Source organism: Pteronotus mesoamericanus, unplaced genomic scaffold, assembly GCF_021234165.1.
Source record: "Pteronotus mesoamericanus isolate MK-2021 breed Mesoamerican mustached bat unplaced genomic scaffold, CSHL_Meso_final contig_1018, whole genome shotgun sequence".
In the NCBI taxonomy this organism is placed as follows: domain Eukaryota; kingdom Metazoa; phylum Chordata; class Mammalia; order Chiroptera; family Mormoopidae; genus Pteronotus; species Pteronotus mesoamericanus.
This window is the reverse complement of record NW_026555002.1, coordinates 656317-774970: the sequence shown is the minus strand read 5'-3', so window position 1 is coordinate 774970 and position 118654 is coordinate 656317. Positions and strand designations below refer to the sequence as shown.

The 118654-nt window shown below is 63.6% G+C and overlaps 4 protein-coding genes and 1 pseudogene across 8 annotated transcripts; all 5 read left to right on the top strand.

The window, feature by feature from the left end:
- The first annotated feature begins 14342 nt into the window (after positions 1 to 14342).
- UBE2F (ubiquitin conjugating enzyme E2 F (putative)) lies at positions 14343 to 48328 on the top strand. Of its 3 annotated transcripts, none has more exons than XM_054571173.1 (11): positions 14343 to 14454; positions 18390 to 18523; positions 22121 to 22240; positions 24323 to 24352; positions 26544 to 26609; positions 39184 to 39251; positions 41563 to 41633; positions 42309 to 42366; positions 43825 to 43857; positions 45074 to 45136; positions 47458 to 48328. In XM_054571173.1, the coding sequence occupies exons 2-11, from the start codon at positions 18406 to 18408 to the stop codon at positions 47506 to 47508; spliced, it is 678 nt and encodes a 225-aa protein (XP_054427148.1). In that variant the 5' UTR covers positions 14343 to 14454; positions 18390 to 18405; the 3' UTR covers positions 47509 to 48328. The 3 variants fall into 3 exon arrangements, with proteins under 3 accessions (XP_054427148.1, XP_054427170.1, XP_054427159.1); XM_054571184.1 differs by lacking the exon at positions 14343 to 14454 and adding an exon at positions 16243 to 16379; XM_054571195.1 differs by lacking the exon at positions 22121 to 22240 and having other exon boundaries at positions 47458 to 48325.
- Positions 48329 to 53628: 5300 nt separating this feature from the next.
- Positions 53629 to 78366, top strand: SCLY (selenocysteine lyase). Its single transcript, XM_054571219.1, has 12 exons — positions 53629 to 53785; positions 58932 to 59044; positions 61200 to 61300; positions 65447 to 65627; positions 68651 to 68778; positions 68929 to 69093; positions 69916 to 70022; positions 74280 to 74316; positions 75291 to 75374; positions 75759 to 75861; positions 76778 to 76853; positions 78174 to 78366. The coding sequence occupies exons 1-12, from the start codon at positions 53697 to 53699 to the stop codon at positions 78343 to 78345; spliced, it is 1356 nt and encodes a 451-aa protein (XP_054427194.1). The 5' UTR covers positions 53629 to 53696; the 3' UTR covers positions 78346 to 78366.
- Positions 54337 to 55921, top strand: LOC129068217 (cysteine and histidine-rich domain-containing protein 1-like; annotated as a pseudogene).
- Positions 78367 to 79941: 1575 nt separating the features above from the next.
- ESPNL (espin like) lies at positions 79942 to 98229 on the top strand. Its single transcript, XM_054571100.1, has 9 exons — positions 79942 to 80235; positions 81249 to 81439; positions 82629 to 82815; positions 83588 to 83770; positions 87351 to 87482; positions 93299 to 93410; positions 94296 to 94393; positions 94868 to 95062; positions 96622 to 98229. Exons 1-9 carry the CDS (start codon positions 79942 to 79944, stop codon positions 98227 to 98229), a joined length of 3000 nt encoding a protein of 999 aa, XP_054427075.1.
- Positions 98230 to 103533: 5304 nt separating this feature from the next.
- Positions 103534 to 113427, top strand: KLHL30 (kelch like family member 30). 3 transcript variants are annotated; one of them, XM_054571116.1, is made up of 8 exons: positions 103534 to 103582; positions 105095 to 105905; positions 107230 to 107362; positions 108898 to 108984; positions 109452 to 109607; positions 110965 to 111153; positions 111571 to 111713; positions 113138 to 113427. In XM_054571116.1, the coding sequence occupies exons 2-8, from the start codon at positions 105132 to 105134 to the stop codon at positions 113387 to 113389; spliced, it is 1734 nt and encodes a 577-aa protein (XP_054427091.1). In that variant the 5' UTR covers positions 103534 to 103582; positions 105095 to 105131; the 3' UTR covers positions 113390 to 113427. The 3 variants fall into 3 exon arrangements, with proteins under 3 accessions (XP_054427091.1, XP_054427082.1, XP_054427096.1); XM_054571107.1 differs by having other exon boundaries at positions 111568 to 111713; XM_054571121.1 differs by having other exon boundaries at positions 111606 to 111713; positions 113138 to 113239.
- The last annotated feature ends 5227 nt before the right edge of the window (positions 113428 to 118654 follow it).

Sequence of the window (118654 nt, the reverse complement as noted above, 5' to 3'; positions counted from 1 at the left end):
GGCCTCCCGGAGCCAAGCAGCAGCCCTGAGCGGAGCTCGTCTTCACAGAGAGGGCGCGGCCCCCGCGGGACGCGGCGGGGGAGGTGGCACCTGGGGCTGAGGGCCCGGACGCCAGCCGGGTGCAGCATGGGCTGCGGCCGGGCCGGGTCGTTCCTCCCTGGGAAGAGCCCAAGACAAAGCCCTGGAGAGGCAGCTTCCTCCCCATCGTCAGGGACACCGCTGACCTCACAGAGGACAAGCTAGGAATGGGCCCCCAAAGTCCACGTGGCTCGCTCTCCGTAATGTCCCTCCTAGGAATTCGCCCCAAGGACATAACTGGAGGCGACCAGATGGCCTGGTGTGCAGGGTGCCACCGAGGTCTGTTCCCGGGGCCAGCGATGGAAGCAGTCCCGCCCCCACACAGGACACCGTCCGGCTTGATTAAACCCAGATGGCAGAACCCAGTTTCCTAAACGGAAGTGCGTGGGAATCTTCTCTCTAGAGAGTTCACTAGAAAAGGCAGAGCACAAAATTGGGAAGCAAGGAGACCTCAGTCTGGAGGGCGTGTGCACGCGTGTGCCTGTGGGCGTGGGCGTGTGCGAGTGTGAACTCGCGCCCCAGGCCCCAGCACACGGGGGAAGGGCGCACGACGTGACCCAGCGAAGCGACAATGGCTCACTGCAGTTTGGGTCTTGCTGCCGTGTCACAGCTGCGGGGCGTCGCCTCCCAGTCACGAAGGCCGCGGGACAGCGCGGTCATCTACAAGTCCCAGTGCCAGGCTCAACCCCTTTCCAGCTGTGTGACCGGAAGCGCCTTGCTCATCCCTGACCATTCGCGTGCTCGGGGGCCTCACGCCAGCCATCTGCTCGGTCCCCGGCACGGCGCGCGGTGCAGGCTGCAGCGAGAGGCTCCTCGCCCGGGGACTGCGTGTTTGCGGGGTAGGCACGGAGGTGGGGTGCGTGGGGACCGTGCGGGGGTGGCAGCTCTGAGACAGTGAGAGAGAAGTGCCTGAAGACACCCCTTCTATGAGCAGAACCGCCCTCTGTCTGGTGAAGAGCAAACCGAGGACCTGCAGTCCGCGTCAAGGCTGTTTGAAAGCTGAACCTGGGTCTCGCTTTGGTTCCTTCTTCATGGGACCGTGCTCGGGGGGCCGTGAGGTCTCCCCTCTTTACCCGGGTTCCGTACATGTGCTGTGGGGACAAAGGGCACCAGGTTGAGGGCAGCTTGGAAACCAGCCTCCTCTGCGCCCCTGGAGACCTCCCTCCTCGCTAACCCCGCCACTGCCACAATTCTGGGGCGGGGGCGGGGGCCGGCCATCCTGGGCTCACTCCCTCAGCCGCGCCCCTTTCCCCGCAGACACAGGACACACAGGAGCCAGGCCGTTGGCTCCCTGAGCTTCTAGGGTGGGAGGCAGGCAGGGCGCCTGCGGGCCGGTGGCCTCAGCAGGCCACACGGCTTTTTATCCGCAGTCCCGGCGGCGGCAGCATCCCAGTGCCTGCCCAGGGGGCCCAAGGAAACACAAGGCCACTCAGGTCCACCCTGGCGCCCTCTCCTCCCCTCTCCACGTTAAAGGGGCCTCAGGCTGCTGCACAGAGGCTCTGGCACCAAGCTGCCCGGCTCGAGTCCCGCCGCAGCCCTCCGCCCAGCAGAAGCGGCGAGGCAGGTCACGCAGCGCCCCCGGGCCTCTGGCTCCTCACCTGAGCAGAGGTGACCGCGGGGACTTCAGGGAGTCGTGGTGGGCACGATGGCGGCTTTCTACATCGGGGCCGGGGCCCTGGTGGCAGGGGCCTGCGAGGACGCGTGAGCCTGCGGTCTGTCTCTGCCAGGCAGCGTGGCCCCCGGCACAAGGACAGCAGGCGAGGCGAGGAGTCAGGGTGCCGGTAAGGGCAGCACGCCTTCCAGGGGCGGCAGGGGATGCCCTGCGGCGCCCCGGCCCCTCTCCTCCCGCGCGGGCAGAGCCGTCTCCGCTCTGACCGCCAACACAAACACCACAGGCTGGGCCTGAAGCGACGGAAAGGGACTTTCTCGCAGCTCCGGTGGCTGGCGATGCAAGAGCAGGGCATCGTTCGGAGGCCTCTCCTCCTGGCATGGACTCAGCTGTCTTCACTGCCTGTCCTCACGTGGCCATCGCCCTGTGCGAGCCTGTGTCCCGATGGCGTCCTATGAAGACACCAGTCCTCTGGGAAGAGGGCCCCCCCCCCCCATAACCTGGATGGCCTCTCTGAAGGCCTATCTCTAAGGGCAGCCACGCTCTGAGGAACGGGGGGGGGGGGGGGGCTGGGACGTCAGCATGTGAATGAAGGGAGGGGGTGGACGCAGCTCAGCTACCCCGAGCCCACCTCCCGGGGCATTGAACTCGGCCCGCAGCAGTGGGCTCTGCCAGCAGCCACGCTAAGCTGCGCTGGAGCCGAAGGGCTCCGCGCACCATGAAAGCTAGTGGGGACAGCCTCGCAGCCAGGCAAATGCCCCAAGACGCCACGAACGGAAGAAAACCTGCTTGGAGACGCACTGCACATTCCGCGGGGGAGCGAGCCCGCAGGAGCCGGGAGGCTGCGGTGCCGGTTCTGCGCGGCCGCCGCGCGGGGGCGCCAGGGCGCGGCCCTGCGCGCTGGCCTTCTCCTCTGGTCCCGCGTTTTGAAAAGTGGGCGGTTCTCTTCTCCCCCTGGTGACAGTGTTCCTCTCATGCTGATCTTTCTTTTTGCTTTTCTTCCTCTTTTGGCCCAGAAAGGGAACAAAGAAGCCAAGAGCTAAGGAAAGAGGAAGAGAAACTTTTCTCTTGAGTTAACAGGGTCAGCCATCCCAGGAGCAGGGAAAGAGGGGGAAGGTCAGCGAGGGCGGGAGAGAGGCCATGCCCAGCGGGAAGGAGGTGGGGGCGGCTGGCCTGGGCCTGTGGCCTCAGCCTTCCATGCGCCAGGCCCCCGCAGGGCGCCAGGCCAGGGAGCAGACCAGGAAGAAGTGAAGTGCGTGGCGCCGCCACCAGGGGGCACTCGCTTGCCTCGCCCCTGCTCCCCCAGCCTCCATCAGCCCAGAGGGTATGTCCCTTTTGCAGATAAGGAGACTGAGGCTCAGAGAGGCGACATCACATGCCCAGGCGTCCTCAAGGTGGGTGCTGGCATCAGGGTGTGAGGCCAGGGCCCTCCTACCCCCAGACCCCAGGTCCGTTGCTCACCTGTGCCGCCTCCCTGGGGCCCAGGAGAGTGGAGAACAGTTGGGAACTGGGGTTCGAGGAGGGAGCTGTGGTCGCCCGCTGCGGTGCCAGCAGGTCCAGGCGGGCTTCCCTCTGCCGGGCTCCTGCCCCTTCCTGCCCACGCGCTCCCCCCACCACACGGTGCCCCCACGGCAGCCTCACGATGGGTCCCTCTGGGAAGCCAGGAGAGGCAGCCCAGCTCGGGAAGCCCCGTCCCGGCCGCCACAGCCCCGCCAGGCGCCCTGGTCCTCCCGGGCCGAGCCAGTTCAAGGGCAGCCCTGGTCGGGCTCTTGGTTCTTCTGCCCCTCCTCTCCCTGGAGCCGTAAAAGGCGAGCGTTCTCGAGGCTCATCCTGTCCTGGGGAGCCTCACTCCAGTCCCCCAGCCGCCTGTGCCCACAGGGAGGCCAAGAGCGGGCCCCCAACCCGCACAAGCTGTGCTTAAACATTGGGGACACGGGTGACATGCCCAAAGGAGGAATTCGCGTGTATCCCAAGGGTGAGGCCACAGACCCACGCCCCGCCCCCTCGGTTCCCACCTGCCGTGGCAGCAACCCCGGCCGCACCCCAAGGCTGCCTAGGGGGGTGGGGGCCATCCAGGCCCTACTTTCTCCCCAACCCCCCAACCAGCAATTTTTAAAAATGATTTCCCAAACTGGTATCCATAGAGCCGTGACTTCCTGTTGGTGGCTTTAGAAGGGGGACCTGCTCCGTTCCTTCCTCACGATTTTTAAAAGGTAAGGGCTTTCTAGTTTCCAGGGCCTGGCGGGCAGGCCACACGCAGCTGGAGATGGTCTTGCCGACCAGGAAGCGGGCTGGACAGGCGCCCACCCAGGTTGGCCCGCGCCTGGCGAGCCTTTCCTGCCCCTCATCGGCCTGGAGGACACCCGGTCGCCACCGGCGAGGTCCCAACTTGGCTCGCTGGCGGGCAAGGGGGTCTAGAGAGAGACCGGGTGCGGCTCGGTCAGCGCCCCGCCGGCCTGCGGGCCTGACCGATGGGGGAGGAAACCGGGCGCCGCCGGGCGCGCGGCTGCCCGCTGGGGGCGCAGGGGAGTCGAGGCCCGGGAGGGACCGCGGCGGGAGGCGGCGCGGTCGCTGCTTTCAGAGCCTGCCATCTGCCCGCCCTCCCTCACTTCTCTCTCACCAACTCAAACCCCTCTTGCCACTGCAGGCACACTCGCGGGCCCCTGCCGGAAGGCCAGAGGAATCCCCAGCGCTGAAAGCAGTGCCGACACACGCGCGTCCTCAAAAGCGTTCACGGCGCTCGCTCCCTGCGACTGGCAGCCGGCGCTGCAGCGCGCTCAGCCGGTCGGCGGCGGCTGGCGGGGGACCGGTTCGCGGTCTCCCTGCGCTTCTTGTCGTCATGCCCAACGCATTTTACAGTGACCTCTTTTCGTGTAGAAGTAACTGTAGAAAATGTAGGTACACAAAGCAAAATAAATGAAAACCTCCGTTCTCAGCCTTTTAACGCACATTTTGGCACATAGTCTCCAACCGGGCGGAAGGGGGCCGGGGAGCAGCTGCGGACAGGTACGAGGTTCTTTCTGGTTAATAATGAAAACGTTCTTGAATCAGACAGTGGTGAGGACGGCACAACATCCGGAATAGGCTAAAAACAACTGAATCGGGTACTTTAAAGTGGAGAATTTTATTTTAAATGAATATGTCCATTTAAAAAATACAATTTATCCTCACCCAAGGACATTTTTGCATTGCTTTGTAGAGGGAGAGGAAGGGAGAGAAACATTGATGCAAGAGAGGCCTCGGTTGGTTGCCTCCCACCTAGGGTTGTGTGCGCCCAGAGGGGGCTCAAACCCGCAACCCAGGCATGTGCCCTGACCAGGGACTGAACCCGCAACCCAGGCATGTGCCCTGACCAGGGACTGAACCCGCAACCCAGGCATGTTCCCTGACCAGGGACTGAACCCACAACATTTCCATTATGGAACGACACTCCAACCAACTAAGCCACACTGGCTAGGGCTATAGGTCAATTAAAAAAAAAAAAGATTAATTATAAAATAAAAGCATCTCTACAGTAGAGAAACCTGGCAGGCCCCAGCCCAGCCACGTGATCAAAGTTAACATCATTGGTGGTGAATCATGATGATAATATGTATTCTTTCTTTTAAATCCTCACCCAAGGATATATTTATTGACTTTAGAAAAGGAGAGAAACATCGATCAGTTGCCTCCCATACGAGCCCCAGCTGAAGGTCGAACCTCAACCAAGGTACGTGCCCTGACCAGGGATTGAACCTGCAACCTTATGATCCATGGGACAACAGTGGACCAACTGAGCCACCCGGCCAGGCCAATATGGTTGTTTTATTTTTTTCAAAAAAGATTGTATTTATTTATTTATTTTTAGACAGAGGGGAAGGGAAGGAGAAAGGGGGAGAGAAACATCAATGTGTGGCTACCTCTCACATGTCCCCCACCAGGGACCTGGCCTGCAACCCAGACATGTGCCCCAACTGGGGATCGAACCAGTGACCCCAGGTCTGCAGGCTGGTGCTCAAACCACTGAGCCACCCACCCAGGCCAATGTGTATTCTTAATATGATGTGTTGAGAAGGGCATTTCCCTTCTGTGGGCTTCCTTCCCAAAAACTACAGCCTCTATCTAAGCATGATAGAAACATTAAATTCAACCTGAGGAATGTTCTATGAAATACACGACCAGTCGTCAAAACTGTCTAGGTCACGAAGAACAATGAGTCTGAAAAACTGTCCCAGCCAAGAAGGCGTAACAACTCAATGTCACATACTCTCCCGGATGGCATCTGGGGTATTAGAAGGACATGAGGAGAAACCAGGGGCTGTCCGAATAAAGTGCAAAGTGGGCTGGTAACAATGTGTATCCATATGGCTCCTTGATGGTAACAAAGGTATGGAACATTACAATGTAACACATTAGTAATAGAGCCAAGGGAGGGGTAGGGCTGTGCGGGAATGTCCGCCCTCTCCTTCCAGCTCTCTTTAAATCTGAAACTGTTCCAAAATTTAAAACTTGTATTTAAAAAAAGATAAAAGCAGTGGCTGCCCTCTCCGACCTGCCTTTGTGAGCCTGTCTGGGTAGAGTGTCAAAGGAAAACAATGCTCCCCGCCCCCCCCCCCGGCCCCCCGCAAGTCAAATATGGAGGCGGTCCCAGGATGTGGGCTAAACATCAAAGGCTTTGCAGAGACGCTGTGGAAAACTGACCAGGTAGGTTTGCAAAGCCAGTCCTCTTTCCTGGGGAAGTTTGGGCAGATGCCACAGCGAGCCGCCTGTCTTCCTGGCTGTTGAGCCCCCAGTCAGCACGGGGGGCGGCTCAGCCCCAGGAACGTGGTAGGCCCTGGTCCCCAGCACAACGCTGAGGGGTCAGCCCGTGACAGCCTGGCAGCCTGGATCCCTGGCAGCCAGCCCGCGGTCTCTGTAGCGGAGATGAAAGGGGACGCCAGGGACACAAAGCCCCAAAGCTAAAGGAAGGCTCCAGGCTCTAGGATACACCTAAGGCTTGGAGAACAGAGGCATCACAGTGGACTCTGGAAAGCCCCGTAAAGGCCCGCTCTGGTGCCCCCCGGGGGCGGGGGCTCCGTGGTTACAGGTGCACCTGTGCCTGGGGCGAGGGGGCGGGCGGTGCTGGGCCCGTGTGTGTGTGGGGGGGCGCTTGCGGAGACAGGCAGGTGGTGACGGGGGGGGGGGGGGGCGCGTGGAGCAGCACATTGTTTGCAGGCGGCAAGCAGACCTTTCTCTGCCTGGGAGAGAATTTGCTCCGAAGCAGCCCGTTGCTGAGGTTTGGGGAATCCACACACACTGGCCTTTGGTTACACACCATCGAAGCCGCGCGTGCTATTCTCCGTGGGCAAAGTGACGCTTTAGCCCGGCCGCCAGGACCCTGGGTGGGCTTGGGTTTGGCCAAGCGGGGGCCATGTCTGAGGTCGCTCGCTCCCCCTCCTCGGGCGAGGGCCCCTGGATTTGGACCGAGACGATCTCGACGTCGAGCAGCGTCTCCTCCCAGAGGACCGTTTGTGTGTCCTGTGGGCAGGCAGGGCGGGGCCCCACACTGCCCTCACCGCGGACAGCCAGGTTGCCCCCCGAAAGGACGGGGAAGACGTGTGAACACGGATGTGAGTGACCCTCACAGGGTCCCGTTACGAGGAAAGCACTTAGCAAGGTGATCCCGCTTGTCTGCTGAGAATTCCTAGAGGGGCAAACTGGAGACCTGACAGGGAGGCCTGGGGGAGCCAGGGGCCGGGTCGGGAGGAGACGCTGCGCCCTGCCCACTGCCTGAGCCTGAGCCGCGCTGCTGGGCTAGTGTTTGCGCACTGTGGAGCGCTTCGCATGCTCCACCGCAACCCGGATGTCTCACCCAACCGGGCTCGCCTGCGTGTCTTCTGGGGAGAAGCATCTTTTCAGGTCCTCTGCCCATTTTCTCATGGCATTGTTTGTTTTTTGTTGTTGGGTTGTATGAGTTCCTTGTGTATTTTGAAAATGGGCCCCTTACTGATTTTGTGTGAGTCTTTCCTGTTTTTCCTTAGTGAGCCTGGCCAGAGGTTTGCCAATTTTATTAACCTTTTCAAAGAACAGCTTTCTGTAGCATTTTTTGGTATTAGCTTTTTGTTCTCTATTTAATTCAGTTCTGCTCTAATTTTTATCATTTACATCCTTCTGCTGACTTTGGGCTGTGTTTGTTTTTCTTTCTCTAGTTCTTGAGAATAGATCCGCAAGATCTAGTATAAAACGATGAGAACAGGGTGGTTTGGGCAGAAGGCAAGATGAGCAGCTCAGCAGGACAGAGGGTGCCCAGAAACAGGCCCAAACTCAGGTGGGAGCAGGGCAGGTGGTTGGCAGGACATCGTGCCCCGGGGGAGGGGAGCCCTGGCAGCCCCCTCGGAGGCCACTGGAACAGCTGGTTTTCCGCATGACGAGCAATGCGCCTGGGTTCCTACCTACCGACAAACCCAAAGGAAAGGAAGTGGAGTTAAAGGATGAAACGCTCACCTATTAAGAATGGTAAAACTATTGAAAAAAAAATAGGGGGATTTCTTTTACAATCTCAGAGGCATTCTTGGTGAAAAGACCCAGCTCACAGAAGAAGACACCAATGGATGAGGCGGCATCGACATGTAAAGCTTCAGCATGGCAGAAGAAGCCGCGAAGCGGTCACCAAGACCTCCCGGCCGTGAGAAGATTGCGCACCGTGCGAAATATACCGTGTGTATCAGGTCCGGGATTTGCTCCAGAATGTATACATACCTTCTGCAAGTCAGTAAGATGACAGAGCTCAATAGAAAAGGGGACCGAGGCTATGAGGGGCCCTTCCCCGAAGGAAAAGTCTGAGGGCCCAGTAGGCATGTGAAGGGGACACACAACTTCAGGGAAATGCTAGTTAGAACCACCGTGAGAAGCCACTTAACACCCAATGCTGGAGGTGACACACATTCAGACCGGCCCTACTGCTCATGGGCATCGGCAGTGTGACCGCCTGGAGGACCAGAGCCCCGTGCCCTCCGCCCCCGGACCCCCCCCCCCAGGGGCCGCCCCGAGGCCGGCGTTCGCCGCAGCGCCCGGTGCCGCCGCCGGAGACCCTCGCAAGCGACAGCAAGCCGTTCCAGCAGCAGGGAACTGGACAGTCCACTGTGAAATATCCCAAAGGAGTGACATGTGCCCCTGTGAGAATCGATGCCATGGGTCTCTATGAAATCTCTATGCATAGATTTCAGAACCATGGTATGAAGTTAAAAAACAAACAAGGCCTGGAACGGTAAGCGCCTTCGGTGCGTGTGACTGTGTGCGCGCGCATCATACACCAGGAGCGGAGATACTTGTTTGTTCTGAGGGCTCGTATAGTTGGCAGGATGCAGGTGGAAAGTTCCGTGTTGACTAACCGGGTAAAGGTGGCACCAGCTTGGGGGGGGCACCCAAAGGTGTTTATGGGCGTCTTCCTTTGCTTGTCGCCTCCTGGATTAGGTTCTTTGTTCGAATGCAACGGTGGGGGCCCTGCCTCCATTTCCCCTCTGGCCGCTCACTCCACGGCCTTCTGCCCCTGACGGTAGTGCTTAGGCGCCTGCTGAAGGAATGCCTGCCCCTCCTCCCGGGAGGCGCTCTGCGTTCTCCCACAAGGCAGTGCGCCGGCCCGCACGACCGGGCGGCCCCACGGAGCCGGCTCTGCCCGCCCCTTGACCTGGGGTCCCGGCCTCCGGGGCTCAGAGAAAAAGCATGTCCCCTGTTTAAGCCACTCCGACGACTGCGCTGTGTCCGTCAGCGCTGGCCGACTGATAGGATGTGCTGCGCCTGTCTTCTGATAGCTTGGAAACTTATCTCTACCTGGACAGGCTGCATCCCGCGAATGCCACGGTGCTAGTCTCGCCGCCTGGCCGCTCCTTTCTCCACGTTCCGGTGTGTGATGGGCGCTGTGAACCTTAATGAAGGGAAACTGAACTGAAATGGAGCCGGGAGGCCAGAAGGGGGCGCTCCCATGTCAGTTACGGGAAGAATTGTCGGCAGAGACCCCGACAGAACCGTCAACAGGAAATAATCACCCACTGCAGGCACGGAACAGACACATGTCGCGTCTCCTGCAAGGGGCCCGCTGCCCTGGCAACTCAGCCAATGAAACACTGTCTCCTCCCTGAACTATCGATGTGCTCCGATGGACTTTTGTTCAAAACCACCTCTGCCAAGCTCCTCCTTTTTCTCCATAAAATAACGTCCCTCTCTTTTGTTTATTGGACTTGCTTATAGCTTTTGCTCTAGCTTGTCCTGAATTCCAATTCTCTGCTGTTCCTGAAAAAAATCCATTAGGTTGGTAAAATAACTGACTTTTTTTTTAAATTATTTATTTTAGAGAGAGAGGAAGGGAGATAGAGAGAGAAACAACCATGCGTGATTGCCTCTTGCTTGCCCCCTACTGGAGACCTGGCCTGCAACCCAGGCCTGTGTCCTGACTGGGAATTGAACCAGTGACCCTTCAGTTTGCAGGCCGGGCACCCAGTCCACTGAGCCACACCAGCCAGGGCTGACTGGCTTTTGTTTTTAAGGTCAACAGCACTTTTTCACACCGGGAAGGGCGACAACACTCCCTGAGCCCTGTCCTCCCTCTCTTCCCCTGGGCCCTGCAGGGAAGATTGAAGGGGCTCCTGGTTGTTGCTGCTGAAGACAGCACAGCAGTGACGAGGTGACATTCTCACCTGTTCCGCTCCTGCCATCCCCTGCAGCCTCCGGGCCGTCCCCAAGGTCAGCCGGGGCCTCCCTGGGCTCAAGCACCGCTCTCCCCTGCTAGCTGGTTTTTGGCTCTTCCTTCACATGACATGAGCTACATTTTTTTTTTTCATTTTCACATGACACGTACATTTTTTTTTTCAGTCCTCACACAAGGATACGTTTATTGATTTTAGAGAGAGAGGGAGAGGGAGAAAGAGAGAAACATTGATTGGTTGCCTCCCATAAAGGTCTCAGCTGGGGACTGAACCGGCAACCTAGGCATACGCCCTGACCAGGGATTGAACCAGGCGCACAGGACGATGCTCCAACCAACAGAGTCACCCAGCCAGGGCTGCCATGTACGTTTTGAGAGACGTAAAGTCTGTTATTTCTTTTATCTTGTTAAAAAAAAATTCGACCAAGAAAATTGGAAGATTTAATTGGCTTTATTAAGTGATTCATAAATCAGGCAGCATCTCCTCTAGCAAGCAGAGAGACACTCTGCGGAGTCATACGAAAGGGAAGGCTTTTATAGAAGAAAGTGCGGGCCAAGAGAGTCATTCGCAAAAGAAGGTTCGTGGGAGGAAGGAGTTCCGGGTGCGGGTGGTTTCTCTGTGCGCTGCGGCACTTTCCATTGGCCGGGCTTGTTGTTGGGCGGGAAGACACTCTTCCTTCCTCCCGCTAGGACGGTAGGTAGCACCCGTTCCTGTGGGAGCCGCAAGGCCCTGTCTTTCCGTGTTCGGGGTGATCGATAAGCGTGGGTGGGGTGACGGCGCTCTCGGCGGGCCCCCCATAGTCCGATCCCAGCTGCGGCTTCCTTCATTGATTTTCACAATCCAAATCATGCCAGTTTGCCATCGAGTTTAGGTATTGTAGTTGTCTTTCCTTCCCCCACTGTGAAATGGGTTTTCAGATAACTTCTAATCCGTTGTTGTTGGTATGAAAAATAAAGCTTTTGTTTCCCCCCCTAGGCGAGCTACTTGGTTCATCTCTTACGCCCTTTCACATTTTTCAGTTGCCTCTTGGATATTCTAGGGAGCGATCACATGGTCTCATGATGTGATGGTCACGTTGCCTCCTCCTTTCTAATAACCATCTTCCACTTCTGGTGGGCGCCTCACGAAGTTAGCTGGAACACCCGGGACAGTGCTGACGGGTCGCCGGCTCTCTTCGGACCTGCCCTCAGCCAGCTGCAGGCGGCCTCTCCGCCCTCGCCCGCATGGCGACCCGCCTCCACGCCCCGACAGGCTCCTCCCGCCTCTCAGCGTGGGCGACCTCTGCTGCCCCCTGCCGTGTGCGTGGGGCGGGGGGTGCTGCCACGAGACAGGCTGTGTTTTCCCGTAGAAAATGTACGTTCAGAATGTCTTTGAATGGACCTCAATGTGCTGTACGTTTAGCACACGGAGGGGCAGCTCTATTGCTATGTGGATGTGACCTAAAACTAACATATTATCTCTGAGAGTCACCATTTATTTCAAAACAATTTTGTCTGTCATCTTGGACTTAAAGCATGGGTTGGACGGCCTGTTTCTTAAATGTCTGTCCAGGGAGCCTTAAGCTTCTCCATGCTTATTTCTCTAGCAAGCAGAAGCATTAAAATCACTTATTTTGCACAAGAGCTGTGTCCCAAGTTAGGGCTCAATTGTATTTAAAAGAGGCCTTTGTATTGTATTGCTGTGAAGACAATATATAAGCAAAATAAATGAAAGGTTAAAAAAAAGAGGAAAATTTACTCCTAATTTTATAACCAGGACACAAAAATTATCCATTTTTGTTCATTTACTTCTAGTCTCTGCCCACATATTTATCTTTTTCAGATCTGCAGCCATTGCATTTGTGCAACGTGAATGTTACTTGTTTCACTTAACAAGCGTGCTTGTGGCTTTACATAATCTGCATAGTGGATCAAGCTTCATGGCTGGGTAATGTCCCTGTAACTAAATGACTGTAAGTAAATGAGCAGTAATTTCGTTAACCGTCCCCCCTAACACCAAACAGGGGGCTGCTTCCAAGCTCCACAGCACAGCGGGGGTGTCCGCACCAGGGCTGTCTCTGATCTTGGCTTAATTCCTCCGGCCGCTCCCTGGGGGGAAATCAATGGCTCAAAAGATTTGAAGGCTTTTAGGGCTTTTACTACCCTCCTGAGGGATTGTGCCAAGTCACCTGATGCAGCAGAGCAACTCGTGGTCCAGGTCCACTCCAAACGGTGGCTCATCTTCACAAACCGGTGTCACAGTATAGCTGTCCCTGGGGGCCTGGCATGGGAGTTTAGTCATGAGGGTTTGGAAAGGCATCGCCAGCACCTGGGTTCTTTACCCCAGTGTCCAGGGAGAGCGAGCTGTGGCTGCCAGGGGAGGGGCTCCGCCCCGAGGCAGCCCGGCCTCGGGCCCCCACCTGCCAGGTGACTGCTGAGGCTTGCTCCGGTGTGGTCCCAGGGGTTGGCACCCAGGATACAGACCACAGACACTGTCCTGGCTGTCAGACCATGGGGTGGTTGCCCCTGATGGCCCCTGCCTTGTTCACTCCCATGTTTACGTAACTCTAACAGATCCATTTTCAACCATGGGTTGTTGGGTTTTTTTTAAGGGAAACAGCATTTTTGTAGCATTTTGCCCACAGCACTCACTGAAGTAGACATCAGACACCTAGAGTAACAAAAAGCATAGGTATTACACGGAACAGGGGACACAGGCAGCAGGGCACCGCAGCCATGGGGAGGCCTGGGCTGAAGGTCCCCTGAAAGCCCAGACCCCAGGCTGCCCCAGGGCCACCAGTAACCGTGAGGGGAATGCTTCCTGGAGGCCACAGGTGCATTAGCTTGCTGTGGCTGCTCTGTCCCAGGCCATGTTTGCCCAGGGCTTGCAGGCTCTGGGGCCTGATCTAATGGGCAGCCTGGGAGGGAGGGGCTTACTGACAGGCAGCTGCAGGGAAAGGCAGTGGGGCGGGGGCGGGTGGGGGCAGCGGAGGGGCACTGACGGTACACCCTCTCCAGGCTCAGGAAGGCTCGGAGCCAGCTGGGTGCAAGAGGAAACTGTTCCCACGCAGAAGAAACACCGTGAGCTGTGCTCTTCACTGGTCTTCTGGGCTCGGGTGTTCTCTCTGTCTGGCCCTCCCTCCCACCAGCTCGCTCGGGGCTAGAAGCCTTTTTTTTTATACAGAAAACCATATTGTCACTTCACTGTGGGCTTCTGGAAATAAAATTCCAGCTGCTTGGCTCTTTCCCCGGTCCATCTTTCACACGGCCCACTCCCCCAGGGACCTCGTCTGATCCACACCCCACGCCCCACCCCCGACACCCGGCCCGCTGGGGCGCTTATCACCAACCACACAGGGACGCCGATAAACGGGAGGAGAATTTGCACAATTTGAAAGAGTCTTAAAGTATTTTACAAAAGTGTGGGAGGTAAAAGAAAGAATAAAAACCACGAAGACAAGATCAGAAAAGGGCTCTCCCACTCCCCTGCAGCCTCAGCCAAGGCACCCCGAGGGCTGGTGGCTGTTTGCACGGCTGACCGCCCCGCTTCCTCCTCCCCTCCCCTGCAGGCTCTGGGGTCGCCCCGGTCCTCCGCATCCTGGGCACCGCGCCGGGCACACAGCGGGGACGCACGCCGAGGCGGTCGGTTCCGGTACCGTGGGAGTCAGGCCAAGGAGCTGCCCCACGCTCTCGGGGCCCAGGCCGAGCACAGGGCGAAATGAATGGACGCAGTAACGCTGATCGGAGCCGGGCGCTGGGACGCGCAGGCTCCGGAACTGACGGGAGACCCCGCCCCCACTTCCACTGGCCAATCATCGGGGGCCGCAAGAGGCGACCCCGCCCCCGGCCTCGCCCTCTGCCAATGAGCGAAGCCCAGCCCCGTCGGCGCCCGCCGTTGTTCGCGCACCAAGCACCAAATAAAGTTCTTCAGGGCTTTGAATTTTTTTTTTAAAGCGCCCGCTGCGGTCGCAGCAGCCGCAGGCTAGAGAGTGGCCGAGTCTCCGCCCCGCCACTTCCGGTCCCGCCGCCCGGAGCCGGTGCGGCTGTGAGGGGCCGCGTCTCGCCGTCGCCGGCCGGCGGGGCACGGTGTTGGGCGCCGGGCCCGCCTCGCCTGTCTCGGGGTGCCCAGGTGAGGAGCGCGCGGCCCCGCAGCGGGCGAGGGGCGGCCGCGGGCCTCCGGGCGGCTCGGCTCCCGCGGCGCCGGTGCACCGGGCGGGCCGGAGGGCGGGCGGCGCCGGGGCCGCCTCAGGCCGCGCGGCTGCTCCCGGCCGGCCGGGCAGGGCGGCGTGAATGGAGGGCCGGGCCGGGGCGCTGGCCGGGCTGGAGGGGCCGCCGCAGGAGCCCCGGCCGTGCCGGGCACCTACACGGCCTCGCTGGCCCGCGCCCGCCGTCGCGGGGGTGCTGCTGGCCTCATCGTCCAGGGGGACCGCAGCGCCGAGCGCCGGGCCAAGGTCACCAGCCCGACGTGGCGGAGGGAGTGGGACTGGGACGCAGGCAGTCCGCCGGCGACCGCCGTGGCAGTCAGTTCGGGGAGCTGCCCCGCGCTCCGGGCGGCCGCGGCGCTGGGAAGCTGTTCCCGGGGGCGGAGGGGAGGACGTGGAGGACATCTTGGAACGATCGGTCCAGCCGGTCCCGATTCCAGACCCGGTTCGGCCGGTGTGTAGCCTTGGGCGTGGCCCTGCCCTCCGCGGGGCTCGGTTTCCTCATCGGACACTGAGGGGCCGGGCCCGCCCCGTCCGCATTCCTCCCGCGCCGGCGTGGGGCTGGGTGCGCTGCAGCGGCCGGGGAGGCTTCTCGGAGGAGGTGGGACCTGCATAGGAGTGTGTGCTTCCTGGGCTAGGAGGGGGATGCGGTGGTGGACGGGAGGAGGACCTGCCAGGCCTGAGTATCCCATCGGCCAGAAGCTTCCAGAAATGAGCTGGGTGTTGTTGCGGGACAGGGAAGAGGCCGGCCGCCCAGTGCGGAGGATTTTTGGCCGGGGGACGGGGGCGGCGGCGGAGAGTGCGGGCGGGAGAAGTGTTGAGAGACGGCCGCCACCGTCTCTCTGTGTGGCTGGGGACCTCCACCGAGACACACCTGCCATTCAGGTAGCGGGCTCTGCCGGAAGGGGCGGGTCTAGTGCTGGCGCTGAGAGGGTCGGGCTCCACAGGTGCGTCAGCCAACCAGCAGGACCCCCGGGCCAGGTGGGAGGTTCCCGGGCCTGGCTCTGCAGGAGGCGCCTGGGTGTGGGCTTTCTGGTGTCCAAACCTGGGCCTCGTTGGCTGGAGAAGCTGGCCATCCCCTCGTGACCTGCACGCAGTTCCACCCTCACACTTAGGTCGGGATTGTTCAGGCAGGAGGAAGTGTGAAGCTGGAGCTCCCGATCGCGAGCCGGCGGTCCCTGGGGCGCGGCGCGCGAGTGGGGCCTGATTCTGCCCCCTCGGGCCGGCGTGCGGTAAACCTTCCTCAAGGATGAAACTGGTGAAGTGCCCGGCAGGTTCCGCTCTGAACGGTCGGAAAGGCCGTCCCGCCCCAGGAGGAACTTAAGCGCCCTGCGCCTTGCGGGGTCAGGAGCCTGAGCCAGCTCAGCGCTGGTCGGTTTCCGCAGACGCTCCCTAGGTCGGAATGTGATGTTCAGTGAAGGAGGAAAAGAGACCTCTGAGTCAGCTGGGGCTGCGCAACAAACCTCTTGGCAGTTTGAATAATTATTTGTCTTAAAATCTCTTTGTTTAGAGTTAATTTAGCATCTGTGGCCACATTCCCAAATCAGGCCTTTGATCCCTAAAGTGGCATGTGGTCACAGGGTGACACAGGCGGTGGGGAAACGGGCAGCACTGTGCCCTTTGTTTCTCAGACGGCCAGGGAAGCGGGTCTGCACTGTGCTCCGTGTCACTTGCTCGGACACCTTGCATGCCCAGTGCCCTTGTGTTCCGTCCAGGGCCACGGACCTGAAGACCGCGCACCAGGCATCTGGGGGAGTTGATCGGGGAGCAGCAGGGTCACAAAGGAGCTAAGCGGAGTCCCCGGGGGCAGTGACACAGGAGAGTGTCGGGGTACAAGCCCTTCTGTGTGCAGGTGAGCCTCTCTGGGACCCTCGGAGGGGACTCCATCCCTGTGGGGCCTCGGGGAGCTGGGTGTGGCCCAGCCAGTGCGTCTCTGTGGGGCTCTTTGGTGTGACTTCCCTAGGGTGCTGCCTGCTGAACTCTGCACACTCTGTACTTTTATTTTTTTGTCATATTTCATTGCCAAGGTCAGCTAGAGGACAAAACCCAAGAGCTTCCAGCCAGCCCTCGGTGGGACTGGGTGCTCATCCTGGGTGCGCGGCCGTGGACTTGGCCGGGTGGTGGGCGCTGCTTTGTGATCCAGATCTGCCTATGGGCTTCGACAGGGTCTTTCGGGGGTGGGGGGGGCGGCATCCCCCACAGGTGTTCCTCATTCTGTTCCCACGCCCAGTGCCCGCCCTTGGGAGGTTACTTCGTAAATGGAACCGAGAGCCCCTCCCCCGGGCAAACCCTATAGGAGGCATGCTCGCTGGTGTGGTCCGTGCCTCCATGCGGACCCAGATGAGACAGCGTGGCAGGTGGGAAGGAGGAACTGGTGTTGGCATGTCTCGCAGCCTGTCAGCCTGGCCGAGACGGGACTGAAGTGCACCGGCCCGCACAGGTGTGGCACCCCGAACATCGCCTCTCAAGGCACGCACCCTCCCGTCATCTCCAGCAGGGAAACTCCGCTCTGTGGCGGCTGCTTCTATAGTCGCGTGTGCCCAGGCAAGCCAGCCCTGGGCCCGAGGGTCCCGGGCCCACCGCGGTGAGAAGGGTTGGAAGTCCTTCCCAGAGCTGAATGCACGGAGCTCGCGAGCCCTACTGTGCGGCGGAACTGCCCACGGAAGCGCTGAGACCGGGGATTCTCTGAGGGGCTGAGGGTGTGCGCGTGAGCCAGACGGTGCGTGTGCGCTGAGGTCCCGTGCGGGTCAGGAGATGCTTGCTGTGTTGTTTCCACAGTGCAGGGAGCGGCGATAAAACCTTGTAGTTGGGGCGTGTAGAAGACGGTGTGAGGAGTGCAAGGCACCTCGGAGGAGGGGTCCCCTGTGTATGCTTTGGCTTTCGAGATCTTGGCCTCACACTAAAAGCTCTGTGCTTAGGTCAAGTCTTCCTCTGGAAATTCTGGGTCATTTTATTTTCAAAAGGTTCAGCGGTGTTGAAAAGAACCAGTATTACAGCAACAAAAGAAATTATGGAAATACTGGGCTGGTGACCAATTTTTGTCCTCAGTCAATGGTAGCTCGAGAGTCCCTCTCCAACGGCAACAAAGCCAGCAAGGGCGGGGGCGTGTCAGGCGAGCAGCCTCTCGTGTCAGAGGCAGTGCGGGCTCTGGAGGACAGTCACAGCCAAGCAGCGGGGCAGCGATTCTGGGGCCCTTCCTCCCATGCAGACGGGGCGTTCCCTGCGCTGGCCCTTAGCGTCCTTCCTCGTGACTTCTCCGTGGGGACCTGGAACACAGACAGGTTGGAAGCAGCCAGCGAAGAGACTCTAATTTAGGGCACTAGTTAATAGTTAATCTTGACGTTGATATTGCCTAAAAATGTAAATAAACAACGTAAATAAGCGCGAAGATGCTTATTAAGGTTCTAGTCACGCCTTCTTAAAGGAAGCAGAAAGCAAAGCATTGCGGTGCCCACCCACTGGAGGCTGACACCCCCCCTTAGTTTGCGTGCAGTGGACCAGGCACATGGGCCGCACACAGGTGCGTGGTCCCCGCAGCAGAGGAGGGCAGGACATACTGGCCCCAGACAGTGGCGAGCCCACGTGGAACCTGTCATCGGTTCCCCTGGACCACGCGCTCCGCAGGAGAGCTCTGTCCCTGCTGCACCCAGGGCCCGGCGTCCACTGAGGGTTAAATCCTTGTGGGACTTCCGCTGCGCCTTTTTCAAGTTCTAACTCACACTGGGCCTCCAGAGGGTGGCGTAGAGGTGGCCCCAGTTCGCCATGGAGGAGCCCGGGCCCTGCGCGCCCAGCGCGCGGGGCTGCACCTCGTGCCGTTGGCCCCGCGGGGCCGCCCGTCACGGTGCCCTCGTCTGTCTTCCAGGGTGAAGGTGGCCGGAATGCTGACGCTGGCGAGCAAACTCAAGCGGGATGACGGTCTCAAAGGGTCCCGGACGTCGGCCGCAGCCTCCGACTCCACAAGGAGGGTGTCTGTGAGAGACCGGCTGCTCGTCAAAGGTGAGGCCTCCCACCCGGCGGGGCACAAAGCAGCCCGTTGCTGAGCACGGACGCCTGCTGCGAAGCGTGTTAGAGGGTAGCCGCTGATCACATGCAGCGGAAGGGCTGGGCCGCGCTGCCGGCGAGGAGAGGGCGTCGGGGACGGCGTCTCAAGGACTGTGGGGCTGCCGGGGCGCTGGTGGGGGACCGCCTGTGGCTCTGGTCTCAGTGCCGTCATCTTCTGGCCGGTGGCGGAGGGGGTCTGGTTCCCTCGGGGTTGCTCAGCACCACGGGCGGGGTGGGACCCGGCCAGCCTGGGGACTCCTCGGCCTGTGGCGGTCAGACCCCGAGCGGGCCGTGTGCGAACGAGCTTGCCCGCGAGCGCAGCAGACGGCTGCTCCTGCGTGGGGGGCCCCTGGGTGTGCGTGTCGGGGAGCATGTGGGGGGCGCACGTGGAGCTGTGGCTTCACTCCCTGGACAGACCTCCGCTCTCGGGAGCGAAGGCGGCTTTGGCAGGGTTGTGAGGGCTGCGGAGGGGAGGGAGGAGCCCCCCTGCCATGAGGGGGCTGGGACGTGGTTCCTCTCTGACGCATAAGGAGTTGGGCCGCGCAGAGGGGCCGAGTGGCGTGTCAGGACGACCCGTCCGTGTTCTCCGAGGCCGAGCCCTGGGTCACCGGCACACGACGTCGGGACACTGGGGGATGGCGTCCGGGAGCCTGCACTCTGCGGGGCCCCTCAGGAGCCGCAGCGCGGGGCCCGGTGAGGCCTCCGTCAGGGGCGCGGGGGCATTGGCTTCTGTGGCGCGTGCGATGGCGGCCGCACCTCCCTCGGGTCCGCCCGTTAGGGCCTGCGTCTCTTTGCCGGGTGCGGGTGCTGGCTCAGGGTTCCACCTGCAGAGGAAGCGGGGAGCCAGGCAAGGCCTGGAGAAGAGCGTGATGAGTGGCCCAAGGAGCAGCAGGCGTTTGGGGCCTGGGGCGCTAGGGTGCGGGAGGCCCCGCGCTTCAGCAGGGGGTGGGGACGGTGGGAAGCTGGCAGCTCCCGGGTCGCCTTCTCAACCGCATCCCCGTCACGGCTACGCAGCCTCTGTGCCCTGAGCACTCCGGGCCAGGCTCCCTGTCCTGTGTGACTTGTGCTGAGCCATGCGGGTGGGTGGCTCACTTGTAGCTGGGCGCACTCAGAGGGTGGGAGACTGGCCAGGTGGCAGTGTGCGCGGCAGGACGGCCAGGCCCGGCACTGGGGCGGGGCGGGGGGGGGTTGCCGCCAGCAGAGGCGAAGGGACAGAACCGAAATGCAGGCGGCGGGGCTCGGCACGGCCCGGGAGCCCAGGGGGGCCAGCGCAGCTGGACTCCGGCCGGCTCCGGGGCAGGGGGTGTCCGGGGAGCTCTGACCTTGGGAGACCCCTCAGGGAGGGGTTCAGGACACCCTGTGAGGCCACCTGTGCCCGTCCTCCCGGGCACTGGTGGGCGTCTGGAGCCTGGTTGTGGGCAGCGGGGCTCAGGGTACCATCCCGCGGGCCTGCTTGCTCCACCTGCCTCGGAGCAGCCAGCGGTTTGTTCAGTCCTGTGGGGAGGGAAAGCGAGGGGCGCGGCCTGGGGGAGGCGGCGGTGAACGAGAGGCGCTCTGTTGGCCGATGCTCGCCAGCCCGGTCCGCTCCGAGGGCCCCTCTCTGCCGGCCGCATGCTGATGCGGTGCGGTGGGGCATGAGAGGGGTGATGGTGGTAGAAGCCCCTTCCAGGTGAAGCCCCCCTTGGGGACCCTGAGGAAAGCAGGGTGTCTGAGTTTAGCACGGAAGCTCCAGTCAGGACGGTGGCGCTGGCCGACGCCGGCTCACCTGCGAGCGTTCCTCGGAGGGGCTGCAGGCTGCAGGGGTGGGCTCCGGTGTCCCTGGACTCAGTGCCGTGGGCTGGAGTTTGTGGCCAGGCCCGGGTCATCCGCCGCGGCCCCAGCGCGCTCCTCTTCGGCGGCGGGCCCCGGGGCCGGCTCTCCCTGCTCCCAGCTTGCTCTGCACAGCAGGGGGCCCGGCCTGGCCACCCACCTGCCACCCGTGCTGCCCAGCGCCTGCGTGCAGGTGCCGCGCGGGGCCTCCCTCGGGCGAGCGCTCCAGTTGTGGGGCAGTTCAGGGCGCCCTTCCAGGGCAGTTCCTGGGCGTGGGGCAGAAGAACCAGCCTCGTTCTCTAGAGTGGCGCCCTCCACGCGGGCCCTGCCCAGGGCTCTGGGGGCTTGGCATGCCACTTCGGCAGCATGTCCCCCAGCGCCCCAGCTCCTGTCGCGCCGCGGAGGTGGGGGTCGGGCTCCCGCGCGAGCGTTGAGGGGCGCGGCTGAGTCCACAGCCCCTCAGTGTGTTTCCCCACGGGCGCAGCTGGGGTTGCGCGCTACAGAGCGTCCTTGAAAAGCTGGAGCCGCGGCCGGGGGAGGGCGAGGACAGCGCTGACAGGGAGCTGAGGCCGCTGGCTCCCCGGCCAGCCTTTGCCTGCAGGAGGGTTAGGTGGCAGTGACGTCGCCCAGGCAACCGGTGGCCGCCCCTCAGGTGCACTGCCGGCCTGGCGGGGCAGGGCAGTCTGCGAAAGGTGGGGGGGAAGGGCCAGTGTGAGGCCAGGGGCTCCACGCCCACGGGGACCAGGCTCCGCTGCAGGGGCAGCGCCGGCGTTCAGGGCTGCAGCCTTGGCCAGGGGAAGGGCTGAGCGGGACTCGGTGGGGTGGGGACTGGGGCGGGCTCTCTCTGTGGCCGGCCAGTGTGTCCAGGAGGAGTGCAGGAGAGGCGCTCCGAGCACAGACAGGCGGCTGAGAGGAAGTCGGAGGGCGGGGGTTGGGACCGAAGGAGGTGATTGCTCTCCTGGGAAGTCGCTACTGTCTACCTAGGTCCCAGGGTGCTGCCGCCCTCCCTGGTGCAGCCTGATGGGGTGGGAGGGGCCTCTTGCTAAAGCCACCCGCATCTGTGAGTGGCCTTTGGTCTCAGCCAGCTCAAGCCACCATACCCAATGGCACGCGCTGGGCGGCGTGAGCAGCAGCCGTTTCTCATGGTTCTGGAGGCTGGGAGTGCGAGACCCAGGCAGCAGCAAATTTGTTTCCTGGCGAGGGCCCTCTCCCTGGCTCGCAGGCACCTCTTCTCTTGGGGCACTAATCCCAGCGTGAGGCCCCCCCCCCCCCCGGCCCCGCAGGACCTCAGTCAGCCCTGGTTGCCTCCTCAGCGGCCTCCTCCGAGCACCGTCACTTTAGCCCTGGGGCTTCAACACAGGGGCTTTGCGGGGGACACACCTTTGTCCACAGTGCCTTCGGAGGCCTTGGCCCCAGCTGTGCGAGGAGCAAGGCCGCTCCCACCTCCGGACGCTGGCACCAGGAGCGCGGCCACCTTGCCAGCCGGTGTGCCCCTTGGGTCGGCCCTTCCTGAGCGCCCTGCGTGTGCCCGGCCGAGGCCCGCACCGCCCCGTGGCTGGGCGGGTCTGCGCAGCCGCCGCCGAGGCTGGTGTGTGGGTTGGAGCGGCGGGCGCGGCGCAGCCAGGGCGCAGTGTGGGGCCGCCCGGGGTGGAGGCGGGGCTGCGTGGCGCTTGGCAGACGCGTGACATGACCTGCTGGTGCAGGCGTGCTTCAAGTGGGCTCTGTGGTTTGCTCTCTCGTTAGAAAGGAGAAGAGCCTCGTTTCCCAGAAGGAAGTCACGTGACCGTGGAATTGTGCAAGGTGCCATGTGCCGCCCAGAAAGCCTGGCCAGTGTGCGGCAGAGGTGTTTGCATCTCCCAACAGGTGACACCTTAGCAGCGCAGAAACACCTGAATTTCTTGTTTCCTTGTAGTGGGGGTCACGTCCTTTGGGCACGAAGGTTACGCAGGGAAGGGCGGCTGCTTGGCCAGGAGGCCTCGAGCATGGAAGGCATCCACTGGCTTCCTCGGTCACAGCTGCCCTGTGCGTTGATGACAGTGGCAGCTGTTGAGGTTAAGACCCTCGTAGCGGCCACCCTTTCAGGGGCAGAGAAACTGTCATTCGTGACTGCTCCCTGAGAGCGACACTGTGTGAGCCTCGGTGGCTTTTTCTGTCTTCTCCGCGGGGCTGAGCGCAAGTACGTAGCATCTTTATCGAAGTCCTCGTGCCCTGGGGAGGTGTGCCCGGCCTGGGGCGGCCAGCGCCGGCCTGGGCTCGGGGCCCTCCCGGCCCTCGTCCGCCTCCCGTGAGCGCGCTCCCCTGAGCGTGGACATGCGAGCGCAGCGCTCGCCTTCGGAGCTGACCTCTCGATGGCAGCGTGAGGTGGTTGGACCCCTCCGTGCAGTGGCCGTGTGTAGCTGTTTGGGCTGGGCCGCGGAGCCCACGGCTGTCTCCTGTGCCTGCGGAGAGGGACAGCCCAGGGGCCTGTCCCGCCTAGGCCTGGGGTGCTTGGGCCTGGAGGGTGCGGCGGAGAAGGCGGGGTTTGCTCTGCAGTTTCTAGATTGTGGCAGTGGATGTACACCTCCGGGTTTTACTAAAGTCATTGAGTTATACACTCCGTGGGTCTATCTTTAATATGTAAATTGTACTCACAAAAGCTGTTGAAAAAAACCAGGAAAAGCCTCCCCAGTGGGTGGGCATGAGCCAGGGTGGAGCGTCCCTCCCTGTTCTGGAGTCCTCCGGCCTGGCGGCCTGGCGTCCTTCCTGCTGTGGCGCCGGCCATTCTGTGGCTCTGTCACCGCAGGGCCCTGGGCGGCCTCCCTGCGCCTGGGTGGGGACCTCGCCTCTTCCCTTGGCGCTGGGCTGCCTTCTCAGACCTTCTAGTTCTGCGCTGTGTGTCCTCCCTGCCTTACCGCCCCCCAGCCCTTCGGGTGCGTTTTTATTTCGCAGGGCCTTTGTGCAGCTGGGCGGGCAGAGGTCTGGGGACAGCAGGCAGCACGCCCGCCCGAGGACGACACCTTCCCCGGGCCAGCATCACACTCTCAAGGACAGCCTCTGAGGACCCTTTCTTGCAAATTCTACCAACAGAAAGTTAAATAATAGTATAATAAAATATGTAAATAGTCTGCGCCTTAAAAATGTCCTTTGATCGTGCAGATAACATTAGTTCTGAAGTGCTTAGCACGAGTGACTCCGCGGATGGAGCGCACGCCTGTGCCCTGCGCGAGCCGCTGGAGCGGAGCAGCCGTCGTCCGCAGAGGGCCTGCCGTGGGCCCTGGGGCGGCGTTTTCCTCGGTGAGCACCTGGCTCCGGGGCAGGACGAGAGCGGCGTCGGGAGGCCGAGCCTCAAGGCTGCTGTGCTGCTCAGGACACGGACACTGAGCTCCTCACGGGCTCCAAGGCTTTGTTAGGCGGACTGCCTGGGTGTTCCCCACGAGGCTGCCAAGAGGGGAACTCCAGGCTCGCCTGTCATCACAGAACCCGGTCCCTTTCCCAGCACAGCTAGGGCACGACCGGCCGTTACTGCGCTCCCCACGCCCAGCTCGACACAGGGGCTTGGGCCGGGGCTGGGCTGACGGCTGGGCGACCGTCCGAGAGGAGAGGCCCCGGGAGGGCGGGCCGGGGTCAGGGCGGGGGCGGGGCGTCCTGCTTGGGGGAACACGCCTTGAGAGGACAGCCTGGGACTGTTCGTCCAGGGGTGAGGTCTGGGGGATGGTATGACTTTCAGGCAGACTGAAGTAAACGTCCAGGGGCCCGCGACTGCCCCTGGCGGCGTCCTGACCGTCACTTCGTACGTCGCAGAGCCGCTTTGTGCCTTGAGGTCTAAGTTTTAGACCAAGCGTAGGTTTCAGTTTGTTCGGTTTACTTCTTTTCCCCTCAGTGTTCTGGACGAAGCTGCGAGTTCTGAGCTGGTGCTTTTGTGAGGAACGAGTGCCGGCACTGACACGAGTCTCTTTGTTTCCACAGAGGTGGCGGAACTTGAAGCGAACCTGCCGTGTAAGTACAGCGTCCCCCGTCCGGTGGCAGCTGCACGGCGAGCCTGTGGGTTCTAGTAGCCTTGCCCGGCAAAACGCCTCTGTTTCATGTGTGTTTGCAGTATGCTTTTTTTAAAAAAAAGATTTTATTTATTTATTTTTAGACAGAGAGGAAGGGAGAGAGAAACATCAATTGGTTGCCTCTCGTACGTGCCCCAAATGGGGACCGACCCTGCAATCCAGGCCTGCGCCCCGACCTGGAGTTGAACCTGCGCCCTTTCACTTTGCTGGGCGCTGCTCAGCCCACTGAGCCGCACCGGCCCGGGCAGAACGCGCTTTGGTTTTGGCAGATGGGGCAGGCGGTCTCCGAGGCCCCGTCGGCGTCGGCGTCGGCGCGAGGCGAGCTTGTCTGCCACAGGCGCCCTGGTCCCCGCCTCGCTGCCCCGGGGCTGCGCCCGGCGGGGCTCCCTCTGGCCCCGCCCCCTCTTTGCATGCAAGGCCTATGGACTCCGATGACAGTCCTAGTTTTGCTCGTGGCAACAGACCTTTTTGGTCCAGAAAGCGCTTATTTGCCATTGATCCTTGTGCCTGAGGTGGGGCGGCTGTGCTGCCAGAATTCACCAGGCCCCCGTGCTCGGCCCCCGCGCAGACGCAGACCCCGTGGGCAGCCTCGCTCGCTCGCAGGCCACTCTCCAGGCCGTGGGCTCGGCCTGGGGCCCGGCTCCTTTGTTTAAGACCTTATAGCTGGAAGGCTTCGGCCATCTTCATGGTTTTTTTGAATTATTACTTTTTCTCATCATACTCGGTAAGAAAGTTTCTCTGAGGCTGAGGGTGTTTGTGCTGTGGGTGAAATACTTTAAGTGCGGTCTCCTGGCCTGGGCGGAGGCCGCAGAGAGAGCCTCTGGTGAGGGCCGGTCTGACGGGGCGGGCGGCCGTGTCCCCCTCCGTTTTACTAAAAAGACGGCCTTTCTCTTTTCAGTTGAGGACCAGGGAAAATGAAGCCCGTTTAAATTGCTCCACGTACAGTTCAGCTGTGTGATTTGGGTGGAACTTGAACCCTTCAGTCCCTGTTATCTTTATTTCTAAAACAATGTGATCCCTAAGACCCCTTCTCGCTCCTCTGGACTGAGTTAGCTTTTGTTCTGCAGTGATTTTCTGAAGGACTGATTTAAAAAACGCTGCAGCGCGGCCGCGAGCCAATGGGACGAGGAGGCGTGGTTTGAGCTGGGGTTCCACTTGGGAACCAGACTCCCTTCTCTTGAAACCTGTGCTCCTTGGGCTGCCCCGAGCCTCCGGACCTTGGTGTCCCGTCTGATGATTGAGGACTTTGGACCAGCTGGTCACTAAGGCCATCTCCAGGTCTACATCCGAATCACCCTGATTCTGATGAAAACGCGCACCGTTGTCAAACCTGTCAAACACTTCCAGTGGGGCTTGTGAGATACGGGAGGTGCCCCAAGGGATTTCGCGTCCCATGCTCCATGCTTACGAAGTTCAGACAATGTCTCTGTGTTCTTCCCACATTCCGTGGGTACTGACCATTCTCTGTGTCATTTGGGTGAAGGAGGCAGGCGCAGGACGCAGTCCCACTTGCTCACCTGTGTCACCGGCCAGGGGGGTCTTCTCCTGGGGGACCTTGTGCGCACGTGCCCAGGCCTCTGCCAGGCAGTGCGGTGGGCACGGCCGGGGCCACTGGGGTCACCCACGGAGCGAGTGGAGCTGCCCGCTGGATTGCGAGGATGTGTTTCTTAAATGCCATGGAAAGCGCTGGGTGCGAGCTGGCTCGGCTGACTTCGCTTTCCCTTTACCTGGCGCTTGCCGCGGCCGCTGCGAGTCCCGGCGGGTGAGGCGAGCAGACCAGGGGTTTGGCCTGGGCCCTCTCCCTGGCTGCTCCCTGGGTGGCTGGCCTTCGCCCGTGAGTTTTAACCTCCCAGGGGTATGGCGTCTCTCTTTCAAAGTGAAGTAGGATAGTTCTTGGAGTTAAATGGAAAGACCGCTATTATTAGTGACCCTTTTAGGAAAGAGAGCATCTCAACCTGGAATTAAGTGGTAAAAGACTATCACAGGAAGTCACTGGTTTGCCTTTTTAGCTCGGGGCACGGCTGCTATCAGATGGGGGGACCCTACACCGTGCAGCCAGGCGTGCGATGCGGCGGCGGCGGCGGGGCGGTTGCCCGCTCTCCCACCTCCCTGACCTGCTGTTTCTTTTGCAGGTACGTGTAAAGTGCATTTTCCTGATCCAAACAAGCTCCATTGCTTTCAGCTAACAGTGACCCCAGGTAACATTCTTACATGCTTAAGTGTTAAAGGGATTTTTAAACAGCACATTTTAAAGGCTGCCCCAACCTACGACCTCCAACTTTCTGAAGGTTACGACAGCGACGACCTTTCTGTCTGAAGACAAGGCGCGTGCTTTGCGGTCCGGTGCGGTCTAGTGACAGTGATGGGGACCGTCCTCGTTCACTCCGTGACGAGGGACAGACCGGGGGCTGCCTCGCGACCCCGGGAGCCCGACCAGCGGTGGGCGCGCGCTGCGGAGCGTGCCTGGGGGCCGCCCTGGGCCCGCGGGGGCAGCTGCGTGGCTGGGTTGAGCCAGCTGCACAGCGGGGGTGGCACGGGACCTGTCTCCTGGGACAGCGGTGTGGGTGACGGAGACCGCGGGAGTGGGCAGGCGGACGCCCGCGGCTTGCCAGCTGTGCTTGTGAGGGCTGACAGGCGTCTCAGCGCCACGTGCCCCAGCAGGATAACACGCTCGTCCCCGGCAGCGGGAGGGGGGCTCCTGTTCCCCTCGCCACAGGGCCGCTCCAGGGGCTGCAGGCCCAGCACGCACGCGCGCCCCCCGGGGCAGCGCGGGGGCCGCTGCCGCCAGCAGCCCGTGGCTCGGAGGGGGGCGGGGAGGAGGGAGGCCAGGGGGAGCCCGCCAGAGGGAAGGGGGTGTGGCGGAGGGACCGAGGCCGTCGCTTTCCCCGGGGACGGGGAGGGGATGAGACGCGGACTCCGGAGTCCCCGGCTGATTAACGGTGGAAGAGCGCCGCCTCCCAGCCAGCGCTCCGCAGCCGCGGGTCGGCCCTGGCTGGGTCGCCCTGCAGGCAGAGAGGTGTCTTTCCCCCGTGGAAGATGTTTTATATAAACAGGAAAAATCCCATTTTCAAAATGTGCTCAAAAAGTTTTAAAACTTTATTTGATCCATGTGGTGGCTCTGCAAACAGCTCTGGGACATGAGCGAAAATTCAGTCTGGTCCCGCTCCTGTTCAGACACGCGTGCCAAGACAGAGGGGGACCCGCCCACCTCGCGCCCGGGAATAACCAGGCTCGGGACCACCATCCGAAGCCGCAACGTGGTGGCCATGTTTGGCCGCCTTCCTAAAACCCATTGCCCGTGCCGCTGGCTTTACCGAGGGGCGCTGGGCACACTCACTGCTGCCTGGCGACTCTCGGGCACCGCGGCAGGGCGTTTCAGAAGTCGCTGTGGCAGTGCGGCCGGCTCCCTGCTGGTGGAGCGGTCCTGAGGCGTGCGTGTGGTTGGAGCAGGGCCGCCCGCTGCCCATCTGGTGTTCCCAGTGGCCGCCAGGCATGCTGTGCGGTGCCTCTGCCCGGGCGCGTGTGGTGGCCCTTCTCAGCTGCTTGCGTCATTGTGCCAGGCTCGTCACTGTCTTACTAGTGTGGACCTCTGCCTGAGTGTTTCTTTTTCTAGGTCCATTTTTTCCCAAATTGCATGGACGCTGGGGTTTTGTACATGACACTCTCACAGTCTTGAAAGCGGAGCACAAGCGGCTGTGACGGCCTGGGTGTCCTCTGTCGGGTCAGATAAAAAAGGGCTCATGTGTTGGCGCCCGGCCCTAGAAGTGTTCAGTGTTTGTATTTGTGACACGTGCATTTGGGGACACGGTGGCCACATGGCGCTGCGTACCAAGCCTCACAGAGCAGCGGCGGCTGTTCCGGGGGCCAGGGAGGCAGGCGGTGCCTGCCCGCCCTCCACACCGGCCTGATGGGGCTTTTCCAAGCTTTTCTGGGCCCTGGCCCCGTAGCGTAGTTGGTGCCAGAACGCAGAGCGTCGTCCCGTGGCACCAAAGTTACGTGTTCAGTCCTCGATCCGAGCACGAACAGGAATCAAGCAGTGTTTCTGTCCTCCCCTGCCACCAACCCTCCCTCAAAGAAATTCAAAAGCATGCTTTCTGGAGCCCCACCCCTTCTAGTATTGAAGAACATCGCGGACACGGGCCCCGGCAGCGTGTCCACGGCGAGAGAAACAGGTGGCGCTGCCGCTGGCTGGGTTGCAGCCGCAGCCCTGGGGCCGGGCGTGCAAGGTCAGGCCCTGGGCTGTGGGGGTGGGGCCCCTCCGTGCCTGACACTCGCAGCTTGTCACCTGGCTCCTGCGTGGTGACGTTTTCAGTCTTGTGGCGTTTGGGATGTCCTTCATCCTTGGGATTGTGCTCTTCAGAGAAAAGGTGGAACTGAAATTTGGTGACAGAAGAAAAGAAATTAACTTAGGGGGGGGAAAAAAAGCCTTCACATCAACTCACAAAACAAGAAAAACTACTAGCAAGTGAAACGAAACCAAACAAAGCGAAACCCCAGGCGCTGAGTCAGATCCCCCTGGAGGGCAGCCTGGGGGGCGCGGGGGGGTGCTGGCCCTTGGCCAGGTTACCCAGCTGGCTCGGGGGTGTTCCGCAGCCGGCCCCACTGCCGGCAGCCGGGCAGAGTGGGCTGTGGGTGCAAATGACAATTACTAAATAACCATTATTACTTTAATTTTAGTTTTTACTTTGTAAGTAAATTTATTGAGGTATAGAATTGCAAACAATAAAATGTCCTGATTTAAACTGTACAGCTTAATGAGCTTTGAAAACTGTGCGCCCCAGGGCGGCCCGCACAGCGCGGCCAGCCGCGAGCTTTCCACCTGCCAGAGCTCCCCTCCGCTTCTTGGCCGCCACTCCCGCGGTCCCGGCTGCCCACCCAAAATCCCTTTCTGACCACGAGGACCATGAACCGGGTTTGCCAGTTCTTGAATTTCATATCAGTGGAATCTCATATACTCTTGTCACGTAAGAGATTCACATGTATCTCGCATACTTATGTAGTCCGTTTCTTCTTGTGCGTAATGTGTGTTCAAACTCATATGCGATGTGTGTGGGTCAGCAGTTTGCTCCTCTTGGTTCGCTGTGTGAATGTGCCGGAATTGTTCATTTCCCTGTCGGTGGGCCTGGGAGGCCTCTGCAGCTTCGGCGTCCGTGAGTCCGCCCGCTGTCCGCGCTCCCACCGCCCTGCACCCTGAGTGCGTTCCTGTTTTTCCTTTCTCTTCAGCTCCACTAATTGTGACGTCTCGGAGTCATAGGAAAGGTCCATGTTTAGCTTTTTAAGAAGCTTTCCAAAGCGGTTGTACGTTGTACCATATAGCAACGCGTCACCAATTCCATTTGTTCGATGTGCTCACGAGTGTTGGGGTGTGACATGGCATCTCACCGTGGTTTGGGCTTGCATGTCCTGGGTGCCGGGGTCTTGACGGAGGCTGACCCCACGACAGCGAGGCCTCCGGTCCCCACGCGCAGGGCAGGCCTCCGCTCCCTCAGGTCCTTAACGCGCCCCACGGGGTCTCAGAGTTTCGGTGTGCGGACATGTGGGTCACTGAGTGTTTCATGTTTTATGAAGCTGTTGTAAATGGAATTTTTAAAATTTCCATCTTGTTACTCGTACATAAAAATACAACTGATTTTTAAAAATATATTGGTCATGTGTCTTGTTACTTTGCTGAATTCATTTGTTAAACTCTAGTAGCTCTTAGAAAGGATTCTCAGGATTCCTGTGTTGAGGGCGCCTGTAAGTAGACAGTGGGGCTCCGTTCTCACCGGCGCACTTGCCTGCGGCTTCTTTGTCTTGCACGTCAGCTGCGGTCGCCAGCGCGCGGGGAGTAGAAACTGGGAGACCTCGCCTTTGCCGGGGTCCTGACCTTGGGGGGCCGCGCTCGTTGTTCATTGAATACTATGTCAGCTGTAGGTTGGTTGGCATTTTTTTGTTTGTTTTTGTTTTCTTATAGCATGATTTCCATCAGATTGAAAAGTTTATTTTCCTTGCTTAGAGTTTTTATCTTGAATCTGTGCTGAATTTTTTTTCAAATGCTTTCTCTGCATTGGTTGAGGTGATCACATGATGGTTTTTCTCAATTATGTGGTAAACATGGTAAATGACACATTGATTTTTTTTTAATGGTAAACCAGCCTCCTATTTCTGCAGTAAACCCCACTTGGTCATGATGAGTTATCCATTTTTATGTTGCTTGATTCACTTGGCTAATATTGCTGCAGAATTTTGTTCGTATTCATGAAGAACATTGGTTAAGTGTTCCCTTCTGTTTTCCGAAAGAGTGGGTATAGGGTGGTATTATTTTTTCCTTAAACATTTGTTAGAATTCACCAATTAAGCAATCCGGACCTGGAGTTTCCTTTTGGGGAAAGTTTTTATTTATGAATTCAATTTATTTAATAAATACAGGGTTATTCATCTGTTATGTTTCAGTCAGTTCTATTTTTTTTTCCCAAGGAATTTGTAGAATTTATTTCTATAAAAGTTGTTCAGAATATTCTTATGTCTGTAGGGTATGCACCAATGTCTCCTTTGCATTCCTGATATTGGTAATTGGTCTTCTCTTTTTTTTTTTTCTTGATCATTTTAGCTTGAGATTTATCCAGTTGATCTTTACAAAGATCAGTTTGTTTGCCCATTTCATTGATTTCTGTTCTTTATTATTTTCTCCTATATACCTTTGGTTGAATTTGCTTTTCCTTCCTTCTTAAGGTAGAAATTTAGATCATTAAAATCCTTCTTAAAACCCAATCTTGATTGAGGTGTAAGTTACTTTTTTAAATTTAGCATAATGCTTTTGAGCTTCGCCCCTGCTGTTGCGTTAAACAACACGTCTCTTTGCGGGTGAGCTGTCTTCTGTCTGTGTGCCAGCCTGTGTACCCGCCCACCAGCGGACGGACCTTTGTGCTGTTCCCACTTTGGGGCCCTCGTGAGTGAAGCCCCTGTGAGCCTCGGAGGACAGGCCTGTGTGTGCACGTGAGCTTTAACTTCTCCCGGCCCTGGAGTCACCGGGTCCTGCGGAGAGAGAGCTTGGCCGCACGAGGAGCCGGCGGCTCGCGTTCTTGCGCGCGGCGCAGCAGCCCCTCCTCCCACGACCTGCCGACAGCCGCTCTCGGCGGCCTTTTCTCTTTCGGCCACCCCGGCGGCCCCTGTCGCACTGTGGCTTTAACTGGCGCGCCCTCGGGCCTGTGGCGCCGCGCGGCTTTCCCAGCGCGGGCTGCTGCCTGGGTGCCTTCTGTGGGGAGGGTCCGCGCAGATGCGTGCTGCTTGTCCTGTTGTTACTTAGTCGTAAAGTTACGTACCTGGACGCAAGTCCTTTATTAGATATGCAGGGTTTTATGCTTAATAACATTCTGTTTATTAATTTTACATGCATAAAGAGATTTTGATCAGGGAATTCTATAGCTACATTGTAATTCTTGTACATTATGCGTGTATTCAGCTAAATGTGTTTTTAAATTTATTGATTATTATTGTTCTTTTAATTTTTACATTTTTTTAAAAAGATTTTATTTATCCATTTTTTAGAGAGAGGGGAAAGGAGGGAGAAAGAGAGGGAGAGAAACCTCTTGTGCTCCCCCTGCCAGGGACCTGGCCCGCACCCCAGGCCTGTGCCCTGACTGGGAATCGAACCAGGGACCCTTTAGTTCATAGGCCAGCACTCAATCCACTGAGCCACACCAGCCAGGACTTAATTTTTACACTTAATTTGTTCTAAAAACTCCTTAGTGATGAATGGTAATAAAAGTGCAGCTTATAGTGAGTCACAAAACTTTAATAAATTTACCTTTTATCCTCATGATGTGGTTAGTGGTCATTCTCAGCTTTGTTTCAGAGCTTTGGAGTTAAGGAAGAGTTTCTAAATGTCAAGTCAAGTCAGATCCCAATGTCTGAGTAAAGAAACCTGGTCGGTAAGCCTGAAGCACAGCTTTGTCCCACACGCGCGCGCTCTGAAACACCTCAGCGGCAGCAGAGGTTTTAGAAGCTGAGGAGGGGAGCAGAGCCCCGGCGCGGGCCGGTCAGCCCCACGCACACCGGGCTGCAGGGTCCCCGCTTCGTCCTCTGCTGGCCTGGAACATGAGCGCAGCGCTCGCCACAGTGAGGGGACGCGTGGAGAGGAAGGGCCTTTCCCAGGCGGGGCCTTCTCTTCCCAGAAGCCCTGGCGGTGGGGACAGCGCCCCTCTCCTCTCGGGTGCCGCGGGAATGTCACGTGAGCGCGTGGCCAGTCGGCCATCTGTCGGCGCCATCAGCTCCCTTCTGTTAGGGAGGCGCCCGCCGCGCGCCCCGCTCCTGCCCAGAGCTCTGTCGATGGCGTGCTCCTCGGCTCACCGTCCCGCCAAGCCGGCGACATGCCGTCGCGCACTGTTCTTGCCCGGGTTCCTGCCCTCCGCGCGCGTGCGGCTCCATGGCATATTGTCTCGTGCGCTCAGCTCAGGCCTCCTGGAGTGAGCATGAGATTCACTGTCCAGCAGAAAAATTCTCATAGTCAGCTGTATTCGCGTATATAATGTGTACCACCTACCCAAAAATGGCGTGCTCTTTGGCTTTGTCAAAATCCAAGCACTCTCCCTGGCTGGTGTGGCTCAGTGACTGAGTGCGGGCCTGCAAACCCAGAGGTCGCTAGTTAGAGTCCTAGTCCGGGCACAGGCCTGGGGTGTGGGCCAGGGCCCCATCTGAGGGAGTGAGAGAGGCAACCGATTGACGTATCTCTTGCACATCGATGTTTTTCTCCCTCTCTTTCTCCCTCCTTTCCCTTCTCTCTAAAAATAAATAAAACCTTAAAAAAAAAAAAAAATACAACCTAGCGCTCTTAGCTTCCTGTACCTCCTGACAGTGCCTTTTATGTGGTAGAGGCTCCTTTTTATCTTTTCTAAAAATCATGTTTCGGGAGGTGTCACCTACAGACAGTGAGTGACGGCTGGTCCAGGTGAGCGGTCCTCGGCACGGCGACACGGTTGTGTAACCACGAGCATCGGTCTGCTCTCTGTCCTGCTATTGCCTTTTCCCGGAAGCCCCGCGAGTGGGACCAGACAGTGCGCCACCCTTCGTCACTGGCTTCTGCCGCTCGGCTCAGCGCTTTCGAGCCCCATCCCGCTGTCGCGTGTGTCACTGTTGGCACCGGCGGCGCCGACTTCGAAGGTGGAGGAGAGGCCCTGAGCTCAGGGACAGAGGCTGCTTGGAGCTGGAAAAGGAAGGAAGTGCATTTGCCCCAGGGCGCCGGGGAGGAGTGCAGCCCTGCCAGCACTTGGTTGCCGCCCGGGGTGACCCGTTTTGGACTTCCGGCTACCGGAGATAGTACGTTTGCATTGTGTAAGCCACTGAGTTGTGGTGAGACATCGCGACAGAACAAAGCTATTACTGATAGCTGTGTTTTTTATTTCCTAAGGAACCTTTGCCTAAGAAAGACAAATATATTCTTTTATTTTTTTAAATGATCTTATAGCTTTAGGTGTTACGATTAGGGTTGCGATTCATTTTGAGTTACTTTCTGCATATGGTGCGGAATTAGGGTCTGGTTCCTCCCCGCCCCTCCCTTGCCTCCCGGAAGAAATGGGGAAATGGTGTTCCCTTCTGTTCCCTGGGAGCGTTGGCGTAGACTTCCTTTTTTTTTTTAAGATTTTATTTTTTAAAATATTTCATTTATTTATTTTTAGAGAGGGGAGGGGAGGGAGAAAGGGAGAGAAACACCGACGTGTGACAATAGGTTGCCTGTCCCGCGCCTCCCACCAGGGACCTGACCCGCAGCCCAGGCCTGTGCCCTGACTGGGACTGGAGCCGGCGCCTCTGCGGTTCACAGGCCGGGTCCGCCACTGAGCCGCGGCGGCCGGGGCGAGGCCGAGACTCGGTCGTCTTCATTCATGGTAGAGGTCACTGGTGCCGTAGCCTAGGTCTGGAATCTTACTGTTGTTGTGGTGAGATTTATAAGCGCAAATCCAGCTTCTCTCAATTGATAAAAGGGCTGTTTAGGTTAGTTATTCTTGAGTGAGATTCGGTCCTTTGTGTCTTTCAAGGAATTTGTTCACGTCACCCACGTGTGCAGGTGGGCTGGCGAAAGGCCGCACTTCCTGCCTTACCTTCTAAGTTCCGTAGAGCGTGTGTTCGCATCCACTCTGTAATTCCTGGTATTGAAGTTTTGTGTTTTCTTTTCCTCTTCATCAGGTTAGCTTCAGGAGTATCCCTTTTATTGATCTATGTGAAGAACCAATGTGGGTTTCATTGATTTTCCTCTAATATTTTCTGTTTCCTGTTCGTGCCTTTGCTGTTCGCTTCTGCTGCCTGTGTTCAGTTTAATTTGCCCTTTCACGGGTGTTCCGGTGGAGGCTTAGACGGCAGTGTGTCCCCCCTCCCTCCCCTGGCCCCTCACGGGGTGGCTGTCCCTTGCTTCACCTGCGTCATGGCCCAGAATGGTCTCTTTGCCGCACACGGTCTGTGTTCCTTCTGTTCATCGGCCTGCTTTCCACGTATGGCCTTTGCTCCTTTCTGTCCACCCTCCTGCTCCTGCGGAGAAGGTCCTTGGGCGCGGGGGCGGGCCCCCGCGGAGGGGGGCTCTGGCAGCTGTGCTGGGCGGGCGCTCCTAAGGGGGCGGCGTCAGCATGTTGGGGGTGTCTCGCTCCCGCCGCCCAACTTGTAGTTTTTTCTCATAAGCAGCAGCGATGACTCCCTCAGCTCTGTGCCGGGTGCGTGCCATTCTTGGGCTGCTTTTCCGACGGTCTCTGTCACCGTTTCCAGCAGTTTGACTGTGACGTCCTTTGATGTGGTTTTCTTTCTGGTTATCTCACCTGGCATTTCTGGAGCTTTCTGGATCTGTGAGTTTGAGCTCTTCTCAAATTTAGAAGTAATTCAGTCAGCATTTCTTCGGAACATTTTCTTCTGACCCCGCTCCCTGGGACCCCAGTCGCACACACCCTGTCTCTCACCTTCGTGCACATTACCCTGTGTCCGCGTGGCAGCAGTCGCCCCGGCGACCCCCTTGCTGCCCGGGCTCAGGAGCCGGCCCTGCCTCCGCTCAGGTTTGCGGTGAGTCTCGTCCAGGGAAGCCTTCAGTTTACGTACTAGGTTTCTTAGCTGTTGCGGTCTCCTGCTTCTTCACACCTTCCGTTTCCTTCCTCACTGTGTCCATGGTTTCCTCTAAACGTTGGCCCGAGGCGTTTGCTGGCACCTCCACAGCGGCTTCCTGACCCCATCACAGCCGAGCCCCCTCGTCTGCCCGCAGGCTCCCCCCACCCCGCCCGCCGCCCGGGCAGGACAAGGGCGCACCCCGTGCTGTCCGCCCCCCACCCTGCGCCCTTTCCCAGCCCCCCCCCACCCCCTTTAGAAGGGCAGCCCCTGCCACCTCCCACTCTCTTGGCTCTTGTCGCCTCCTGGTGACGTGACTTGCGTGCTCATTTTGTGCCCTTGCACTAGAGCGGCGGCCTCACAGGGGTAGGGGGGCCTCGCTGCTGTGCCTGCCACGCCCAGGGCAGTGCCAGGCACGTGCTGGCGCTTGTCACGTACCTGCAGCGGGGGGCGTGGTGACATGGGACAGACCACGGCGCGTCCGAACTGTTAGCATTTGTCTCGGGTGCTGTTGTGAGTGAAGCAGGGGTCCGGCCCCCCCCCCCGGCCTCCCCTTTCTCCGCTGACGGGGCGGCCAGCGGACGGCACGGACGGTGTTGTCTCACAGCCTGCCGGTCTGTCCTCGGGCTTCCGAGTTAGAGGCCGCATGTCACACAGGCTGTTCCCGTCAGCCGACCGGGAGGGCAGGGCCCGTCTCCCATTTGGTCGAAAGCGGAGACCGGAAAGCAGCTGACACGGCAGAAACCTTGTCACCAGGCATCAGGGGCCCATGGCGTTACAGCGTCTGAGGCGGGCGCAGAACACCTCTCCACGGTGCCCGCTCCGCGACTGTCCCATCAGCAGCCAGTTGCTCCCTTGGCCATGCCGCCCCCTTCGCTTCGGAGAAGATGCCCCCCACGGCCGGCTCGCAGCCACGTTTAATTCCTAGTGGACGAGCAGCGTGGAGCCAGCCGGCCACCTGCGTGGGAACAGCCGTCGTGCCTGTTGCTGGCTGCGTCTCCCGGGGTGACGATTCCTCCGCAGTCGTCTCGGGTGGAAGTTACGGCGACTCGTCCCTGCCTTCAGACTCCGCCCGCCTGAGTTCAGGGCAGCCCGGCGTGGGCCGGACACCGACCCATAACGCCGCGCTCGGCCCTCGCAGAAAGGGACATGATTCGGGAGAAGCACGGCCTACCCTGGCGACCAGCGCGTCCCTTGGTCCTCTGGCCTCACAGTGAGAGGACACTGAGAAGTAGGCCTTTTGGACAAGCCAGACGAAGGCTGGGAAAGGACCACGGCCGTCCCTGGTGGGCACGGCACCCGGCTGGCACGTCCACCCTGAGTGCCGTTGGCGGATGTGGTTCAGAGCGAGTGCACACGGACGCGAGCCCCTGGAAGTGGTCTCTCTGAAAGCTCCTTGGACAGCCGGCCCTCCCAGGGGCCCCTGTCACCAGCACACATGGGCACACGGACCCTGGGAGGCAGGGGTTGGGGGTGGGCAGGCTCCGGGGCGCAGGAGGGGGGAAAGGCGTGTCCTCTGGTCGTCACCCTGGCTTCATCCTTGTCCCTGCACACCGGTACCCAAGACGCAGGAGGTTTTCGGTCACCGCAGCCAGAGACGGTGGCGTGGTTGGCCGGCCCCACCCGGGGACGTGGGCCCCGGGCTGAGGTGCGCGCTGGGTCTCCACGCTCCGGCCGAGTCCTCTGCCTGCTGGCCCCTGGGGGCGTGGGCCTTTCTCCACGTCTTCCTGCCTCGTGTGTGCGCGAGAGCCAGGCCCAGGAGGTGGGTCCTCGTGGAGGAAGCCAGTGACACGCACTGTCTGTCCCACCCCAGCCTGCTGCACCACCCCCCCGGCAGCTTTTACAGTCAGACTGGCGTTCCTGGGCAGATTTAGCAATAAGTAAGCAGGCTGGCCCAGGTCCAGAGCTGTGTAGCTTCGAAGAAGGAGGAAGTTCTGGCTCAGAAGCAAATCATGTTCCTGAAAGAGACTTGTTCCATGAAATAGAAAAGTCAGAACAGCCTGCCCTATTTTCAGTGAGTTCAGAGATGACACAATTCCAATAATTGCTCACTGAGAACTTGACCAGCCGGAGGGATACGTGGACTCAAACCACGTTAGACCAAAGCTTTAAAACGGGTGGGCAGTGGAGCCCAGGCTGGAACCAGCGACATGGGAGGCCACCAGAGGGAAGCTGCCGTGTGCAGGGCGGAGAGGCTGTGCGTGGCCTGGGGTCAGGGAGAGGACGGAGCGGGCGCCACGTGGTGTCAGGAGCCCGCGTCACGTTGCTGTGCGTGGTGCCCAGCATCAGCTACGAGACTGAGGGCCGCCGAGCCTCTGGGGAACGCCGTGTACTCGGAGGATTTCATGCCTAAGGTGCCACTTACCCGGAAAGCTCTCATATCTGGAGTTACACTTCCCCAGAATATCCTTCCCAAAGACGGCACGCTGTTGCTCCTAAGCACTAGAAGTAGACACAGCGAAGAACCAGGGGAGGGCGCCGCGGTGGCTGCCGTGGGGTGGCCGGCAGGCGGCGAGGAGACGCACCGGCTGCCTGTGCGCTGGCTTCGAGGTGAACGCGTGAGGTGAGGAGGCCTGCGACACCGCAGGTTCGCTAGGAGGAAGGACAACTAAGAGCCTTCTATCATCCTGCCTGGGAAAGACCTTTTCAAGGGTAATACCAGAGACAGAAACGACAGAGGCTGCCTTCTGGAAGGTGAACGCAGTTGCCCAACAAAATCCAAAGGCACACAGTCCCTGACAATGCGCGTCTCCCGTCGGCAGCGGAGGGCATGGTGAGATGCAGTATCGCTGGTTTGTTCATAGTCAGAGATGTTTTAGGGAAAGTTGAACCTTCCTTTTTTTTTTTTTAAGATTTTATTTATTCTTCGAGAGAGGGAAAGGGAGGGAGACAGAGAGGGAGAGAAACATTGGTGTCAAAGAAGCATCATCGATAAGTTGCCTCTTGCACGCAGGCCCATCACCCACACATGACTGACCGGGTCTCAAACCTGCGACCATTTGTTTGTAGGACGACACCCAACCCACTGAGCCACACCAGTCAGGGCTGAGCCTTCATTTTACAGACATGTTAATTTTGTGACCTGCAGAGTTTAATTCCTGGAGGACGTTTCTGAGCTCATGCTGCGGCAGGTGCTCTGGGAACATGCCCTGGGAACCTGGCTCCACACCAGCAGACCCCCAGGAGGCCGAGGTGGTGGCCCAACCCAGGGCGTGGGACCCAGGGCGTGGGCGCAGCGCTCTGGGCCTGGGGACGGGGGGAGGTGCGGGCGGCTGCTCCACCCCCGACCATCTGTGAGCCACCGCCCCAAGCTGTTGGCCGGGTGTCCCTCCCAGGCTGGCGGCAGCTCCCCCGGGGACACGGCTGGGGGCCCAGCGGTCACCGCTGGGTCCCCGGACTGTGCGACTGCTGCGCTTGTGCGGAGGCCAAGAGGCCAGTCGCAAACGGGCGGCCGCACGACTCAAATGATGGGTTGCCTTTTGTGAGGTGTGGGGAGGGGCGCGCTGGCTGCGCCCTGCGGGGTCGGTGGGGCTGGCGAGGGCCGGCTGCCGAGGCCGCGGCCCGGGGAGGGGGGCAGGATGGCCTGGCGGAGGCGCCCGCCGGCCCCTTGTGGACTCGGTTCTCTGTCCTGGCCGCGTCCTAACGCAGTGTTTGCTTTTGTTTCCTTTTTTTTTTTTAATTTAAAGGATTTTTTTGTTTTGTTATGTTTTTTGATAGATGAGGGTTACTACCAAGGTGGAAAGTTCCAGTTTGAGACGGAAGTCCCCGACGCGTACAACATGGTGGTGAGTAGCCTGCGCCGGGCCCTCCCCCTCTACGCGCTGCCCGGCTCCCCTGCGGGCTGGTGGCGCCGGCGCCAGTGTGGCCGGTGGTGGCGCCTGGTGGAGGGAGGGTCAGCTCCTGAGCTTGCACTGGGGACCCCAGCCTGCCCAGTCCGCGTGGCCCGGGCGGGGCCTTGTGTGGGAGCTGCCTGCCGGTTCCCCGTCGGTCTCAGTAAACTCTGGCCTGGAAGGAATCGGGACTTTAAGCCGTCGCTTCTTTATGCTGTAAAACCAGAACCCCAGAGGTACACAAAATGTGGACTTCAGAAGTTTAGGGAAAAATAGGAACTTGTAGTTTTCAACCGCACGTAATTTAAAGTCATAGCTATGTGGAGATCCCCCCCGAGACCCTCCTAGATACTAATTATATTGAGTGCTGCCACATCCAGGTTTTGCTTTTAAGGAACTTGCTGACCAATTAGGAAAGTGAGAGAAAGTGTAGAAATTTATCATAACACATTGGAAATGCTGACTAGCAGACAACAGTGACCCATCCGCGACAGGGAACTCATGCACAGGAACTCTGAGCGGAGAGAGAGAGAGCCGCTCTGGGGGGCGGTCGGACCAGGTCAGCTGTTAGTGGGAAGCAGAGTCGGAGTCGCCCTGGGGTGCGTCGGCCCCGGCCTCCGGGTCTGCGTGCGCGGGCGGGCGCCGTGGCGGGGAGCCGTCCCTTCTTCAGGAGCAGAGCCGGTGCTTCAGTGGGCCTGCCCCCGCCATGCTCGCTCTAGTCAGTTACCCCCTGGTTAACTGTATCTGTCACCCACTAGGTAACTGTACCCACGAGAGCGAGTTACGCAGCCTGACCTCCCGCTTCAGCCTGAAGGCCTTGCAGGCTGCACTGGCTTTCTCTCTGCCAAATGCATTCCCATTTATTTACCAAAAAGCAAATTAGCCCAAATTAAATCGATTGAAACTCACTCTGGACCTAAGCCTGTAATCCCTGGACACCCACATTTGCTCGTTGGGTGAACCCCTTCCGGCCTCGTGGTGTCCGGGTGTTCTGAAACCAGGAAGGGGACGGGCAGCGGTGCTGAGAGTGTGTGTGTGTGTCTCGTGCGAGGGAAAGACGGACGGTCGGGCCGAGGGAGAGTGCGGGAGAGTGGGTGGGCGGTGAAATGCCTTCAGGTTGGCCGCAGACAGAAGCCTGGTTAGGGGGGTTTTATAAAAGCCGTCTGCACCTGAGACTCACATCATACATGCACGTGAAGGCCGGGAGACCGACTGGGAAGATGCCGCCCCGCTGCGGCAGGGGCTGACACTGAGCGTCTGTGCGGCGATGTGTCTGGTGGGTGAGCCAAGGGGGCCTGCCCCGGGTCTAGGCCTAGGGGGTCCTTCCCTCGCTGTGGGGGTGGGGAGGCCCTTGGCGCTATGTCCGCCGCCGAGGCTCTGGCCAGCGACTCCGCCTTCTGGCCTCATCCCGGAAATGCACCCTCAAGTGTGAGTGGAGACAGGCGTTGATCCCGCGCGGTCTGCAGTGGACACGGGACGCGCACTAGTGCCCAGAAATAGGGAGCTGGCCTGTTAAACCCTGCTGCTGGTACCAGGAAATGCAGGAAAGCCCAGAGCCGTCTGAAATGTTGACAAAAACAAGTGTGGAAAAAATGTGTGTTCCCACTTCCGTAAAGCACACACGCACATCTGTGTGTGGCTAAAGGAGGCGCAACAGAGCGCACTGGGGCAACAGAGACCGCTTCTGGGCGGAGTTATTTTCTATATGTAAATACATCTTTCTTTTTGTTGACTTTTTCTTAAATGAGTGCGATTGCTTCCATAATAACCCTAAACAGCGTTACCCAAGCGGCGCCACCGCGCCCCCTCCCCAGCTCTCCGGCCAACCTCCCCGCCCCCCCCCCGGTGTGGGTGGGCCCGGGCTTGCATCTGGGAGGGCGGCACACGGAGCGAGCTGTCCCCAGCGCGGGGAGTGTTTTCCAGCCGGGCCGGCGGCCCAGCGCAGGGGAGGCTGTGGCCTCCTGGCTGGCGTGGGCGGTGGGGTGCAGAACACTCCCCTGGGCAGGCGCGTGCGGCCCCTCCCCGCAGCCAGCACCAGCCTCTAGGCCCGGGGCTTGTCCAGGGCTCTGTAAGCAGGGCTGCGGGCTTTACCAGTGAGACTCGTACCTGTGGGTGCAGGGTGACAACCCGATCCCTCCCAGGGTGCATGCGTGACATGGGCCAGGGTCCGAGGCCGAAGGCCGGGCAAGCAGGATAACGGGAGACAGGGTGGGGCCCATGAGGAGGCTGGAGGCTGCCGATGGACCCCTCTCCCTCTGCCTTGCAGCCTCCCAAAGTGAAATGCTTGACCAGGATCTGGCACCCCAACATCACAGAGACGGGAGAGATCTGTCTGAGGTGAGCGCCGCCTCCTCCCCGCTCTCCGCAGGTGTGAGTGCTGTGCATGAGTCCTGGCCCGGCGGGGAGGGGTGGGAGCCCACCTGCGGCTCTGGGCTGCGCCCGGGGCCTGGCCGCGGCCGTGCAGGGTCCGTGCAGCTGCCACCTGCCCCGGCTGCTCGCGCTCGGGGCCCTCGCCCTTTCCCTGGCCTGTTTCAATGGAGCCGCGTTCCCTCCCTGTGGCTGATCGCAGCTAAGAGGGGAAATGTCACTCGTGGAATCCGGGAAGTTCCTTTCAGTTCTGCTCTAGCAACGCCAGTCCCCCTCCCGGGGCTGTGTGGGGCCTGTCACTGCCGCTAGGGTGGCGTGGCCCCCTTTCCTTTCGGGCGGGTGCAGCGAGGCGCCCTGTGAGTTTAGAGTGGGGGGACACAGAGCACGAAGCTCCGAGTGACCTTCGTTCCCGTTGCCGTGGTCGCTGCCGCTGCCTGCGCGTCAGGTGGACTCTTGTTCTGCGTTTCCAGCTGCTGTGGCCTGCCCAGAGCCGCCCTGTCCTGGGGGGTCAGGCGTAGGCACAGCTGGACCTCGGAGGGTGAGAAGGCCTCCCACGCAGGACAGGGGGCCACGAGGCCACAGGGCCTCCCGGACATGACGCCCCTGCGGCTCCCTGCTGACCTCTCTGCTTTCTGTCTGTCCCAGTTTACTGCGAGAACATTCGATCGACGGCACTGGCTGGGCTCCCACGAGGACGTTAAAGGTAGGGTGCGTGTCTGTGACCACAGCGCTGCCCCGGAGCCCCCTCGCTCAGGAACCAACCACCTGGGAGAGCGGCGGTGTCCTCGGTCCTGCACACACAGGTGGCCAGGCGTACCCTGCCCCTCCCCACCCCACTGCCCACCTGGGGCTGCTCGGCCCAGCGCCTCCGGTGGGGGGCGAGTCGGGTCCCGTCCCCACTCTGTCTCTGTCCTGTCCCGCCTGGTTGTGTGTGATTGGCCGTTTCTGTTCTTCCTGGACCCCACCCCGGTCTCTCATAGCTGTCTCACCCTCGGAGGCGAGGAGACTCCGGGAGTCGGGGGAAGGGCGGGAGAGGAGGCCAGGTGTGCCTTCCAAGGTGTGTCCCTCCTGAGGTGGGCTGCACGCAGCCAGCCATGCCTTGTTGGCGGGGGGCCCTCTCCCAGGAGAGGGGAGTTTGGGGGAGCCGCGGGCACTGAACGTCGGCCGCTCCGGCTTCCGCAGCGGGGCTGGAGCTGCTTTCAGGGCCGCGCATCGCGGCGCCCCCAGGAGCCGCCCGTGGGGCTTCTCTGTGCGGCCTGGTCACTGTGAGAAGCAGGCGCTCTTTTGGCCGGTGCGCGCCTGGCAGTGAGCCGCCACCCGACCGTGGCCGTCGTTTCCGCCAGGAACCTCCGGAGCCGGTTCCGGATGGCTACCGGCGGCACCTTCCTCGTGTTAGGCTGGTGCTGCCCAGCAGAGCGTGTGCCCTGGTGGGACTTGGGGCTCGGGCAGCGGCGCTCCCAGCCTGCACCTCCTTGGCCCCGCTCAGCACGGGGGCCTGGCTCCTCTGGCGGCTGCCCTCCTCTTCTGAGGCCGTCCATCCTGGCCGGTCCCCGGAAAGGGGTGCGGGGGTCCAGCCAGCGTGTGGGGGAGGCTCTGAGGACCGGCTGACCCAGCGCGCAGGCTGGCTTCCCCGCAGCCTGACCACACCCGTCCCCCGCACTCAGCGGGGCTCGTCTCTCAGACTCTCTTCACTCCACTTCCTCCGCTCTCAAGAGAGGACAGGAGGCACGTCACAGTGTCGCCGAGGCCCATAGACATGTGCGTGGCTGAGGGAGGCCCCACAGGCGCTGGGCCCAGGGCAACTGCACACTGCGGTGGGGACCCGTCCTGCGGCCGGGAGGCCCTGCCAGGTGCTGGGTGTCACTGAGTAGGTGCTTGGGGAAGAACGCAGGAAGGAGCTGGGGCCCAGTGCCAGCGTCGGGGCGCTGGGAACTTTGTGCCGTCGTGACCGTGGCTCCTCGTGAGCCGTGGTCTCTGCTGCCATGGGTAGCCTGGCTTGTCCTTGTGTCACCATGTCCTGGGCGTGCCCCGCCCTCTGGAGACAGCTTCGGTCCAGGCTGCTGACACTGAATTTCAAGGGGGCCCGGCACACGCTTCTTGCGGAGGGTGTGAGACTGAGTGCGCAGGCGCCTGCCACTTGTTTTCTTTCTTCTCATTCCAGGATGTTGTGTGGGGGCTGAACTCGCTGTTTACTGTAAGTATTTTGACCAAAATTCCAAGACCCCCCCCCACCCCGCGCCGCCCCATCCGGGTAACTGACACGCGGTTAAAGGCAGCGCCCCCTCTGCGCTGGGCCCCTCTCCTCCGCGCGGTCCCAGGCGGAGGACAGGGGAATGGGGCGCTGGGGCTTTGCGGCCACGTGGGGAAGTCACGGGGGCAGCAGCCTGCACGCGGTGGCGGTGGCTCCTCTGGCCCCCCCCACCCGGTGTCCTGCCAGTGCTCACAGGCGCCCAGCACACAGGACAGCTCGCGGGCCCGCAGCCCTCGGGCAGGGCGGGGCGGCTGTACTCGGAGGCCCCAGGCTTCTTGTCCTTGTCCACAAAGTAAAAAGCAGCAGAGCCTGAAAAGTAGACTCGGAGTCCCCGCCTCCCTTCGCATTGTGACCCGCTGTCCACAGGCCACGCCCGGAGCCCAAGCAGCGGTGCAGCTCGTGGGTTCCAGGCCCCGCCCGCCCCGGGGAGGTCCTGCCGAGGGTGCCGGGCCCCCTGGGCGATGGCCTAGGGGTCTTGGTCGTTTCGTTGTGACTCTGTTTTTGGCTTTGCCATTGAAGTGGAGGAGGTGTCCCTTTGGCAGGGCCTGCGCCTGACCCAGGCTGCCCGGCCATCAGGCATCTCTGTAACAGGCTGGAGCGTGTTACACTGCCATCCACTGCCACCGCAGAGCCTGCTCGAAGCCCCTCCCGCCTCACCCGCACCCCCACCCCCCGCAGTCAGTGGGGCCCCGGTGCCCTCCCGCCTGTGTGCATGGCACGAGCACAAGCTAAAGACGGGGCCCAAAGAGAAGCCGCCGCTTACAGAGGCAGAGCCATTAATCAGAAAGTGAAGGGGGGAGGTTACTTTCCAAGAAGAAAAGAGAGCAATGGGGCTTGAATCTGGAGAGTTCGCCATGAGCGGTTCCTCACTCTCCAGTCACTGGGGGCGTTAGAAATGGATGTGGTTGCGGGCCCTCCATTTTCACCAAACCGTAGACAGTCCCACGTGGGCGTGACCCCCGCTTCTTCTGGCGACTGTTGGTCCCCATTCCGGAAGGGTCCAGGCGCAGTGCCCGCCATCAGAAGAGTCTCCCTTCACCGTGGGGCTTCGCTCAGCATTTGCTATTTGGGTTTCGGTTGCCTGCTTCATAAAATGAAGACTTATCACAGCAGAAAAACAGATTCTTTCCCTTATTTACGTTGAGTTTCTCTTTTTAAGGATCTTCTGAATTTTGACGACCCGCTGAACATCGAGGCCGCAGAACATCACTTGAGGGACAAGGTAAGCCCGTCACATGAGGCCCCTCAGCTGGTGCCTTTGGTAGAGAGACAACTCCCGTGTCTGGGTTAGATGCGCACGAACTCAAGAACGGCAGCGCCAGGGCTGGCGCTGAAAGCAGCGTCTGACTGGGGCGTCCTGGTGGATGGGCGTGGTCTCAGTGAAGTGGGGCTCCTGGTGGCACTGAGGGCGTGGCTCCTTTACCGAATTGACAGCATCAGCATCGGCGTGCAGAGGGGCGCGGGCGGGGCTGGGGAAGGGTGTGGCGCGCTCCGGCCCTCGGCCCCCAGCCCCCAGCCCCTCCGAGGGCGCCATCGGCAGGATCAGACCGGCAGTGCTTGCTGCGCCCAGGCGCCGCTTCCTTTTCTCTGCCTGGCCCCACCCGGCGTGTGGCGCGGCGCCCGCCTGCCCACAGCTCTGCGCGCCTGCTTGGCCGGCCTCCTGCCTGTGGGCTCTCGCGTTTCGCAGCTGCAGACGGCGGTGCCGTCCATGTCCCAGCCCACGTCCTCGCCCAGTGCGCAGGCACGGCCGGGCTCTGGCAGCCCGCCTGGTGACACCAGGGCCACGCTGCCCGCTCGGAACACCCTGGCCTCTGTCCGACACAGCTCACGAGACCCTGCGGCAGGCGCAGTGGGGAGGCGGGGCTGTGCAGCGGGTCGGGAGGGCCCTCTGGTCGGGCGGAGGGAGCGGGGGCAGCAGTCTCCGGGCCGGTCTCGCGGTGCGGCACAGCTCTCGCCCCGCAGCGCCCTCCGCCCCTGCCCTGCCCCTGGCCACCCTGGCTGGGGGGTCGCCTGGCACAGCCTCGGTTCGCCCGCTGCTGACAAGCCCTTGCAGGCCGCTCCCGGGGCCCAGGCCTCTGCAGGGGGTTCCGTTCACGTTGTAGCTCCACTTGTCCTTGCCACTGACAAGGACCCCACTCAGCGTGTGATGGTTCCGGCCCCTGTGGCCCACACCATGTCAGCGAAGGGGTGGCAGCACTGGGGTGCCCCCTATGGAGCCGCAGGAGAGCTCAGGGGGACCCCCCCCCACTGTGCTTTGCTTTTGTTGGAAAGTTGCTTCCTATTCTCTGTAATGAGGGGCAGACTTGCAATTAATGAACTTTTGTCCCCAGTAAGGCGGTCCTAACGTCAGCCAAACAGGGATGCCTCCACGCAAATTCTTAGGTGTGCCCACACCCTCACGCCAAGCCGTGACCGCAGTCACGAACTCGCTGCTCACTGGGTCCTGCCGCCGCTGTTTCTCCTGGTTTGACTGGCGGCTCCTACATGCCAGGGAAGATGCTCGGGCACAGGACAGTCGGTGGACAGGCAGCCGCTGTCCCCGGGAGCGAACGTCCTGGCAGGAGGAGGAGAGCCCTTTCCCATGGGGCACTTGGAGCTGTGACTGGAGACCCGACATGAACCGGACAGAGGGCAGCCAGCGCCGCAGCCCGGGGGCGGGGGCGGGGTGGTGCTTGGGGAGGAGCACAGAGGCCACGTGTTCCTCACCGGGGACTGTGGCAGCGAGCCTGCGTGGCCTTCCCCAGAGTGTGTTTGTCCTCCTGCTGACCCCAGGGTGCGGGTCTCTGGTTAGCCCTGATTTGCTGCCAAGAGTCGTGCCAGGAGGGGCAGAGCCCAGGGTTGGAGCGAGGCGGCCTGGCTGCGGGTCCCCTTCTTCCCGCGGGGCAGAGGCGGTGCTGGGAGTGTGCGGGGCCTGTGCGCAGGGCCTTCGGAGGCCTGCACGCGGGCTCTGTGCTGGGTGAGTGGGCGGGAGAAAAGGGGAGAAGACCAAGCAGAGGTGCTGCTAGTCCTGGGGCGGGATGGGGTGCGGGAGTGCAAGGGTGCCTAGGGGCCCCGGCTTTGCACCCAGCGAGCTTCAGCTGCGCCTCCTGGGGAGCCGGCCCTATCGCTGCTCCCGAGCGCTGTGCAGGTGACCGTGTGGGAGCTTCTGGGGGTCGGGGGAGGCTGGTCCGGGCTTCTGCACAGCCCAGCCCTGCCGGGGGCCGGGGCGTCCCTGAGCGCAGCCCTGTCCGCAAGTGCGGGCATCCTGACCGTGACCCCATCTGTGGGCCGCACGCACCCATCTGCAAAAGGGTCTTGGGGTGCCTTCTGCTCTGAGCTGCTGTTCAGAACGCCCTCTTCAAGCTCCCCCGTCCCGGTGTCGCGTGCACACTGGGCGCCCAGAGGGGCCCCCGCTCCATGGGTCTCTCGTTGTTCTGCCACCTCTGCTGCAGGAGGCTGGTGGCGAACTCTCAGTGGGTCCTTGGCTCGGGTGGCTCAGACTTGTCCCTGAAGTGTCACTCGCCCTCACTCGCTCCTCTTCTCCCCCGTCCCTGCCCGCCACAGGAGGACTTCCGGAGTAAAGTGGAGGACTACATCAAGCGGTACGCCAGATGATAGGAGGGGGACTGCGGGCCGGGCGCGAGGGTCACCCCAGCTCCCGGGGGCCCCCAGCGCGCCCTCTGCCCCGCCTGCTCTGCGGGTCCTGCGCCGCATCCTGCCTCCGGAGGAGCCTCTTCGCGCCGCCTAGCCCCGGTAGGCGGAGAGCACCACCAAATACAGCGAGGGGCGTGTCTGGGCTCAGGGCCGTCTGCTTCCCTTCGCCTGTTTACTCTCGTGAACCTGCGCTGTGCGGGGCCGGGGCGGGGCTCGGGGCGCGACAGTGAGCTGGGAACCGAGGAGGGCTTGATCCTGCCCTGTCCCCACACCGCCTGCCCCTCACCCTGACCGGGGGCTGGCAGGTGGGCGGTCAGCCTGTGCCGGCTGTGATTGGTCGCGCAGCCCCAGGCCCCGCCCACCGGCTCCCCAGAGTGCAGTCGTTCACTGTAGATCTCACTGAAAGGCGCGCTTTATTTAATGTGAGTATATTTTGAAACAGATTTGTAATTTGTACAATTTAATGCTTTAATTATTTTTTTCTATTCTCCTTTAGTTCGTATTTTCATTGTGTAAAGCAGACAGATGTTGGGTCAAGCAACTATTGGAGAAAAATACAAAGAAAATGAAAGACACATTATGCATTCTGTCCAAATGCAGCAAGAATTTGGCCTTTAAACACCAGCTCTTGCTCTCAGGCCTAGGTGGGGCACAGGGTTGGAGACTGGAAGCTGGGCCTGGGTGGTGTGGAAATGAGAGGCAGGGAGCCAGCCCTCTGTCACATGGGGCTCAGAGGGGCCGTGCGGGGCCGGCTGGCCGGGGGCCAGGTGCAGCCGCTTGCCCGAGACCCAGGCCCGCGGCCCCGCGGGACAGGGTGCACCTTGGAAGCAGCCGGGCGGTGCCTGACGCCATGGGGACGGGCCTGTGGCCTCCTGCGTCTGCCGCGGGTCCAGCCTGTGGGCCGGCCGCCTGGGGCAGAGGGCAGGGTCAGAGCAGCGGTCGGAGGGCCCACGCAGAGGGGACCCCGGAGCCGAGGAGCAAATAAACGTCCCTGTGGTTTCACCTGCTGCCTGCCTGACACTCTCGACCGACCGACCTCCCAGCCCGGGCCCCATCTGCCCGGCCGGTGTGCGCTTCCTAGTTGTGCTACAGCCTGACTGTGACCTCGTTGTCCTGGAGGTCAGCGGGGGATGGAGGCCGCGCTTCCTGTTGGTGACCAGCTGCGCCGTCACGCGTGGGGGCGGCCCCGGCTCATGGGCTGCCCCTGGTGCCCAGGCCAGGGAGGGTGGGGCTGGGTAAAGGGCACGGTGACCTCTGAGCAGCGCAGGCCCCGGCCCCCAGGCCAGGCAGAGGCGGCGGGGCTTCCTCTGCTGTCCCTGGACCTCCCAGCCAGGCGCTTGCCCAGCAGCGGCACCGCCCACACGCCCAACCTCTGCCCCCTGGCCTGGGGCCCGCCTCCGGGGGGGTGCCGGCCCAGGACAGCTCTGACATTAGCTGGGGCCCCACGACTGGTCCTTAGCTGCGTGTCTCAGGCACCCCGAGAAGGCGCGTCCTGGGGCGGCCTCCCTGAGCCGTGCTGACGGCCCGGGCGGGCGGTGCTTTGCCGAGCGCCGGCCTCCAGGCCGCGGCCCTTCTCCCCGCGGCCCTGCTCCTCGGTCCTCCGCCGTTTCCCTCCCCCCAGGCCGGGGCAGCCTGCACCGCAGGGGGCCTGCGCCCCCACCCTCGCCCTGTGTGGGGCGATGGCAGTGAGGGCTGCGTGCGTGCACGGGCCTCACAGGCACCGGCCGAGCCAGCTGGCGCGCCTGCTCGGCGAGTCCCTGCGGCCCCGAAGTTCACGTGGCAACAGGGGAGAGCTGGTCCCGGCTGAAGCCGGTGCACAGCCTGACAGGACGCGAGCCTTCAAGTCATCAGTGTCAACGTGTGTGTTCCCCTCCGCCCCTTGTTACGCCTGGTCCTCCCCGGCAACCCGGCTGCCTGCGGCACACCCACCGCAGAGCTGGTGGGACAGCCCTCCTGCTGGGCCCTGGAGCTCAGCAAAACAATCCCCGGGGGCAGAGGGCAAACGCCCGGCAGTGCTGGTGGCCGAGGTGCGGTGCCGGTCTCAAGGGGCAGCACCCGACCCCCAGGGGGGGTCCATTCAGGGCTGCTTTCTCCCTCGTCCCCGTAAACATGTTTCACCTTGGAAAGCCGGGTTTGCTCCAAGTTCCTTACTCATAAAATAGTGTGTCTGGTAGAACGCTGATATGTACTCATAGCAATGTTTTACTTGTCCTTTGCCACAGCTTGGAGACCAAGGAAGCCCGTCAGGCCTTTCTCCCTCCGGAGCCCAGCCTCGCACTCAGCGGCTCGGAGGGGCCGATGCTGAGGGTCCGTGCCGCCCCCGGCGTTGCCACTCTTGCTTGGGCTTCCGTGGGTTGTCAAAATTGACTTACTCGTTTGCAAAAAGTTCTCCGAGAAGCCTAGCGATGGAAGCATTTGGGGGACTTTGCATGTTAGGAGTGTCTACTCACGTTGAGCTGTAGAAAGAACTGAATTATAACCTTTCTTCAAAAATCCAGCTTAGGGCTCTTTCACTTCCATTGCCAAGTTCACTGGGGGTTTTTCTTAAGCTGATGTCAGGGCGGTTGGGAGAGAACAAAGCCTGGCCCTGGAGCTCCCAGTGCAGCAGGAGGGGACCAGACAGGCCCAGGCTCGACCGCGCAAGACCTCGTCGGGGGCCCTGGAACCAGGAGGGCCGGCCACCAAGTGAGGCTGAGCCTCTGCCCACCGGTCACAGCAGGCGTGTTCCCTGCTGTGGGGGACCCCTGTCTGGCTCGGCAGGACCCCCGGCCCCAGGGTGGTATCCGAACCACCTGACCTCAGGTCAGATCTCACTGACCTTCCTCACAACTGCAGTGCGCCCCGAGCACTGATGGGGCTCAAGGCCGAAGAGTATTTTGTCTCTTAAGCCAGTCATTGATCTTATGAAACCTGCCTCTCCGAAAATTGACGCCTGCCTCCACAGGCCTGTGTACCTGTCCCCCACCCCGCCCCCCGCCCCGCCCAGGATGAGGCGCGGGCCTGAGCCGGCAGCAGTGCCAGCTCGGAGAGCCTTGCCACTGTCCGCAAGAGGTTTCGGCCTCAGGTCAGAGTCTGAGATGAGAAACCAGTTCCTCTGGGGAACCTGATGGAGCAGGAGACAGGTAGGGCCCAGCGACATGGGCCCCGCAGCTGTCACCGTGTGCCTCGCCAGCCCAGTAACAGTGGTGGGGACAGAGACCAGTGGCTGCAGGAAGAGCACCGGCAGAGGAGGACCTGGCCTCGCGTGGCTGCCTCGGTCCCCCCCGTCCTGGCCGCCAGGGGTTTCCAAGGCAGCCCTCCCTGCCCCCAGAATAGGCAGCACCGTGCCAGCAGGCCGGACTGCGGCCGGGCCGGACTGCCCTGCCGGCCCCCGCCCCGAGGCCCCGGCCTCCAAGCAGCACTTTCAAGCCGCGTGCGGCAGGGTCCACACTCCACAGGCGCCCCACTTCCCTCCTGATGCTCCTTTCAGGATTCGGATCCCATGGAGCGGCCGCTCTCACAGGTAGACGGGCACCTCGAAGGCACCCCCACCTCTCCCAGGAGCCAGGGGCGCCGAGCGCTGTCCCCGCCTCCCTGCAGTAACCGGCCTGGTGGTCACTGCAGGGCCACCGAACGCAGAGCAGCACCGCGAGAGCACCGCGCGGCAGGCGCACGTGCGCTGGGACCGCACCCTCCCAGAGGCCGGCCAACAGACGCTGAATCCAGAGTTTGCTTTGTCTGAGTAAATCTCAGTGGAAAAAACGTTGCAGGAAAGGGAGAAACAGCAGCTGACTTTCAGGATGGACACGCTTAAATGAAGTGGCCACAGGGCAGAATGGTGACCGTGACGGATCCACAGCAGGGGTCCCACATCCAGTCAAAGGGGAGGGCAGAATGAAGGCCTTTCTCGCCCCCACGAGAGCTGACAGGCCCACCAGCAGACGGGCACTAAAATACGTTTTGAACAAATGGGAATGCGGGGCCACGCCACCACTACAGACTTTAGCCAAAGAATTCGTTGTGGGAGGCTGTCCTGTGCACCGTTGGGCACTGAGCACACTCACAGCCTCCACTCAGCAGACTCCAGAGGCACCTCCCACCCCCCACCCCCGGACGACAACCAGAACTGTCCCCTACATGGCCAGGTGTCTCCTGGAGGGGAAGCCACTCCCAGTGAGAATCGCTGTGTGCGTTGGATGTCTTCTTCTGCATTTCCATCCCTGTATTTTTGAGCTCTGAGAATTCCCGCGCTCCAGCGTTCAGCTATTTCATTCTCCGGCCATGCCTGTTCTATTCAGACCACCTGCCGAATTTTTAAATAGACTTTTTAAGAGTGGTTTTAGGCTCATAGCAAAACAGCAGAAAGCACGCCCTGTCCCTCACAGGTACACTCTCCTCCACTATCGACGTCCCGCGAACGCAGCATTGGTTGCAACTGATGAACCTCCACGGACACGTCGTTATCACCCGAAGTCCACAGTTTACCCTGGGGTCTCTCTGGGGCCACACTGGTGTCCACCACTGTGGCATCCCACCGAGCAGCTTCCCTGCCCTGAGCACCCTCTGCTCCCCGGTTCAGCCCTCCTTCCTCTCAGCCCTCGGAAGAGGTGACCGCGTCCCCCACGCCTTCACACCCCAGACCTTCTGCAACTTGCACCCCCCCGCCCCCCCCCGCCCCCGCTCTCCGGAAACTTCTTGTTAATCTCATCAGTGCCTCCTGCCTTTTCTGTTGCATTTTACACTGTGCTCCATACTTTGACATTAATTCCTTCCCTTCTCTTCCGACTGTCCCTGGGCTCCTGTGCATCCACTCCCTTAAATGTTGGCATGTTCCTCACGATTGGATGCATTTGGCAAGAAATGAGCTCAGTGTGCACACAAGCATGAAAGGGAATCGAGAATCTAGACGTACGGAGGCTTGCGAGGCTGGAAAAGACAACTTCTGGGCCCCAGCAGAGAGTAGGCTGGGCAAGTCCCTGAAAAGCCAGTTAAAGTGCAACTTCTTGACAAAGCAGTCCCAAATTCAGACTCGGGCCCCATCACCGCCCACGTGCACTTGGGCAAGTTGCTTTTCTGTAACTCCATTTCCTCACATAGAAAATGGGGAAAACAGCGCCTCCTTGGTCCGCGCGTCATCGGGACTAGTCCCAACCCATGAAAAGTGCTCAGGACAGCGCCTGCCACGAGCTGGGGGCTCAGTTAGACTTAGAGGCAGTTACGCCCGCGGCGGCCGGTCCGTGGCCTCAGCAGCGCGCAGGAGCCTGGGCTTTGGCCCTCTCTCGCCGCCTTCCCGGCTTTCGCCGAGGTTGGCCGGGTCCACGAAAGTTGGGCACGTCCCGCTGACTGTCTCACCCACAACGCATCCAAAACGCAGCCCGCGCCTGCCCGCTGCCCCGGGCTGCCTCCCGCCCAGGTGAGGGCGCCGCGTCCCGCACGCCGTCGCCCTGACGCCCTCACTCTTCCTTCCGCGCCACACGCGCTCGCCCCGTGACCTCGTTAACTCCCGAACCTCCTGAATCCGCACTTTCTGCGGCCCACGCCCGCCGTGCAGGGCCCCTCCCCTCTCGCCTCGACCAGACCCCTCGGGTGCGGCTGCAGAGAATGCGTCCTAATCCCGCTCGAGTCACCCGTGCGGAGGGCCCTCCAGCCGGGGCCGCGGGGGCGGGTTTCATGAGACCCGGACACTAGGACGCAGGAGCGTGGCCCACCGGCCTCCGCCCGCGGTCCTGCTCCGGGCACCCGGTCCAGCGAAGCCGACGCAGGCGAACCCCGCGTGCCGCGTCCGCCCCCATCCCGTCAACATCGCCCCCGGCCCGGCTGCCGCCTCCTCGCTGACGCCGGCGGACCCGCGCAGGGCGCTGGAGAGTGAAGAGCGGGACAGACTGCGCCACACTGGGTTCCCGCCAGCTCTACGCGACGGGGACCACGCCCCGCCCCGTCCCCCAATCGTCACCTGACCTAGCACAGCCAATCAACACTCCACCCTGTCACAGCCCGGGAGGCTGGCCCGCTGAAGCTCGGGGACTGGCCCGGAGTGCTCAACTCAGCCAATCCGAACGCGCCCCGGGACTCGTGGCCCCCCCCCTCCCACTCAGCGAGGGCGTAGCGGGCAGGACCGGTGTGACAGCGCCTGAGGCCGGAGAGTGGAGCCCGGCCGCGGCGCGACCGAGATGGAGGCCACCGCGGCACCGAGCAGGCACGCCCAGGGATGCGCGGCGAGCCCGCCCAGCGGCCAGGAAGAGAAGAGTCCGCCAGAGAGGTGCGCACTGGGAGGGGAAGGCGAGGGAAGCCGCCGGCCCCCTCCTCCGGGAAGCCCTCCGGGCGCCGCGGCGTCGGGGACACAGCGAAACCATTGGGTCTATTTATAATGATCAAGGCGGGCGGAGCGGCGGCGGGAGCAGCGAACGCACGGAGGCAGAACCCGAAGGCCTCGCCGAGCCCGGGTGCTGGGAAAGCGGGGTCAGGAAGGATGTCTCCGGGCCACGGGCCCGAGCCACTGGGACGGCAGGACGCCGCCTGGGCGGCACTTCCGGTCCCCGCCGCTGCCCCGGCGGGGGCGGGGGCGGGCCAGGGGCGTGGGTACTTGTTTGTGAGTCTTCCCCCCGCCTCCCCCGCCCCTCTTCAGGAAGGTGTTCAAGACTTCTTTTTCCCCTGCAGTCCTCTGCGCCTGAACAGGAGGACGTCGTGTGGGCCTGCAAAACCTGGGTCCAGGGTCGAGCAGCCCCTGCACGAGCCACTCCACCTGGCTGGGACAGAGCCCAGGGCGCTGGGGGGATGTCCCCAGGGAGGCCGAGTGGAGGGGGGTGCAGGATGCCTTTTTGTCTTTTGCTCCTGAAACTAGTAGCGTTTAGCTCGTCCGTCCACTACCGACAGCGCTGTAAGGAAGGGGCAGGTAGTGGAGCAGAGCGGCCTACCAAGCTTTTCCCTGAGAGCTGAGCCGGAAGTGAGGGAGCTGAGCAGCAGGCTGAGAAGCGGCAGTCACTCAGCTGCCACCAGGAGCTTGAGGACCTTTGGGACGTGTACTCACAGGACATGGGAGCAGAGTCAGGACGGGGAGAGTCCTGATGTCAGAGTGGCCCTGGCTGGCCACACTGCCCCAAGCCCCCAAGCCCTGCCCCTCCCAGGTGACTGGGGACAGCTCATAGACAGCACACTGCCTTGAAACATCTGCGGTTTGGCCGTCAGACCGGTGGCTGCGAGGGGGAGCTGTGAACGCACCGACTTGGCGATCCTGTGTTTGGGCCTCACTTGTATCAGTGGGAAGAGAAAGGGCTCCACTGAGCTGCAACCGCGGCCGCAGCCGGCGTTTCCATCCTGGAACCAGACCGGCTCCGTGGACGCTTGCACACCCGCCAGGGGTTCCAGCCTCCCGTAGTGCAGGAAAGGGTCAGTCTTGCTATAGAAGTGATCTTTCTGATTTTTAAGCACCGTAGGCTGTGCGAATGGTAGACATGCTCGTGAAAAGCCACCTGAGCCTGTCAAGCCTGAAGCCAAGACTACTGAGAAGAAAGAACTCTGACTCAAAACCCAAATTTCAGGAGCGCAGTCTTCAAGCCCCGAAACCAGTAGAAGCAAGAAAGAGACCAAGCCCAGGTGAACCACTGACAAATTGGAATTCAAAATACCTGCGTCCCTAAAACAACCACCTCATAAATTTGAACTGTCATCGGGGAATGAAAAAATAAAATAAGAAAGAAGGATGCAGCGATGAAAGTAAGACCTGATGTTAAAGCGGAAGCTGTTTGAAGACGAGTCGGGGTCTGCAGAGTTCAGAAGTCGCACCTCCCTCTGGAGCGCCAGTCACCCACGGAGCGATCAAATCCTGGAGCCGTTGCGGAGGAAAAACCCCTGACTGCAAGGCACGCGGCGCCCAGCGGCCAGGAAGAGCCGAGGGCTGTGCAAGGGGAAGCACGCGGGCTGCAAGGGATGCTGGGAAGAGAGGTGTTCCCTGCGGACAGGGCTGGCGTCGGGCTGGAGGGGAAGTCACCGTTTCAGCATGAGCTAAAAATTCACGTCCAGAACTTCGTCAAGTAGTAGCAAATAGTACGTTGTTAAACACTGTGTTTGAAGGAGAGGAGGCATTTCATCACAATGTGAAATTATGAGGGGTGACTGGTGTAAAGCCAAGTCACGTAACTGCGGCCGCCGCAGAGGCTGGGGTCGCCCTGCACGAAGCCGGACCTGTGTCTGGGCGAGCGTCGAACTGCCCGCAGCCGCCGGGGACGGGGCGGGGGGCAGCCACGGAGAGGAGGGCACACAGACGGCGCTGAGAGGAAATACAGTCCCCCCTATTTCAGAGTTCTCACTGCGGGGTGACGTGGCCGCTCGCTGCTGTGATCTTGTCTTTTGCTGTTATTCCAAATCTGGCATTTCAGGGTCGACAGCAGGTTCTTAAAGGCCAAAGTCAGTTTCTCTTTTTGTGCCTCCATTTTTCTTTTGAGCGGCCTAAGACTGATTATTCATTTCGTCTCACTGATAGAACTGTAGTGTGTCCCATGCTAGAAGAGGCTAGAAAATAGCTCATAGTTACAGTAGCTCGTAGTATATTATGTTAAGCAGAGAAATATCATAATTAGTAAAACAAGGTGGAATGGCAAGTGTTCAGGTTTTTCATGAGTTTGTGTTCCTATAATACTTGAAAATCTTTAGGGAAAGACAAAGTTCTGCAATGTTTTTTTTCACTCTGGACTGTTATTTTCCGTGGGAGGATTAATGCAGGTAGTGTTGGAAGTATTGGTGGGACAAATATTTTTTTTCCCCGTACGATGGCTCTAGTAAGTGCTTAGTTGTCTTTAACTTCCCTCAAAACGACTTTGTTAGATTGTGTTGTGACAGCCGTCATATGTAAAAAAACATTAACATTGGTGAATTTTTGTGTAGCCAGTTTAATACTGAAGGTGAAAGAAAATATGCAACAGTTTCAACAATGTATACTTTATTATTTCAAGAAAGGTAAAAATGCAATGGAAACACACAGAAAAAGATTTGTGCTCTGTAGGGAGAAGGTGCGGGGACTCATCAAACGTGACAAAAGCTTCTTGCTAGAGATTTATGGCTGGACGATGCTCATGGTTGGGTAGACAACTTGAAGTTGATAGCAATCAAATTGGAAAATTAATTGAGAACAATCCACATTATACAACGCAGGAAATAGCCGACCTACTCACAACATCCAAGTCAAGTGTTGAAAATCATTTGCACCAGTTTGGTTATGTTAATCATTTTGATGTTTGGGTTCCACATAAGTTAAGGGGGGAAAACCTTCTTGACCATATTTCTGCTTGCAATTCTCTACTTAAACTTAATGAAAATGTTCTGTTTTTAAAACAAGTTGTGATGGGCGATGACAAGTAGATACTTTACAATAACGTGGAATGGACGAGACCGTGGGGCAAGTGAAGTGAACCGCCACCAACCACGCCAAAGGCTGGTCTTCATCCAAAGAAGGTCATGTGGGATTGGGAGGGGTCCTCTATGATGAGCTCCTTCCAGAAAACCGAACGATTCCAGAAGCACTGCTCCAAGTAGTCCAACTGAAAGCAGCACTCGACGAGAAGCACCCGGAATTCACCAACAGAAACGCAGAATCTTCCCTCAGGATAAGGCCAGACCGCGCATTTCTTTGGTGACCAGGCAAAAACTGTCCCCGCCAGGCTGGGACGTCCCGACTCGCCCGCCGCAGTCACCAGGGGTTGCGCCCTCGGGTTTCCATTTATTTCAGTCTTTACAAAATTCTGTTAATGGGAAAAACTTCCATTTCCTGGAAGACTTCAGCAGGCACCTGGAACAGTTCTTTGCTCAAAAAGATAAGAAGTTTTGGGAGGATGGCGAAGGTGCCTGGAAGATGGCGGAAGGTGCTGGAACAAACGGTGACTCCTCGTTCAATAGAGTGTATTGGTGAAAATGAAAAATGTGTCTTTTATTTTGTTACTCAAAAACACAAACTTTTTGGCCAAGTCACAGTTGGAGAGGAACACATGCATTGAGTAACAAGTTAGAATTCATTTGCAACTAATTGAAATAAAAAATTGTATCAGAATCTATATTACTTGCCCAGCAGTATCATTTAAGAGAATAGGAAAGATTATAAATAAGAACATCAATTTGGTTAAAATTCACCATTTTATAAGACTAAGCAATAATGTTAAATATCTCTTTCCTGATCATTTATAAGGTCTTGGTATAGGGCTTTGACTAAATTGTATCTGAATTATAGCCTACACCCTCTTAAAAGTTTTAATTACATATAAAGAGAAACTAAATGTATATCTGGCTTCTGTAGTGGTAAAGTATGTCTATAAAATTGTAGATCAAAAGGCTGTGGAAACAGAGCTTTGCTTTATCACAGCTATTACACGTTAAATAAAATAGCTTAATTGTTTTATAGGTTCTTCTCAGGCTTTCATGAGCAGCTTGGCAATTCTAGGTAATATAATGTTGGTTATATATTGCACTTTATTAACTAGTATCACAGAGTTAAACTGTTGGTGCTACTTGAACCTGTTGAAGGATGGGTTACTTTTTGAAGTGGTGCGGAGCTCACGGAGAAAGTGAAAAACACTGTGAAGGCCAAGACTCTAGCCGAATTCAATAAGTTTTGGCATGAATTACGATTACATAGATCAAAATGATTATCTCCTAAAAAAACAACAATACACAGCTATGTTTTCAGAACCACGGTGTAATTGTGTTTGAATTTCCGTGTGGACAGGTTTAAACACTGTTGTTGGTTTAGAAGTCGGGTGGGATAATTTACGTCACAGGCAGGATCGCCTCCCACGTGCAGCTGCGAAAGTTCCAAGGGGTTTGATATGGGCCAAAGGGGCACAGGAAAGGTCGCCCACGGGGTCGTGCACAGGAGGGGCATTTTCTGGGACATTAACTTTGTCGTCTCATAAACCAAGCCCTGCTGCGCGCGGCTCCGTGCTGGCGACGGGGCAGCGACGGGAGGGGACCGGAGAGCCCTTGGGGCCAGCGCTTGTCGCCTGCGGTGGATGCAGACCGTCACCGAGGGGCAGGCCCGGGTCGCTGGTGTGGGGGGCGGGGGAGGACGGGGTGGGTGGCTGCGCGGACCCTCGCCGGAAGGCCGAGGTAGAGCACAGGCCAAATAAAAATAAAATAAAGAGGGGGGCGTGGTCACCCTCGGCGAGGAATCCCAGAAGTTCCCAAGGGCAGGAGCGGCAGGCCTGGCCCGGGAGCGCAGAGGCTGGGAGCGCGGAGGAGCGGGGGCCGGGCCCCCGCCGCCCCGCCGCCTGCGCAGGGCACCGGCGAGGCCACCGGGCGAACCGGGAGGCAGAGCCCGCGGCAGGCGCTCCCTGGGCGGCGGGCCGGGCCGTGGCGACGGGTCCGCGGAGCGGCGCGCCTGGCGCGCAGCGTCCTCACCCCTCTGCTTCTCGGCCCCTCAGGAGCGTCTACATGGACTACAACGCCACCACGCCGCTGGAGCCCGCGGTGGTGCAGGCCGTGACCGAGGCCATGCGGGAAGCCTGGGGGAACCCCAGCAGCCCCCACCCGGCAGGTAAGTGCAGGGGGCGGCGGGCGGGGGCGCGGGGAAGAGGGCACCGCGGGGCGCTGGGCGGTGGGGGGCGGTGCTTGGGTCTGGATGGCCTGTGTGAACGGCGAGGCTTTCGCTCTCCTTCGTGGCAGCTGTTTTCCGGGAAGCCCAGCTTGGTATGGGGAGCCTTGTTGATACCACAACCTAATCTTTAACATGCGCTCCTGTCTCCCTCCCTCAGGCGAATAAGAGGTCTTATAGGAGTTATTTGTAATAACTGCACCCATTAAAACGCTTTCGCATAGCTGTCTCAGTTGATCCTTACAAAATTTGCAAACTAGATCTTTTACATCATTGGGATAAAAAAGAATCCTAGTCTTTTTTTAAAACAAAATTACTTCCAAATTCTTTAATTAGAAACACTCGTATTTCTCATGCATTCTTGTTTTATGCAGAGCAGCGATTCCGCGCCTTTCTCCTCTCTGGGCACGCCGTCTGATTACTGCGATTCTGCGGCGCACCACAAAGAATGTATTACAGCTTTTGCCGATCTGAGAAAAATTATAGGTTTAATTTTGATTGATTTACTGGAAACATTATAATAATAGTAATTACCCTTTTTGTCATAAAGTGACCTAAAAAAATCAGGTGCCTATGCTTGTATATGAGGATTTTTTTGGACCAAGAATTAACCAATCAGACGCAATCTTATTATGCAACGTGACCAATAAGATCGCGCATGCGATTAATTAATTGCAATAAAAAGCAATTAATATGAAGAAGTTTACAAATAACCCTCAGGGAGAAATAATATTTTTGTACCTTGCGAGGTCTTGTTTCCACAAACGAAGAGCCATTACTAACAAATGCATTGCAGCTCACTTTTTGTTGATACTCAGAAAATCAAAAAGCGGGGGGGCTAGAACGTCACCTTTATGAGAGAATGATTCAACTACTTTCACTTTCATTGTTATGACTTAATCACAATTCCTCTGGGGACAGGTATGGAAGGACCGCGGTCAGGACGTGGTCCAGCTCGCTCCCCCTCAGCGCTGCTCCCCCACCGGACTGGCGCCTTCCGCCCCGGCTCCGGGCTGTTCCCTGCATCGCCCCCGCCCCGCCCCGCCCGCTCCGGAGCCGGCCGTGCGTCTCCCCGCCTGGGCGCCCACGCGCCCCCGGACCCAGGCCCGCTCGGCGACACAGCGCCCGCTCTCCGCGAGCACCTGTGAGCACCTGCGCGGCTGTGCACGGGGCCCCCCGCGGGCGAGCCCGGCCCCGCCCCCTGCGCCCCGGCCTGAGCCGTCGGGCCTCCCACCGAGGAGACGGGGCTCCCGCCGGGGAGACGGGGCTCCCGCAGGCCGCAGGCGGCTGTCGGGTGTGCGAGCCGCTCCGCGCCTTCCTGTTACCACGCCGACGTCTTACGTGTGTTTTATTCCACACACAATTATAACGATACATATCATATATAACGGCAGCTGCTCACGTTGTTGGGGTTTTGGGTTTTGTTTTTTGCAAAAACAAGACAGACTAGTTGAAAAAGCCGGCACCGCAGGCGCCGACTGGGACTGCAGGCCGAGAGCGGTCACGGTCACCGGCGCTATCCGAGCGCCCGTCCGGCCGTCTGGGCGCCCCCCTCCCCAGCCCCAGACTGGGCGGCCGCCTGGCCGCAGGCCCCTCCTGGGGAGCGGCGGTGCCCCTGAGGCGGCGACCCCGCGGCGACCCGGGGCCGGCAGCGTGAGGCAAGGCGCCGGGCCCTGCGTGGAGGACGCACCGAGAGCCCCGGCTTTGCTTCTGTTGTTCTGCGGTGTGACCGCACGCCCGTCGCCCCGCCCTTCCGTCCCGCACCGCGCCACCCCCCCCCCCACCCCGGCCCCGCCTGGGCCCCGCGCCCCGCGCCCGTCGTGCTGAGCGGGAGGCCGCAGCCTCCGCCCCCGCCTGCTCGGCCGGGTCTCTAGGGCTCCCGGGCACCCGCGGACCTGTGCCCGCCTCAGGGGCCGCCCCCGAGGAGCTAAGGCCCCCTCCACCGCCCCCGCTGCCCTGCGCCGGGCCAGCCCCGAGTGGTAGCGCGTTACCATGTCCACGCACGCGGGTCGCTCGCCCCTGCGTCCTGGTCATTCCTCAAACGCGTCGATTCACTGGGTGCAGCATCGTTAACGAACCTCCATTCTGGTCCCTCAAGGCAGGAAGGCCAAGGACGTCATCAACGCAGCCCGGGAGAGCGTCGCCAAGATGATCGGCGCGAGCGTGCAGGACATCGTCTTCACCTCCGGCGGCACCGAGGTACGGTCTCCCCGCCTCGCCAGCTCCGAGCTGCGGGCGTTAGTGCAAAGAGAAGGCGGCTCCTTGTTGGCGGTTTCGTTTTTGTGTTTTAAGAGAGAGTAACCTTGGATGTTGCTGTTTTATCAATCAGCTTGATATGATTAGCAGTATTCATCCTGCTGGTGAACTCCAGGCGCCTGACGGCATTAGTAATGCACCGTGCAAATGAACTCCAGTAAAGGGTGATCCCCCGACTCTGCCCGCGAATCAGTCCCCGGGAGCCCTGCTAAGTCGCTGGCTGTCCTCCCGGGGGTTGACGCACTGCACCTCTTTGCGCAGGTAGCAGAGGTGCCCAGACAGTGCCAGGGCCTCTGCCCGCAGCTCCGGGAGGGAGACGGCAGCCACCGGGCTCTGGGAAGGGAGCCGAGGCCCGGCCGCCCCTCGCGTCGGTCCCCCCAAATATCCGGACAGATCCACAGCTTCGTTACTTCGGTTCATAGGAGAATTTAACAAAGTTATGACACAGAAAAATCCATTGTATTTTCATATACCAGCAGCACCATGGGTGTTTACCAGCACACAAATAATGTCAAATATTTAGGAAGTAAATCTAGTGAGAAAGGACCTGGAAGACCCTCCCCCACCAGGAAAGTAACAGAATATTACTGAGAGCCTTCAGACAAGGTCTAAATAAAGGGGGCAAAATACCATGTCCACAGATTGAAAGGCTCAGTGGCATAAATACATCAGTTCCTTCCAAGTTGCTCTGTGGATTCAATGCAGCCTCCATTAAAATGAAAATTCTGACGCTTTTTTCGGTAGAATCTCAACCTAAGTCATATGGAAACACAAAAGCCAAGGCTGTCAGGCCTTCCTGAAGGCAAAGGACATGGGGAAGTGGCTCGCTCTGCCCACCAGCGCGCCGTTAGGCAAGCTGCCACCGGGGAGGACCCGACACAGCCAAGCACGGGCGCGGGCTCCTCCTGCGACCGTGGCGGCCACGCACGCCGGCGCGCTCGCTCGGGACAGTCCTGGATAGGCCCGTCGTGCTGGCCTGGCTGTGCCCCCACACTTTCCTGGCTCAGATGGCAGGGCGCGTGATCACCGGGGGTGACCGAGGTGGCAGCGGGAAGGAAGAGCGGCCTTGAGCGAGTGCGGCTGGGGGCTGCGCGTTCACAGAGAACAAGAAATTGCATTTCTGCGTCACAACATGCCAAGCTCCCCGCTCTCAGAAAAGCTCCAGTGTAACAAAGACCTAATCATGAGAAGTAAAATTTATCAAGCTTTTAGGTAATAAGTAAAAATGTTTTTAATTTTTAATTTATTGATTTATTTGAGAGAGACATGGAGTTGTTGTTCCACTCATTCATGCATTCATGGAGTGCTTCTTACAGCCTTGGAGTATCGGGATCTTGAGAGTCATGGGTTTCTTAACTATAAGAAACATTAACTGCCCTGGCTGGTGCGGCTCTGTGGATTGAGTGCTGGCCTGCGAACCAAAGGGTTGCTGGTTCGATTCCCAGTCAGGACACACGCCCGGGTTTTAGGCCTGGTCCCCAGTAGGGGGCATGCGAGAGGCAACCACACATTGATGTTTCTCTCCCTCTCTTTCTCCCTCCCTTCCCTTCTGTAAAAATAAAATAAATAAAATCTTTAAAAAAAAGAAAAAGAAAGAAAAAGAAAAACAAGAAAAAGCATTAACCATAAGGAAAAGATGAATACATTCTACCACCGGCACAACAACGAAGTAAATTTTAGGTCATCAAAGAACATGGTGACGAGAATAACAAGACAAGCTGGACGCGGGAGGCGGCATTCGCAGCACACGCGTGACGGGACAGCGCTCGGAATCTGCAGGCGACAACCCAGCAGAGATGTGGACGCGGCGCCTGAAAGCGTGTCGCACAGAGAAGCCCCGGTGGCTTCTACAGCGTGAGGTCTCAGCCTCCGAAGGGACCGAGTCCGGGAGTGAACACCACCGAAGCGCACAGCGCGCCCGCCAAGGGCAGCGCCCCCGCGCGGGGAGCAGGGGCAGGGCGGGAGGCCCAGGACACCCGGCCTGGCCTGGTAGGAGGGAGCTGGGAAGGCGCCGTGGACGACGCTGACCCTCTCAGCCAGCAGCCCCACTCGGGGTGCATGTCCCAGACACACGAAACGCGTGGGCACCAGGGACGGCTGAGGACTGTTCGCAGCAGCATTGTTCAGGGCAGCCAGAGCCCGGGACAAGCAGACATCCCTCAAGGTTGACCTCCTGGCACAGGCCTGCAGCGACACCCGCAGCCTTCTGCCACCAGGGGGTGGGGCTCACGGTGCCGAGGGCGAGGGGTCCCTGGAAGGGGAAGGTGGCCCGGCTGAGTAGTGAGAGTGGGGCGCCGCCACCAGGTCCCCAGGCGCTGGGACCGTCACCACAGGACCAGCAGCCCGGTGGCTGTTCTGGTCCCTCCCAGAGCGCCGTACCCTGGGAGCACAGGGTGCACGCAGGGTCCAGGACCTGGCTTGGACAGAGCCCTCAGTCCCCGGCCGCCGGGAGTGCGGCCATGGCAAGGTTTCTCAGGACAGCGGTGAGTGCGAGGCCCTGTGGCGCTGCCGCCGGCTGCCTGCTGCGGAAGTGGCCAGGGGCGGGGCCGGGGCGCCTTCGTCCGGGCACGGTCCCTGGGGTCGCCTCGTACACGGGCATCCCCGGTGACCCACGGGGTGCAGGCCCGGCCCCTGAAGCGGGGTGGCTGGCCCCTCCGGCCACGGAGCTCAGAATCGCCAGGTGGGCCGCTACGTTTTCTGGGGGCCGCGACCTGGGACTGGTAAGGAAGCGTCACCTTTTGGAGAAGCACTTCTGAGTCCTCACCGTTGCCTAACCTGATGCGTCTCAGAGCAGCGGAACCTGTGCGGGCGGCCTCTTCCTTCGCCAGGTGCCCGCTGTTCCCACGTGCTTCTGCTGTGGGCAGGGCCCGCGAGACCCACCGCCTTCCCACGCGCGGACGCCTGGGGCCGCCTCTCCACAGGAAAAGTCTGGTTCGGTTCAGTTCAGCCGCGAAGGCTGGGAAGCGGCGGCCGGGGGCGCGCACCGAGGGGCAGGCGTGGTGAGGCCAGGACGCAGGGTGCAGAGCCGGTGCGGAGCTCGCCCTGGCCACGGAGCTCGGGGCCAGCCACGCCGCCGTCTTGACGGGGACAGTCACTCAGGTGCCACTGTTGTCCTCCTTTGTTAAAATCATGTTAGTATTTCTTGTCCTTTAAGAGAAAAGGTTACTTTTGTTTTAAATAGAAAGGCCCCTCCCGCCCCGCCTCCCTGCATGGTCGTGGCTGCCCCCCTCTCCAGGGGACCAACACCCCGTTAGCCCTGCGCCCTCCACAGGTGGTCTGCGCGGGACATGCAAGCGAGCACGCAGATTCGCGTCGTCTTTCCCTTCCCTTGTACCTTTCCAGGGACTTCTTTGTGTACATAAGCAGACATGCACGGCTGTGCCCTCTTTATACAGCCTGTGGGATGCTGCCCACGACCTTTGCCGCCTTTTCCGCTTGGCCAGCGTGCGGAGCTTTTGCACCGGCCACAGGGCGCCGCTCGGGGTCTCCACGTCTGCGCGCCTTCCGCTGAACTGCATCACATCGCTCGTCTAAGTCCCGTTACTGGCGCCCGGGAAGGGCTTCCCGAGGCACCGCCACTGCAGACGGCACCGCCACCAACCGCCCTCACGGCCACCGCACTGCTTCCCGCCACCAACCGCCCTCACGGCCACCGCACTGCTTCCGTGCGCACTGCCGTGGGGTGCGTCCAAGGCACAGGCTCACCGGGCTCGCGCCGGGGACACCCCAGGGCCTGGACGGCGGTGCCAGGCGACGCCCCCCAGCTGTGGAGCTGGGCAAGGCCAGCTTTTCTGGCAGATTTATAAAGTGTAAACCGGCGTAAGTGGCGTATGCACGCATAATTACGCAAAGCAGGCGTAATTGACCAGAAATGGGTTCTGTCGCTTTTGCAAGTCCAGAAACCCCCAGTCTTGGCAGCGAGGCCTTTGTAGTCAGCCTGGGAAGCTGGCCCTTTTCTCTCTTTTCAGTGTTAGGCTCTGACTGTCCTGGGGGTGGCGGTGGGGTGGGGGTGGGGGTGGGGGTGGGGGGCTGCTCCCACCCCGCTCCCAGGACAGCCTTTGTGCATGGTGTTTTGCTGTATCTCTGCAGTCCAATAACTGGGTGCTCCATTCCGTGGTGACGCATTTCCACAAAACCCATGCCTCCGAGGGGGACGTGGCCAAGCGTCCCGGCCCAGCGGAGGGGGCCATGCCCCACATCGTCACCTGCACTGTGGAACACGACTCCATCCGTCTGCCCCTGGAGCGCATGGTGGAGAGAGGAGAGGCTGGTGAGTGACCCGCCGGGCTGGGCCCCAGCGGGGGCAGCTCCAACAGGCTGGCCTGACTGGCTCGGGGCGGGGGCGGCCCCGGGGGCGCGGGAGGTCATTGCCCTCCTGCGCATGGGCTCCCTGGCTGTTCTCGGGTTCAGGGCACGCAGCTGCCCTCCAGGCTGCCCCAGGGGTGGCAGCAGGGAACGTGGTGAACAGGCCCCGGCTGGTGGGGCTCAGTGGACTGAGCGCCGGCCTGCAAACCAAAGGGTCGCCGGTTCGATTCCCAGTCAGGGCCCAGGCCTGGGGTGTGGGCCGGGTCCCCAGCGGGGGGCATGCAGAGGCAACAGGTCACTGTATCTCTCACACATTGATGCTTCTCTCCCTCTCTTTATCCCTCCCTTCCCATCTCTAAAAATAAAAAAATAAAACTTTTAAAAAAGAAAAGTGACGAGCAGGTGCAGGGCGGTCGTTGGTGTCCCCAAGCGATACTCCAGGTGCTGCGCCCAGTGCGTATTTAAACAGCATGTCTATAAACACTAAATGGCGCTTTGCATTGTTTGATTTTGATCACTCGATCTTGGCTCCCATTTCCTCTCTGAAGAAAACAGACCAAACAGTCGCCGAGTTCAGGTGGCGGGAGCCAGAGGCCCGCAGTGAGGCTGGGGGAGGGTGGCCGGGGCCTTCCCGAGAGGGAAATGGCCAGCAGGGACGGAGGGCCTGCTGCTGTCACGCGGAAGGAGCTGTCCCGCTTTCACTTCTCCTGTGATATGAGGCCTCAGGACGCAGGTGAAGACCACTGACTTTTGAAAACGTAAGAGCCGCCCTGGTTGCGGCTCAGCGGGATGGGCGTCGCCCTGCGAAGCGAGCAACGGTCGCTGGTTCGGTTCCCGGTCAGGGCACGCGCCTGGGTTGTGGTTCCGGCCCGGTCTGGACGCATATGGGATGCAACCGGCCGGTGTTTCGCTCCCACATCAGTGTTCCTCTCCCTCTCCTTCTCCCTCCTTCCCCCTCTCTCTAAAACAAAATAAATAAAATCATTTTTAAAAAAGAATGGAGTGTTGTAAAAAATAAAAGTATGAAAGGAAAGAAAACCTAAGTGCCTTTTCCCCCCAAAGACAGCCAGGCTAACCCTCTCCTGTACATAGGGGGGTAGCCCCCGCATCCCCCGCTTCCCTGCCGAGCCGCCTGCCCGCCCGCCGGCGCCTGGACGCCCTCTGTGCGACGCCAGAAAGGCCTTCCTCCTTCTGGTCTTACCCAAACGCACCAGTTTAATTTTAAGTTCTTTTTTTTTTTTAAAGTCAAGTCTAACCTCTTTATTAAGTTGTTCCTTTTATCCCTGAGACCTTTTACTCACCTTACTTTTGCAGGGAAGGGCAATTAGTATACATTGTTCTTAGCTACTGTTGCCTTTAACCTCCTTTACAATTTTACAAATCTTTACAAAGTATAAAAATGCACATGATGGAAACAATTGTAACATTATAGAAAAGTGTCAAGTACAAAGTGGCCCCCAGTCCCTCCTGCTCAAGACAGCTTGGAGGGGTTTTTTGTTTGTTTTTGTAGAAAGAGAGGGGAAAGGAGGGGGAGAGAGGGAGAGAAACACCAATTGGTTGCCTCTCGTACACCCCCAACTGAGGACCTGGCCTGCACCCCAGGCCTGTGCCCTGACTGGGAACCGAACCAACAACGCTTTGGTTTTCAGGCCAGGGCGCAATCCAGAGCCACATCAGCCAGGGCGCGCGCGTGCGTGTGTGTGTGTGTGTGTGTGTGTGTGTGTGTGTGTAACATTTCACTTTCATTCCAACCTAACACTCAATGCCAGACAAGCATCTTTATTTCAGCGCCGGCATCTGTTTGCTACCTCACGCGCCCCCCGCCCCCCCAAGTGCTTTCGTTAGTGTCACACAGCCGTAGGGTTCAGACTGTCACCCCGTGCGGTTCCGCAGTGTGTGGCACAGCCACCAGCGCGTTCGGTCACAGGACACCTCCTCACCCCAAAAGGAGCCTCGTGCCTTTGAACGATTCCACATTTCCCTCAGCCCTGGGCACCCGCGAATCCGCGCTCTGTCTCCAGAGTCTTCCCCATCCGGGCTTTTTCACGCTAACGGAACCATGTCACGCGTGGCCTTGGGCGATGGGCCTCTCAGCCTGATGCCCTCCGGGTGCGCCCGCGTGGCGGCGGGTGCGGCGCTCGGCTCACTCTGTGGAGGGGCAGCTTCATTCTCTGTGAGTCAGAGTCCCGCTGTCCTCACCCGCTCGCCAGCGGATGGCGCGCGGCGCTCGGAGGCCCCGGCCCCTGGCGTGCGCGCGGGACTGGCCGAGCTGGGTCCGGCCCCGGCTGCGTGGAGCCGTGGCCTCTGTTCCGAAGCCGCTGCGCCCCCACTGGCTCCCACGGGGGCTCCAGCTTCCCCACATCCTCGCCGGTGTCTGCGCCTGCGCCTGCCTGCGCTGCCGCCGCCGGGCGGGTGGGAGGCGGCCGCCCCTTGGCACGGCCTGGCTCCGGCTTTGTCCCGCCGGTTCCTGTTCACCCACTGCCGCGCTCCTTCCGTCCTCTCTCGGGGACTCTGCAGTGTCCCTTGTCCGCGGGTGATTCTCCTTCTTCAGAAATATATCCGTTCTCTCATTTCCGAGGGGCCTTGAGGGGATAGAGGGCGAGTTTGTCTGTTGAACAAAACCCCTCTGTTTAGCCACCTCCACGGCCTTCCTGTGGTTATTAATAGGATCGTGTGTGGAGTGAGTGCGTGCTCAGCGCTGCGTGAGTGCAGGCCAAGGTCAGGGGTCCCTGAGGTCCAGTTCATAGGTCCCCGGGAGGCAGAAAGCAGCGTGAGCCCAGCCCCTGAAGCTTCACTGAGAAAGCGACCAGGGCGGCTGTTCCTGGGAAGGGCGACAACGGGGGTTCAGGGTCCTTCTCGGGGTTTTCTGAACTTTCACAATAAACTGCTTCTCAGTTGCATAAGAAGCTTTGTGAGGCTGCATGTAAGTGAACTGTCGGGAGAGGGCCCTTTGTAGGGCTGACGTGGCGCTTGCGTCTCACGCCTCAGAGGTCACCTTCGTGCCGGTGTCCCCGGCGAGCGGGCGAGTGGAGGCGGACGACGTCCTGGCGGCTGTCCGCCCAGCCACCTGCCTCGTGACCATCATGCTGGCCAACAACGAGACGGGCGTCGTCATGGTGAGTCGCTCGCCCCTCCCCCTCGGCCCGGCCGCCCCGTTACTCAGCTCCGCGACCCCGCGGCCTGGCCTCGGAGGGCCCCCCGAGTTCCTCATTCCGTTCTCACCCGATCCAAGCAGCAGGCTCAACCCTCTCTTGTTCCCGCCTCAGCCCGTCCCCGAAATCAGCCGGCGAGTGAGAGCCCTGAACCGGGCGCGGGCGGCCTGCGGGCGGCCTGCTGCCCTGCTGCACTCGGACGCCGCGCAGGCCCTGGGCAAGAGGCGCGTGGACGTGCAGGACCTGGACGTGGACTTGCTGACCATCGTGGGGCACAAGGTGTGTGCGCCCTGGGGGCCCGCCACACCCTCACTGCTCACCTGTCCCCTCAAGTGCCACCTGAGAGCCGCCCCGGACGCAGCGACGAGCCCTCGCTGCCCCCGGGCTCACAGGAGGGGGGCCAGCGGTCGCGGGGACGCCTGTCACCTGACAGGCGCCCAGCCCACCCAGCGCAGGAGGGGCGCGGCCGGCGGGGCTGTGGCGGCGCAGGGTGGCTGGTGCTGGGTGGGGGGAGGGGAAAGGCACGCGGGCCCTTCGTGGGCCCCCTGTCCCCCCAAGGACGGGGACACTTCCAGGAAGTGTCACTTCCTGCACCTCGGGGCACCGGTGGAGGTGTGGTTGCAGCGACATGTCTAAGGTGGGGGTGGGGAATGGCTTCTCCTGAGCACCCTGCCGAGGCGGCCGCGCAGCCTCCCAGCGGTGACCGCAGCCCATGTGTCTCCGCGCTCCGTGGCTCAGCGTGGGCTCGGCCTGCTCCGGGCGGGGGCGCTACAGGCCCCGCACTGGGGCACTCAGAGCATGTGGTTAACTTCGATGTGAAAACCTGGGCTCACACGAGAAAAGCCCTCGGAGATCTCTAGTTCCAAGTCTGCCCTTTCACAAGTCCGCCCGTGTGATGCACGGGGGCTCTGCTGCCACACAGCCGGGACACGGGCCCACCTGCCGCCTCCCAAAGGCCTGTGACGCCGCGTGTCCCGAGCGGTGCAGCGCACAGCTGTGGGGCCCACCCACTGGGGGAGGGTCTCTGGGTGCCCCTCGCGCTCAGCGCACGCCTGTCCTGGGAAGGCCCAGGCTGAGTAAATGGCTGGCTTGTCCTTTTAGTTCTACGGTCCCAGGATCGGCGCACTTTACGTCCGAGGACTCGGGGAGCGCACCCCACTGTACCCCGTGCTGTTTGGAGGCGGACAGGAGCGGAGTTTCAGGCCGGGGTAAGGCGGGGGTGGCAGGGTGTCTGACCAACTGCCATGCTGCGCATCGAAGGCGGTGGCTTCACTCTGTCCCTCAGAAGCACGGTGTCGCACAGCCTCCCTCGCCGCAGGGTCCACACGGCGGTCACAGAGGGCAGGCCATCTGGAGACGCAGGAACTCTCAGCTTCTTTAAACTGCTGCAAAGCATCGGTCCCCTGTCACTGTGCTCGGCCACCTCCGAGGTGCCGAGGGGTCCCCCTGGCTGGGACGTGCTGCTGTGACCAGGGGGACGAGCGGGGCCACGCACAGACATCGGGCCCCTTCGGGAGGCGTCATCCAGGGCACGAGGGGGCAGCCAGGAACTTGAACAAAGACAACGGTAGACGCCAACGCGGAGCTGACGGGGTTGGAGCTGCCAGCGAAGGCTCTGAGGCAGACGCGGTGGAAGCGGTTCAGTGGGCACCCCAGAAACGGGGGGCAGGGTGTCAGCGGCGACAGGGGGCGGGGGCTCAGAGGGAACTTCAGGCTAAAAGCCACGGTAACCAAGATAAGATCCAGTGGGTGGGCCAAGGGCAGAAGAGGGGTCAGAGGAAGGATCCGTGCACTGAAAGATAGAAGAACACATGGAATTACCCAGCCCAAGCAACAGAACAGAAATAGAGCAGAAAAAACCGAGCGGAGCCCCGGGGCCCCGCGTGCGGGTGGTGGGAGAGGCAGGCGCCGCGCGGAGGGGCCCCGGAAGGAGAGGAGCCGGGGCGGGCGGGCGGGCACTTGAAATAATGGCTGAAAACGTCCCACATTCTCGGGTTTCAGAAGCTGGGCAAACCCCAAACAGGGTGAAGTGCAAGAAATCCATGTCACGACGTAATTAAACACCTGAAAATGAAAGGCAAAGGAAACACCTCGAAATCAGCCAGAGCAAAAATGACAGCTCACCCAGAGGGGGAACTAACGCCAACGACGGGTTTCTCGGCGGAAACCGGAGGGACGGGGCGGTCAGGCCGCCCGCCCCGCGGGCCCAGCCTTCAGGGAGGGCGGGCGTCGGGGCGTCGGGGCGCCGGTGCAGGGGGGCCGGGGCTGCGAAGGACTAAGGGGGAGCCCGTCAACAGGGGGGAGCTGGCGAGAGAGGTGCCTTGGGATCCCGGAAGGAAGGGCGCAGGGAGCGAGCGAAATCGGGGGTGAGGGAGACCGGCGCCCCGCCGCCTCCGGGGCTGACGGAGCGACGCTTGGCCGCTGAGGCAAACACAGCAGCAGGGTCGGGCGTCTGTGGAAGAAACACTTAAGGTCATTGTCAATGGAGGAGGGTAAGGGGGTGTAAAAGGAAGTAAGGGATCCCTTACTTGAACCTCTGAAAAATGTTCAAGTAACCCACGGAAAGAAAGAGAAAACAGCACTGAAGACCGGGGGAAGAGAAAATGGCAGGCTTAGGTTCGCACGTGAGAAAGCGCGTTGAATGTAAGTGGGCTGAACCCAGCCCCTGAAGGGGCGATGGGCAGGCCCCGTGCCCTCTGTGGGGGACTGGCTTCCGGCGGAGAGGCGGGGAGGTGAAGAATTAAGAAACACGCGGCGTTCGGAGACCGGGCCGAGGAACGCAGCAACGGCCGTATCCTGGTAGATAAAGGGGCCTCCAGAGCAACGACGGTCCCCTGGGGAGGGGGGCACGTTGCCTAACGATGAAGGGCCCACCCGCAAGGAGACGCAGCGTTCCTCGGTGTGGGCGCACCCATCCGCCGAGCGGCAGGGGACGAGACAAAACCTGCAGGACCGGCGGGGAAACAGACGGCTCCACGACTCTGCGGGGGCCAGAGCAGCCAGGCCAAAAACAGCAAGAGCGGGGAAGACCTCGGTGACCCCCTCCAACCAACAGGATCCAGTCACGTGTGTAGCGCCCTGCACCCAGCCCTGAAAACACACGTGCCATTGCGCCCCAGCAGCGCTGAGCTGGGCCACGCCCGCGCTGGGGCCCGTCTCGGGGCCTGGACAGGGCTGAGATGAGACGTCCCTACAGATGCCACACGCATCGAAAGGGCCGTGAGGCAACAAGACCCACAGCCCACTGTCGTCCCTCTTCCGCCTGCTATGAAACTAGCCTTTTAATAGTGCGGTAATGGTTAGGAAATTGGTTTCATGATTTTAAAACCCCCAGAAAAGGACTCTTCGGGTCCGGATGGGTCCGCAGTGACGTCTACGAACTATTTAAAGAAGAACTGACGTCATGCCTAAGCGGTCTGTTCTAGAAAACGGCAGGGGGGATGCTCCCCAGTTGGCCTCGCGATGCCGGCGGCGCCGGACACCGGCCCAGACAAAGGCAGCGATAAACCAACAGTCGGGGAGGGAAATCCGCCGCCAACATCCCTCGCGAGTGCGGGTGTGAAAATCTTCAACAAACTACTAGCAAATACTGCTCAGCACGATATGAAGGTAATTTATATGCCATGAGAAGGTAGGGTTTGTTCCAGGGATTGATTCAAAAATCAGCCAATGGAATCCAGCATATCAAAGAAGGAAAATAACGTGATCATATCATTTGACACAGAAAAAGCATTTAACAAAATTCAGCACCTGTTCGTTAAAAACTCTCACCACAATGTGCCTGGGGGGGACTTCAGCTGGAGCAGAGCACCAAGCCCTGCAGCCTCGGTCACGCCCCACGGAGGCCTGGACGCGTGGCCCCGCGGCCAGCAGCGGGCAGGGACGTCCCCTCTCGCCCGGCGCCCAGCGGTCAGTCCCTAAGGCAGCGAGAGGCAGCGCTGCCCCTGTTTGTAGGTCACGTGACTGTCTATGAGGCGAATCCCAAGGAATATGTGAGAAACCTAGAATTAATGAGCAAGTTCAGCAAGATCACGGGATACAAGACTAACTCACAGAAATCAACTGTAATTTTATACACGGATAATAAACGTGGACAACCCAATTAAAAATACGGTACCATTGACAATCATTTAGAAATACTCAGGTATAAATCTAACAAAACATGTGCAGGACCTGCAGGCTGAAGGCAGCGTGATGCAGGTGAAGGAAATCAAACCCGGCCCCGGCGGGTGCGGCTCCGTGGACTGCGCGCCGGCCGGCGCCCCAAAGGGCCTGCCGTTCGATTCTCAGTCGGGGCGCAGGCCTGGGTTGCGGGCCGGGTCCCCAGTGGGGGACACGTGAGAGGCAACCACATGTCGACGTTTCCCTCTTTCTCTGTCCCTTCCTCCGCCCCCGCTCAACAAATAAATAAATAAAATCTTTAAAAAAAAAAGACCTAGGACCTGGAAGGCTTTTAGCACCAAAAGCCTCCGTGAAAGGAAAAGATGGGTGGAGCGCTGAACTTTATCAAAACTTAAAATTTTGTCTCGCAAAAGACTTTGTTAAGAGGATAAGAAGACAAGGTACGCGTAGGAGAAAATAATTTCAAAGGACAGATCTGTCAAAGGACTAACACCAGAATATACAAACGACTCTCAAAACTCAACTGCAAAAAAATCCCAGACAATTTAGTTAGAAAATGGACAAAAGACGTGAAGAGACATTTGGCCAGAGGGGCTGTGCGGGCAGCAGACAAGCCCGTGAAAGGGGGCGCGGCATCGTCAGGACCAGGAAACGGTGAGGTCCAGCCGCGCCTGTCAGAGTGGCCGCGTGCGGAGCGGTGCCGCCGCCCCGGGCCCGGGAGATGGGGCCGGGGGCCGAGAATGGGCCCCCCACGTGGCTGGCAGGGAGGGGCCGGGCAGCTGCGCTGGCGACAGCCTGGCCGTTTGCTGGAAAACGCAGCAGGCGGCCTGCGCGGGGCCTTCATCGCGGAGAAAGGGAGGCAGGGGTCCACCACAGGCCCGCGCACGCGCGAGCCGCGCCCGGTGCGCCCCGAAGCCCGGTATCGGAGTCCCGCCGTTCTGTGGCGGAGAGCTCCAGGGAACCACAGCCGCGGGGCCACTGCGGGGAAGGAGCCTTTCGGGCCCTCGCCTGGGGACCAAAGAGGCAGCGCCCCGTGGCCACCCAGGACGGTCTCTCCTGGGTGGAGGAGGTCCGGGCGGGGTGGTCACCGAGGACAGCGATGCCTGTGGCCCGTCGGGGGCTGTGTCGGCCGTCCCTGCGCAGGACCAGGGACCTGCCGGGGGGGGGGGTTTGGGGCCTGCGGCTGCCCCTGAGGCGACCCCATGGCACACGTGTAGGAAAGATGTCGCTGTGATTTGGTCTTCACTGTTAAATAACACACGACTCTCGTGGAGACAGGGTTCCTTCCCGAGACCCTTGTCAGTCGCTTTGCACAGACGTAGGCTTGAACCCCTGTCTTGCAGGACAGAGAACACCCCGATGATCGCCGGGCTGGGGAAGGTAAGACTCGGGGGCCTGGGGGTCTGCCTGCCGGGCCCTCTCCTCTCGCGTGGGGGGCGGGGGGCGCCCCGACACCGGGCGATTCTCTGGGACGGCCCCTGAGTGCGGGTCTTTGAACGCAACACGCCCGAGCAGGTCCTGACTGTTCTCCTGGGAGGCCCAGGCCCCCCCTCCTGCCTGGTGTTCCGTCCTGGTCCCTGACGTGTCCCACTGTCTGCTCCGTCGCTCTCCTTCCCCCCGGGGAGCCTCCCGCCGTCCAGGCTCTCCCTTCAGACCTCTGGGAGCTGCCCTCGCCCTCGCCCTCGACCCCACGCCTGCCGCAGCCGCTGGCCTGTCTGGCTCTCGTCCGTTCCCACGGCCGCCGGCGCTTCAGCAGGACGTCCCGTCCTTTGCCGACCCCGGCCAGTCTCTCCCCCTCTCCACGCGGCGCCGGGTGATGGTCCGAGGGCCTCGGCCGCACCCAGGCTCCTGTCCCCGGGTCGCCCACCCTGCCACCGCCTCTCTCACTCCCCCAGGAGCGCACGCCCCCCCCCTCCGCCCGTGGCCTCGCACACGTGCCCGCCCTGCCTGGAACGCTCTTCCCGCCTCTGTGTGCCTCCTCATGCCTCCTGCCCGTGTCCCCTCAGGGCGCCCGCCCAGGGCGCGTGGCACGACCCCCACGTGTCCACCGTCTGCCCGTCTCTGGGACAGGCAGGACATGCTTTCAGGCTGAGATTCCTTCGGGCCTTTTGGGCTGCGGTGTCTGGGGCGTGGAGGTCCCAGGGAGGCCCGATAGGTAACTCCCGAGGGTTGGGTGCCGGTGACGCTCCAAGGGCTCGTCGCAGGCCCTCGCAGGGCGGCCCGCCTGCAGCTGCCAGCGGGCGTGTCCCAGGAAACGGCCGTCTGAGGACACGCCGCTCTGCTGCTTAAAGCCCCCCACTGTTCTTGGCGTCCCACTAACTGGACGCGCTTTCTCGCGCCGTGTCTGTCCCCAGGCCGCTGAGCTGGTGACCGAGACCTGCGAGGCTGACGAGGCCCACATGCGGGGCGTTCGCGACTACCTGGAGGAGAGGCTGTTGGTGAGCGTGGCCGCGCGTGCGCGGGTGCCGGTGGGACGCGGGGGTCGATGGCCTGGGGGAAGGGAGCTGGCGCCCGGGGTGGGGACTCTGGGAGCCCCCAAAGGCAAGAGCGAAGAGTTAAACGACGGGACCTAAGCGAGTCAGAAACCCCCAAAAGGATGCCAGGCCCCCGCGGGCCGTCCTTCCCGGACTCAGGACAAACGGTTCAGGGCCCGGCGTGGAGGGGCGTGCGCGCTCCGAACATCTGCCTGCCGCTGCCTCCGCCTCTGAGGAGAGCGATCTCCCAAGTTGAGGTCGCAGCTTTGTCCCCCACGAAAGCGGGGCCTTCACGCAGTTGGGGGGCGGGGACTTCGCAGCTGCCACTGAGCCTCCTCGGTTTCTCAGGCCGAATTTGGTAAGAAGAAAATCCATCTGAACAGCCAGTTTCCTGGGACGGAGCGGCTCCCCAACACGTGTAACTTCTCCTTCCTGGGACCCCAGCTCCAAGGTGACGACCGTCTCCCTCGGTCTCTCCGTGGGTGGTGGGCATGGGCTGGACTGGGCTGTGGGGCCGCTGGCCGAGGGACCGAGGGGACCAAGGGGATGGGCGGCTCCGAGGGCAGTGCGTCCGGAGGCCTGGGCTCCGTGGCGCTGTCTCTCCCTGGCTCCGCCCGAAGCTGCCAGGGAAGGAGGGGAGACTGGCCTCGCTTCGGGCGGGCTGGCCTTTCCTGCCAGCAGATTCCACAAGGTGGTTCGTGGTGGGGTCGGGGAAGTGGAGGCAGCAACCCTAAAGCCTGGCTGAGGGCAAGCAGAGGCACAAACCCGCGGGCAGAGCGCCGCTGCCTCTTAGAGGAAGAGGCCGGGGCCGGCTTGCCGTCCTGGGTTACGGGACCCGGGCGGCAAGTCTGTGCCATGAGGAGCCGGCATCGGGGCTGCACCAGCGAGGGCCTGGGCTGTGCGCGTGCTCAGCTGGAGGCGCCCGCCGAGCAGCACTCTCCCCGCCTCGTGGGGGCGCTCCGTGCGCCGTGACAGCCATGTGGGTGGGAAGGGAGTCGGGCTGTGGCTGTCATCCCCCCCCCCGCCCCCATCTCTGCCTGTGAAAGGAGGGGGCCTTCCGGCTTCGTGAGACGCCGCCTCCTCGTGTCTACACCTTTAGAAAACAGGTTAAGTCAACCCCTCCCCAGGGGGCAAGTGACTGAGAGGCGGGGGCGGGCGGGGGCGGCTGCACAATTGCCCTGCTGCCCTGCAGCCCAGTCTCTCACCCGCGTGGGGGCGGGGGGCTGGGCCACGGGCCCCAGCAGGTGGCACCAGGTGACAGGAGGGCACAGGCCTCAGACCTGGGAGCCGAGAAGAGGCAGGCGGGCTGGACAGGGGCCTCACCGGGACCCTCCGCCTCAGCGGGGACGTGCGCTCTGTCTCCGCAGGCCGCGCGGTGCTGGCGCAGTGCAGGGTGCTGCAGGCCAGCGTGGGGGCCGCCTGCCACTCGGACCACGGGGACCAGTAAGTGCCCCCCCAGGGCCTGGCAGGGAGCTGGGGGGGAGGGGGGCAGGGCTAGGGCTGGGCCGGGAGGAGAGGGCGGGTGGGGCGGGGTGCTCCCTGTGTCCTCAGGTCCACGCGCTGCCGAGGGCGGTGGCGCAAGCAAGCTTGGCCCTCAGCTGCGGGAGGGGTTATGGGAAGGCAGGCCAGGTCCCCGAGGGAGAGAAGGGGGTCCTGTTCGGCGGCAGTGAGTGCGGGGTGGGCCCAGGTGGGGGCGGAGCTGGGCCAAGCAGCCAGGGCTCCTCATGCGCAGACGCGCAGGCGGGGACAGCGGTGGGCCATCGGGGCAGCCAGCGTCGGCTGGGAGCAGTGAGGCCAGGCCAGCCCGGAGCACGGACACAGCCGCGGGGGCCGCCTTCGCTCGACGGGCGCCCCTGGGACCCTCGGGGCGGGGTCCGGGCAGCCCGTTCTAGGATGAGGAAACTGAGGGAGCGGGGCCAAGCCAGCAGGTGCGCTCTGCAGTCCTAACCGCTGGGGGCGGGGTGGAGGGGCGAGGGGGCCCGGCAGCGCGGCTCAGAGGGGCCCAGGGTCCGGCATGGCCCTGGGAGGGCGGCAGGGCCGGGGCCGGGGGCCCGCGGGGCCCCTGGAGTGGACGTGAGGGCCCCCGCCCGGGGAGGGCGGGGCCGAGCACTGTGGGCGGCCAGTGCCCAGCCTGGACCGCCCGCGGCTGTGACGGGGCGGCTGCAGCGCCCGCGGCTCGGACGCCCGGGGGCCGGAGGTGGGGCCGGAGGTGAGGGAGCCGCCTGTCACCCGGCCCCATGGGGGGGCACGCGTGGGCCTGGGGGGATTCCAGCACCGCGTCTGCCGAGGCCTGTGGGCGACCTGCGAAGGCGGACCTGGGACGCTGCCTGGGGGCTGGAGGACCCCAGAGAGACTCACAGCCTAGTGACAGGGCCGCCTCCATCTAGAGACGCGTGCTCGACCTGTAGGCTGGACACTGGGCGCTGGGGAAAACCCAAAGCAGAGGGGCAGCCCACAGCCACAGACGCTGTGCATGCGTGTGCGTGTGCGTGTGCACGTGTGCGTCTATCTCCTCCAAGACCTGGAAACCCCTGTGTCTCAGGGCTGGCCTTGCCGACGCAGCGGCTGGGGTCTGTCCACGCCCGGGGGCGGAGGGCCTGTCCCGGGGGAGCCACGGGCGCGGAGGAGCAGGGGGCTTTCGAGCTGCACCTGCAATACAGCGTGTCCGCCGGGGGCGGGGGGGAAGCGCGCCAAGAGCCGAAGGGCCGCGTCCCCTCCCTGTCCTCCCCACGTGACGCTGACGCTGGCCTCTTGCCCCTGCAGGCCGTCCCCGGTGCTGCTGAGCTGCGGCATCCCCTTCGACGTGGCGAGGAACGCGCTCCGGCTCAGCGTGGGCCGCCACACCTCGCGGGCCGAGGTGGACCTGGCGGTGCAGGACCTGAGGCAGGCTGTGGCCCGGCTGGGGGGCCTGGACGGCCCCGCGTCCGGTGTCTGAGGGGGTGCCGGGCTCCCGGCTGCCCCGCGGGCCGTCGCCGTCGCTGCTGCCCTGCGGTGCCGTCCGAGTGGCTGCGCCCGGGCCGTGACCGCGCTCCCCTCCGGGCAGTGAGCCTGTCGTGCACGGTCCTTTGTGGAAGGCGGCATTTTTATCCGGAAGACAGAGCCCCGGTCTTTATAACCGATGGTCAGTCGCTGTGACGAAAACCAGAGGCCTGGCCTCCGCTGTGATCGCGGCCCCCTCCCCGGGGACAGCTCTCCCAGGCCCTGGTCAGGCCCTTTCCAGGTGCCCCGCCTCCCGGCCCCTCCATCACTCAGGACCCCGGCTGTCGGCTGGGCTGCATCCCCCGCCCCCCCAGGGCCGCCAGACGCCTCCGTCTGCCTTTCCCTCTGGCCCTCGACTCAGGGTCGCGGCCCACAGAGCCGAGCCGCGGGGCCGCCGGGCGGAGCTGGGGCCAGCTCGGCGCCGCCCGACCCTCACCTGGATCTCACCTGCAGGGCACTGCCGTCTCCACGGCGCTGGGTGGCCTTCTGACACGCAGCAAGTGGCGTGTCTCACAGAGAGTGTGCGTGGGAGCACCTCCTTCGTTAGGGCTTCTGACTTGTGGTCTGAAGGAGCAAAGGACCACACGACGGCACCGGGAAACATGGTCAGGGATTAAACGAGCTAATAAAGACTCCGGCGCGTGTATCGTGGTCTGTGGGCCCCCTGTGGGCGCTCCCCCGGGGCCCCCGAGTGCCCGCGCTGGTCGTGCGGAGGCCCCGACCCGTCCCGCACCATCACACTGCAGCTCCGCCCCCTCTGGAAGCCCCCAGGGCACCGGTCCCCTGCGCGCAGGCTGCGAGGGAGGCTGCAGCGTCCGGCCCCTGAGCTGCGGTCCGGCCGACCTGGCCGACCCTGCCGGTCGAGGTGGGCTGAGGCGGGGCCACCAGACCCTCCCCCCTGTCCCCCCCCCCCCCCGTCCTCGGGGCGGAGCCCCAGGCTGGCCCTGCGCAGCCCATGGTGCACCAGCGAGCTCAGGACCGGGATGCAGAGGTTTCCCCGGGGGCGGGGGGCGGGGCCGCACCCGCTTCCTGCGCGAGGACATGGCCCCAGCGTTCATCCCCGGGGCCGCCCCCCACGCTGGGCCTGCCCTCACTCGACCCATCTCCCAGGGGCTCCGTCACGGCCAGGCTGAGCGGCAGACGCCTGGGGCCTGCGGCTTTCCTGGAAGGGCCTTGTAACTGCAAACACCCGCTGGATGTGGGAGGTTCGTCCCAGCCCGAGACACACGCCCTTCCTGGGCCCCCCGTGCCCCCTCCTGGAGGAAGAGGGTGGTCCAGCGTGGGGCCGGCGCCTGCCCCTGACCGGGACGAGGTGGGGGCCCTTCCCCTGCGCCCCACACCCCCTGCCCGCTCGACTCTGGGCACTATCGGGGTGGCTCAGGCAGGCTGCGAGGCCGGTCCCCAAGGCCTGCCCCCCCCCGCACCCCCGCCGCCTCCCATCTGCCCTGTGGGCTGCTTATCGGGGAACCTGAGCCGGCAGCTGCGTCCACACCTGAAACAGGAAGCCCGGCCTGTGCGTGAGCCTGAGAGCCCGCGGGCGGCCAGGCGGAGGATGGAGGAGCAGCGGGCGCTCGCGGCCGCCAAGGACGGGGACCTGGCCACCTTGGAGCGGCTGCTGGAGGCCGGTGCCCTGGGCCCGGGCATCGTCGACGCCCTGGGGGCTGGCCTGGTGCACCAGGCCACCCGGGCCGGCCACCTGGCCTGTGTCAAGTTCCTGGTGCAGCGGGCCAAGCTGCCCGGCAACCAGCGGGCCCACAACGGGGCCACCCCGGCACATGACGCGGCCGCCACCGGCAGCCTGGCCGAGCTGTGCTGGCTGGTGCGGGAAGGGGGCTGCGGTCTGCAGGTGAGCGGGCGCCCCGGGGCCCCTGGCCATGGGGACTGAGCGAGCCGTGGGCCGTCAGCCAGGGGGACCTCGGCCCTGGGCGCGCGCTCTCAGGGCCCCACCGTGCGAACTCCAGGGTGCAGTCAGGGGGTACAGTGGGTCTCTGCCCCACCTCCGGCCCCACCCAAAGCAGCGTGAAGCCTGCGAGCCGCGGCGCCCCCGGCAGCGCCGTGCATCCCCCGTGGTGCTCCCTCCCCCACCCCGCACAGGAGCCCGGCCTTGCCGGCAGGGCGGCCAGCTCCCTCCCGGGCCTAGGGAGCGCCCATGGGTAAATGCAGCGGGTGCTGGGGCTCAGGGGCTGGAGCCGCCTGGGTGGCTGAGGCCCAGCCGATAGAGAGGGGACTCCGGGGCTCAGTGACGGGCTTGGGGGATTTTCTACCAGGGCCTGTCCTCGCCCTGTTGCTGCCTGCCTGCTGCCCCTTGTGTGGGGGACAGTGAGCAAGGTCTGCCGGACACAGGAGGGCACCGGTGGCCCGCTGGGTCCCGGGAGAGGAAGACTCTGCCACCAGTCACAGCCCCGAGGGGCAGCCCGCAGGGGACGTGCTCCCCGGCCACAGGACCTGTGGCCGGCCAGGGTAGGCGGGGTGGAGGCCCCGAGGCCAGGAGGCAGGGCCCTGAGACACACAGCAGCCACCGAGCTCGTCCCAGGGGGACCTTCCTGACCCGAGCGGAGACTGGGAAGGGGTGTGGCTGTGCGTGGGCCAAGGGGCCCTGCATGGGACAGGGTCCCAGACGCAGACCGGACTTGGCAGAGTCCTCGCCCTGCCTCTTGCCTTGAGCAGGTTGGCTCGCTCAGCTGCTCAATGAAAAGAGAGGGCCCCGGGGTGAGCGGGGGGGAGGAGCGGGAGCAGAGGCCCCCAGGCAGGCGGGGTCCCCGGCAGTGTGGCCCCAGGCTGGCTCTGGCCATGCGGGGGCCGCCCCCCGGGACTGAGCCAGACTTGCCGCCAACTCAGCGCGCACCTGCGCCCCGGCAGGACCAGGACGCCTCAGGCGTCTCGCCGCTGCACCTGGCCGCCCGCTTCGCGCACCCGGTGCTGGTGGAGTGGCTGCTGCGGGAAGGCCACGCGGCCACGCTGGAGACGCTGGAGGGGGCCCTGCCGCTGCACCACGCCGCCGTCAGCGGGGACCTGACCTGCCTGAAGCTCCTGGCCGCCGCCCATGGCAGGTGAGGCCCCAGCGCCGCCTGTTGGGCAGTCCGGGGACCCGGGCCCGGGAGGCGGCAGCGAGGCGGCGAGGGGGCCGGCTGGTGGCTTTGCCGTGGGCCTTGCGGGGCAGACACACAGCGGCAGGAGACAGGAAAGGGCAGCCGGGCTGTCCTACGACCCCTCATGCGATGACGGCAAGACCTGGCATCTCGGCCATGGACCACGTTCTCGTTCCCCAGCCCCTCGGCCGAGGCCTGGGACCCGCCTCTGCAGACCTTCCCCGGAGCGTCCACGCTGGCCACGGAGCTTCTCTCAGACCCGTGGATTTCTTTTCTCAAAGATTGTACTTATTTTTTAGAGAGAAGGGAAGAGAGGGAGAAAGAGAGGGAGAGAAACACTGGTGTGCAAGGGAAACATCGATTGGTTGCCTCTCGTGCGCCCCAACTGGGAACCGAACCTGCGACCCAGGCCTCTGCCCGACCAGGGATCCAACCAGCGGCCTTTTGGTTCGCAGGGTGATGCCCAGCTCACCGAGCCGCAGCAGCCGGGGCAAGGCCGCAGCTTTTAACGTGGTCTCTGCGCTTCGAGAACCGGGAGGCTTCACACTAGAGCGCATGCACACGCACGCACACGCACACTAATGGGAAGGCCCGTGCCCCAGGGCCAACATTCCCACCTGGCACCCACTGTAGTGTCACCAAGGGGTGGGGTCCGCCTTGGGCAGGGGACGGCCCCTCCCTGCAGCGGCTCGCTGGGGCCCGAGAACCCACCGGGCCCTGCCGCGGGCGGAGGCGGCAATGCCAGCCTGGGCGCCCCAGTACGGCCGCCTCAGTCGCGCTCCCAGCGGCCCCTTTTCCAGAGCAGACCCCGTGCCGAATCCCCCGCCAGCGGGCCCACTGGGCCCGTCCCGCTGAGACACGCCCCCTGCCGGCCAGTCCCGGGGTCGCACAGCTTGACGGGCAAGGCGCGGAGCTGATTTCAGCGCCCAGAGGCCCCGCCCCGCGGACCTCCGCCCCAGACGGTGTCCTAGGGCAGCGCGAAACCTGGGCAGCCCTGCAGGGGATTGAGTGGGAGCCATCAGCGGGAAGGGAGGGGGCGCAACCTCCCCTCCCTTCGGTCTGGGCCCCCGGCTGGAGCGGCACCCACCCCACCCCACCTACCACACGCCCCGCCGTCCAAGCGCCCGCTGAACCCCGCCCTCCCCCGCAGCAGCGTGAACCGGCGGACGCGCAGCGGCGCCTCCCCGCTCTACCTGGCCTGCCAGGAGGGCCACCTGCACCTGGCCCAGTTCCTGGTGAAGGACTGCGGGGCGGACGTGCACCTGCGCGCCCTGGACGGCATGAGCGCGCTGCACGCCGCCGCCGCTCGCGGCCACTACTCCCTCGTCGTCTGGCTGGTAAGGAGGTCGCGATGGGGGCCGGGGGCGGGGGGAGGCCCGGAAAGGTCCCGGAGGGCTGTCCCTGTCCTTGCCTGCTCCCCAGAGACTCTCTGAGCAAGCAGGGCGGTGCGGGTGTGGGGCCCACCCCTGGGTCTGTTTGCTGACCTGAGAACTGGGGACCCTCAGTCGTTGGGGTCAGATGTGCTCTGAGCTCGGGCCCAGGCCGGGCCGGCGTGCAGCCCGGGGTGCACGGCTCTGCAGGGCCGCGGGACCACAGCACTGCCCCTGGGGCTCTCCTGCCCCTTCCCCAGGAGTCCCCGTGTGGGTGCTCTCAGGCTTGGGGGCGCCCGGCTGTTCGGTCACCAGTGCCTGGCCCGGGCCACGTGGCCACTAGTTCATGCCCAGCCGCCCCAGAGCAGCGCCAGGGCCCAGCCCTGTGAGCCCACGGAGGGGCCTCTCAGGCCTCTGTCCGGAAGGAAGCCCCAAGGCCCTGGGGCCGCAGCCGTCCTGGCTGGGGGTGGGAGGGGCACCGTCTTCCAGGAAGGGCTGGGACTTCCTGCCCCCCCCCCCCCCCCCACAGAAACTAGGCCGGGCAGGGTGTCCGCGGCCCCGGAGGGCCAGGCCGGGGCGATGACGGCTGAGCGCGGGAGCCAGCTCTGTCGCGGCTTCCTGGGGGTTCTGCTCCTGCCGCGCAGCGCCCCCTGCCCTCCACGTCCTCCTCCCCGTGGCGCGCGCCCCCGCAGCGGTCGCCCCGTCCAGCCGCAGCGTCCCCCTCCCCTCCCCACCCCAGGTCACCTTCACGGACATCGGCCTGACGGCCCGGGACAACGAGGGGGCCACGGCCCTCCACTTCGCAGCGCGAGGCGGCCACACGCCCATCCTGGACCGGCTGCTGCTGATGGGGGCGCCCATCATGAGGGACTCGTGGGGCGGGACGCCCTTGCACGACGCGGCGGAGAACGGACAGATGGAGGTGAGGCCGCGTCGGCGAGGGAGGGGTCGGGAATTCACGTGGCTGCCGTGCGCGCTCACCGCCACACAGGCGAGGGACTAGGCGGTGAATGCGCAGACAGACGGACGGACACGGACCGGTCGGTATTGGCAGGAGGGACCGATGGGACTCCACCACCAGACATCTCGCCTTTTTCTGGACCAGAGTCATTCATGGCACAGCTTTTCACGACGCCCAGAGGGGCTGCTCAAAGGCAGAGGCGAGCGCAGGGCGCCCGGCGTCGGGCTGTTCGCCCGGTGGGGGGCGGGAGGGGGGCGGCGCTTTCTAATTCTCCCAGACACGCCCACCGCGCTGTGTCCTCCCTGTCATCACACCTGAGCCTTCACACAGCGAATGCCCGCTTGTTGCACAGTGAACTATTTTCCTCTTCCCTTTCATGTTAGAGTTAGAGTGGAGGACTCATTAGTTAAAAAGCATTTGTGCAGATAAATTGTAGCCTCTATGGACTTCATTTTAGCGTAGTGAGCGAGAGGTCAGGACGTATTTGTGATAAAAAGAGGGCGTTGGGTCCGACACTGGGAAGGGGACCCTGGACCGCCGGACGCTTGGGGCGCCTTCCAGCCCTGCGTCCTGCGGGGTCCTCGGCGGAGGCCGGGACTGGGGGAGCCAAGGCTGCGCACCCAGCTGCCCGCTTCCTGGCCTTCGGACCCCGTGAGGCTTCTTATCCTTCCCGGCGCCTCGTTTTGTCTTGTGCGACACAGGCCGTGATGAGCCCGGTAGGGACGGGGGGGCTGGCAGGGCCAAAGGAGGCCCGGTGTCTCCCCGAAACGGTGCCGGGCGCAGCGAGGGCCCCGAGGGGAGGCCTGCTGCCCCGTCTGGGGGACAGGCGCTCGCGGGGGCTGAGCACGATGGTCCGCTCAGCCCCCGCTCTCCGGGGTGGCCTCGGACTTTGCGAGTCACAACCTGAAGGCTTGTGTGGCCGCGGGGAGGGGAGCTGGGTGGGCGGAGGCCAGAATGGGAGGAGGCTGCCATTTTTAATGTGTTTTACTTCCACAGTCTTTAAAACCCCGTGTGACAGTATTAGCTTTATTCAGTCCATGGATAAAGACTTCCTCAGACACGCCCACACAGCCTCCCTCTTCGTTCTTCCGGCGTCTCTGGGCCCCCACGGACCCCCGTTCCCTCCGTCTGAGAAATGCTTCCGGGGCGTCCAGCCTCTGGGCGCCTCTGGGCCGCGCTGGAAGAGGAAGAGTGGTGTTGGGGCCACCCATTAACTGCATTGCGACGTGCAATGACACACACATACACAAAATCTCATAATATTTAGAGTAAATTGACGATTTTGTGTTGGGCCACATTCACGGCCATCCTGGGCCGCATGCGGGCCGTAGGCCGCAGGTCGGACACCCCTGCTTTAGACGGTCCCTTAGGCGGGGTGTGCCGCGGGCTAGTTCTGTTTCTTTTTGTTTGTCTGGAAACGGCTTTGGTTCACCTCCAGGACTGAAGGATACTTTTGCTGGGTTGAGAATTGCAGCTTCGCAGGTTTTACCTATTTGGTGCTTTGACATCGTCGCCCCCGCCTCCGGCCTCCATCTTGAGGTCTGCGGGGGGCGTCGCCGTCTGAAGCTCAGGGTTCCCTGCTGGCCGCTTTTAGGGCACGCGTCCTGTCTGGGCTTGCTTCTCCGCTGCGACAGCGCCAGGAGTGACAGCTTTGTGTGCATCCTGCCCGGGGCTGCTTGGGCTCCTCGAGCGCGCGGTTGTGTGCGTGGTGTTTCCCTCTGTCTGTGCGGTTCCCCGCGTTCTCCCCTCAGGCGTGACCCTGGCACCCACGCCACTCTCTCTCATTCCGGGGTTAATATTACTGCATTGGCCAAAAAGTCCTTTAGTTTCTTCTGTAAAATAAAGACACATTTTTTTTCATCTTCACCAGTGACTTTATTGATTTGGATATGTGGGGGACATTGGCATCTCCTGCTATTGGCTTCTAGTGGCGAGAGGCCAGGGCGCTGCTAAAGGTCTTCCAATGCGTAAGACAGCCCCACAGCAAGGAATTATTTGGCTAAAATGTCAATAAGACCAAGAAACTCTGCAAACCACTTCAGGCACATTCCATCAGTCACAGCGCCTTCGCCACACACGGCACAAATCTTGTTTTGTGTTTCTACATTTCCTGAAATAATAAAACATAATGTGCTGGAAAATGTCATATATTTTGTTCCACCTTCAATATTAAAATAGCTACACAAAAATTTACCAATTTTGATAAGTTTTTTAAAAAATGCACGCTGATATGACGGCTGTCCCAGTGCAAGCTGACAAAATCGTTTCGAATGAAGTTAAAGCCACTAGAGCCACCGTATGAAAAAACGTAACGGGCTTTTCGGCCAACCCAGTCCCTGTCGTTGCGTCCCGACTGCAGCCGCTGGCTGTTCCCATCTTTCTGTCCGACCGCGCCGTGTTCTGCTTCTGCTGGTCCGTTCTCTGTTCGCTAATTCTTCAGCCTCTGTTTCTGACGCGGTTACTACTTTCACGTTCTCCGCCTTCGAATCAGCCCTTCTCACGTCCGCCCCACGCCGGGGCCCTCCAGCCCGGCCTCCCCCGAGGGCCGTGAGCAGGCGGCATCCCCGCCCATCCGCTCCGCCTCCGTGGGTCTGCTGGCCGGCGCCGCGTCTTCTGGTCTCGCTCCCGGTGCTCCCGGTTGTGTTGACGGGTGGCGCACGTCATAGTTGAGAAGGGATTGGCAGACGTCACCCGAGGCCGGGGGCCTGTCCTGTGCGCCTCTGCCTGTCAGCCCACGAGGGCCTTGGGAGCCCAGGATCGCCCAGCCCGCATTCCAGGCACGAGGCCCCCGAGCCCCCGGCAGGCCTCGAGTCTGCTTTCTTCCTCGGCGGCACCCTCCGCCTGGGGGCGGGGGGGCCCTGAGCGTGACCGCCCTCACTCCTCCCAAGAGCGGTTCCTCCGGTGTGACCCTTGCCCCGGCGCCCAGCCCTTGTCTCCTGACCTTGGCCTGGCAATTCCTCGCCGGCTTGGTGCCTCCCAGATGCGTTAGGAAGGGTGTGGCCCCGTTGCCACATTGACCAGGGAGCAGATGGGCCCGACCCACCTGCTCCCCTGCTCCCGGCGAGGACCCTCCTGCCCAGCCGTTGTTGCCGCTGGCACAGCCACCCCACAGGTGGCCCGACTTCCGTCTCGGCCACCACCCTCTGTTCGCAAGTCCCAGCAGTGGCCAGGCTGTCACCTGCACCCTGTTTCTTCACGTGACGATGACGCACACCCCTGAGAGTCGCTGAAACGGCAGCGGGCTCTGTGGTTCAAGCCTGGGACCTGGGCCCCCGGAGCAAGGCCGGGTCGGCTCTGAGCAGAGTGGGGGTGGGGGGTCCCACCGGGCCGCCGTCGCACCGCCAGAGGCCCTAGCGAGTGCCTTACCCCGATGCCTGGCTGCCCTGGCAGGGCCGGGTGCCAAGCCCCCAGGGCTGGGGGCCAGGACCGGGCAGCCGTGGGTGCAGGGGGCGCCGCAGGTCCTGGGGCAGGTCCCCCCCGGAGCTGGGGGCTCGGTGCCAGCCCTCTGTGGCGCCGGGGTCACCTGTGCCCCTCCCTGCAGTGCTGCCAGACCCTTGTCTCCCACCGCGTGGACCCCACCCTGAGGGACGAGGACGGCTACACGGCAGCGGACCTGGCCGAGTACCACGGACACCCGGACTGCGCCCAGTACCTGCGGGAGGCGGCCCGGCCCGTAAGTCTCATTCACGGCCCGTCACCCGGGGCGGGGGGGTGGTGTCGAGGCCCCGCCGCCCCGATGGACCAGTTGGCTGGGGTGTGCACCGTGTCGATCGCAGGGGAAGGGTCCTGGGCCAGGGCCGAGCCCGCCCACAAGTCAGCTGCCGGGCACCGGGCCTGGGGTCGAGCAGGGGCCGTGGCTGCGGCCGGGACGGGGCCAGGACTATCGATGGCTGCGACCAGGGCTGGGCTTGAGGCTGGGCCTTGGCCGAGGCCTGCCGTCCGCCTGGGCCACAGAGCCATGGGCTCATGACCCTGGATCCCCCGTGACCAGGGCTGCAGGGTGACGTTGTGTCAGACCGAGGTCGCCCACGGGCGGGAGCAGGACCCTGGGTCCTCGGCGAGGCGACCCCAGTGGGGCCCGGCCACCCCGGGCCGCCCAGAGGGCAGCTGCTGCCTGTGCCCCGCTCCTGTGCCTGCCCTGCCGGCCCTGTCCCCAGCACCTGACAGGCCGCGAGTGTTTGCTGAGTGAACGGAGGAGCGGCTGGGCGGCGAGCAAGTGGACGGACATGGGGGTGGATGGACAGGCGGCCGCGTGGGTGGGCGCACGGCCGCGTGGGCGGGGCCCGCAGCTCCGCAGCGGGCAGCCAGGTTCGCCCCAGGCCTCCCACACCCCCATTCCGGGCCCAAGGCGGTTACTGTGACAAAGCAGCCCCAGCCTGCCCCTTCTCTTCAGTGCTGCCCCTTCAAGGAAGTGTCCCTGGAACGGCCGGGCCCCGTTTTCAGTTGGCGACACTGAGGTCCCCACACCAGGTCTCCCGCTGGGCTGCTGCCCCCCTTTGCCCCTCGGGGCACCTGGGGTCGGCGGAGGTAGGGCTGCCTGGCCCCGGGTCCCCGGACCGTCCCCTCCCGGCCACCGCCACCTGACGCCCACGCCCACTGCCGGGGTCGGGGGCAGCTTGGGGGCTCGGGGGACGCACTGCGTCCCCATTCGCCCTGGAGCCCTAGTTTCAGAGACGAGAGCCGCAGTCACTGCTGCAGAGTGACTTGTTCGCTCGTCATGTTACGGGACGGTCAGTGGGGGTCGCTTGGGTAAAGGTTGCTTTCCCAGTGCGGGCTGACGCTGTTTGTGGGACGCGGCTCTAGTGGACAAGGTGCACTGTCCGTCGGCTGGGCTGCCCCGGGGGCCACTGGGGTCGACCTGGCGACGGAGACCAGGCAGGGGGACTTGCTGCCGGGGAGCAGGTCCTCCTGGCCTCTGGCTGAGACCCTGGACTGTGCCCAGCCCGGCCACACCGCGGTGCCCGTGGCCGGGGCCTTGCCCAAGCAGGGCCTCTGCCCCCGCCCTGCACCTGCGGGTCCCCACACATCTGCCACCCCTCCAGCCACTGTGTCCACAGCCTTGGGTGGATGGGGGATCTGAGGGCTCTCCTGGGACGTGGGGAGTTGGCCCCTCTCGGCTTTCCTGGGGCTTCTCTGGTCTCCTTGGTGACACCACTAGGTCAGCAAGTCCCCCCAGCCAGCCTGGCCTGCATGGGCGGCCCCCCACGTGACCTGCGGCCAGCGGCCCCCAGCCCACCCATACGCTCTGCCTGCAGGGCCGGAGGGTGAGCGGCTTGTCCGCCTCCTTCCGATCCACGGCCCCTCGCCTGCACCTGGGGCCCACGCCTCGGCTGGCACATTCACACCCAGATGCCTGGCCTTCCAGGCTGCTGTGTCCTGTGAGCTTCCAGAGCCTGCTGGGGACTCGGGGGCAGGTCTGGGTCTCTCTGTTCTCCCTCAGTGAGCGCCCTGGGCAGCAGGGGGCGCCAGCGGCTCAGCGCTGGCTGGAGCTGTGCCCCCCACCCAGCCACCTGCCTCGCATGGCCCGCCAGGCGAAGGCGGGGGCGGGGGACGGGGGCAGCTGTCGGCTGGGGATGGCGCGCCTGATGCAATATTGATGGAAACGCAATACCCAGAGGTCGCCGGCGCTGGCCTCTTCCCGCGTCGGGCTCGGGGGAGGTGGCAGAGGCCTCGGGTCCCAGTGGAGGCAGCCTGGCGATGGGGCTGCCCAGGCAGACGCCAGACTTGCCCCGTGGGAGGCAACCCCTTCGCAGGCGGGTCTGCAGGGCAGCAGGGTCTGCGGCTGCTCAGACGTCCAGGCCCTGCCTCGGCTTCCCCACCTTGACGTTGGCCAAGTCCTCCTGCTCCCTGGGCACCTCGTCCGCAGTGAGGGCTGGGACACGTGAGGGGCCCTGCACCCTGGCCCCCTCCTGAGGAGCCCTGTGTGAGTGGGGTCCTGGCCAATGGGAGCAGCAGCCGGTGGTAGGGGGAGCCACGCTGCCTGCACCTCTGTCCTCCCTGCCCCCGTCCCGTCCTCACCACCACCAGGTGGCGCAGGTGAGTTCTAAGCGCCCCTGAGCCTCGACTTTCCCATCTGTAAAATGGGACCAAGGGGCCTAGTCGCCGGTTACAGGTGGCTCCCATGGAGCACCCAGCAGGCTCCACTCCCCCCAGGTCCAGAAGGGCCTTCAGACATCTCCCATTACAGATGGGGAAACTGAGGCCCAGAGACAGCAAGGGGCTCCCCTGGGATGTCTCCGCCCCAGGGGATGGGCGGCCTCACCACGCGGCCAGTAACCGAATCTCAGCCGTGGTGACTGGTGTCCGGCACCCCTTGCGGGTCATGATTTTCCCGGCCCGGGTGGCATTACAGGGCTGTAACCCTGCTCGACACGGCTGTCCTCCATGCATAATGCATGGCCGCCACCGCGCCGCTCAAATCTCACCAAAAACCCAGGAAGGGCGGCTGCCCACGTGGGAGAGGCGCCGCCGCGGGGCCTCTGCCCAGCTGGGGCAACGCCGTCGGGGCCCTGCGTCTGCTGCCCCTTCCTGCCCTGTCGATTCGGTTCGCGTCTGCGGCCTAAGGGAGGGACGCGGGAACGTGGGGACACCCGTCGCCCGGGAAACGCCACAGCAGACCCCAGTCCCGGCCAAAGTTCCAGGAGCCCTGAGACACCGCGGCGACAACAGCGATGACGTCTGTCCCGCGGCGGGCCAGCCGCCCCCTGACCCGCAGGCGGGGACCCCGAGGCCCGGGGCTGCCCCCCCCGAGCTTCTGCTTGGTGCCGGGGAGCGGGGTTCGGGCCCAGGGTCGGGGCGGCGTGAGGCCCCTGGCCGCGGCTACCGCCCGAGCAACTTCCGAGGCCCTGCCTCTTCCCTTACCGCGCCTCCAAGGGGCAGGGGAGGGTCGTGCCCCTCCCCCAGAGCAGGTTCCCCTGGGGGAGGCGCCGAGGGCCCCCAGGAGGGCAGGGAGCAGGGCGGCCGGTTGGGGCCGGGCACTGGGGCAGCCCTGGAGTGAGGGCCCCGGCCCAGCCCTCCGCCGTACGCCGGCCTGTCACCGCCAGCTTCCCAGCAGCGCCGCGGGGGCCGGGGTCGGCGGGCCCTGGTTGCAGCACCTAAGCCAGGCTGCGTCCGCGTCTCGGACGCTGGAAGAAGACAGGAGACTCCTGGGTCCAAGATACAGGGCCGGGGCAAGCACCATGTTTTGTGGGGCCCCCTTCCCACCCAAGTCCCAGGGTGACGATATAGGGGCCCAGACGCAGGAAGTTTGCGACACAGCTGGGGACCGCGGAGCCTGGGCTACCCTGTCGCAGTGCGAGCCAGCCTGCGTCCCCCGCACCGGCGCGGCCCTGGGAAACGCCGGGTGAAGAGCGGCCAGGACTTCCGCCTGAGCAGGGATGCGGGAGCAGGGGTACCGCCGGCCTTCTCTCCTCCTGCCGGGGCCCTGGGCCAACCGTGGGGCAGCTGTGACCCCAGGGTCTCCCGGTCCGGGCAGGAGCCAGGACTGGGGTCCCAGCCCTGCCACGTCCCAGCTGTGGCGTCTTGAGAAGGTCCCTTGCCCTCTCTGTGCCCCGGGGATGGAGGTTCTGCACTGGGGGGTTCCCCTAGGTGGTCTCTCCCTCCCAGGTGGCCCGGGACCTCAGGTGCCCCGGGACCTCAGGTGCCCCCGCCTTGCCCGAGGGCCCGCTTCCCGGGGCCCTGCGCCGCGGAGGATTGGGGCGTGCGGTAAGGGATCCCATGGACAGGCCAAGCCCGCCTGGCCACCTGACACCTGTGCCTTCAAATATTAATGCGGTGCCTCCCACTCCTGGGGGCGGCAGCTGCGACAGCCCCCGACAGCCCTGGGCGGCCACAGCTCCCTGAGCTCACAGCCCAGCCCTGCTTCCACCGGGCTGGGCGCGGGCAGGCGCTCCCCGAGCTGTGGCACGCTGGGGCTCCTGGTCCCCACGAGGAACGAGGAGCGAGGTGCGTGGAGGCCCAGCAGAGGGGGCTCTGGGCCGGGCTCCCGCCTGGTGGCCGTGGTGGGTGGAGAGTCCTGGGCCCACGGAGACCGAGGGGCTGGAGGCCCTGGGTGAGGAGCGCACGCCAGGCTGGGGCGGCCGGCTGGGGGTCCACCTCGTTGCCTGGAGGCGAGGCTGACCCGCCTGTGGACGAGCGAGGGGGCACTCAGAGTGGCCGAGGGGTTTGCCCCGGTGTGACCGGAGACATCTCGCGTGAAGCTCTGTGCAAAACGAACCCGCAGGCCGCTCGTTCCAAACGATGAGGAACGCCGAAGCGGGGCCCGTGGAGCGGAGCGCCGGGCTGCAGCGTGGGCCCCGGCCCCGGCCGCGTGCCGCGCCCCGCTGACTCTCGCCAGCACCACCCTGCAGGCGGGCCCTGCGGCCGCGTCCCTGCTTGCGGACACGGCGCTGGGGCAGTGCACACCCAGCCCGGAGCCCACACGTCCCCCGGCCGAGAGAGGCGGCCGCACCGCCGTCAGCTTCCAGCTGCCCACCGAAGGCCTCCAGGGTCCCGGGAGGCCAGCTCCGGCTCCTCCTGGGGACCGTCTCTGCCACCTGAGCGGGGGCAGACAGGGCGGGGAGGCGGGCACGGCCCTCCGGCGGGCAGCCCCGCTGGGCCCGGGCAGCCCGCGAGCCTGCTGCCCCGTGCGCCCGGCCTGTGCGGACGCGGGGGCTGAGCGCCCCTTGGTCCGGGCTCTTCCCGGCTGCCCTCCGCTCCGCGCTCAGGGGCGGGAGGGGTGGCCGGCGCAGGGCTGCGCCTTCCCTGGACACGGCGCAGGGCGAGGGGCGAAGCGCAGGCGCCCCGGCGGCCCCCAGGCTCCCGGGGCCCGTCCTGTGTCCTGCTCCCAGGCGGCCCCGGGGAGGGGGCAGGACACTGCACGGGGGGTCCTGGGCACAGCGCCACTGCTGCGGCCTGGTCACAGCGCCGTGGCCCCCGCCGGTGCGGCCGAGGACAGCTCCCAGCTCCTGGTGGCTACTCCCCTAAGCCTTGGCGCCGGCACCTGCCCTCCTCGGGGAGGGGACCACGCCAGGGAGTTCCTGTCAGCACAGAGGGTGGGGCGGTCTGGCCGGGTGTGTGCGTGTACGTGGGTGCACACATGGCTTGTAAGGCCGAAGGGAGGAGAGTGAGCGCAAGCGGGACACCAGGTCCTCACGGAGCTGCCTCGAGAGGGAGCCCGTGAGCCACGCCTTGAGACGGGTTCGCCTGGTGGCCACAGCACTGAGGGGGCGCGTGAGTGGGGGCACTCAGACAGGTGCCTGGGGTGTTGGGGAGCCCTGGTTGCCCGGTGTGGAGGGGTGGAGAGACACAGGGGACAGAGCTAGAGGGGTGCCGCCACTCACTCCTGCGCCCTGGACCCCCTCAAGGCCTGTTCTGAGAGGCACCACCCCCCACCCCGCCGCCACAAGACGGGGCCCAGCGGGACCGCCGGACACCCCCCCACCTGGCAGCCCAGGCAGCCCCAGGCCAGGCACACCCGGGCCTCCGCTGACCGGGCCTGTCCCCGCCCAGGCGCTGCTCCTGATGACGCCCCCGCCGCCCCCGTTCCCCCCTCCGCCGCTGTCGGCCGCGAGGCGCTCCCCGGAGGACGGAAGACGGGGCTCAGGTCTCGGGAGCCCCTCGCGTGAGTACCCCTGTCCAGGAGCGGGTGCTGGGGCCTCGCCCGAGGCCCTCTGAGGGGACAGTGGGGGGTGAGCCGCTGATGACGCACAGGACACGGCTGGGTCATGCGCCCGCTGCCCAGCCGCCAGCTCCTTCCTGGGTCCTTCTACGGCCTTTGCTGCTCTGAAGCGAGAGCAGCCTTTCCCACAGTGGGCGCCGGCTCCCGTCCAGCCTGGGCCCCCCGTGAGCTTGGAGCCCCGGGGCTGGCCCCCCTCCCCGGTGCGATGTGGGGCAGCCTTCTCCCCTCTCGGGGCCTCCCTTGCCCAGGGCCGAGTCCCTCCGGAGGAGCCCGGCCCGTCTGCGACGCCAGCAGGGGGCAGGGACAAGGCCCTTTAAGTGCGGGTCGCGACCAGCGCGAGGACCATGACGGGCATTTATATAGGGGATGGAGCCTCTGAGCGACGTCCGCAGGCCCCCGTGGAGCGAGGGCCGGCGCTGGCCACAGGCGCCTGGCGGTCACACAGCCACGCAGGACGGCCTGGGTCAGGGCGCGGCCCTGGCCTGCGTCTGCGGCAGGGTTGGGGCACTGGGGCGGCAAAGGACCGGCCCCGTGGTTCCAGGGGCTGCGTGAGGTCCCCAGACCACCGGCTGCTGCGGGGGTGAGGGGACAGAGGCTGGGCCCTGGGCTGGGACCACCAGGGCCAACCGCGGATGCTCCAGCCAGCCGGTCCCCGAGGCCCGTGGACGCCCCCAGCGTGACTGAGTTTGCCCGGGCACTTTTGAGGGTGGGGCTCGCTGGGTCTTTGGCTCCCTGTGCAGGGTTGGCCCCGCTGCGGTCCTGGGCCCCCAGGCCCTGGCCCCGACGTCCCTGGGAGCCCCTCTGACTCCAGCGCCCCCTTCCTCCCAGCCGCAGCACCTCTCGGCCCTGCCTGGTCCGACCAGCCTCTCCAGAGGGTACCGACCCCCGACGCAGCTCCCCGGGGGGCCACCGCCAGCGCGCCGGCCGTCCCTGCGGTGCGTCCTTGCCCTCCACCGCCCTGGCCCACGGGAGGGGGCACCCTTCCTTTCTCCTCTTCCTGGGGACGAGGCCCTCGCGGGTTTGGGACATGCCGCACAGTGCCGCCCCCTCCTGGAGAGTAACAGTGCGCACGGCGCGTCAAGGCTCGAGTTGGCCACCAGGCTTGGTCCGTTCCGCTGCTATCCAGGCGAGTGCGCCTATCCGCATGGCACGCCCTGGGTAGCCTCTTCCCCGCCAGGCACAGCCGAGCCGGAGCGACGTCTGCCTCTCAGCCAGCGACCCCGCCCCACGTACCCTGGGTCCCGCAAGGGACCCCGCGGCTCCTGCCCTCGGACGGTCCACACTTGCCAGGCTGGGAGTGCCGTCCGCCGTGTCCCGCCCCCTGACGCCCTCACAGCCCCTCCTCCCTCCCGGGGCAGCGTCCCCTCGGGGCCCTGAGTAATCCGCCCACATCCGCGCAGGGGGCGGAGTCAGCAGCGGCGAATGCCCCCGACGGCCTGGCCGCGCTGCAGCTGGACGGAATGCCCTCCGGCGACCTCGACGGGCTGGTGCCCACGCGGGATGAGCGCGGCCGGCCCATCCCCGAATGGAAGCGGCAGGTGATGGTGCGGAAGCTGCAGGCGCGCTTGGGCGCAGACCCCGCGCAGGAAACTCAGGTGGGGTGGGCGGGATCAGCGGGCTGGGAGAGGGGCGTGGTCAGGCGGGGAGGGGTGGAGCCGGAGGCGAAGGTCTGAGGCGGGGGCGGAGCTTTGTCCTGGCAGGTGGACGTGGAAGGTGGGACCCTAACCCCCCCTCTTGGAGTCCTGAGGCCCGGGTCCCCGGTCTGGGCCTCTCTGTGGCCTCAGGTCCCTCTCCTGCCAGACAGTGGAAGATCAGAGCTGTGAGCAGCGCTCCGCCCCTGGGCTAGAGGTGTGGTCCCCACAGGTTCCTGGACCTGAGTTGGGTCCCCTCCTCCCTGTGCCAAGCCCTGTTCTGGGTGTGATGTGGGGCAGCTGCCCTCCAGCAGGGACGGCTGAGCGTGTGCGGGGAGGGTGACTCCACGCGCAGTGACAAGGGGCAGGGCCCTTCCCTGGGGGTGCTCAGCAGCCTCTCTGGGGGGGGTGACCCTGAGCAGGGCGGGGGGACGTGGGAGTGTGGGACAGGTGGTTCCAAGCAGAGGGACCAGCCCAGGCAAGGGTCCTGAGGCAGAATGGGCTGGCCCAAGGCGGCCGGGAGGAGGCGGGGGGTGGAGTGAATGAGGGATGGTGGGCGGAGGCGAGGTCAGAGAGGGCATGCGCAGGCACCGCAGGGCCACTTGCGGCCAGGCCTCCGGGGAGCCTTTGAAAACCTGAGCAGAGACCGGCTGCGGCTTCACTGGCTTGTACCAGGCTCCCGCGGGCTGCACGTGGACCGCAGCTCCAGAGCCCAGGGACGGCTTGGCTTGAATGCAGGGGTCTGGCAGGCCTGGGGCAGAGAGCCCTGTCCAAGGCCAGAGTGCTAGCCATGTGTGGCGGCTTCAGTTAATTAAAATTAAATGCACGCCAGGCACCAGGACAGCGGCTGCTCCCCGCCCCGGGGCTGCTGGGCCAAGGAGCCCGACCCTCGCTGCAGGGCGCGCCTGGCACCAGGCAGCCCGGGCCTCTTGGCAACCAGGTGGCGGCTCAGTGCCCTCACCGGGCATGGGCACCCCCTTTGGGGGGCTCTGAGAGATAACCGGGCCAGCACGCAGCCTGGACCCAGAGGGCCCCAGCTCGGGGCCCCTCTGAGCCTGCCCCCTCAGACTCAGAGCGCTGCGGGGCAGGGCTGTGTCTGGTGCGGGGAGGGCCAAGGTTGCTCTGGGGAGCGCCCGGAGTGGAGCAGCTGGGCCGCCCGTTTTCCGCGGCCTCCCTGGTACCACAGATGGCAGATGGCTCCGCAGTTTGGTGGGAGTACCTGGAGGGCTCTGGGGGTAGAGCCTTTGCATTAAACATTGAGGAGACGAGGGAGAGGTTAGGAGGATTGGGGGGTGGCCAAACAGAGACACCCCGGCCTTTTCTGGGGGGAAGGCTCGGCCCCCACGGGGCAGGGCGGCTTCCCTGAGCCTCCGTCTCTCTCTAAGAGCCATGAAGGCCGGCTGGTGTCCAGGGCCGGGCTGGGGTCCCCGGGGGCTCGGGGAGCAGGCCTTCCTCAGGGAGCTTTCGCCCAGCAGGAGCGCGCCCCCGCGGCCGCCCCGCTGACCTGCCACCCCCGTGCCCAGGACGACAGCGGGAGCGCGGGCCCTGTGGAGCCGGCCGCCTGGCGGTACTCGCAGACCCACCAGGCCATCCTGGGCCCCTTCGGGGAGCTGCTGACGGAGGACGACCTGCTGTACCTGGAGAAGCAGATCGCCGACCTGCAGCTGCGCAGGCGCTGCCAGGAGTACGAGAGCCAGCTGGGCCGGCTGGCAGCCGAGCTGCAGGCCCTGCTGCCTGAGCCCCTGGTCAGCATCACCGTGAACAGCCACTTCCTGCCCCGGGCGCCCGGGCTGGAGGGTGAGGAGGCCCCCGGCCCCCTGCCTGAGCCCGAGGGCTCTGACGGGGCCGTGGAGGCCACCCCCGGTGGGCAGCCCCTGCCGTTCTGGTGCAGCCACGTGGCCCGGCTGGTGCGGAGCATGTCGCTGCTGCTGAGGGGCATGAACGGGCTGGTGCAGGGCGAGGAGAGGCCGGCCGCCCAGCCCCCACAGGAGGCCGGCAGGGAGGCCCCGGCCAGCGCCCCGCAGAGCGAGGCCCAGCGCGAGATCCAGGAGTGCGGGGTGTCCGTGCGGACGCTGCGTGGCAACTTCGAGTCGGCTCCCGGCCTGCCCTGCGCCCCAAACCTGGGGCCCTGTGAGGCGGGGGCCCAGCCCGGGCAGTGCCCGCGAGGCTGCTGGCCGGCCCCGCTGCAGCCCCGGAGCGGCCTGATCGGAGGGGAGCCCAGGCCGGGCGACACGGAGGAGGCCAGCGACTCCGGCATCAGCTGCGAGGAGGCCCTGTCGGAGGCCGGCGCCGGGCACAGCCCCGACCTGGCCAACCTGCGGAAGGAGCGGATCGTCATGCTCTTCCTCAGCCACTGGAAGAAGTCCGCCTACACGCCCGCCCTCAAGACGGCCGCCTGCAGGACCCTGGAGGCCCGCCGCGCTGGGCCGCGGGTGCCGGAGGCGGCCAGGGTTCCCGGGCCACCCCCGCCACTGCCCAGCGAGGGCCCCCGGCTCGGCCACCTGTGGCAGCAGCGGAGCATCATCGCGCACCTGCTGGGCACCTGGAAGGCCGTCATGGCGCACGTGCCGGCCCGGCAGCTGCGGCGGCTGAGCCGGCGGCCCCGCGGCCTTCTGTCCCCGGAGCAGTTCCTGCCCCACGTGGACGGCGCGCCCGTGCCCTACACCAGCCTCACGCTGGACCTCTTCATGCTGGGCTACTTCCAGCTCCTGGAGTGCGACCTGCCCGCGGAGGAGCGGAAGATGCGCCACCTGCTCTGCTTTGAGGTCTTCGAGCACCTGGGCGCCCACGGCTGGGAGGCTGTGCGGGCTTTCCACAAGGCCGCCACCGATGAGGTGGCCTCGGGCCGCCGTGCCTGGACCGACAGCTTCGAGGACATCAAAGCCCGTTTCTTCGGCGCCAACCGCGGGCCCCCCTGGGACCCGGAGCTGGGCCGCAAGTCAGGCCTGACCGCGCTCGGGCCCCTGCCCAACACCGCTGCCCCCGGCGGCGGTCCCGAGCCTGAAGCGCGGCGGCTGGGGCCTGGCTCCCCGCAGGGCAGCTTCAACAGCGAGGACATCTGCGGCTACATCGACCGCAGCTTCGCCTTCTGGAAGGAGAAAGAAGCGGAGATGTTCAGCTTTGGAGACTGAGGCGGCTGGCAGCCCCCTCCCGAGGGGCCCTGGGGGGGGTTTGGTTCTCTCTTCTCTTGTCCCTTTTCACCCACCTGCGGCCAGGTGAGCCCACGGCCGTCGGGAGGACAGCCAGCCGCGCCCTCCAGCCCTGCCCCCGACAGGGGCTCTCAGCCCCAGGCTCGGGCTCAGAACCCTTTTCCCACAGCCCAGGAAGCCCCTGAGCTCTCTCTCAGCCCTGAGATTGATGACCTGCCGTCCCAGCCCCAGGTCCCGCCGCCCGGCTGCCCCGGACACCGGGGTGCCCACCCTGGCTCTCCGCGGGCCCTCCTGCCAGCGCCTGGGTGTCCTGTCGCCCGGCTTCTCTGGCCCAGAGCCTCTGCGCACCCTGCACGGGCCCTGCCTCAGCGTCTTCTTACGACCTCACGCCTTGCCCTCCGCCTCCCAGCCTCCCCCCCCCCGCCGCCCCGTGAAATGGGAGCGGAGCTGGGGCTTGGGGAGAACGGGATTCGGTCGCAGAGGCCTTCTGGCCAGACAGAACCGCCCTCAGGGCCAGGGAGGCGGTCCACACGGACGTGCAAGCCGGCCACACACAGTCACCGGCTGACACACACATGTCCACCCCACAGCACCCCAGGGGATCTGATTCCCAAAGAGAAGGCTCCCTGGGGGGCTCCTGTCCCCCTGTTTGACAGCCCCTCCCAGGCTCCACCTGTAGGAGCATTGTCATGAGCAGGGATATCTGTGACAGGGGCGGTCGCCGGAAGGGGCTCTGAGCAGAGGGGACCCCCAAAGAAGAGCTGTGGGCCCCAGAGAACTCATGGGAGGGGTGTGGCACACTAGCCAGACCCTAGCCACCAATGTCACCTGCAGCCTTCCTCCTGCGGGAACAGGAAAGGGGCAGCCACACCCTCGGGGAGCCTCCGGTGAGCAGGTGGTGGGGGCAGAGCCCCGAATGGCTGGTCCCCAGTCCCCTGGGTAGCCAAGGGGACGGGCCCCACCAGCTGGGGGGTGGGCCCAGGGGACTTGGGGGGGGGTGTCCTGTAGCCGCGCAGCGGCCCCAACAGGCTGCGTACGGGGAGGGGGCCCGAGGAGCACGCCGTGGCCACCCCCTCCCTGAGCCCGGCCCTGGCGACAGGCGCCCCGCATAGCTTGGCGGGCCTCAGACCAGCCGCTGGGTGGGACGGAGCCCTCGCAGGCAGCCCCTCGGCACCCCACAGGGAGAAGCGCGGGCCGCGGCGGGGCGGGAGCGCCGCAGCCGGAGTTTGCCGGATAAAGGCTCCCGCCCTCCGCCGGTCTGCGTGCTGTGCATGCTGCAGGGGCCGGCGGCCGGCGCCCAGGGCAGCCCCGGCGCGCAGGGCTGACCTGCCACCCCAGGGTCCTGGGGAGGGTGGCCCGAGGGCCCCCGGGAGGGGCCTCTGTCCTGGGACAGCGGTGACACCCTGGGGTCATTATTCAAGGAGCAGTTTCCAACGAGCAGGGCGCGACCCCGGGCGCCCACGGGTGTCTCAACGCTGTCTCCCAGCTCTTGGCCCCAAAACGTGACCGAGGGCTGCCGGGCCGGCTGGCGGGGCGGGCCTGAGTGGTGCTGGGTGAGCCGGGGTGGGGGCGCCAGAAGACATGGGTGTTCAGCGTCTCCCTCCCCGTGGGCTGCCTGCGGGGCCACATCGTTCCGAGGGGCTGGGATGGGGCGGGCGGCGGGCACAGCGTGGCTGAGCAGGCCGGCGTGCTCAGGAGAGCCTGGGCCAGGGGCCGGCGCACCTGCCTCGGACATCCGGGCCTCAGTTTCCCAGCGGAGGGCTCGGACCACGGCCAGCAGGGGGCGCCTCACAAGCACCCTGGGTTCTGGGAGGACGTGGGTCGGGGTGGGCTGCCGGGAGACGGGGCGGTGGGGGCTCACACCAGGCTTATGGCCCGGGAGGAGGGAGAAGGCCCTCGGGAGCCACCCTGCCTCCCGGGGTCCCAGGAACGTGGTGTCGGGGGGCGGCCCCCGCCTCCCGAGCCCGGAGCCCTGGGCCGGTGCTGGGAAAGCCGGTGTTTTCCACGATGCTGGAGGAGGTTCAATGCTCAGCAGCCCGGGACCCCGGCCACCGGCAGCTCTCGCGTGGGGAGCGGGGGCCCCGCAGCAGACGGGCTGGCCGCGCAAGGCCGCATGCGCAGCCATAGACCCGGTTGGTGCCTGTGAGCCTGTCCAGTTCGTGAGGACCCAGAGCCTCTGCTCAGGCTGCAGACCCCTGTGAGGTGACCAGACACAAAACCAGGCGAAACCCCAAGGGCTTCCCGAGAGTCAGGAGGGCTCTGGGGGCAGGAAGCCCTGCTCCGTCTCTCGCCCCCGGCCCGGAACTTGCGCAGGACGGACGTGCGGAGAACAGCGCACCCGGGGCGGTGAGAGAAGGTCGCGTTCCGGGGGCTGCAGGCAACCTGGCACCTGTGTCGGAGCCCAGGCTCAGCACAAAGTCAGGCAATGACCAAGCCCGCGGCCGGGGCCCCCGGCGACCCCGCCTCCGGGCAGCCTCAGCCATGGCCTCCCCCGCCCTTCGCACCCCGGAAGTGACAGAACCACTCCCGGGCAGGTGTCGCGCCTCCCCGCTGTCTCCGCGGCTCCCGACCCGGGGGAAGCTGCTGCCGTGCTGGGAGAGCTGGTGCAGAGGCCGCCCGCCCACGTCCAGCCTCCAGGCGGCTCCGTGGTGCCAGCTGAGGACAGGTCCTGAGGCAGAACCGCCCCAGAAACTGTGAGACAGTAAATGTGGGTCGTGTTACGACGCCAGCCCGTGGGGGCGTTTGTCATGCTGCCGCCGCCAACGGATACACAGACGAGAATGCTTCAGTGGGGAAGGGAGTAACTACAAGTCCACCGGACCAGCTGGCTCTGGCCCCGGAAGAGAGTCCCTCCGATCAACAGCCTGAGACGCTCCCCAGAAGGTTCTGCCTGAGATAAAACGCCACAGCACGTCCTCGGGGGAAGGAGGAATTGTCCAGAACAGTCCTTAGGGCACTGTCAACTAAGTGAGGGGAGGGGAGGGAAGGGGTGACCTCACAGCATCCTGTGCCCCAAATAAACCGCAGATACCCAAACAAATGAGAGAGACCGTGAGCAGGTGAGGCGGGAAGACTCCCGCGGGGCGGGGCGGGGGGGTCTGGCCGCTCTGGGGCAGCCCCACAGTGCGAAGCCGCTGGGCAGGCACAGGGGACCGCTGTGCCCTCCCCTGGGGACAGTGCGTCCCTCGCCCCAGCTGGACAACCCTTGGGCTGTAAGGATGGCCACAGGCGTCCCCTGGGTGATTTCCTGAATCCCTTCCAGGGGAGCGGTCACAGAAGCAACACTGCGTTAGTTATCGTCGTCCAAAAAGACACCCACCCGACCGAGTGTCCCTTAATAGAAGTGACTGGACGTCGCTTCCAACTTCTTAAGGTTAGGGCGGGCCCGCGTCAGGATGAGGTTTCACCTCGTGCTTCTCGAAGACCCGGCAGGTCAGAAATGCTGGCGACGTAAGTGCCAAGCCGGGGCGCGCACGCCTGCGCGCCTGCATTCTAGCGCCGGCGGTGCTGGACGGGAAGGGAAGAGGCCGGTGCGTCTGCGCTTTATACGCCTCTGTTTCCCAAATTACCCACTGTGAGCATGTGCTGTTTTTGTCATAAAAAGAAACCAGCAGCAGCGTATTTTCAAAACCTGTGCAGCTCAGTGGCGACCTGTTGACGAGGATCCGCTTTGAGCTCTGGTATCGAGTGTCCCAAATGGACCCGTCATGCGAGCCCCACGTCCCTGGGAGGCCTCTGTTCCATGCCCAGGCTGGGCAGCTCCTGGCAGCGGCAGCCTCTCGCCTGAAGCCCTGGCCTCCCTCCCTCCCTCCCGCATTAACCCTTGGGTCCTGCCTGCAAATGGGGATGAGGCGGTGTTCCTGGTTCCCCCTCTGGCACCTTCCCTGCGATGGGGCTGGATACAGTGACAGCTGGGACGTCCAGAGGGTCCCCTCCCCTGCCGAAGGCCGGGGGTAAGGTTCCAAAACTGTCTAAGGCAGGAACAGTGTCTAGGGCTGTGCTGGGCTGGGGTGGGCTGGGCCGGGCCAAGGAGAGAAGCGTGGACCCAGGAAACCCGCGCACAAGCGGGATGAGGAAGCGCCCTGTGAACGTGTGAGTAGCTAAGCAAGCGCGGGGTGATCGTGTGGGAGCCGTGTCTGCCATCAGACTGCACGCGTCGTGACGGCTCATAGCCACCTCCCCGGCGGGCGGCAGGCCCAGCAGCGGTGCTGGGGGGCAGGTGCCTTCCGTCCCAGACCCACGCCGTCGCGATACCCGTCTGCCCTTGGGAAGTCACCTAATGTGGCCAGCGGTGAGGGCGGTCCCCCTGGGGGCCACGTGGGCCCCTGGGCGCGGTCGGGGCATCAGCCAGGCCCCCGTGGACAGCAGCAGGCCTGCCCTGCACGCGGCCCAACCGGATGCTGCCACGTCCCCACACACCCGGACACGGCATCGGTAGGTCCCCGTGGGCGAAGGGAGGAGCGACCCCCGGGTAGGAGCCCCCGCCAGGCCGCCCCCGGCTGTGGCTTCTCCCCGTGGCCCTGCCGCCCGCGGCTCGGAGTGTCCCTCTGGCCGCTGGCGTGGGAGATGCCCGGAGACCCCTCTCGGCGGCCCAGGTCCGGAGCGCAGCTGGGCCCCAGACGTGCGGGCCCCCGTGGCCGCGGCAGTGGCCCTGGGGGGACGCACGGCTGCTGTGTCCTTAGCGGGCCCCGTCGCTGGCCCTCTCCGGCTCTCACCACTAATACAGGCGCCACGGCAGCCCCGAGGCCGGGGCCACGATGCGGTGGGGACGGGGCCTCAGGATCCCGCGTTCCTGCTTCCGGTCTGTGGGGGGCACTGGGGGACGCCCCCGGGGTTTGGAAGCCTTTGCTGACCAACGACAGTTCCCGTCCTTTCTCCCGCTTGGCAGAAGGACAAGAGGCTGCACAGGTGCCTGTCGATAACAGCGGACAAGCCCACGCCTATCAGGTCTGAGCTGGGTCTCGGGGGGCCTCCCGGGCCCCCAGCACAGCCTCTATCGTCCCCTCTCTCAGAGGAGGAAGCAGGCGAGGGTAGCCATAACCCCTGCCTCAGACGGCCCGCAGGGAGGGGTCCAGGAATGTGTCCTGCCTCCCACCCCGGCCCCTGGTCCCAGACAGCCTGGGGACAGCGCGGGAGGAGACAACACCAGACTCCTGCCCCCACCGGCCATCCCTCCCCGCCCGCCCGCCCTCCCAGTGCAGGGAGAGGCTAAAAATACCCTGTCGTCCCCACGTGGCCGCCCCGCCCAGCAGGCCCTCCTTGCCCCCGCAGCCAGCTGGCCAGTCCCGTTCTCCAGCCTGAGTCTTCGGCACGGGGTGCAGCGTCCTGCTGAGAGGTAGGGTCGGGGGGCTCTGGAGGGGGCCACGGGAGAGGGTGGGGCGGCCGGGGGCCTGGAGCTCACAGGGCCGGGTGCCCGGGAGGGACCCCGGGCCCTGCTCAAGCCCGGCCCCCCAGGGTCGGGGAGCTCGGCCGGCAGGCTTCCCTCTGGTCCGGCCGGAGAGGCGGGCAAGTGGGAGGCCGGGCCGCACACGCCCTGACGGCAGCCAGGGCCACGGTGCCCAGCGGCTGGCGCCCGGCGTCATTCCCCGTCCCGCCAGCTCGGCCCTCCCCGCGCCTGGCCCAGGCAGGCACCCGGCTGAGGCCCCGGGACCCACCGGCAGCCCCCATCCTGAGCTGGGACTGCAGGGCGGCGGGTGTCAGCGGACGCTGCGGAGGCCCCAGGGAGCGTGGCTGGGCGCCCACGCCCCTGCCCCTCGTGGCGGCGGCAGCGGCCAAAGGGACACAGCAATGACAGGAATGCAAGGCCTGGGGGCGGCGGCTGACCCCCTGAGCTCCTGCCAACCCCTCCTCGAAGGGCAGAGCCGCTGTCAGCAACCAGGGGGCATTCCTGGCAGGGGTCAGGCTGGACGGCCGTTGGCCGGACCTGCCGACCCGTCGTGGCCTGGCCCGAGCCCGAGCAGGTGCCCTGGCCCCCAGGTGGGCTCCCTGGGTCGGGGCCTGCTCTGTAGGGCGGGGAGGGCGCCCGTCGGGAGGGGACAGGCCTTTCGCTCCCACCACCGGCAGCGACATCGTAGCTCAGCAAGGCCTCCCCACCCCGCGGCCTCCGCTGTTCTCGGCTCCTCTTTCTGGGGTTTTGTTTCCTTGGCTGCACTGGCGGCCCCAGAAGGCGCCCCCTGGTGGACAGGCCTATTCTTTGGGGTGCAGCCCTTCTGGGTGATGGGTAACTTGTGTTGAGCGGGGCGGTGGGGAAGGCTCCAGGTAGACCTTTCCTCTCTCGGGAGAGGCTTTCTGAGAGTAAGATGTCAGAAGTACATAAATAAAGATGCATGTAACTAAATAAGCCCAGATGAGGATTTGCTGAATCAGACGATGTGATAGCTGAGTCACAAAATCGCGCTCCAGAAAGTTCCCCATGGTTTGGTGGTTTGTCTTTACAAACCCACACCCTGAGATGATGGAGACCTGGGGTTCGGCAGGGGTCCCCCAGCCTGGCCCCCCCTCAAGACACCAGCAAAGTCATGGCAGACCAAGGCAGGAAACCTCCCCTGTCCCAACGCCCTCCCCCGCAACGGCAGATCTGGGAGCAAGGAAGCCACGTGAGGGTTGGGGGCCATGGCAATCCCAAGGCCCAGAGGTCTGTCTGTGTGGCCCAGAGGTGTGGGGGGCCCAGGGCTCGGAGCCTCCTGCTGGCCCATCCCGCCCCGGCCGCGGGCTGCGGGACAGGGAGGGGGTGGGCCTGAGGGGTGCTGGGTGGATCGCCTTGCGCGTCAAAGCGCTGGGGGAGGGAGGTGCTGGTGTGAATGAGACCGCCCGTCCCCCCTGACCCGGCTGCCCCTCGCCCCCACAGCTTCTTTGGGGGGCTGGCCGCCTCGGCGCCCGCAGTCATGGTGCGGAACGTGGACGACCTGGACTTCCACCTGCCCTCGCACGCCCAGGACATGCTGGACGGGCTGCAGAGGCTGCGCTCGCAGCCCAAGCTGGCCGACGTCACGCTGCTGGTGGGCGGCCAGGAGCTGCCCTGCCACCGCGGCCTCCTGGCGCTCAGCAGCCCCTACTTCCACGCCATGTTCGCGGGTGACTTTGCCGAGAGCTTCTCGGCGCGCGTGGAGCTGCAGGACGTGGAGGCCACCGTGGTGGGCCAGCTGGTGGACTTCGTGTACACGGGCCGCCTGACCATCACCCAGGCCAACGTGGAGGCGCTGACGCGCACGGCCGTGCGCCTCCACTTCCCGGCAGTGCAGAAGGCGTGCGGCCATTACCTGCAGCAGCAGCTGGACGCCACCAACTGTCTGGGCATCTGTGAGTTCGGGGAGCAGCAGGGGCTGCTGGGCGTGGCCGCCAAGGCCTGGGCCTTCCTGCGGGAGAACTTCGAGGCCGTGGCCCGGGAGGACGAGTTCCTGCAGCTGTCCCAGGACCGGCTGGCCGCCTGCCTGGCCAGCGACCTGCTGCAGGCGCAGCCAGAGCAGAGCCGGCTGGAGGCGCTGCTGCGCTGGGTGCGCCACGAGCCCCAGGTGCGGGCGGCCCACCTGCCCGGGCTGCTTGGCTTGGTGCACCTGGGCGCTGTGCCCAGGCCGTTCGTGCAGCAGCTGCTGACCACGGAGCCGCTGATCCTGGCGTCCGAGGCCTGCCAGGTGGCCCTGTCCCGGGGCCATGAAGGGGTGAGTGGGGCGGGCAGGGAGGGGTCGCTCAGGTGCCCAGCCTGCATGGGGATAGAGGGTACGCCATTCGCCCCCAAGTGCGGATTGTGCCCCCATGTGTGCAAACGTGACGGGAAGCAGAACCTAGAAGTGATTGCTCCCCACCCCCTGCCCCGAGGAGCCCACGGCTCGCGGGGACACACCTGGAAAGAGACTTAAGGCAGCACGAGAAAGGCCAGCGCCAGGCCAGGGATGTCCTCAGAGGGGTGGGCAGTCAGGGAGGGCTCTCTGAAGGAGGCAGCCTCTGAGCTGGGCCTCAGAGGCAGGAATAGGAGCTCAGCTGGAGGGGAGACAATCAGAGACGACGGCCCAGCCTGTGCACAGGCAAGGGACGCCCACTAACCCACACCCTGAGATGCCGTGGCCTGGCAGGCTCGGCAGGCGGCCGCCACCTGCCGCTGAGGAAGCTGCTCAAGCGCTCATGGGGTGCAGTTTCCCATCTGTGCTGGCCGCAGGCTGTGCTGGCCGCAGGCCTGGCGGGCAGGGCAGGTCCTGCGGAGCTGATGGGCCAGAGAATGGCTGAGGCAAGGAGCCGACAAGTCTGTGGGCAGCCTGCTCGGGGCCTTGCTCCAGAGGATGTCTCGGCGGCCAAGTCTGGGACAAAGACTTGAGCCACTTAGGGTGGCTCAGGGCAGGGGCAGCGTGCGCGGTGGCTCTGCCCTTCCAGGCACAAAGGGCCGGCCTCATGGTAGGGCCCCTGGAGACCCTGCCCCACGTGGTGGCACCTTGTGATCGCCAGGGTGGGAGGTGGGGGCACCCGTAGTCAGGGTCAGAGGGCTGTGGGTCCCGGGGTCCTGGAGCTGTGGGCTCCGGCTACTTACCATCCAGGGTGGGACCATGCCAGCCTTTCCCGCCAGGCAGGGCCACCCCAGTCGGGTGTGCTACATGCCAGCCCAGGAGAGCAGGGCTCCCAGGCGCCGGGGGAGGCCTGGGTGGGGGTACGGGACAGTGTCTGGGGGGCGGCTCCACAGGCGGGCGCAGGAACGTGTCTGAAAGGTGGGGGGTGCCTGCTGGGAGGAGAGCAGGTCTGACGCTCGCGACACGCAGCGGCGGGGTGCCCCCGCCTCGTTCTGAGCTCTGCCGCAGTCACCACACGCGTGTGCATGCACACCGAAGCTCACCCACCCCACACACAGACACCGACACGAAGCACACACAGCCCCGCAGCGGCCCCGCGTTGAGGCTGCTGCCTGCCCCAGCAAATGCCACCCAGGCAGGCCAGTGCGGGGGCCCTGGGCGGGGGCACAGCCGCCACCCCCCCCGACCACTGCCCTCCCGCCCGCAGGCACCCCCGGCCCCACCGCGGCCGCTGGAGGAGGTCCTGGTGGTGGTGGGCGGGCGGGCCCTGGAAGACGAGGAGGACACCGAGGAGCCCGCCACCCACCACGGGAACTTCGCTTTCTACGACACCAAAGCCAGTGAGTGCCGGCGCCCGTGGCTGCCTCTGTCCCCACCACCTGCCGGGCCACTTGAGGGGGGCAGCGGACAGTGGGGGCCGCTGTGGGCCCCTCCCCTCCAGCCGCAGCCCTCGGTTTTGTCCTTCGACCCCAGTGCGCCATGTGTGGTGGGCGGCCCAGCGGCTGCTCCCTCCTGGTGGCCCTGCCCTGTGCCCCAAGAAAGCCGGCCACGGCCTTGGGGCACGGCGCAGGCAGCCCGGGCCAAGAGCTCGGTTCCGGACCAGGCTTTAAAGAGCAGGCAACTTTCCCTCCCTGAACCTCGCTTTCCCCATCTGTGAAACAGGGCCCTCGCACGGCTGAGACGAGGGGCCAGCGGCCTGGGCCGGGCCTGCGGTTGGACGTGCCTCCCCTGCCTGGGGGGCCACGCTGGCCCTGTGCAGCTCTTTGGGCAGCACCCACGCAGGATGGCTGGCGGCCTGGGGCTGCGGGGCAGGTGGCCAGCACCCGTGGCATCGGTGGTCTGTGCGCCCGGGGCCAGCTGTCCCAGGTCAGGGTGGACGAGGCGGGATTTCAGGCCTGACATCAGGAGATGAGCTTTGCTGGCTGCTCCTGGGAGCAGCGGTCCCCCGGACCCCCCGGGAGGGTAGCAGGGGGGCGCTGGCAGACAAAGGCCTGGTGACTGGCTGCTGGGCAGCCCCCACCTTGGGGTGACGCAGGCATGAGTCGGGGGGACATGCAGGCCCTGCCCAGCAAGGTCTGATGCTCCATGTGTCCTGAAAACGGTCACCTTCCCCAGGGACCGCCCGCAGGCTGCATCTCTCCCACGGCGTTCCATAAAAACGCAAACTGGGTCCCCCTGTGGACTTAGATATTCTCAGCTGCTCCTTGCCTCAGTTTACCTCCTGGAGCTCCATTAGGCGGGTCTGACGTGGGAGCATTCCTCCCTCCTAAATGCCACCTTTGGCCGAGTGGTGGCCGTGGGACAGACACACGTCATTTCACATGGTCCCCGCGCATCCCTGGAGGTGGGAACGGCCCCATTTCACAGATGAAGACGCTGCGGCCGGGGCTTGGCCAAGGCCGCACCGCAGGCGTGGGGGAGCTGGGCGTGGCCCCCTGCCGCCCCGGGCCCCCCGCCCGCCCCCACACACCCGGCGCTCAGCGTGAGCAACTGCGCGAGTGAGTGAACGAAGGACGTTTCTGTTATAACCCACCAGTGACTAGTGGGCTGGGGCGGGACAGGTCCACGAGGCCCCCTCGGGGTCCGTGGGGTCAACTGCAGGGTCAGTGAGAGAGCAGCCTCTGGACGCGGGCTGCCTCTCGGCTCACCCCGGGGCCGTCCAGTGTCCGGTCTGGGCTCTGAGGGGCCACCGGGAGCCGGGCCTGGCAGTGCGCATGGAGAGCCCAGGGCTGTCCCAGGCCGGACGCCTGGGGGTCGCCCCCACTGCTGTGGCGGCTGGGTGACCCCTCTCGCTGTGAGTGGCAGAGGGGCGGCGGGGCGGGGGGCCCCGGCTGCGAGCCCCACACGCTGACGCCGGCCACTCTCTTCTGGCCAGAGACTTGGATGACGCTGCCTGACTTCCCGGACTTCAACAAGTGGGGCTTCTCCCTGGCCGCGCTGAACAGCTGCGTCTACGTCACAGGTGGGCGGGCGGGCATGCCCCCTGCTGGGGGGGCGATGGTCTCATCAGGACTCTTCCAGAGCTTTCCTTGGTTAAAAAGGAGGAAGTTTAAAAGCCAGGGGCCACGTGTGGCTGTGGAGGCAGTCCCCGTCCGACATGGGCCCTGGGCGCCCGTGCCATGTCCCTGCGCCCGAGGCCTCCGCGGGGGGCTCTGGGAGGGCTGGATGGGGTCGCTCTGCCCTTTCGATCTCGGATGTTGGGGGCCTGTGTTAGAGTTGGTGGGGAAAGAGCTTCCTTGTTCGTGGGGCACGGAGGGACCTGTCCGAGCCGCCCAGCTAGACTGTGCCTGTGAGGTCCCACCCAGCCCAGTGGCTGGCAGCACAGAGGCCCGGCCTGGAGAGAAGGGAGCAGGCCCCTTGGCGCCCAGTCCCCATTGGCGCGGAGGCCCCGGCCGGCGGGTGCCCGAGTAGACGGAGCCTCTCCCGCAGGCGGCTCACGGGGCACCAGGACGGACACCTGGTCAACCACGCAGGCCTGGTGCTTCCCGCTGAAGGAGGCAGCCTGGAGGCCCGTGGCACCCATGCTGAAGGCCCGCACCAACCACGCGAGCGCCGCGCTCAACGGGGAGATCTACGTCATCGGCGGTAAGGCCGCCCCCACCGCCGCCCCCGCCCCCGCAGCCCCTGCTGCTCTGAGGGCCCACCCAACGCTCCGCAGCCTGGAGCCTCTCAGCCCTGCAGCCGTGGCCCCCCGCCCCCACGCCCTCACCCAGGACCAGAGAGCCCCGAGCTGGCCTCAGGGGCCACCGGTGCCCTGCCCGCCTTGTCCCTCCCGCAGGAGCTCCCTGTCAGGGGTGCACAGGGCCCACCCAGGGCTCCCGGCCAGGCGGGGCGTCAGAACCGGGGCTGTGCCGTGGGGACGCCCCGGAACGAGGCTCAGGCGTGGGGCAGCCAGCTCCCGGGGACGCGGATGCCCTCCGGGGTCCCAGAAGACAGGACAAGGGGTCGCTCCCCAGAAGGAGACCCTTGAGGGGCGGAGGCCTCGAGCTGCCAGCCAATGGCCGTTCCCGTCCCAGACCCGTGGTCTCGGGGTCCCTGACTGAGGGAAGCCCCTGGGATGAGGAGACCCACAATGAGTCCCTTCACTGTCACCTTTGTCCCCACCCCCCGCCGGAGCTCTGGAGCCCACCTTACCCCCCATCCACCCCAGAGTCAGAGTCGCCCCCGGGGACGCCAGTGGTGGGACCACTATTGAAAAATGGGCTTCCGGAGGCCTCTGCAGGGGACCAACTGGCCCCAAGATCATTCCTCATCTCCCCGTGTGCTGGCCAGTCCTTCTCCTGCAAGGGTCATCGTGCCTGGCCCAAGCACAGAGAGCACTCGCAGGTCCTGAGCCCAAGGAGCGGGGACCCCAGGCTGGCCCTCCCGCCCAGGGCAGGCCCGGCGTTACCGCCGCTAGGCTCTGCGGGGGCGGGGCGGGGCTGCCAACCGCTCGGACAGGATGGACTCCCGCCCCCAGGGAAGGACGCCCAGCGTTCGCGAGACAGGTGCGGGGGGGGGGGTAAGGGGGCTGGCCTCCTGGGGGCTCCCGCCAGCTCCCCTGCAGTGCGACCCCGGCCCCCGGCCCCCCCGCTCGGAGGCGTTGGGTGTGGCCGGGCCGTAGAAGGAGGAAATTCCTGCGCCCTAGCGCCCACCCCCCACGCCGCTTCTTGGCCGTGAGGTCCTGGGCAAACGCCCTCACCTCTCTGAGCCTCAATTCCCACTGAGATGGGGTCAGCGCACCTGCCTGGTGAGGCCGTGCTCTCCAATACCTTCCCCTGCCGGGCCCCGGGGAGCCCCTGCCCCTCTCCGAACCCCAGGCCCCGCCCGCCCCGAAAGCTCCCTTTGGCTCCGCCCCCTTGGCCCCGCCCCCCGCAGGCACCACTCTGGAGCCGGTCCAAGAAGCCCCTTGGCCCCGCCCTTGGCCCGGCCCCGCCCCTGCAGCCCCGCCCCGCCCCCGCAGGCACGACCTTGGACGTGGTGGAGGTGGAGAGCTACGACCCCTACACGGACACCTGGGCTCCCGTCAGCCCCGCCCTCAAGTACGTCAGCAACTTCTCGGCGGCCGGCTGCTGCGGCCGCCTCTACCTGGTGGGATCCAGCGCCTGCAAGTACAACGCGCTGGCCCTGCAGTGCTACAACCCCGTCACAGGTGGGTCCCGGGGCAGGGGGCAGGGGGCAGGGGGCGGGGGCCATAAGCCCCTTCCGCAGGGCCGCAAGCCCATCTCAGCGAGTGGGAGGGCGGGGGCCAGGGACAGGTGGGCCCGACAGGTGGGCCCCCAGCCAGCCAGACCAGGGGGACAGGGAGGGGCGGGGGGCGCCGCCAGGCCCAGAACTTGAGGGTCCTGCGGGGGCCCTGAGAGCGTCCTGTCCCCCCCGAGCCCCCCAGGCCCCGGACACCCCCCCACCCCCCGCGCAAACCCGCCCAGAGAGCGCAAGGCCTGTGGTGGGGGGAATGGGCACCTGCCGCCCACGCAAGGGGCTCCCTCCGCGGGCACAGATGGGGGTTGCCCCAGCTGGCCAGGCTGCCCTGGCGTCGGCGGCCTCAAACCCGGCGTCCCCGCAGAAGCCTGGAGCGTGATCGCCTCGCCCTTCCTCCCCAAGTACCTGTCCTCGCCGCGCTGCGCCGCTCTGCAGGGCGCGCTCTACCTGGTTGGCGACAACACCAAGAAGGTCTACGTGTACGACCCTGGGGCCAACCTGTGGCAGAAGGTGAGCCGCGGCCTCGCCTCCTGGGGGAAACCCCCCCTGCCCCGCCCCAGGACCCCTGACCACCGCGGGACGGGGGCGGGTCGCCCCAGGGGGAGGACAGTGAAGTGAGACATGACCTGGGCCGAGTCGGATGGGCACGGCAGAGCCAAGGACGGGGGTCGGTGGTCACCGTGGGGGCCTGGCCCCAGCACGGGCGGCCTGTGCTCCCTGTTAGGGGCAAAACCAGGCTCAGCTGGGGCTGCTTCACAGGCGCTGTGGGCTAAGGGAGAGAAAGCCCTCCTTTCCTGCTGGCCAGGCCCAGAAGGGCATGAGCCTCCCATCGCTGGGGGCAGGCAAGCGGGGAGCAGACTCCTGCGCTGTGGGTGAGGAGGGGCAGCCAGCTTCTCGGCGCCCCATTCTCGCCTGCCCCTGGTCCCGGGCAGGCAGTGGGAGGTGGGCGTCCTGGGACCGGCCCCCGGGGGCCCCGGAGCCCTGGCCCTGCTCCTGTTTTTTCCGGAAAAGGAGGAGGAGGAGGGACAGTGCCCGCAGCCCACAGTGGCCTCAGCCGTGGTCGGGTGCCTGGGGTCCGCCCCCTGCCGTGAGCGTCCCGACCCTGGAGGCCCAGGAGGAGGCTGTGCTTCCTGCAGCCGCCACAGGCAGGCTGCGCACCGGGCCACACCGGGGGGCCTCTGCGCCCCGCTGCTCACAGCTGACTCCTGGCGTCAGCGCTCAGCTGACCAGAGGCCCCGTTATGGCGGCACAACAGGTGCCCGGCGCGCCCCGCCGGGCGGGGCTTTCTCCCCGGCCCTCCCAGCTGGGCCTCGGCTCACGCCAGTGCTCTGGGCGGGGGTCCAGCCTCGCAGGGCTGCCCTTGTCCTCTCCGGGCTCGGGGACGGCCGCCCATGGCTGCCTTCCCGTGGAGGCCGCGACCAGCCCCTCTCTCCCGCCCACTCCGGGCTCTGCCCAAAGCGCCCACTTCCCTCTCGGGCCTCCGGCCGGCTGCTGGCCCTGACCCTGGGCGCTGCTGAGGCTGTGGGCCAAGGCCAGGGGTGCAGGGGCCCTTGGGCCGGGGGCCCTGCCCTTGTCTCCAGGGCCGAGGCCTTGCCTGTTCCTCCAAGGGAGCCGCTGAGAGTCAGGCCAAGGGCGGGCCTCACCCTGGGAGGCAGCTCCAGGCCCGGGCCCAGGGCCCTCACCCCAGCTCTCAGAAATGAGCACGTTTGGGCCCAGGAGAGAAGGGTGGGGGCTGGAAACATCGTCCCGGCTGGAGAGGGGGGCCGTGGGGCCTCCCTGGAGAAGGGGGAGTTGGAGGGGTCCTGGTGGGGGCGGGGGGAGGCCCCAGTCTCAGGTATGCGTGGCTTGTCAGGGGAGTGCTGGCGTCCTCGCTGCATGTCCCCTGGCCGCCCCCTCTGGCCGCACACGGCACGCTGACCGCCGACCGCCCGCAGGTGCAGTCCCTGCACAGCCTGCATGAGAACGGCGCCCTGGTGCCGCTGGGCGACGCGCTGTACGTGACGGGCGGCCGCTGGCAGGGCATGGACGGCGACTACCACGTGGAGATGGAGGCCTACGACCCCGGGCGGGACGCCTGGGTCCGCCACGGCGCGCTGCCCCGCCTCTGGCTCTACCACGGCGCCTCCAGCGTCTTCCTGGACGTCTCCGAGTGGAGCCAGCCCTTCAGCCCCGCCCCGCAGCACTGAGCCCCTCGCAGCGCCCGGAAGGGGCCCGAGGGGCGGTCCTGTGCATGTTTGCTTGTTGTTCACTGGGCCAGGGCTGGGCTCAGGCCCCCGGGGATGTTGGAGGGACCTGGTCTTTGCCTCCACAGCCACCACACCGAGTCTGAGCTGACCAGTGGCAGGGCCTGGACTCTGGACCCGAAACACCTGCTTCTGGGGACAAAGGGGGCCCCCACCCAGCTTTTCTGTGTCATGCCCAAGGGAGGGCAGCACCCAGCCACGGCAGCGGGAGGAAGGAGTCGCGTGGGGGACCGGAGAGAGGGTCCTTCTGCCTGCACAGGGGTGCGGGGGGGCGCGGCGGTCAGCGAAGGCTTCCGAGGGAGGTGAGCCGGGATTTTTTGTTGCTTAGGGAGGTTGGCTCCCCGGCAAAAGCTCTTCAGCGGAATGGAAGTCCCCGGGGGTGGGGGGACCTGTGGGGATTCCCAAGGATGCCTCTTCTGCGTTAAGTGGCTTCCTGCCAGACGCTGCCCTGGGCAAGGGCAGCCGTGGGCCCCTCCGGCCAGCACAGAGCAGAGCGTGACTGGGGCGGGGCGGGGGGGGGCGCTGGCTCAGGCCCCTGCTCCTCCTTAGTCACCCCGAATGAGGCACTGTGTGTGTCACCAAGGAGACAATGGAGGACTCTCGCTGAGCGCTGAGCGGCCCTCCCACTTTGTCACAGGCTCTGTCAGGGACACGGGGCTGCACGTCATGGGGCTGGGCCCAGCCTGGCTCCCTCCTGTGCTGCCCGGCTGGGGCCCTGGGGCACTCCAGCCTCTCCCCCTCTGGCCTGGGGCCCCTCTCCAGGGCCAGCCCACGGGCTCCCTCTTGAGCCCCATGGGGGACCAGAGGCGCCCCTGGCCACCGGGCTCTGAGGAAGGCCCCTGGGCCCCAGCCCCTGTAGGTCAGACCTGCTCTGCTCCCAGACTTGACCGCTCCTGCCCGTTTCCCATTGGAGAGCGGGTGCGCCGCTCAGGCCCCAGATGCCGCGGGGCGTCCTGGGTGTCTGCTCCCAAAGGAGCGCCCGCCCCGGACCGAGGGTCCCTTTCTCGGAGGATGCACGTTGCTGGGACCCTTCGGTCTTCTGTGTGAAAATTCTGTGAAATGTTTTCTAGTCACTATTAAAGGTGCTCAGCCAAGCGCTGCTTCAAAACACAGACTCAGGAGGCCGGAATGGACTTGCCTTGATCACAAATGGGCAGTGGACTTGCCTTGATCACAAATGGGCAGTGTCCTGGCGTCGGCAGATCTCTGCCCCACACACCCTCGGCCGTGGAGAGCCGGCCCCGCATGGGCGCCTCTTCTGATTGGCTGAGTGGCCTTATTTAGGGCGCCCGGATCAGGCTAAATGTATCCTTCAGGCTTCCCAGAGGAAACACGCGACCCCTCAATTTCAGGAACAGGGTTTAATAAGGGTCGTTTCCAAGGCATGGGCGAGGGCTGGAGAGACGCCAGGGCCCGTGGAGCCGTCACCACCGCTCTGCCCGGGGGACAAGTGACGGGGCAGGTGCAGCCCCCAGGAAGACGGCTGGGGGAGCACAGCTCCTGCCCCGTGCCACCCACGACGGCTCGGAGAGGAGATGGGACAGGGACCCGACGTCACTCTCGTTCCTGCCCCCCGGTCTCCCAGTAGGCCCTCCTCCGGCCAAACGCAGCCAGAATCAGAGGGAAGACAGGCCGCTGACACTGCGCATAGCAGCCGGCCAGCCGCCGGGGCGCGTGGGAGCTCGGCAGCCTCGCAGCGAGCCCTCACGAGGTGCTCGTGTGAAGGGTACTAATGTTTGATTCACGCGAGGGATGTCCACGGAGCCAGCCAGGCCTTCCTCTTCCCTTATCAAAGGCCCCAGGAACACAGGACTCTAGCAGCTGTGGGGCCGCTGGACTCCCAGAAAGGGACGTGGACGGTGTTGGAACCCGTGCACAAGCCCGTCATACCCTCAGGCCCACGGCCGGGTGGCGGGAGGGGAGGCCACCTCTGCAGCCCCAGGCTGCGCACGTCTGCTGGGTGGGTGCGTGTTATCTTTCCCAGGGACGATGTTGGGTAAACGGAGGCACCACCACCCCAGCCTTCGGTGACCACGTGGTGTCCTCTGTAGCCAAGCCCAGCACAGCCAACTTGGGCTCAGCGCCCTTTAGTTCCCCGGTGAGTCAGGGTGTGGGCATGTTTCCAGCCACTGCCTCTGGACTTGGGTTTTCTAGGGTATCCCGGACAGGACCCTTTCATCCTTGAGCGTGTTCCCTGCACGAGGCAAGAACAGCGATTGCTAGAATCGGGCAGTTGACGCTCCTGTGAAATGTTGTAATTGAACAAGCAGTCAGATGACCGCTCACTGTATTCGACTGTGACCATCACTCCCCTTGGCTGGCCCAGCAGTTGGCCCAGTGGAAACTACAAGCACAGCAGGTTCTTGAACGAAGTTGTTTCATTCAGGGTTGTTTCTCACTGTAATGTTGATGAGGTGCCATAGGAACTGGACCCCGTTTATATCAGTTCGGTGTCCAACCCAAGCTGAGGACAGCTATGAACGCAGCCCAACACAAAATCGTAAATTTACTTAAAACCTTTTTTTAAAAAGATTTTATTCTATTTTTAAAGAGAGGAGAAGGGAGGGAGAAATATCAATGTTTGGTTGCCTCTCGCGCACCCCCTACTGGGGACCTGGCCCTCAACCCAGGCCTGTGCCCTGCCTGGGAATCAAACCGGCGACCCTTTGGTTCACAGGCCGGTGCTCCGTCCACTGAGTCACACCAGCCAGGGCTTAAAACGTTTTTTACTCATCAGTTTTCATTAGTCTTTATTTAATGTGTGGCCCAAAACAACTCTTCTTCCTCCAGGGTGGCCCAGAGATGCCAAAAGGCTGGACACCCTTGAAGCCTACGGTAAAATTAGTTTGTTTGCGGTACGATGTTGTTCTTTAAGTTATAGAACCTATCGATGATGTTAAGTGAGGAATTACGGTGCTGACCTGCCATCCATGAGTGGCTCAAGGAGCGGGTGGTCGCAGCCACATTTGAGGGAAGATGCCCACTCCCCGGGGCTGTCCTCCTTCGCCAGAGCCCAGGGCCCAGCGCAGTGCTGGACGCTCAGCCAGAGTCCCAGCTCCCGGCACAAGAGAGAGCGGCCAGGCGTGAAGCTGAGGAGCAAAGAATGGCGGGGACCGTGGTGAGACCTTCATGGAGGAAGTACTTGCCTGTGGGGCACAAATACCCCAGGAGCCCATGTGACTTCCTCAAGGCGACAGCCTGTCCCGGGGCTTTTCAGGGCCAGGGGCGGGGCTTATGTGGGTCACAGCCACCTTGGGCTCAACGACCTTTCATTCCCAGGTGAGCCAGGGTCATATTTAAGAATGTGATTCCTGTCAAAATGGCAGAAGAGCCACGGACATCTATCCTTTTGCATTAAACTGAGAGGTGAACTAAAGTGAAATTTTAAGAGTCATCTGTTGGGAGCATGATGACGAGCAGGAAATAACCCGAGAGACCCCCTGGGCAGAAGCGAGAAAGACGAGATGCCCAGGGGCCGTCCAGGAGGGGCCGGTCCCGGCGTCTGGCCCCGCACCCCGCAGCTGGCAAGGGGCGGGGCCTGGAGGAGCCTTCACTGAGCTGACCTGGGGCTCCCGGCTCCTCGCAGACCCTGACACCGCTGTGGGGGCTGGGCCTGGACGAGGTTTCCTGAGGTGGCGTCGTGACCTCAGGCCAGTCCAGAGGTCTGAGCCTCGGTGTCCTCATCAGTGCAAGGGGGACATCACGTGACTTGAGAATTACATGATGTCACCCGCTGGGCAGCCTCTGGGAACCAGCAAAGGTCGCTGGCCTGCACACGGGAGGCCACACAGCGAGCTGACTTCAGGCTCCCTCTGCTCTCGGGTGCAGGGGGAGCCTTGATTCCCATGATTTCATCTGCCAAGGTCCGTCCTCCAGATGCAGGGGGAGGAGTGGGAACAGTGTGACCACATCGGCTGCTGGGTGGCCAGGCCCCTGGCCGTGACACGAAGGCCCAGGCACGAGGATTAGGTTTCCGCCAGGCCTGACCATGCCAGGGGTCGGCCACCACGCGCTCTCCTGGGCCCCGTCCTGCGCCCCTGGCTCAGCACCTCCACCCTGGGGTCCGTGAATCGCCCCCATGAGGCCTGCCCCTGTGCGCGGCTGCGGGGGAGGGGCGTCGGGTGCCCCGGGAACCTCGTTTCTTGCGGTCCTCGGCCCCTGTGATTCTTTGCTAAGCTCGGCCTGCTCTGATGGACGTGGGTTTGATATGTGACCCCAGAGACACGCAGGGGGATGCCACCCCCCTGCCCTCTCCTGCTCCGAGCCAGACTGTGCCGCCACCTCGGACAGCGTTACAGGAGCTGCCCCAGCGCCGGAACCAATCCGATTTGGGCCCTCTGCCGTCACCGGGATTGCTCGCTGTTTGGGAAAAATCAGTTTGCACTTGGCAATGGCTCCGGTCCTCCTCACCGGCTTCAGGCAGCCGCGGCGCCCGCTGGGAGGTAGAGTGATGTCACAGGGAATCTTAGGATCGCCGGTGCCGCGAATTGGCTGTCTCTGTCCCCACACATTCCCTGAGGGTGTCGCCAAGGTGACAGAGCCTGAGCTTCACCTCCCCAGGCGCAGGTTGGGCCATCTGGCACCTGTCCCTGAGAGCAACGCACCCCTGTGGACAGACTCCAGGCACGGGCCCCGGGTCCCCAAGCATCCTGGCCTCTGAGCTGGGGGTGCGCATCCCTGCCTCCTTCCTGGCCTTGGCCTTGTCCGCTCGCCCCTCACTTACAGGTGCTCCCCCGACAAGGGTCCCGGGCCGCCAGCCATTATCACGCCCACTCCACAGACCAGCAAACTGAGTCTCGGGGAACTGAGATGTGCCTCTGCCAAAGCCACGTCCGACTCTGCTCCAGATGGCCGCACAAAGACATGGTTTGCTAAGCAGACCCACCGCTGGGCCTGTCCTGGGCTCCAACTGGGCTCTGCCCTCGCACGCACGGCCCAGAGCCTTTGTCTGAGGACGCCACCCGTGACGCGGTGCGGACGGGCTCGCCCAGCGACCCGCAGCGCTCAGACAGGCGGCCTCGCGCATGGCCCCACACGGCAGCAGCACCGTGGTTGCAGCTCCCCCTGGAGCCTGCGGCAGGGCTCGCGTGCGTCGACCCCCCGCACTCGGCAGGGACACTGAGACTCCACGGAGCTCCGGGACAGGCTGGCCACCACGCGGAGCCCCTTCAGCCACCGGCCCCAGGGGCAGGCAGCTCTGCGGAGGAC

Coding starts and splice junctions, on each gene's coding strand:
- ESPNL (XM_054571100.1), top strand. CDS start 79,942: ATGGAGGAGCAGCGGGCGCTCGCGGCCGCCAAGGACGGGGACCTGGCC. Junction 93,411..94,295: donor AGGTCTCGGGAGCCCCTCGC/GTGAGTACCCCT, acceptor CCTTCCTCCCAG/CCGCAGCACCTCTCGGCCCT. Junction 95,063..96,621: donor ACCCCGCGCAGGAAACTCAG/GTGGGGTGGGCG, acceptor CCCCGTGCCCAG/GACGACAGCGGGAGCGCGGG.
- UBE2F (XM_054571173.1), top strand. CDS start 18,406: ATGCTGACGCTGGCGAGCAAACTCAAGCGGGATGACGGTCTCAAAGGG. Junction 18,524..22,120: donor AGACCGGCTGCTCGTCAAAG/GTGAGGCCTCCC, acceptor CTCTCTCGTTAG/AAAGGAGAAGAGCCTCGTTT. Junction 26,610..39,183: donor TCAGCTAACAGTGACCCCAG/GTAACATTCTTA, acceptor GTTTTTTGATAG/ATGAGGGTTACTACCAAGGT.
- KLHL30 (XM_054571107.1), top strand. CDS start 105,132: ATGGTGCGGAACGTGGACGACCTGGACTTCCACCTGCCCTCGCACGCC. Junction 108,985..109,451: donor CAGCTGCGTCTACGTCACAG/GTGGGCGGGCGG, acceptor CCTCTCCCGCAG/GCGGCTCACGGGGCACCAGG. Junction 111,714..113,137: donor GGGCCAACCTGTGGCAGAAG/GTGAGCCGCGGC, acceptor GACCGCCCGCAG/GTGCAGTCCCTGCACAGCCT.
- SCLY (XM_054571219.1), top strand. CDS start 53,697: ATGGAGGCCACCGCGGCACCGAGCAGGCACGCCCAGGGATGCGCGGCG. Junction 75,862..76,777: donor CCTGGGACCCCAGCTCCAAG/GTGACGACCGTC, acceptor CTGTCTCCGCAG/GCCGCGCGGTGCTGGCGCAG. Junction 76,854..78,173: donor CACTCGGACCACGGGGACCA/GTAAGTGCCCCC, acceptor TTGCCCCTGCAG/GCCGTCCCCGGTGCTGCTGA.